This window comes from Panthera tigris, chromosome A2 (assembly GCF_018350195.1).
Source record: "Panthera tigris isolate Pti1 chromosome A2, P.tigris_Pti1_mat1.1, whole genome shotgun sequence".
NCBI lineage: Eukaryota > Metazoa > Chordata > Mammalia > Carnivora > Felidae > Panthera > Panthera tigris.
The window spans coordinates 117,012,204-117,156,382 of NC_056661.1; the positions used below are offsets into that span (position 1 = coordinate 117,012,204).

General features: G+C 43.2%; 1 protein-coding gene across 5 annotated transcripts; it reads left to right on the forward strand.

The window, feature by feature from the left end:
* The first annotated feature begins 4,430 nt into the window (after positions 1–4,430).
* Positions 4,431–77,852, forward strand: SNX10 (sorting nexin 10). Of its 5 annotated transcripts, XM_042968637.1 has the most exons (8): positions 4,431–4,560; positions 7,225–7,372; positions 47,098–47,144; positions 64,387–64,473; positions 68,089–68,189; positions 68,589–68,687; positions 76,040–76,252; positions 76,724–77,852. In XM_042968637.1, exons 3-8 carry the CDS (start codon positions 47,121–47,123, stop codon positions 76,803–76,805), a joined length of 606 nt encoding a protein of 201 aa, XP_042824571.1. In that variant the 5' UTR covers positions 4,431–4,560; positions 7,225–7,372; positions 47,098–47,120; the 3' UTR covers positions 76,806–77,852. The 5 variants fall into 5 exon arrangements, with proteins under 5 accessions (XP_042824571.1, XP_007077180.1, XP_042824552.1 ...); XM_007077118.3 differs by lacking the exon at positions 7,225–7,372; XM_042968618.1 differs by lacking the exons at positions 4,431–4,560; positions 7,225–7,372 and adding an exon at positions 31,858–33,060.
* The last annotated feature ends 66,327 nt before the right edge of the window (positions 77,853–144,179 follow it).

Sequence of the window (144,179 nt, forward strand, 5' to 3'; positions counted from 1 at the left end):
CTGGGACCTTGCAAGTGGCATCTGAAGTGTAGGCAGGCTTGTGGGCCTGAAGACTTAACCTGTGGGATCTGACACTAACTTCAGGTAGATAGCGTCAGAACTGAATCGAACTGTAGGACACCCATCTGGTGTCGCAGAATGGCTTGGGAACCACACACATCTTGTATCAGAAGTGCTGCGGATGTGGTAGTCATGGGAGAGTAAAGGAGAAACACAGGAGGGTTTTTTCTTATACGGTTATGTAAAGACATGTGCACACAGCCTGTCATCTGGTGATAATTCCCATTATATACATGTTAGCATCTACTCTAAATATTGGTCTTCTGCATTTTCTTTCCTTGTTTTCAAGTTTATTTATTTATTTTTTTAGTAATCTACACCCAGTGTGGGACTCAAACTCACAACCCAGAGATCAAAAGTCACATGCTCTTCTGACTGAACCAGACAGGCACCCCCCCTCCCCCGACTGGCATTTTCTATTTACAATAAAGCACGAGGATGTGTTATATATTCTTAATGCTTCATCTTTGAAATGAAAATTTCCATTATTCCTCTTTCAAACTTCTGAATGGTTTATATTGAAGAAAATCTTAAATTGTTTGCAAACTGTGACTATTTACAAACACCTCTCTAAGTAGATTAGGTTTTTTTTCCAATATTGAGCCATCAAATACAGAAATAAATTATATGTTGATGCTGATAGTAGATTCCAACTATCATTCACAAACCCCTGATTTCAAATGTTGGTGTTCAACAAAGTAGCTTCTAGTGGTCTGGGAGTTCTTTATAATATGCCAATGTTACAAAGTCAAATTCTTCAAATAAATGTATAGCAACGCAATAGTATCTATTGCTGTTTATAAAGGGGGTTCATTTTTAAGAAAGGGTCCCTTGCTAAACACAATTGAAAACCACTATCTTGGACCACCGTAAAGAGGATGCTGTAGGATTCTGAAAGAGTGGGGAGCTGGATAAGAGAATGGAAAGCAGAGAAGGTGAGTGACATCAAGATCTGACCACAGTGAAAAGCATGGAACTTGGATCTCTGTGGATCAGGGAAGGGAGCAGGTCAAAGCCAGTGCCAAAGTTGGTAGGATTGTGGCATTACCTGAGAGAAAGGTAGTCCAGGAAGATGAAGTGGTGGGTGAATGGATGAGAAGTCTAAATAAGCCCTTTTGTCTTACAAATAGGTAATCTGGCCCAAAAGTTTTCTTTAGTCAGTGTTTGGCAGGGATGCATAAGAGAGGTATTTTGAAAAAACAGGTTAGATTGATGGTCAGGAGTGGTTATTTTTTACTCATGTTAATTTGTCTTCATACTATTGAAAAAAGATTATGATTGTAAGGTCGGAAATCAAAATCCAAATTATTTGCAATTTGCTTAATTTTTTTTTGTTGATGGCCCTTATTGTTTGATGCATGACAAAAACCACCTTCTGTACATCATATCTACCATCACAGTCCTTCTCAAGAAGACAGGACAATTAATGTAAATTTAAAGGTAAAGAGTTTTTAATGTAATGTTCTGTATAGTAACAGCTAATTATAATTTCTGAACACTGAGTTCAGGCAATTTCCATTTGTACTGTCTGTGGGTTTTGCAATTTTCCCAGGGAATAGAGGAAGGACTCAGTGTCTTCTTAGTGACTTTTTTTGAGCTATAGGCAGTATATTGGAGGTGGCTTCCTTATGGGCAGCTTGGAGATGGAAGAGATTAGAGGATCAAATTATAGTAACAGTTATAATAAAGCTATAATAATGTTATAATAATAAATATAATTTCTTGAGCCCTTGCTGTGTATCCAGCACAGTTCCAAGAGATTTACCTGGATTAAATATTTCACTTTTTTTCTTAAAATAATCTCGACAACCAATGTGGGGGATTAAACCCATGACTCCGAGATCAAGAGTCATGTGGTCGACCAGACACCCATACCTGGGTTATTTCACTTAACCCCCACAACAACCATATGTGGCTGGTGCTAATCTTACCATCCTCCTTTTTCAAATGGGAAAATGAGGCCCAGAAAGTTTAAATTATTTTCCCAAGATCGCATAATGAGAGGTAATAAAGCTAGGGTTTAAACTCAGTTAACCGGGCCCTCGTAACTATTGAGGCCAGATTGGACGGTTAAAAGAATTTCTTCTTAACAGCAATTTTATGGGGGCACCTGGATGGTTCAGTTGGTTAAGCGTCAGAATCTTGACTTCAGCTCAGGTCATGACCTCACAGTCTGTGGGTTCGAGCCCCGTGTCACGCTCCCCGTTGACAACGCAGAGCCTGCTTGGGATTCTCTCTCTCTCCTTCTCTGTGTGTCACTCCCCCACTCACTCTCATTCTCTCTCTAAAGTATATTAAAAAAAATTTTTCAAAGCAATTTTATGGTGACTTTCTCAGCTGGCTAGGATTTTTTAAGCACCAGAAAGTCCTAGTTTTTTTTACCTGCCTATTGATGCTGTAACAAAAAGTCAGAACCTAAAAAGGTGGCAATCACCTAGCTTAGTCCCCTAGATTCAGGCTACACATTATAATTCTTAAGTTGGTAACACCACCCAGATGCTACATCCATGGAGTGCATTGAAATACCTCATTATTGCATCATTCTATTCTGAATTCTTTCCATAGTCTTCCTCTTTGTTAGGGCCATAATCCTAACAGATATTTAAATGACCTCCTGTAGACTCTCCAAAATTTTTTTTTTTTTTTTTTTTTTTTTTTTTTTTTTTGCTGCTCTGTCTACAGTTATAAGGTTGTGCTTTGACAATAATAAATTTAGAAAGATTTTAATTTTCCAGAATCTCTTGGGATCTTAGACATATGCAGCATTTTGTTTTCCATTCAATTCTTTCTTTGTGGAGCAAAGGAACAAGATTTGAAAAATAAACTTTAATTTGATTTTCCAAAGTGATCATGTTTACATCACTTGTGTATTATGACTTGGGTGCAGTTTTAAGAGATTAAATAGCAATATTAAAAACAAGACAACAGGCTGAAAATGGGCCCCACCTCACCAAACTAAGACTTCATTACAATTTCAGGATCTTCCAGAAATGGACTCTTAAACCAGTCAGTCAGGAATAACCTGGTCAGCACAGACTGGGTAATCTGCCTGATATACTCCTGCTAAACCCTCCAGGAAAATAACCTGGCCACAACCAACCTGCTTTTTCCTAGTATTACTTGTTCTGCTCCCTTCTGCCTATAAAATCTTTCACATTGTCCAGCTCCTCAGAGCTCCTTTCTGTCTGCTACATGGGATGCTGCCAGATTCATGAATAGTTGAATAAAGCCAATAAGATCTTTAAAATTTGATTCTGTTAAATTTTAACACCAGTAGCTTTAAGATTCAGAGCTTTAAGTTCAGGATCCAAGATGTTAAGACACTACCTTGTAGACTTGGAAGTTTTGTTATGCAAAGTTAGTTTAGGTGTGGAGGATAGACAGGCACAGTTTTTCCTTTTTTTTTTTTTTTTTAACGTTTATTTATTATTGAGAGACAGAGAGACACAGAGGGTGAGCAGGGGAGGGGCAGAGAGAGGGAGACACAGAATCCGAAGCAGGCTCCAGGCTCTGAGCTGTAGGCACAGAGCCCAACGCAGGGCTCAAACTCACAAACTGCTAGATCATGACCCCAGCCGAAGTGGGTCGCCTAGCCAACTGAGCCACCCAGACGCCCCAAAGACAGGCACATTTTCAGGTGGGCCTGGAAAGGCCCTGAATGATAATCTGCAGCTGGCTGCCTCTGACGGGAAATTTCGTGCTGGGAAAATGAAGTATAAGGCTACGTTTATTATTCTGGCCTGTAGTCATCTAGGAGGTGCTTCAGCGAACCCTGGGGTTTTCCGTGCAAACAGGTGGGTCAGGCGTAGCCCAAGGTGTCATTGGGAAAGGATTCAGGTCCCTTGGCAGAAAAATTTCAAACATACAGCAAAGTTGAAAGAATTTTACAGCAAACACTCCATGTGCCCACCGCCTAGGTTCTACCATGAACAGTTTACCTTTCTTGTCGGTCACGCTATATCTATCCCCTCTCTCCCCATTCATCAATCCTTCCATCACTAAGGGGGCAGGATTGGCAAACTCCAGGTGGCTTTCAGGTGGTGATTCCAAAGGATGCCGCTTGCACACCTTCAGCTTTAGAGCCCCGGCAAGCGCGGGTATTGCCTCCCCAGCCGGGTTTGGCGGACTCGGGAAAGAGAACGCGGGCTCCGGGGCGCGGCGGCGCACCCGGGCGGCGGCACCGTTCGCTGCAGCCCAGCGGGGCGAGGGTGCGTCTCATCTTCCGCGGGCGGGAGGGCGGGGCTCCCGGACGGCGCCGGGGTGCACCTGGGCTGGGCGGTGCGGTGGCGCCCCGGGGCGGCGGAAGCTGGAGGCCCGGCGGCCCCACGAGGTCTGCGGGAGCCGAGCGCGGGCGCGGGCCGCTACGTGCGCGGGGCGCGCGGGGCTGCGCTCGGGTGCGCTCCTGGGCGCTCGCCGCCGCCGCCGCTGTGCCTTTGAGTCAGCAAACTCCGTCGCCTGCCAGCCAGCCCGCCGGCTTGGCCCTGCCCGGAGGAACCATCCGTAAGTGACAGGAGCCCTGCGGGGGAGGCCTCCTCGCGCCGCCGGGGTGGGGATCGCGGCCGTGGGCGAGCCGGCCACCCTTTTCTTTTCCTGAGGGGCCCATGCGCCCAGGTGCCGTTCCCTGCGGGCCGGGAAGAGCTTGGGTCTCCCGGGATTGGAGCGGGGAGCTGCCACCTTTCCAGCCGGGATGTGCAGGGGAGGAAGAAATGGTCGGCTTCTTTGCCAGGGGAGGGCATGGAGCGTATTACGTATCGATACAGGGGTATATGGCTAAAGAGATACCCCGGCGAGAGGGTGGGGCGGAGATGGAATCCTGGATGCCCAAAAAAGTGCTGTAGCACCTTACTCCAGGCCGGGTTTGGGTGTTTTTGTTTTTTTTGTTTTTGTTTTTTTTTTAACCCATGAAACGGTAGTTTTGAGTTTAGAAATTGGGAAGGGTAGGCAGGGGTTTTCGTGGGATTGCGGGATTGAGGGAAGAGGCCTGAGAGAAAATCCACGTTGACTGGTGACCGGGTTTGGTACCACCGGAAAGCAACAGCCTGTTTTTCAGTTCTGATGCATCATACTTCTGTGAGATTATCGAGGGGAATGGTCACGGGGACGCAGGGCAACGTGCCCTGCTTGAAAGGAAAGGCGTCTATTTCTGCAGGAAACGTTTTCTTGTAAGAATGATGGAATTAGAAATTTAGAGCAGGAACGAGGCTTTCACGTGATCTCCTTCAAACCTTTCATTTTAAGGACGGGGAAACTAAGGCCCGGGGAGGGGAGTCCTTCAGCCGGATGGAAGCGGAAACAGGCCTAGATTCCAGTGGGCTTCTGACTCTGACCCTCGGGGGACGTGGAGGGGGGCAGGGGCGGGCTTGGAATGCAGAACTCCCTGTCCTTCCCCCCCACCCCCACCCTGGGTTGGGGGGGGGGCGGGTGAGCTGGGCCGCGATGTAAGGTGGACGGCGGGGAGAGAGCCAGTGAGAACCCACCGGCTCCTCCATCCGTGTCCGGGAGGTACCAGGCACGTGAGGTGAGCACTCCTGCCATTTCTGCCATCACTTCCAGGGATGGCTGTTCCTAAGGCCATTTTTATTCTAAGGAATGGTAGATTTCAGGTTGATTACTGGGGGTGTTTTGGATAAAGGTACAAAAATAAAATACATTTAGAAGTAAATAGGGGAAGATGTGAAAAACGTGATTACAAGCACTGGCTTGTATTTAACTCAGCGTCCTGTTTTCTTCTGCCGGAGTATTTCATTCTCAGTTCCCACCTTACCAGTTACCCGGTTCAGTGGTGAGCAAATTGGTGTTCAAAGAGTGGGGGCGTGCTCAGGTGACAGTGCTCCACACCAGGGGTCTCTTGACTGGCACTCCACTTCTCTCCCCACCACTCGGCTGTGGTGAGAACTTCCTCTTATTTTACTTTAGGGGAAGGCCTCCTGGAGCATGGTATCCAAAAAATAGATCTGAATTGTCATTCTTTTCTAAATAAAAATGTATTCATTAACGGCTGACGATTGTGTCCTAGACGCAGTTTTCCGTGGCTTTGGAGCACTCTTAAGTATCTTCTTTCAGCCTTAGGGTCTCTGCTTTCATTTTAAAGGGTTCACTTTGTTAGTTAAACTAGTTTGTGAAATGGCCTCTTTTTTTTTTTTTTTTCCTCTTTTGGTGTCACTGCTGTGGTTTAACAACCAAGTTTGCAAAAGGCTTAGAACTGGTTGAGATGAGAGTCCAGCGTCTGTAGTCTTTCATTTCTAAGAGTGGCAAAGAAGAGCTTTTTGCCAAGTCAGGGCTGACTTCCATGGAGAATATCCCAAATTTTAGACTGTTAGCACCTACCTCTTTCTTTCTCTTGGTTAACGCAGTAACTATGAATCAGCATTTATGCTCTCTTAGCCCTGTTCAAATAAAAGATAGTACGGGGTAGTGGTTACAGATTATGGTCTCAGGCTCACCCATGTTGAAGTCTTGGCACAGTCATTTGCTAGCTGAGGTACTGTCAGTGGGGGCACTTAACCTGTCTGACTTATCCTTTATTCAGAAATTAAAACAAAAAAAACAATGGTAATCCTTGCGTCCCAGAATTGTAAATAACAACAGCTGACATTTCTTGAGCACTTACTATGTGCTAGGCATTGTGAGAGAGTTTTTATGTGACAGTCTCCTTAATCCTCACAACAAATTTACGAATCTGATCCTATTTACCTCTGGGGAAACTGTGCTCGCTTCGGCAGCACATATACCTCTGGGGAAACTAAGGCATCAAGGTATTTAAGACTTCCCTAAACTTCACAGCTCGCAATTTTAACCACTCAGCAAATGTATCCCACCTTTCTATAATAGCTAATAATAATTTTGGGCTTCCTGTAGGCCAGGCCCTTTTTCAAATAGTCTATGTATATATTAATAGTCCTTTCTACCCCCTCACACTTTTTTTTTTTTTTTTTTAAGTTTTATTTAAGAGAGAGAGATAGAACACAAGCAGGGGAGGGGCAGAGAGAAGGAGAGACAGAATCCCAAGCAGGCTTCACACCATCAGGCCTATGTGGGGCCCAATGTGGGGCTCCAACTCCGAAACCACGAGATCATGGCCTGAGCTAAAACCAAGAGTCAGTCGGTCGCTTAACCAACTGCACCACCCAGGCGCCCCACATCCTTCTTTTTTTTTGGTTATAGATGGAGAAACTGTGGTTCAGAGCCCAGGGCAGACAACTAGTAAATGATGGAGACAACATTTGACCTGGGCAGCCTGGCTCTGGAATGGGTGCTCTCACCCAGTCCCCCGTGAATGTACGGAAAGGGCTGAGCCAGGCCTCAATCAAAGGCAAGTCTTATTGGCACTTTCATTTATTCTTCCCTAAGTAACTACTTCCTCCTCCCAGTTATCTGCAGAGGAGATGCTTTTAGTTCTGCAAAGATTCAACTTTGCGTAAGGTTTTGTGATTCTATGTACGTTTATGGTATTCTCTGGTATTTTTAACAGTGTGTGGTAGATCTCAGAGATCTTGATCCTAGGAATACAGAGATAGGCTTTTGGGGATCTGTGAACCCCCTGAAAATGTCTGATTTTATACTCATGTGCAAAAGTGCATTATTCTGGAGGAGAGAATCCACAGCTTACTTCCGATTCTTAAAGGGTCACCCATGGCGGAAAGAAAGGTGAGAAATGACTGTTCTATTCCCGACATCTCATTTTACAAATGGGGCAATGGAGACCCAGTGGAAAGGTAGAATAACTTAATCTGAACGACACAGCTAATTAGGTGTAGAAAGGGGACCAAAACTCGGGTTTCCTGGTCTCGTCTTCTTTCCATCGCACTCCCATGTTTCCCTTTGGAATAAGTGGTGCCAGGTGAATAAATTATGAGATGTCAAAAGACTCACTCCTCACCTGATAGGCTGCCACAGTGTGTGGGGCCCGCAAAGCTTCCTGGAAGTGCCTATCAAAATACAGCATCTTTTGGCATATCATGTTGTAAACTGAACCCCTTTACTGTGATTCAGGATGGGCATCAACAACTCTGAAAGGTACGAGCAGGAGTATAAAAATGGGGGAGAAGGTGAGGAAAGAGTCATAACATGCACCGATTGAGTCGCAAGGAGGCCATTGAGGCCTCTTGGTAGAATTGTAGTGTTAGAAAATGTTTTGCTGAGACGTGTGTAAATTCGATCTAAATTCCATGAAGTCTGAGAATTCTGTGTAGTGTGTGAGTCACTAGGAAGTCAGGCCACCTCCTGGCCAAAGGCTGATGCTCCAGTGACTAAGCAAGACTGAAAGGTCATGAGATCTTTATTAGTTTAGGCCAGTCCTTTAACTTTGCTTCATTTTTACAAATTGATAAAGTTTACCTGGAAGAATAGATTTGTCCTAATAGGTAATACATTTTGAAATGTACCGTCCAGCCAGATTTCAAAATATATCATGGACCAGGGATGGGGAGTCCAGAAATGGTTCCATTGTGAAGACAGGAACTGAAAGTAACATAAAATCAACTACAGTTAAGTTTGTTGAGATGGTTGCCTCATACCATTCATAAAAGCACATTCCATTTAGAGTAAAGATTATAAGTCAGAAACAAATTATAGATATTAAAATATACATACATGTGATGGTTTTCAAAAATAACTTTGGAATAGGAAAGACCTTGCCAACTTTAATACTCAGAAGGCATAAAGGAAAATACTGATTTAACTTTATGAAACATTATACTAATATAAGAAAAAAGATGTCGTAAACAAAGTTGAAAGGCAGATGACAGATTAGCAAAGCAAATAGTTGCAATATCTAAAAAGGCATGGAGTTTTCAAAGTCAATAGAGAAAAGAAAATAATCCAATAAAAATACAGGTAAAGGCTATTAACAGGTAATTCACACACACACACACACACACACACACACACACACACATAAATGTTTAACTTTGTTAATAATCAGATAAGTGATTTGTTGCCTTTCCTGTTCTTCCACTCTCCCACTGACCCCTCCATTTGGTGGCTCCTTGGCCTGTCCTGATCCTCTTTTATTTTTTATTTATTTATTTATTTTATAAATTTTTTTTAATGTTTTTATTTTTGAGACAGAGACAGAGCATGAGCAGGGGAGGACCAGAGAGAGGGACACACAGAATCAGAAGCAGGCTCCAGGCTCTGAGCTGGCAGCACAGAGCCTGACTCAGGGCTCGAACTCACGGACTGTGAGATCATGACCTGAGCCAAAGTCGGACGCCTAGCCGACTGAGCCACCCAGGTGCCCCCTGATCCTCTTTTATTTCTCCACACTCTCTCCGTATATCTGTGGTTTTCAAATGTTTTTGTGCATTAGAATTCTCTGGGAAATTTGTTAAAGCAGATTTCTGGGCCTTACTTTGAAATATTCTCATGCAGTAGGTCTGGGATGAGACCTGGGATTCTGTGTTTTGATTCCCACGTGATCCAGATGCAATGACAAACACTGGACAAGCTGGTTTAATTTGTTTCTGAGACTTTGAACCATTAATTCCTTGATGCAGATGGCTGGCTCTCTCCTGAGCCCCAGGATTATGTAGTTAACATCAAATCTGACTCCTTGGATGTGTCAGGGACATTTTAAGTGAACTTGCCCAACATTATTGTCCCTCCCCTCCCCAGTTTTGCGGGCCTGACACTCAAGCGGTGTGGGGTCCTCTTTAGGAAAAAGAACGCAGCATTGTGAATGCAAAATGCAGTGCAGGTCCGCAGAGGTGTCTGTGCAGATGCCGGCCCAGAAACTGGAGATTCTTTAACTTCTTGGTGATTCTTCCTCTGCTCCCCACTCTCACCCAACCCGTCCTCCTCCCTTGCCCATCTGAAGAAATCATTACTGCCGTCCATTCGTGTGTCCAGGCTAGCACCGGGAGCCATTTCTCCACCCTACCTCCCAGCCGGCTCAAGGTCTCAGTTCATTTTCCCATCTGTCTATGCTCCACCCCCTACCCCAGCTCCCCCCCCTTAGCTCAGGCTGCTGCCACACACATTCATATCAGGGCCTGATCACACCTCTCGTTCCCCTCGGCTCCCCTCGGATCCAGTTTCCTAAATCAGCCAGAGTAATCTTTTTAAGAACATACATTGAAACGTGTGGTCTCCTGGATCTGCCAGCCCCATGGTGTGGACTGGATTGTCCCTGCAGATGGCTGAGACTCATGGCAGGGCCATGAATGTGGGGTGGGTGGGGGAGGGTCGGGCTGGGGTCACACTATACGAGCTTGACCTTTTTGGGGACTGGTTTCAAAGAAGTGGGGTGCATCTGGGGAGGCACGCCTGCATTGTTCACTAAGGCTTGTTGCTTTCCCTCCCAGTTTACCGCCTTTTCCTGTTAGAACTTGGGGGCCATGTAAGACCTGTGGAGTGCGAGCAAAGTCGGGGTGGATGTCCATTCTTTGCCTTTTGGTGCATTCCTGTGGTGATTAGATGTTATGTAGTAAAATCAGACTGTTTAATTAGTGTGGGGAAGAAAGGCACATTCTCTTCTAACCCAGGTGGCACCTGGGGGCCTCCTGTTCCTTAGAGAACTAATAAACCTCGGGGAGAACCCACCAGCCATAGTCCAGGGAATTCCACAGTTTTCCCAGGTTTTCTGCTAATTCCCTGGGGTGCAAGTGGGAGAAAGGCTCACCTGCTCTCTCTGTTTTACCTTGGTGTCAGCCCTGACATGCTGATAGAGCAGTCTGCCACCATGTGCTTTGCTGGGTCAGTGGACTTAACTAGGTTAGTGGGAAGTCAGCTGGTGGGGCCCCTGACCTGCCATCTTGTGTGTCCTTCCCTCTGCCTCTTAGTCCTTCCCTCCCTCCCTCCTCATTTTCCTCTGAGCTCCAGTCTTTTCCCTCCATGACTCTGGATTCTTCCCAGTTCTTTCCTCAGACTTATAAACCCAAACAGTTCAAAGTGCAGAGCACAACAAGGGGCTTTGTATATTGGAGACCTGTGCTTCTTAGAAATTAGAAATATAAACACGTAAAGAAGAGAATTTTCTATTAGGTGATAATTTTCTTCCCCCCTTTTTTTTTAATTAAAAGTTTTTTTTTTTTTTTTTTTTTTTTTTTTTAATGTTTGAGAGACAGAGACAGAGCATGAGCTGGAGAGGGGCAGAGAGAGAGAGGGAGATACAGACTCTGAAGCAGGCTCCAGGCTCTGAACTGTCAGCACAGAGCCCTATTTGCGGCTTGAACCTATGAACCACAAGATCATAACCTGAGCCAAAGTCAGATGCTTAACCAACTGAGCCACCCAGGCACCCCTCTTCCCCTTTCTTATTGACATAGCAGCTCTCCTTATTGTGGAGTGGCATTTGGAAGAGCTGGGGCAAAGGGGCAAAAGGGGAGAAGGCAGTCGTCCTCACAGCATTCCGGGGTCACCAGCTGGGTTGGGAGATGGTGTTACCATAGCTCTGGGTTCTGGTATCTCAGCAGGAGACAGAGACTTTTTGTCAGCTATCTATGGATGATCAAACCCTGAGAATCTGGGCTCCCGCTCAAACACGCATGAAAGCTCCTATGCCAGGAAATCAATGCAGTGATTTACAAGGAGGTGCAGACTAGATGCTGGTTTTTTCCTAGTCAGCTCATTTCCCTGACAGCTGAGAAACCTTGAAAAACTGACCTCTGTTTTGAGAACTTTGCTAAACCGAGTCGGTAAACAAACACATGTCAAAATGCCCTTGGATTACAGTCAGTGCTTTGGCAAGTAATTTAAGGAATAATAACTTTGGTATTTTACCCACTTGAAAAGGACTTTCTATGTGGCTTATCTTCGCCTTCTTGGATCAAAGTTGGGCATTGGACATCCCCGGGTAAATGATTTACTGCAGGCAATGGCCCAGGTATGCATTTCACACACGTGGGCTGAGTTTCAGAGCCATATAAAGATCTAAGATTTTCTGCTTCTGTAAATATTACTGTTTCATCTGACAAAACAGATACTTGAAAAGAACATTTTTTTTAAAGAACATTTTTTAAAGGCACAGGTGCTCTGTGATATTGAGGGAGACTTCAGCATTTTTCCTCAGGGGTCTTGGAGAAGTCTAGGACCGTAATGAACAGGGACAGCGGCTGACACAGCAAATCCTTGGCATCTGCCTCCATGTTTGTTCCTTCAGTCTTTGCAGCAGATCCACGAAGTAGGCAGGTGTCCTGTTTTTACAGATGAGGAAACTGAGGCACAGAAAGGTTACTTTCTCCTGGCAAAGGGCAGAATGAGAATTCACAGTCAGGCTGCTTGGCATTGAACAGCTCCACTGTTTTCCCATTCACTGTGTCCTTCCTACTCCTCTTAGGGGAAGTCAGAAGTGAAATCTTGCTCAAACATGAAATCTCCCTTCTTGCTTGTCCCTCATTTTAACTTGCGAGTTCTTCCTATCTGGACAGATGTCACTTTGGACAGATTTGAACTTGACCAGTAGGTCACAGTTCCTTGTGTTGCTCTTCTCACAAGTAACTGAAATTGCCTCCCTAGTTGCAGTTCTTTGCAACAGAGGCTGCGAGCTGGCGGAAAGATTGTCATTTCCAGTGTGTTGTAATGCTTTTCCTTTTGAAAGAGAATTTATCACTGGTACTAAAGAGGAACATTTAGTGCTCACTTCTGTCTCTAATTTGCATCCCTGTACCCTTTTCTTATCTCACTGCCAACCTGTTCTCCAAAACAAGATTGTTTTGTGTGGATGTCCTACATCATCCCAGCTTATTCCCACCCGACCTCATCTTTCTCTCTTAGCTCTCAAAACAGCGCCCTCCGCCCACCCCCACACCTTTCCAACTTCTTCATTCTGCCAGTGACCACAGTCTTTTTTCCGGTCACCTGATTGGTGAGTCATCACTGACTCCCTTTTCTCCATCATGCTCTTGTCCAAGTTTTTTTCATGATATATATATTTTTTAAATAGATTTTGTGTGTTTTTTTAGAGCAGTTTTAGGTTCACAGCAGAATTCAGGGAAAGCACAGAGAGATTCTATATACTGTCTGCATCCCCTCCCCCATCATCACCCAGAGTCCACACTTGACATTAAGGTTCACTCACGGTGTTGTACACTCTATGGGTTTTGACACAAGTCAGACACGTGTCCACCATTAGAGAATCCTACAGAGTAGTTTCACTGCACCCAACACCCTCTGTGTTCTGCTTCTTGTTATTTTCTAGTGCTTTTCCATCCCCCCAGCCCACCTTGGGTCCGTGATGTTTTCTGCTGGCTGGAGCATCCAAGCAGCCCCCTGATGAAGCTCATGGCCTTTAATTTCTCTCCCGGTCAATCCATCCTCCACCCCATCCTTGCATGAGTTGTTGCTATCATATCATGGCAACTTACTCAGTCATCCCTGCCTTCCAGCAGGATCGAAGTTCAAATTCCTCCTCTTTTTTAAATATATAATCTAAAAAATTTTTTTAAATTTATTTTAGAGAGAGAGAGCAAGAGGCAGAGGGAGAGAGAGAGAGAATCCTAAACAGGCTGTACACTCAGCATAGAGCCCGACACAGGGCTTGATCTCATGACCTGAGGTGAAAGCAAAAGCTCAACCGACTTAGCCACCCCAGAGCCCCATCAAATCCTCCTCTTATCATGCAGGGACTTCCCCATCCTAGATGCCCTTTGGAGCCCTTCTAGACTTACCTCCTTGCAGTATTCTGCCAACACAGCTCTTCCACTCCTAGGGGGCCAGATTCCTGGCTCTCCGAACGTGGTACTGCTGCTTAATCACCTGGTCCCGTTTTCTGTGCTTGTCCTGATGCGAGCATCGAGGCCTCCTCACTCCCTGTCTTCTCCGTGAAGCCTCTGCCTCTCCATTCTTCCTGTGGCCTTGTTGTCAGTGTTATTTTGGGGGGGAGAGTGACACACAGTGAGTTCTGCATTACAAGCGGAGTGTCTCATATCTGTGCCTGGGCATCTTTAGGCCGTGGAAGTGAGAAAGTGTTACTTAACCATTTAAAAAAATACCCGTCACCAGGACCAGACCTGTAACAATCAGACAGCAGAGGCTCAGTGATTACATATTGAATTGACTTGTCCTTGTCCCCCGTAATGCTTAGAGGGTCCTTTATTGCCAGGGACACTAAAGAGGTCTGTCATGTGAATGCAGCACACCTCTCTCAGTATTCTTTCTTTCTGAGGAGAAAGTCACATCTAGATGTTTGGCTGCAGGCTTTCCCAGGTTCATATACAGACAGGACTGCCCCCAGCTCACCTCCTAAAGCATTTGAGACATTAATGAGCCAGTGTATCGGTTGCTGTCTTTTAAGCATTTATTTCTAAGGAGGTAGTGCAGGTGCCATGCTGGACATAGTGGGTCCTGTGTGGTGAGTAAGGAGGCGGCTGGTTACCTGGCTTTGGATCCTGGCTCCTTCACTTACTAGCTACACGACCTTGGGCGTGGTTTCCTTATTTGTAAAATGCGAGTAATGATACTTGGCCGTCTTGGGGATTAGATGAGATAATTCATCTTACAAGCTCTTCAGTGTCTGACACATGGTTAGCAGTCTGCTATTTTTTATTTTGATTACAGTTTCTGATTATCAGTGGCATAACTGTAACATTATTCCCCATTCTCCTCTTTTACAGTCCAGTGGAGTTAGGTCAGGAGGAAAGATAGAAAACGACAGAGGAAGACCTGGGTGGCTCGGATAGTCCCCTCTAGGCTGTTGCTGGCTGAAAGCTTTCTTTTCTTCCAAGGTGAATGATTAACGACCATGAGTGAGAAGGGAGAGGGCTGGGAGGAGAGGCAGGTGAAGTGTTTGTATGCCCCTCCTCTTAGCCCACGTGGTTAGGCCGCTTAGAAACTTGATGGTGGTGCAGACATGGAGAAAATTAGTTGGGAGTAATGCAGTCAAATTTAATTGACCCAATATTTATTGGGCACTTACTATATGCCAGGCACTCTGCTAAGTGCTGTTATAAAGCCTGAATGATTTGGACAAGGTCCCTGTCCTTGTGGGACCTTTGAGAGGACAGATAATAAACAACAAAATAGATTAATAGATAAAACAATACAGATTGTGATAAATTCTAAAGAGAAAATAAAAGGGTAGAACATTACTGGGGGGAGTTTGCTTTAGTGGGTGATCAGGGGAGGCTCCTCTGAGGAGGTAGCATTGAAACCAAGAGCTGCAGGATGGGAAGGAGCCTCCATGGTGGGTTAGGTGGGGAGGTCGGGGTGGGAGGGGCTTTAGAGGGAACAAGAGGCGCAAAGGGACTGAGGTGGGAGTTTCAGAATTGACCTGTAGGGCAACTAGGCACCATGAGTGTGCAAAGTTGAGCCAAGGGGTTGGTCAGAGAACCAGAGCGCTGTGCTTTACAGGGGTTGTGCAGATATAGACTTTGTCCTCTGAAACAGTGGTTTTCAAAAATTGTCACCAGTACGCTTGAGGGAGCAGGCAGTGACCTTCTGGGGTGGGCTGTCGAGGGGTTGGTGATGGGGAAGTCTCGGGTCTGTGCGATTTGAAAAGAGCCCTCTGTGATTGGGATGTACCTCCTTCTCCCCTTCCCCAAATGGAGAAGCACTGTTCTTCAGGATCCACTCAGAAGCCATGGGATCTGGGAACTTTTACGTCCCTTATTTTTCAATTAAATGTGTGAGGTTATATAGGCACACTATAGGACATGGAATTCTGTCAACTGGTGAGAACATTGGCTTGGGCATTTGAGGATGAGTCACTGTTTAATTGGATCGCTGTGTGACCCACTTCAATACCTAACTGTTTTTGAATAGAAAAGTTACTTTTCACTTTCTTTTGAAATTATTTAGAAATGACTTTGGAGAGGTCCTTTAAGATTCAATGCACGTGGATGTTGTCCTTGTGTTAGGAGAGGCGGTCGAAGGGAGAGGAGAGAAGAGCTTCTGGCATTTAGGAGCCTCAGTTTGAGTCTGCACCACAGAGTGTGGCTTTCAGTGGCCATTTGTCCTCTCTGGGTGTTGGTATCCTCTTGTGTAAAATGAGACACATAAGTTGCCTGCCTCACCAACTGTCATGGGACAGTGCTTTTATAAACGTCAGAACATCAGAAAATAAAAGTTAACTTTCAAAAGCTTAAATTCTGGGGGCACCTGGTGGCTCAGTTGGTTGAACATTTGACTTGATTTTGGCTCATCAGGTCACTATCCCAGGATCATGGGATCAAGCCTGCTTGATGCCTGCTTGGGATATTCTCTCTCTCTCTCTCTCTCTCTCTCTCTCTCTCTCTCTGTCTCTCTCAATCTCTCTCTCTCTCTCCCCCTCCCTCCCTCCTCCTCTCCCTCTCCCCCTCTCCCTTGCTCATGCTCTCTTGCTTTCTCTTTCTCTCTCTCTCTCTCTTAAAAAAAAACCAAACAAACAAAAAACCCAAATAACTTAAACTCTGTTTGTGTACATTATGGCCAATAGCACTTATGGCCCCGATACAATTTATGACATAGAAGGTAACTTTTCACTGCTTACAGATGATTGGTTTCTGGAATAATTTAAAGGAGAATATTTTTATAACTTTACACTTAGGAGTAGGCTTTGTAAATATGGGGCAAAACTTAAAAGCCATAAAGGAAATGACTGATAAAATTCATTACCTAAAAACAATTAGCATAGCAAAACCCCATAAGCAAAAAAAAAAAAAAAAAAAAAAGTTTACAAACCAGAAAAATATATTTGTATTTCATGTTATGTATTAAGGATTAATTTTCCTAATACATAGAGAACTCCTACAAATCAATAAGGAAAAGAACAAGAATACTATAGGAAAATGGTCAAAGGATATGAGCAAACAATTCATAGAAAATAACTTAGTGGCTCCTAATCACATAAAAATGCTGACCTCACAAATAATTTTTTAAATTCTAATTAAATTGCACTGAAATTTACAACATTTCACCTGTCTGGGATCCACAAAGAGAAAAACATTTTGAAAACCATCCATGTTAGGGAGGCTGTGGGAAAACAGAACTCACATACTCGCTTGAAGAATGTGTATTAGTTTCCTATAGAGGCTGTCTTGCTGGTATTTGTCAGAGTGGAAAATTCACATGGTCTTGCTTGACTCAGAAATTCCATGTGCAGAAATTTATCCTTCAGATAAATTCACGGGATTCACTGTTTCTAACAGCAAGAGTGCCTATCCGTGCAAGCTGGTGAACATGAATTAGGAGACATTTGCACAGTGGAGTAGTACACAGCCACAAAAAGAGAACAAGAATGGTCTATGAATATCTGTGGAGCAGTGTGTATTGTTAAGTACAGAGTGAAGTGTAGGAAGGACCATATGTGAGTCTACGATTTACAGAAAAGGAAGCGGGGGGGCGGGGATCATATGTGTATGTACTCGCATATGCATAAAATATCTCTGGAAGTTATATTAAAAATGATGAAGAGGTAGGGAAAAGAGGGAGAGTTTTTATTCTATACTCTTTCGTGTATTTTATATTTTGAAATAAGTTATGTTTTAAAAATTAATAAATATGAAACAAAAAATAGAACATAAAACTGTCGTTGAGGTAGGGATTGAACCTACGTATAGATTCAGCATTGTGTTTGATCCCTAGGTTATTAAACGTCTTTATGTGTTCACCACTATCAGAGTTTGGGGCTATGAAAAGGGAGGACACTCTTCAAAGAGCTGTTGGCCACTTTGGGGACACGAGAGTAATGTACACCACAGTCAGAGGCCAGTGGAAGGACCATCTGATCAAACATTCAGGGGCTGGTGCAGCTGATTTCTGATGGGGATTCGGTTCTCCACTAGTCAGGGGAACACTGTGTTCGAAGTGTATATACAAAGCTTGTGGTAGAATAATGGCCCCCCAAAAGGTCCATGTTCTCATCCCCACAAGCTGTGAATGTTTCCTTGTATTCAAGGGTGGATGTGATTAAATTAAGGCCCTGGAGATGAGATTATCCTGGGTTTTCTACGTAGGCCCAGTCGAATCACATGGATCCCTACAGGTAGAGAACTTTCTTGGCCATGGTCAGGGGGAGATGCGCCCCCAGAACAAGAGTCAGAGAGATGATATGTTGCTGGCTTTGAAGATGGAGAAGAGGGCCAGGAGCCCAGGAATCCTGGCGGCCTCTAGAAGCTGGAAAGGCAAGGGAGCAGTCTCTCCCTTAAAGCCTCCAGCCCTGTAGATGCCTTGATTTTAGCCGAGAGAGATCAGTGTTGGATTTCCGATCTATAGAGCTGTACAATAATAAGTTTGTGTTGTTTTAAGCCACGAAATTGATGGCAGTTTGTTATAGCAGCTATAGGAAATGCGTGCAAAGATGATGTAGAAATAGCCCCGAAGCTTTGCTCTCATGGGCTTTCGAGTTTAGGAGGAAAGAGAAGACAAGAATCTAGTCAATTACCATGCCAAGCAAACATGGAAAGTGGCATGAAGGTTTGCAAGGAGCTGTCCACGAAGGAGCCAGGGAAGGCTCGGGGAAGAGGTGCAGGTGAGTTGTGCCGTGAGAGGCAGTGTGGCTTGCTGATTGGGAGGAGGGACTCTGGTGCGGATTGTGGGTTTGAATATTGGCTCTGCCTCTTCTTATTTATGGGGCCTGGAGAAAGTCAATCTCTCTGTGCCTCAGTTTTCTCATCTGTAAAGTGGGGATACTTAATAACGCCTCTTCGAAAGGCTGTTGTGCAAAGTCAATAAGTTAACGTGTGTCGAGTGCTCGGAGTAGTTTCTGGCCATTCTAAGGGCTGTGGAGGTGTACGCTTTTGATATTTTGCCCTAACGGATGGGTAGGGCAGAGATAGGCAGAGAGACGTGATGGAGCATCTGGGGACACCGAGCCCACTGCTGGGGAGAGGAAGGCTCTCAGTTGAATGGTGGGATCGCCAGTGGGAAGAAGGAGCAGAAACCAAGACTGTTTCAGACCATGGAGCCAGATGATGGTGGCCTTGGAAGTTGGATGGAAGGACATCCACTTAGTGCCCTAGAGGTTTCAGCAGGTAGGATGACAATGAGTTCAGCGAGGGTGCTGATCAGGTTTCTCTAAGAGGGGAGGCAGGTGTGGTTTTTGAGCCCTGACTCCAGAGTCTTCTTCCCACTCACCTCTACTCCATCCCTTCACTCTGAGCAGCCTGACCTCTAACCAAGATGGTCACTCTTCATTCTCCTCTCTGCTACCAGGGCCACCCTGCAGGATTTGGATTCGGGGCCACCACCTGGTGTCTTGTCAGTACTGGATCACCAGGATTCCGTGTCTCTAGAGAACACTGTGGGATCTGTAGCTGGCTGTCATGTGTGTAGATGCTCAGAGTCACCTGCTTCTTCAAAGCCAGTTTTCAGCCTCTTCTGTGTCCCCACAGACAAAGGAGCAGAGACCTGAGCTGTGTGGCTTCAGCAAGTCCCCACAGGCTGATGGCTGGGCCCGGTGGTGACTGTGGGCCTATCCCTGTTGCCTTTGAGAAGCCAGCTCTCTTCTGGCCATTTGGGATCTGTGTCTTCTCAACATGTAGGGCTGGTTCTTGCACAGATGAGCCACCAGAACCTTCAGAGTTCTTGGAGAGAATGATCCTGAGGTGCAGCATTGTAAGCAGAAATGGGAATCTGGATTTTCCAGACCCGACTGCCTAGTCCTTGTGTCCTGTGTGTTCAACCTCTGCCTTTTGGAAATCCCTCTTTCCTCATAGCTGCTCAGATTCCTCTTGCTGACTCGGGGATGCCCAGGGCCTCTCAGGGAGCTGTCCCTGAAATACGGGATTCCCGCCTGGCCTTCCTCCCCATCCCCCCTCACCCCCCCAACTCTGTGCTCTTGGCTTATCTCATCCTTCTGCCCCTCCTCTCACTCCTGCTTTTGTCTCCTAAGAATTTACAAGCTGGAGTGTCAGTCTTCCAAGGCCTCTTCTCTACTACATTATCTGATAAGTGAGTGAACTTGTGCAAAGGGACAGGTAGGGGCTAATGAGTGGATTTATTATGATCATGTGAGGAAATGCCCAGGCCTGCCTGTCCTTGGATAAGTCATCACCTCCATTAGGTGTCTCTTCTTATCTGATAAACAGACCGTAATACTTGCCCCGCCTCAGAGGACTGTTGTGACTAGGATATCATTCATCCATTTGTTCATTCACTCATCCGTTCCATAGTCATCGAGTACCGACATTGTGGCTGATACTGTGCCAAGCAGCAGGTATACATTAGTGATAGAACAGATGCGATGCCTGCCCTACTCTTGTGGGGACAGATCACAAACAAGAGACAAAAGCATATGTATTCACAGCTTATGGGTACATGGTAATGTCCGTGACGGGGCCAAGCTGTGATTGGTTTTTTGTTTGTTTTTTTTTCATTTTTTATTTTTTTACATTTGTTTATTTTTGAGAGACGGAGTGAGACAGAGCACAAGCGGGGGAGGAGCAGAGAGAGAAGGAGGCACAGAATCTGAAGCAGGCTCCAGGCTCCAAGCAAGCATTCAGGACAGAGCCCGACATGGGGCTTGAACCTACGAACCATGAGATCATGACCTGAGCTGAAGTTAGTTACTCAACCGACTGAGCCCCCCAGGCACCCTGGCCAAGCTGTGATTGTAAATGGCAGCCTTTGGTTTACCAAGGTGGAGGCCTTCTAGTAACTCGGCAGTTTGGGCTCAAGGTCTCCTGGGTTTCTGGGTGATAGCATGATGGGTTGGGAAACGTCTGAGAGTGCTTTGCTCTTCCTTTCCCTTAATCATGCCGTGGAGGTTCTCTTTCCTCTGCCGGGGCTTTCAGCTGGCATTTGGGCGGTGTTTGTATGGGCGCCTGGCCTTTCCCTTCACCGCCTTCTCACTGCCTGGTAGGTGAGTGCACAGGTGTGCCCTCTGGACGCAGGGCTGCTTCCCAGTCCTGTGTGCAGGAAAGGAAAGAGGATCTTGGCTTCTGCAGCAAATGACAGAAGCTTTGGTCACTGTTGACTTCATGATAGTTGCCAGGAGGGGTCACTGGAGATTTAAGACTGTTGTGATAAAGAAGTTTGAGTTGCTTAAAATTAGATTCTGAGGAAGCTCCAGATGCCAATGGTCGTGCATGAGTCTGGCTGTGGGTTACTTCATCCAGAGCAGAGGCTACACATAGTTCTTAAAACTGTCATGTTAGGGCTTGTGCTGGGCCCTTGAGATCAGGATTGTAGTTTTTCATCCCTTCCTCTGCTGAGGAAACTGGCTTGGACTGAGTCTACTCCCAGGTAGTAGCACACTTGGGAACAGAACCTCTTTTTTTTTTTTTTTAATTTTTTTTAATGTTTATTTATTTTTGACAGAGTGAGCGAGTGCGCGCGCGCGCGCGCACACACACACACACACACACACACACACACACACGAGCGAGCAGGGGAGGGGCAGAGAGGGAGGGAGACACAGAATCCGAAGCAGGCTCCAGGCTCCGAGCTGTCAGCACAGAGCCCGACGCGGGGCTCGAACCCACGAACCGTGAGATCATGACCTGAGCGGAAGGCAGACACTTAACCGACTGAGCCACCCAGGCGCCCCTCTGTTTCTTCTTTTATACACCGTGCTGCATCTTGGGAAAGGGCCTAGTATTTATATTAAAAAGATACGTGAAGCACACATAGGAATCAAGATGTAGAAGTTAACTGGCAAAAGGAGGAAGAAGCTAGTTGTGTGTGTGTGTGTGTGTGTGTGTGTGTGTGTGTGTGCATGCGCACGTGCACAGAAGAGGCGCGAAGAACCTCCATGCATGGGGCATTTTGGGGACCCTGCAGTTTCTCTATCTCAGCCATGTGTGGCTAACTAGAAAACCACTTAGCAGATACCTGATCATTTTTTTTTATTGTAGTAAGAACACTTAATATGAGATCTACCCTCTTAACAGATTTTTAAGTATGCTACACAGTATTGTTTTTAAAAAAATTTTTTTTTAACATTTATTTATTTTTGAGAGATAGAGCACAAGCAGGGGAGGGGCAGAGAGAGAGGGAGACACAGAATCCAAAGCAGGCTCCAGGCTCTGAGCTGCCAGCACAGAGCCCGATGTGGGGCTTGAACTCACAGACTGCGAGATCATGACCCGAGCTAAAGTCGGCCACTCAACCAACTGAGCCACCCAGGTGCCACTGCCATGCAGTATTGTTAACGATAAGTACATATCACACAGCAGCTCTCTAGAATTGGTCCTTCTAGTAGATACTGGATGGTGTTAGAACTTGTACACTGGTGTTTTGTCTCCTCAGGGCTATTGTTTCCCTCACAGGCAGCACTTTCCTTGACTAAGACATTGCATAACTGGGCTCTTCACGGTTGGTTGTTCTGCCAGGCCCGGAGAACCTGCTGTACCTGTGACTCTCTGAAAAGAATATTCGGGGGAATTCTATACCTGTAAAGATTGCGTGTTTTTTTCTTTTAAATTTATTTACATTTTAGTCAGCATACAGTGCAATATTGGCTTCAGGAGTAGACTTCGGTGATTCATCCCTTACAAACAACACTCAGTGCTCATCCCAACAAGTGCCCTCCTTAATGCCCATCAGCCATCTAGCCCATCTCTCACCTCTCTCCCTCCATCAACCCTCAGTTTGTTCTCTATCATTAAGAATCTTTTGTGATTTGTTTCTCTCTCTCTTTTTTTTCCTGACCCACGTGTTCATCTGTTTTGTTTCTTAAATTCCACATATGAATGAAATCATATGACGTTTGTCTTTCTCTGATTGACTTATTTTGCTTAGCATAATACATTCTAGCTTCATCCATGTCATTGCTAATGGCAAGATTTCATTCCTTTTGATGGATGAGTAATATTCCGTAGTATGTATGTACCACATCTTCTCTATCCATTCATCAGTCAGTGGACATTTGAGCTCTCTCTGTAGTTTGGCTATTGTTGATAATGCTGCTATAAGCATCAGGGTGTATTTTTGTATCCTTTGGGAAAATACCTAGTAATGTAGTTGCTGGATCATAGGGTAAGATTGCATGTTAAAAAAGGGTTAGATCATGTAGACCTTTCATGAATTTGGGGCTCTGCTAAACCAGTGGGACTAAGTTAACCTTTTCCCCCTTTTTCCTGAGCATTTATGTAACAAAACCCCCTCTTCGGATTGTCTCCACCTCTTCCATACTCTTAAAGCTCAGCGTTCACCTGTGATATAAAACTAAAAAACATTACAAAGTTAGAACTATCATCAGACTGATAATCAGATCCTGAGCCCTTAAAAAACCTGATTTTTTGACAGGCAGCAAATGTAATTTTCTCTTTAAAAAAGTTACTCCTTTTTTATCTTATTGGACTAAAATAGCTTGCTCTGGATGTGTTTTTGAGTCTCGTGAAGGACTTAATGCTTCTACCATTTAACATTTTAATATTATGAATGGAGCATAATATGGGATGGTGCTATATGATTTGCTTAAAAGATTTTGCTCAAGGGTGCCTGGCTGGCTCAGTCGGTAAAGCACTCGACTCTTGATCTTGGGGTCGTGAGTTTGAGCCCCATGTTGGGCGTGGAGCCTACTTAAAAAAAGAGAAAAAAATTTTACTCTCAAACCATTGGGATTTTCCTTGTGACAGTGTCTTACAAAGAAATGCTGAGATTCAATAACTGCTTTTTGTTTTGTATATGGTTTCCTTTATTTCCAGTTGCTTTTGGTTTCGTAGCTGAGTGTTAAGAAACTAGCCTGTGAATGGGATGTGATTCTGCTTCAAGTATTTGAGAAAAAAGATATTCAAGGAAGGGAATAGAATGCAGATTAGAATGGGGGGGGCAAGAAAACAGAGGGGACGCCTGGCTGGAGCATGAGACTCTTGATCTCAAGGTTGTGAGTTTGAGCCCCACATTGAGTACAGAGATTACTTAAAAGCAAAATCTTTAAAAATTTAATTAAAGAAGTGTCAAAACAGAATTAAGCCATATGCAGTGGAAAGAGTTGACCACAATGAATCAGAAGCATGATTTATTATTATTATTATTTTAAATGTTTTTATTTATTTTTGAGAGAGAGAGAGAGCAAGCAGGGGTGGGACAGAGAGAGGGAGACACAGAAACCGAAGCAGGCTCCAGGCTCCGAGCTGTCAGCACAGAGCCCGACATGGGGTTTGAACCCGTGGACCGTGAGGTCACAACCTGAGCTGAAGTCGGACGCTTAACCGACTGAGCCACCCAGGTGCCCCTGATTTATTATTAATAATATCTTAATTGGGTTGATGAAGAGTCCATCTCTTGTACTGCCCTCTTTCAGATGGGAAGATAAAACCATGTCTCACCCCTGGGAGGTTTTGTGCTTGAGATCCTCCAGTTCTGCTTATTCCAGTTCTTCCAGTTATCTTGTCCCTCAGAATGGGCAGGTGGCATTGTGGTGCCCACACACGGACGAACACTGAACTGCCTGTGCTTGGTGCAGTGCCCAAGCGGCTGGCTGATTTCTAAATACTGTTTTTCCCCACTTTTTTGCACAATCAGTGCATGGTACTGGGGTAGGAGGTCAGGGACCCTAAGTCAACAAGCACAGCGAGGAGCTGTGCTATCCCTGAGCTTACAGTTTGGTGGGGAGACAGACATTAATTCAGTATTGACACAAATAAGGGTACAAATATCACTGTGATCAGAATTTCAGAGGAAGACAATGATGCAAGGGAAGTGGGGGATTTGACTTTGCTGGAGGGAGTTGGTGCAAGTGGAACCGAGATCTGGAAAGTGAGTAGTGATTAACTAGGCAGGTAGGTTTGGATTCCAGTGTTGCCCCTGGACAAGTTGGTGACCTTGAGCAAGCTGCTTCACCTCTCTAAGCCTTGACCTCTTCATCCATAAAATGGGTGATTTTAGGAATTAAACGGGGCAGTGCACATAATATACTCAGCACAATGCCAGCACTTGGTTGACATTCAGAAGTGGTAGCTATTTTTATTACTATCTGTGTTTTCTGCTCATTTGGAGACTCTGAAAAGGTACCTGTTTACATCTTTTTTTATCCTGGTTATCAAGAGCCACTGAATACCTGAGGATACTTAACTTGGAAAATGGAAGCCTAAAGGGAGATTTATTGCTGGTCTTCAACCAGGCCAACTGTCCTTGGCACCTAAGATGTGGGAAATTCGGCTCGTACAGAGCTGTTGGTGTGAAATCACATTCATAATGGGGCTGCCTTGGAAGCATTTGTAATAGACTAGGATTTTAAGACACAGTATTGTTAGATCACATCTCCATTTCTATTTCTCGTGACAGTCAATCACGAATAGCTAGGCTAATGCGTATTTTCTGTACCAGTACCATATTCTGTTTGGCCATTGATTTTTGCTGCAGTGTTTATAGTTTTACATGGATATTTTTTATAGCTAAAGATGCAGTGGGCTTGTGCATCCTTTGTGAATGGCAAGTTTTGCTTTTCTCTCTCTGCTCCGGGACATATACATGCATATGCAGCCATCCAATTGAAGTTTTTATTGAAAATATACAATTTTTTGCATCTTCCATGGTTCTTAGATTTTGAAGAAAAAGGTGCCAAGAATTCAGCCATTGGTCACACTTAACTTTTATTGCATACTTGGTAAGTGCAGTAAGTCATTATGTGATTTAATTCTCATCCTACGAAACCAGCACTATTAAGAATCCTTTCTTTGCCCCCTATAAGAAAATGGAGGACCAGAGAAGTTAAGTAACTCAGCCAAGGTCACACAGCCATGAGTGGAATGGTTGGGATTTGAATCCAGATGCGAATGGCTCTAAGTATGAGCACTAAACACTTCCATGCTGCCTTTTGAGCTGGTTATCGAGGATTGTTAAGCTGCTGTGTCAGCAAGCTAGGTATGTGCCAGAAGATCGATTAGACTTACATGAGAATTAAGACAAAGGCTTAGAAAAAGGCCAGTGTCCTCTGAAGAGCATGGGGAAGCTTGTTGAATTCAGATTTATTTACTGAGTCAGTAGAAGTGGAGAATGTAGTGCTCTCCTTCTGGATTATTTTCCTGATTGTTATATTCCTTGGTTTTACAGTACAGATCTTACGGAGCCCTAGTGTATATCAACCCAAAATTAAATATGCTTCAACCCAAAATTAAATAAGTATTAGGAGTTTATACTTAAAATGACCTTTTTACTTTTTCCTCATTCTTACCATATCTGTATCACAATTCCTATGTTAATAGCTTTACTGCCTTAACTATTTGGGAACTGCTTCCCATCCATTTGGAAGCAAGGGAAGGATGAATTAGAGATAAATGATATATTCAGAAATGGGTGTAGACCAGGTGGGTGGAGTTGGAAAGACATACCCCTGAGACTTTGGCCAGTTAAGCTGTTGGCTGTCAGTGCCTGATACTGGCCACAGACTTAGCTGGAGCCTGTTCGGGCTGGGCCGGGCTGGCTTTCAAACCATGTGGATTTGCTTTACAGTTCCTGTTTTGTGTTTCTGCTAATGAGAATCTTGCTTCAAAAATTAACTGTTGGGGCCCCTGGGTGGCTCAGTCAGTTGAGTTGTACGACTCTTGATTTTGGCTCAGGTCATGATCCCAGGGTCGTGGGATCGAATCCCATGTCGGGGCTCAGTCAGCATGGAGTCTGCTTAAGATTCTCTCTCTCCCTTTCTTTCTGCCCCTTTCCTGCTCACTCTCTTTCTCTCTCTTAATTAAAAAAATAATTATTATTTTTTGATGAAGTTTTCGGGTGATGGGGGGTTCGTGGGGTCTGAAGCCGACTGCCAAGAATTCTTCAAGAATTCTTGAAGATGTTGTTGGTGCAGAAAGGTGATTTTAGTAAAGCATGGGGACAGGACCCGTTGGCAGGAAGAGTTGCACTGGGGTTATGTGTGTGTGTGTGTGTGGGGGGGGTGTTGACTGTTTAATGGGGTTGGGGGAGATAAAGTCTGAGAGGGAGTTTCCCAAAGAGACTTCTACATGCAAAAGACTTACTGGAAGCCTAGTTATTTATTGTCAAGCTAAGGTTGTTTTTCCCTCCAGTAAAGCATGAACATTAAGACAGTAGGGAGTTCCTGGACTTTAGGCTATGATGGGATTGCCTTTTTCTGGCAAACTGGTGGAGACTCTTACCAGTTTAGCCATTTGTTTTGTTGTCCTTTTCGGGTTTGGGGTAGCCTGGAGTGTCCAAGAAATATCATACATGTCCCACCTGGGTGGGGGCGGGGTGGGGGTGGGGGTCCTAGCGTGTGCTTTGCCCCTCAGCCTGCCTCAGGCTCCCTCATCATTTCTGATGGATCGGAACTGAATACAAATCTGGCCTGATGTGTCAGCTAAAGGAGGGAGAAATATCTTACACACTTCTGAAGAAAGTGGTGTCTTCACTTCTCCAGGCCGTGTTTCCTTTCCTAGTAATTGGGATCTTCTGATTCAGCAAAAGAGGAATAGAGATGCCCAGGGGCTCCGGTTTATTTTATATATTTATATATATTTACATAAATACTTTCAAATCACAAAATCTCATTTTTAACAATGAGAGTTCTTAACAATCCAGGAGTGTATAAACTAAAAAAAAAAAAAAAAAAAAAGTGCTTCCCTCCCGCCCCCCCCCCCGCCATACACCTTCATTGCATTCACTTTGGCACATATCCTGTGGAATCTTTTTCAATGCATCACTGGGCATTTAAGTGTATACACATGTATGTTGTTAAAAAATTAAATTCAACGGGTCAGCATCTCATTTTTAGCAGGTAGAGAGATGCTCCAAGGAACTGTACAAAAAATGGAAGGTTTCTATAGGAAGGAGGGTAGGGCAGGGAAGTTGTTAGCAAAAGAAAAGAAAAAATTGCTTCAGGCAAAGCCATTGTCCCTTGGGAAGAGTGGGGGTATTACCTGCAGATTATTTTACCTTCTTTCTGTGGGGAGAGTGGAGGAGTAGGACCCAGAGGCCCTTGTAACAGATTATCTCATTAGTGCTGACCAGAAAATTCCTGACTGACTGGTTAAGACTACTTTCTGGGGGAGGTTTAAACTGCATTTAGGTTAGTCATTAAGTCCCCCCCCCCCCCCACCCCCGGCTGGTGGCGTGGCCTTGTGTAAGTGACTCCATTTTGGGCCTTGGTTTTCTTTTTGACAATGTACACGCTTGAACAATGGAAACACACTACATATCATTCTGCAGTTTGTTGTTCCCACTTTGTGCGTCGTGAATAATCCCCTATCTCAGCACTTACAGATCCCATCCCCTCTTTTGGAACAACTGCAAGGTATGCCATGAATGCGCCTTACTTTATTCAATCTGTCCTTTACTAACGGGCATTCACGCTGTCTCCGTTTCTCCAGTTAATAAACATGGCTACAGCCTCACAGATGGGACTTTGCACCTGGTGCCAGTTTTTCTCAGAAATCCCTTCCTAGAAGTAGGGATGCTGGGTTGGAGGGTGTGTGAGCTCTAGACTTTGAAGTCGGTAACCCTGTATTCTGGTCAGGGTCAAGGTGTAAATCCTGGCCTGAGTTGCATGGAGTCCTGTCTTATGTGCCCCTGAGGCATGCAGAGCAGTGCCCAGCCCAGAGCCACGTGACAGGGCTAGTTAATGGGCATGAGGACTCTCCCAGCTAGCTTACGCTTTTCAAATTTGTGAAGGTAACGATTTAACCAGTGTTAAATCTGGGCTTTTGCTTCAATCCAGATATATTCACAAAGAACCTGAATCTGTCAAGTCTGCTCCTAGAACAAAGCCAGTCTGAGTTTTCTTTCCCACTCCCCAACCACCGGCATTTGTTTGCCTTCTTAGTATTTTGTTAATCTTTGGACTTCACAAGACCACAAGATCAGTGTTGTTTGGAAAACACTCCCTTTGGCTTTGTTTGATTTGGTCAGTTTTGTGAAAATCAATAGTTCTGCTTTGGTCAGTTTTGTGAGCCCTTGCCTAGCCAGACTCCCTGGGCCAAGGCTCCTTTCCGGATGTACAACACACCCTCGAGGTCACGGATCCAGCATTGACAGCTTGCTGTCAAGGTTATGCTGGGGCAGGAAGTGAATCACGTAAAAGGAGTGAGCGAGGCCAGCTGATTGCTGGGCACCCTAGTGACTTCCTGGCCCTCTACTTCTCTATGTTCAGCAGCAACTTACGTTAAGGGGCTCAACAAGTGACTTTAATTTTATACCTGTAGTTCAAAATTTTTTTTAATGTTTATTTTTGAGAGAGACAGAGACAGAATGCGAGTGGGTTAGGGGCAGAGAAAGAGGGTGCACTTGTAGTTTATTTAGCAGGTTTTAACGTTGGGCTCTGATGGGCTTGGGGCAGGGGTTATTTCTGTCAGACGAATTGCTCATGTCACCCTGCCTCTGCTTTATCTCCCATTCCCTCCCTGCTTGGTATTCCCATGGGAGAGGGCACTGAGTGATCTGGTCCTGCCCCTTTCCCTTGGAGCCAGACGAGCCCTCCGGAATATTTACTTTCAGAGGTCAGAGAACGTTTCTTTGGGTTCTTTCACTTAGTATTTATGTCTCTCCCCTTGACCGTGAGGGATGACCATGTTGGTCTCCCACGAGTTGGGAGGCCTTGAAGCTGTGGTCATTGTTTGATCTCCTAGATCCCCATGAAGGAGGGAACCAGAGTAGCACTTACAGATTCCAGGGTGACCATTTCCAGTGACTGACGAGATTAGGAATCTGTAGGTCCATAGGGACCTAAGGGCTTGCTTAGATGGCTTGCAAGGCTGCTTCCCTTTTCTTTCCGAAGCAGTTTTAGGGTGAAAGGTTAGCTTTAAGGTCTGCCTTTTAATTTTTTTTCTACTAAAGTTTTCCTACTATAAATTTATATTTTATTTATTTTTATTTTAGAGAGTGTGTGCGTGCACACGTGAGCAGGAAGGAGGAGCAAAGAAAGAGGGAGAAAATCTTATATATTTCTTAATGTTTATTTATTTTTGAGAGAGAGAAAGCAAGCATGAGTGGGGGAAGGACACAGAGAGAGGGAGACCAGATCCAAAGTAGATTCTGTGCTGACAGCAGATGGCCTGATGTGGGGTTCAAACTCACCAACAGGGAGATCATGACCTGAGCCGAAGTCGGACCCTTAACCGACTGAGCTACCCAGTCGCCCCAAGAGAGAGAGACTCTTTTACTTTTAAGTTTTTTAAATGTTTTATTTTTTTTGAGAGAGAGACAGAGTACGAGCAGGGGAGGGGCAGAGAGAGAGGGAGACACAGAATCTGAAGCAGGCTCCAGGCTCCGAGCTGCCAGCGCAGAGCCCAATGTGAGGCTTGAACTTACAAACTTCGAGATCATGACCTGAGCCGAAGTCGGACACTTAACCAACTGAGCCACCCAGGCGCCCAGGAAAGAGAGAGTCTTTTTTTTTTTTTTTTTAGTTAAAAAAATTTTTTTTTTTTTTATTTTTGAGGGAGAGAGAGAGAGAGAGAGAGAGAGAGACAGAGTACGAACGAGGGAGGGGCAGAGAGGGAAACACAGAATCTGAGCCAAGCTCCAGGCTCTGAGCTGTCAGCACAGAGCCTGTTGCGGGGCTCGAACTCATGAACTGTGAGATCATGACCTGAGCCAAAGTTGGATGCTTAACTGACTGAGCTACCCAGGCACCCCTCTAATATAAATTTATATTTGACTGACTTGTATATAACTTCACAGTAGTGAGGTGTGAAGATGGCAATTTATTGGCTCACGTTTGAAGTACTATGAAACAAAATTAGAGATTTTTTTTTTAAATTTTTTTTTAACGTTTATTTATTTTTGAGACAGAGAGAGACACAGCATGAACGGGGGAGGGGCAGAGAGAGAGGGAGACACAGAATCGGAAGCAAGCTCCAGGCTCTGAGCCATCGGCCCAGAGCCCGACGCGGGGCTCGAACTCGCGGACCACGAGATCGTGACCTGAGCTGAAGTCGGACGCTTAACCGACTGAGCCACCCAGGCGCCCCCAAAATTAGAGATTTTTAAAAATATGTGTGATCTTTTCAAACTAATACTGTATCAAAAATAAATGCTTGCAGGTTAGGGTGCCGATGATTATTTCCATGGACCTTGGGGCCGGTTTTACCATCTAGTTAACCGTAGGACCTTGAACAACTTAGCTCTTCCTTTGCCTTTTAGCTCTTCCACCTTGATATTCAGGAGAACTAAATACCGTGGTTAAGAAAACAGAGTGAACACGTTCCTCTGACAGTTCACTACCTTGTGAAAGTATGGAGGCACTTTACGTATCAAACAAGACTGGCCATTGGCCCTGGACCAGGTAACAGGAAGCTTTGTGTCTGACACCGTCTTTTCTCTGGGGCCTTACTTTCTACTTCCCCTTGATCCCAGCCACAGCAACCCCCCCCTTCCTGTTGCCAGATTCGACTCCCACCTTCTTGCCTTGCTGCATGTAATCGTACGTTCCCTCCACCTGGAACCTCCCTCTGCCATCTTCCCTCCATCATGAAGGCAGTATGCCAAAAGGTTAAAGGGACGACCAACGCAGACATTGGAGCCAGACTGTCTGGGTTCAAATCCCAATTCTGTCACTCAGTAGCTTTATGACCTTTGACAAATTGTTAACTTCTTGGTGACTCTGTTTCCTTAACTGTTAATACGGGGATCACATCTGTACCTGCCTCATAGGATTTTTGTGAGGGTGTATGTGAAGTTCTTAGAATGGTGACTCTATCAGAAGCATTCTCTGTGTGTTGGCTATTACTATTATCTTTTGAGGTCCAGCCTGTCGTGTAAGCCTGTGACCATTAGCCATGATGGGATTTGGGGCCTGCAGACCTCAGTTTGAATCGAAACCCTGCTATGTATGAATCTAAACCCTGCCACCGTAGATCATTATTTAACTCCTTTGACTCCTTTGACATTATTTAACTCCTCCTTTAGACTTTATATTTCTTAGCTTTCTTTGTACACGGCATGCATTTATTCTTTTATTTATTCATTGATTTGATCACTCAATCATTTTGTTCACTCATGCATGCTCCCTCTCTTTTGTTTATTCAAAAATCATTTACTGAGCATCTGCTAAGGGTGTTGGGCCCTGGGAATCTCCAGTATTTCAGCTAGGGTTCAGTAGAGAAATGACAAGATCCTGAGCTAGTCCATTGACCCTGGAGGCCAGGAGAAGGGAATGGACGTAGGAGGTATTCAGAGAGAGAGGGCTTGCTTACCAGTTGGATTTGGAAAGTAAGGGAAAGGAAGGAATCAAGGACAGTTTCTGGGACTCCCATTTGAGTCACTGTGTGGATGTTGATGTGATTCATTATTAAAATGGGCAGCACAGGAGGTGGTAGAATAGGCTAGGCCCCAGAAGTGCAGGGAAAAGGTGACATGTGACAGCCAGCTTGGATTAGACACAGTAAGTTAGAGGTGCCTACAGATGTCTGGATGGAGATGTCCACTAGGAGGTGGCCAGGCTGTCCTCAAAGGCAGTTCTGATTCTGGACTCCTTTGCATGTGATAAGGGAGTGTTAGCCAAAACAGAATGAGTAGAGAGTGGAAGGAAAGAGGGCTGCCAGTGGCCCATTTGGGAACTGTCCTGATTAAAGTGGAGGGTGACAGTGAGTACGTGGCTTCTGCTGAGAAGCCGTGTGTGGTGCCTCACCAGGGAACCTTTTCATGTCCCCACCAGGAACATACTGTCCCTTGTGTACTTCAAGGCCAGCCCGGGAGGTATCAGTGCAGAACTGGGGAGAAGAAGGCCCATTCCCCCATGGGAGCCTCACCAGGGAGTGCTGTTTCCCAAGACCACCTTGTCACTGGCTCCCTCTTGGCCTTTCAGGTTTCAGTTCAGACGTCACTTCCTCAGAGAAGCCTTTCCGAATCACCCGAATGTGAAGTAGTCCCCACCAAGTACCCAGCGTCATGCTCGATTACATCATCCTGTTGTTTTCTTCATTAAGCTTGTTCATTACCTTGTCTGTTTGTTTACATGTCGTCTTTCCGTCCCTTCCCACTATGATGTAAGCGAAATGAGGGACCTGGTGTCTTGCTCGTTGTCCTATCTCTGACATCTGCAGCAGTGCCTGGTCCTTAATAGGTTGAATGAATTAGCCAGTGTTGCCCATCTACACTGGGATAAGAGGAGCTTGAGCTCGTTTGTTGGAGAAGGAAGCAGTTGGAGTTAGTAAGGCTGAGGGGTACTTGAACCGACGTCTTGGAGAAGGTAGGAGAAATAAGATCACGAAGACAGGGGGAAATGTGACCCTTTTTCTCTGAGACTGAGGGAAGTGGGTGAGTATGTGGGTAGATTTCAAGGGGGCAGAGAACCAGGATGAAGAATGTAAACCTGATGGTCTTACTGTTTTGATGAAATGGGAAATAAGAGTTATCAGATGATGGGGTGGGGTAGCAAACTGGGAGGAGGTAGGTGGCTGGAGGTGAGGGGTGAAGGTCTGAAGCTGCTGGCATGAGTGGAAGATTCCTGAACCCTGGAGGAGCCCACTGAAGTTGGAACTCATAACCTGGTGATGGAGGCAGTCATAGAAACGATGGCATTTTTCTTCAGCGGTAGGTGAAATGGAGGTGACAGAGGTTAAGTTGATCCGTGTTTGGAGGTTGACATATAGAGTGTGTCAGTGGAACAGGAAATGAGGGGTACTGGAGGGAGACTATATGAGGAAGTGAGGTCCAGAGGGAGAATAGGAAGGGTAGGATCAAAGTTCTTGTGGTTTTCATTCAAATGGAAGAGCAAATTTGATGAGAATGAGGAAGTGAGAAAAGAAGGGTAATCAGAGGAGACTTTTAGTTTTACATTTCAAAGAGAAGTTCCTGGTTAGGATGTGATATGGTCACATGGTAAACACATTGTTGGTAAGAGGTTAGGTCACAGGAATCAATAGGCTAAGGCAAGACCAAGAGGTTTTAGGTCATTACCGTGAATGAGGTCCTCCTTGGAGGGATCAGGAAAAAATGGGAAAGCACAGGGAAGGTTCCTAAAAATGTAGAAAGGAGAAGTAGGAAACTGGCGAGAAGGAAGTCATTCCAGGAAGTGAGGAGGAGGGAGTTGGCCACATTCCTAGGTTCTAGGCACTTGTTGGTAGGTTATTGTCTGGCGATTGTAGTGACCTGGGGAATTTGGTTTTCTCCTGGTCCTTAGAAATGGGAGTGCTGACTTGGGAGGGTCACAAGGGAAGGGAAGAGTGGCCAGGGCCCAGCCAGAATCGTGCCGCTGAGGTGGGTGTGAATGTGGGGCACTTGCTGGATCTAGGAATGAAGTTCCGAGGCATAGTGGGAGGAAGGGTTGGAAGACGGATGGCAGAGCAAGGATGGGGTCAGAGCCAAGTCGGGGTGAGAGAACCCTAGGGGTAGATGATGCCCACAGGGCTTTCAGTTTGGCACACATGGTGTTTTGTAGGATGAGGGACACCGGGGCTATGAATAAAATGGGTCAAACTCAGAGTTTCAGGTAACACTTAAAAAATAGCTTTCTTGAAATATCCACATACTATACAATTTACCCAGTTGAGTGTACTATTCACTGGTTTCAGTTTATTTACAGATACTTACAACTATTTTAGGATGTTTTTATCACCTCGTTTCATTGCTCTTTAGCTGTCACTTCCCTGAACCCCTACACTCCACCCTTTCACTCTCCACACCCTCCACCTGAGCCCTAAGCAACCAGTAATCTATTTTCTGTCCTTAGTTCCCTATTTGGCACTTTCATATGAATGAAATTCTATAACAGATGGACTCTTGTGGACCTTTTCTAACCTGATGTTTTCAAGCTTCATCCAAGTTGCAGGTGTATCAATACTTCATTCCTTTTTATTGTCAAATAACATTCCATTGGATGGATATACCACATTTTGTTTATCCATTTGTCCATTGCTGGATGTTTGGGTTATTTCCACCTTTTGGCTATTACGAATAATGCTGATATTTATATAGTAGTTTCTCTGTGGACATACATTTTCATTTCTTTTGGGTATCCACCTAGGAGACTTGCTGGGTCAAATGATGAGCCTGTGTTTGGTGGTTTGAAAAATTGCCAGATTGTTTTCTGAGGTGGCTGTACTACTTTACAAATCTACCAGCGGTGTATGAGGGTTCCAGTTTCTCTATATCCTTAGCCAAATTTGTTATTATCGGACTTTGTGATTCTAGCCAGCCTAGTGGAGTGCAGTGATATCTCATTGTGGTTTTGATGTGCTCTCCCCTGATGGCTAATGATATTGAGCATCTTTTCATATGCTTTTGGCCATTTCTCTGTTTTCCTTGGAGGAATGTCTGTTGAGGATCCTTTGCCTGGTTTTGAATTATCAGCTATCAGTTATCTCTATAAGTTGTCAGTGGTCTTTTTATTATTCTACTTATATGTGTAATGTAATACAACATATATATTTTATTTTTATTATTTTTCCAGCTTTACCAAAGCATAATTGACAAAATTGTAAGTTACTTAGAGTGTTCGATGTGATTTGATGGTATGTATACATTGTGAAAGGATTCCCCCATCAAGTTACTTAACACATCCATCACCCTACCTATTGATATCCCTCCCCTTTTTTGGTGAGAGTTCTACTCTTTTAGAAAATTTCAATTATACAATACAGTGTATTATAGTCACCAGGTTATATATTAGATTCTTAAGGTTTTTTTTTTTATTACTGAATTGTATGAACTCTATATATTCTAGGTCAAGTTTCTTATCAGATACATGATTTGTAAATACTTTCTCCCATTTCATTTATTGTCTTTTCACTTTCTTGATGGTGTCCTTTGAAGAATAAAAGTTTTGATTTTCATGAAGTCTAATTTATCTGGGTTTTGTTTTTTTTTGTTTTTTTTGATGTTGTTGTTACTCATGCTTTTGGTATATATCTAAGAATCCTTTGCTAAATCCCACGTCATGAAGATTTACCTCTGTATTTTCTTCTAAGAGTTTCATAATTTTTGCTCTTACATTTAGGTCTTTGATCCATTTCAAGGTAATTTCTCTAGCTGGTATGAAGTATGGGTCCAGCTTTATTTTGCTTGTGGATATCCACTTGTCCTGGCACCATTTGTTGAAAAGACTGGTTTTCTTCCCCCATTGAATTGTTTTGGCAGCCTTGTTGAAAATCAGGTAACCATAAAAGTATGGATTTATTTCTGGACTGTTAATTCTATTCTGTTTATCTGTTTATCTTTGTGCCACTCTCTTACATACTGTTGCTTTGTAGTAAGTTTTGAAATCAGGAAGTGAGAGTCTTGCTACTATGTTCTTCTTTTTCAGGGTTGTTTTGTCTATACTGGGTTCCTTGCAACTAGATAGGAGTTTTAGAATCAGCTTGTAATTTGCACAAAGTCAGCTGCGATTCCGATAAAGATTGCATTGAATCTACAGATCAGTTTGAGCAGAGTTGCTGTCCTAACAATAACAATGTTAAGTCTTCCTGTCCATAAACAGGTTTTTCCCCCACTTATTTAGATCTTTAATTTCTTTAAATGATATCTGGTAATTTTTAGAGTATATGCTTTGTACTTTTTTGTTAAATTTAATTCTAGATATTTTATTCTTTTGATGCCATTTTTAAGGTGTATTTTAATGGGAAGTTGTGGTTGTACTTCTGTAAAGTCCCCTGATCAGGGGATGGGGCTAGAATAAGTGACGTTGAAAAAAATGCCTTCTAATTGTTGGTAGGAAAGAAGAGCAGGGTGTTTTCTGCTGTTCCTCAGGGGGCTGTGGTCTCAGTCTTTCACGATTCTGTGGCAGGGCGCTGAGGGATGCATCAACCTCCAAAGAACTCCACACCCCCAAGTACCAATGGTTTCCCCTCTTTTCCCTCTTCGTCAAAACTCTGCATGGTGATGGGGGTGGGGGAGGGGAGTGAGTAGCTGTAGATAGCTTTTGGTTAATAGGAATGCTGTCTGATTGGACAAATTCACACTAATGTTTAGATTACTAATACCCCATCTCCCAACCCCAAGACTTACCTGCTCTTCCAGAAGAGGAAAAGGAGTAGCCCAGACACATCACTAGTTAAGAGAACCTTAACAGCATAAAAAAAGGAAGGAGACCATTTGGGAAATGTGAAAAACATTCTTGGGTTTGATCTGGGAGGGTAGGGTTGTTTTGGGGAGAGCGGATGTCACAAGTTAGGAAGTCTAGTGTTACCTGTCTGTCTGCTCTAGTGTCCCCGTCTGTCTCCTACATCTGTGTTTTATGGCTTCTTTCCTTCAATTCCGTTTCTTCTGGTCATGTGTTGCTATTCCCCAGTGTTGTCCTTAGTGTATAGATGAGGGGAGGTAGAGTTAGGCCCACAGTGTACATGGCTATGTGTCCAGGTAAGACCTTAAGTCTAAGGTAGCACATTTCCTAAATGCCACCAAAATAGTTGAGGTTAAAATTCGATATATTTTTTTTCTTCTTCCTGGATTTTAGACCCCATATTTGGCCACCATCATTTCATGACCATAAAAGGAACCCATATGTTGTGGAGATTACCAAATCAGTGGTTTCATTGTTTTTTTGTACCGTGCACCAGTATTTTTTTAGACTGCTAATACACCTTAAAAAGAAATGCCGTATTCTCTTTGATTTTTTCTTTTGTGATAAATGGTGGCAAACTTAAGCAGTAATTTTATCTGTGTTTCCAGCTTTCACTGAATTTCAGCTTTCTGCTTGTGTTTCCATTTTGGTTTGTGTTTTTAAGTTCTAAGGTCAGACTGAGGAAGAACTTGGGCTGGCTTTACAGGTGGTTCTGCACGCGCTGCTGGTCCTCCTCGAAAGGGCACAGCTGCCCCACATCGGTTCATTTTTCATGTTTTGGTGCCAGCTTGTTTGTCTTTTTCTTTTTGGATTGCCCAAGCTGGGCTCTCCCTCAGGCTACCTTGAGTAAAGGGGTGCATGGGTACCCAGGAGACGCGGGACCCTTAAGCTACTGGACACTCTGGATGCTGGCTCCAGGCAGCTGTGTGGATGTCAGCAGCTGAAGCCAGTGCCGTAATTCAGCTTTTCTGGTGACCAGTTTCTTTGATATCTCATGAGATCTTTTATCTTCAGCATGGCTTCTGTTTCAGTACAAGCTCTGGTCCCTCAGACCTCTGGCTGCGACGTTGTAATCCCTCCTGTTTCTCTTTCATCATTTCCCAGCTTCGGGTCCCAGAGTACTGCCAGTCCTGCGCCAAATATGGGCAGGAGCAGGTGCCCAGCCCTTGTTTGCTTGCCAGGCTGTGTCTTCGGCACCTGACTAACCTGTGGATTGGCTTCTCTGGAGTCTGATACTTAACCATTGATGCCATCACCTGTGTCTAGGAAGGGTCCCCTCAGGTGATACAAAATGGGGCTACCTGTAGAGCTGTCCCTTCAGCAGGACCTTGGCCCAGAGCTTCCCCCCTAGAAGAGGTTTGGGGGGGGGTATGGCCTCACCCCCAGACCTGCCCAATGCATCGCGAAGGACATAGGTGGTACTGAGAAATAGGTATGTGGAAAACTGGCACTAAGTTAAACTTTGAATTTAAAACAACCTCACTGATGGCATTATCTTTATGAGCTGAAAGTAAGAAGTCAGTAATTCTTGATTTATGTAGAAAAATTGCTGAACATCATAGGAGGAAGTAAAACACAAAGTGAAATTAACTTAGCTGTTTGTTTTCTTGCAAATGGTAACATAAAAGTAATTGAGCACATTAAGTTTTATTTAAAAAAAAAATTTCGCAGTGTTTTCAGACTTCAGAAGTAACAAATGCATTGTAAACTTCCTGAAAAATACAGAAAAGAACAGAGTAAAAAGCCATTAGAATCCCACCACTCAGAAATGACCACTGTTAACTCCTTGTATGTAGGCTCTGGTTCTTAAATATTATTATTTTTTTTTAAATTTAATTATTTTTTATTTAAAAATTTTTTTTTAACATTTATTTATTTTTGAGACAGAGAGACAGAGTATGTACAGGGGAGGGGCAGAGAGAGAGGGAGACACAGAATCTGAAACAGGCTCCAGGCTCTGAGCGGTCAGCACAGAGCCCGACGTGGGGCTCGAACTCACGGACCGTGAGATCATGACCTGAGCCAAAGTCGGACGCTTAACTGACCGAGCCACCCAGGCACCCCTAATTTAATTATTTTTAATTAATATTATTATTTTTTTAAATTTATTTTTGAGAGAGAGAGAGAGAGAGAGACAGAGCACGAGCGGAGGAGGGGCAGAGAGAGAGGGAGACGCAGAATCTGAAACAGCTCTAGGCTCTCAACTGTCAGCACAGAGCCCGTCGCAGGGCTCGAACTCACAAACTGTGAGATTGTGATCTGAGCTGACCTCAGCTGAAGTCGGATGCTCAACCGACTGAGCCACCCAGGCGCCCCTGGTTCTTAAATAAATATGTAAAGAAATAAAAACATACATAAAAAATTCACTTGGCGATCCTGTTACAGAAGGGTGGGAGAGACACTCGTCCTTGTCTCACGGAGTCGAAGAAGGAATCTTTGCGGACAACAGAGAGCGAGCAAAACCATAGAGTTTATTGAGGGGAAGTACAAAGCTCTCAAGAGTGAGAAGGGGTCCCAACTGGGTAGCCACCGAGGATTTTTGTCCCTGACTTTTTATTGGGACCCTATCAGAAAGTTTGTGAGACTTCATGCACGGCCCCTAGTGCGGGCAGGTCCAGAACACGTTTATCTCTTCCTCTTCTTCCCCAAACTCTGCCGCCCCTGCTGCCTCCTTAGCCTCCCGCTCTCTGATGCAGTCTGCCTCCGTGGAGGTCCCTTATCTTTCCCTGCCTGGTGTCAACCCGTTCCCTATTCAGAACTTCTTGAACAGTCCTTACGTTTAATATTCTTCTATAACATAATTTGTAGTGGCCCAAGCTGGTTGGTGTGTTATGAAGCGCTGCCATAATTCATTCTGTCTAATCTACCGATGGACATTTACGTTTCCATTTTATTTGATACACTTTTTAAAAACACTGCATTGTGAACGTTCTTTCATATAAAAATTTTTTTTTTTGCACATGTCTGATTGATTTTTTTAGGTTGAGTTCCCAGATGTGGAATGATTGAGTCAAAGAACACGAGCAATTTAAAAATTCTTTTGAAACATATGGCCCACTTGTCTTTCAGGAATGTTGAAACAGCTCACATTCCTGCCAGCAGCAATCAGTCCCATTTCTCATGATCTTTGCCAGTGTAGATATTATCATTAAAAAAAATTCTAATTTAATAGACACAAAGATGGTTCCTTATTTTTTATTTGCATTTCTGTTTATAGCAAGGTTAAACATTTTAAATAAATCATTGACCTTTTTCCTAAAACTTTTTTTTAACATTTATTTATTTTGTGAGAGAGAGAGAGAGAGAGAGAGAGAGAGAGAGAGAACACACACGAGTGAGGAAAGGGCAGACAGAGAGGGAGAGAGAATCCCAAGCAGCTTCTGCGCAGGGCTCCATCCCACGAAGCACGACATCATGACCCGAGCTGAGATCAAGAGTCAGACGCTTAAGCGACTGGGCCACACAGGCACCCCTAAAACTTTTTAATTGTGGTAAGAACATGTAAAATTGGCCATCTTGTCCAATTCAAGTGTCCAGTCCAGTAGTATTATGTATATTCCCATTGTTGTGTAACAACATCTCCGGGTCTGTTTCGTCTGGCCCAACTGAAACCCTGTACCCATTAAACAAGAACTCTCCATTTTCCCCTTCCTCAGCCCCCGGCAGCCACCATCCCACCTTCTGTTTCTGTGAATTTGGCTAGTTAAGAAACCTTACTTACCTCATGTAGGTAAGTGGAATCATAAAGTACCTGGTTCTGTGTATGTGACTGATCACTTCATTTAGAATAGTGTCCTCAGGGCTCATCCATGCGGTAGCATGTGTCACAATTTCCTTCCTTTTAAAAGGTGAATAATGTCCCCTTCTACATATATACCACATCTTGCTCATTCATTTGTTGATGGACATTTGGGTCGCTTCCCCTTCTTGGCTGTAGGAATCAAGCTTCTAAGAAGGTGGGTGTGCAATTTTTTGAGATACTACTTTCAGTTCTTTCGGATATGTACCCAGCAGTAGAATTGCTGGACTCTAGAGTAGTTCTATTTTTAATTTTTTGAGGAACCTCCATACTGGTTTCTACAGGAGCGCCGTTTTACATTCCCGCCAGCACCCAGGTTCCAATTCCTCCATAGCCTCACCAATACTTGTTTTCTGTTGTTTTTTTTTTTTTTTTTTTTTTTTTTGTTACTAGCCTTCCTAATGGACGCGGGGTGATAACTCACTGTGGTGTTGATTTCCATTTCCCTAATGACTAGTGATACTGACTGTCTTTTCATATGTTTTTTGGCCATTTGTATATCATCTTTGGAGAAATGTCTACTCAAGTCTTTTTTCCAGTTTTTAATCAGGGTGTTTGTTTTCTGTTGTTGAGTTTGACCTTTATTGTTTTCGTTTTATGAATTGATTATTGGTAACCTTTACCCCATGTTTCTACAGAAATGCTCTTTGGTATGGATTTACAAGAGCTTTTCATAAATTAAGAAATATTAATCCTTTGTTATGTATTACAAATATTAACATTTGTCTTCATATTCCTTTTGAAATGTACACTACAGCAGGTTTAAATTTTCATGTGGCCACGTCTGTCACTGTTTTCTAAAAATTTTTTCCTATTTTTATGTGTGTATGAGGGTGGAGGGGTGTTTACTGACAGTAATATTAGTACCAGTTCCTTTGGGTATCTTAGAGGACTCTATGGGGCCTTCAGCACCCCAGGGCATCTCACAGGGCAGCACAGTGGCCACAGCATAAATTCTCTGGCATGGTGAGCCTTTCCCCTGCTAGGTGCTGAGCTGCTGAGACACAGGTGTAGACAGAACACGTCTCCCTCCTCTGTGCACACTACAGAGGCCATAGGCACAGGACTGGGTGTAGGTGGGAGGAGGTTCTCTCGAAAGGTAAGGAAATAAGCTTTTTAGAACCCCGAATCAACACAGGTCCTGGGTGCCCCTGAAAGCAACCACCCCCCTCTTCCCACCTTTTTAGCTACTGCTGAGACTGACACAGGCTATTCAGCCAACTCCTCACATGGGCCCTCTCCTCCAGTGCTCACACCCCTTCAATACCAAGGCTTTTGTCTGACTTTCTTCTAAAAGCCCTCTCTGAAGGCAGAATCGTAACAGGAAAGGAACTGGGTGACTTACGCCTTTCGTTAAGCCCTCTTGTCCCGGAGTGGAGTCTCTTCAACATTAAAAAGTAATATGTTGGTGTGAAGGCTCTAAGACTTGGGTGAAAATGCATTGGAAGAAGCAGTGTCGGGGCACCTGGGAGGCTCAGTTGGTTGAGCGTCTGACTCTTGATTTCAGCTCAAGTCATGATCCCAGATCATGAGATCAAGCCCCACATTGTGTTCTGTGCTGAGTGTGGAACCTGCTTAAGATTCTCTCTGTCTCTCTGCCCCTGTCCCCCACTTGCTTTCTCTCTCTCTCACACACATTCTTTAAAAAAAAAAAAAAAGAAGCAGTTTCAAGGTGAAATGGTGAGACCTAACAGAAAGGTGAGGTGGTATCTTTGTTACTTGTTTGCTTCCTCCATGCACAGCTTGTGGGCCTGTCTTCCAGGCTCAAGCCCCAGCTCTTGGAACCTGAGCACACCTGCCGAAGGGAGAAGAGGTTAAGTGTATTTTGTTTGAGGGTTGACGACTCCTTCTAACATAACTAACTAACTAACTAACTAACTAAATAAATAAATAAATAGTAAGAAAGAAAGAAAATAAAAGAAAAAGAAAAGAAAGCTATAAAAGTTGTTTCCTAATAAAAAATATACCCTTGTCCCATTACTGTTAGAAGAGCCCTGCCCACCATGAGGTTAATTAAAAATCTACCTGTACTTTCTGCTAGGAGCACATGAGATTTCTCTTGGCTTCTGGGTGGGAAATATGGAAAAACATACCTATTTGGTTTACGAAATTGTATATTGTTACAGTGAGTCAATGACTCTGTGTAGATCTTCGATAAAACCAGTTTTGTTCTGTTTAGAATGTCCTTGTGCCTTTGATACAAATTCTGACCTAGTTCATGATTAACAAATTTGTTGGGTTAATCAGCCTTTGACAAGAGATGGTAAGAAAACCCAAAACTATGGTACTAAAAGCTCACTCCCCCCACCCCCATCTTCATTTTAGAGAATGACGTAAACCATACTTGTGTTGCTTATTTCACCATGGGGAAAAGTACGTAATCCCTTCTCTTTCCGGCCCCGTATATGGTCTACAGACTCTCGGTCAGTAGTTTGCTTGTCAGAGAAGAGACTGCCCATGGGTATACAGACCACGCTTAACATTGTGAATTTTTTTTCCTGTTTATCTAAGAGAGGGCTTCAGTAAGGTATAGAATTGAAAACACAATACTTAATTTCTCCATAGGTAGGGTCTGCAAACTACTGCTGCCTGTTTTTGTAGATAAAAGTTTTGTTGGAACATAGCCGTGTACGTTGGATTACTTAGCATCTGGGTGCTTTTTTCACTACAAATTTTAGACTTGAATAGTTATAACAGAGACTGTTTGACATGAAAAACCTCAAATATATACTATCTGGCCCTTTACAGAAAAGATTTGCCATCCCTGCTCTATAGAATTCTATCTTGGTTCCAGACATTTTGTATGTTATAGAAGAAATATTCCAAGGTGGAAAATGGGGGTGGTTTTCTCCTGAAGCTTCTGGTTTTGGCAAATCATACTCTCAAGGCAGTGATAGAGTTGTGAAGACACATTTTGAGTCTCTGAGATGAGTCTCCGTGGCCGCCATGTTTCCCAGTAGGGGGACAATCCATATCTCTGTCATCTCTGTGTACCTAATTCTAGCCTGAACAAGTTTGAGAAGTCATCCCTGTTGTTCAGAATAGTGGGGGCAGTTAATAATTCTCTCTAGGAAGGTAAGTAGGAAAGATCATGGATCTCAGTGGGTGATTATCCAGATGTGCAGTGGTTCCCCATCGGTGGTGGGGAGGTCCGGCGCTCCAAAGACAGTCTTGTTGATGGTCAGCTGGAGGCAGACTTCCACAGTTGTTGGAATGAAAATCTTCCAGTGAGGCAAGAATTCCCTATGTACAGTATTATGAAAGACACATGGGCTAGTCTGGAGAATTTAGAAATCTAAACAAACCTAATAATATTATAGCCCACCAGGCGGGTGTCGTGTTTTCAGAGGGCAGCTTCTCATTAGCGGCTTTGGTTTGCTAAATTATAGACAACTGGCCTTTTATCTCAAACCATACTATTGTGCTAGCAGTTAATTTCCTTCTCTTCATTAGTAAATGCCATGGCAAGGTCTAGTACCAGCTGATAGTTTCTGTTATAAAGGTACTGTCTCTTTGTAATTCCAATCTGCTATTTATTTCACATGAAAGAAAAATCTTCCATAATTTATGTTAGAGTCACTACTTCTGACAGAATTATGGTGTTTGTTTTAAACCATCATTATTTCAAAAAGTATAAAATGAATTTGTGTTAACTGGAAAAATTCAAACAATATGGAAGTATATAGAGTAAAAAATGAAAGTCCTACCCCCCCCCCCCCACCTCTCTCCATATTAAAGGTTGACTGTGTGGTTCTCTGTGAAGTTCTGGAACTGGTTTAAACATTCAGTTTCCTACTTCTGTGCTACTTGGTATGTAGCATCTCGGGGTGGCTGGCACCCTATTGGGGTTGCAGAGTCCTTCTGTCTGGGTGGGAAAAGCTCAAGCCCTTTAAGGAGAATTAAGACCCAAACTTTGACCCATTGGTTCATATGACACAGTCATGGGTGCAACCTTGGGCAATGGAAAGAACAGGGTCGGGAAGCAGACTGGCTTGAGTTGAAAGTAGACTGGAATTCTGTCACTGGCTGTGTGACCTTGGACAACTTGTTCCCTCTGACCTTCTGTTTTCTTACTTGCAAGGTGAGGATGCTCACATCTCCCTCACAGAAGATTACACATTTCCTTTGATTACACAGGAAAGCACAGATACTCTCTGTTGGAGAAATTGACTCAATTGGGGTCATATAGATAGCATATATAAATATTGTGATGCAGATGAGGGTCATGATGGCAGGGGATTGTGTAATGGCGCAGAGAGCTGGGACAAGAAGAGGGGAAGTGGTTTCTGAGCAGAATCCTGGAAAAGGACTGGAGCTTTGCAGGGGGGTCTGGAAGGGGTGAAGGCATGAGAGTAGAAGACCCACCTGGGCAGAGACTCAGCTGTGTGGTGCATTGCAGGGTGTGTAGGAAACGAGACCCGTCCTGAGATGGATGCAACTCTTGGTGTAAGTTTTATCCAGTGCAGGAACCCCTTCAATGACCCGGCCCTCTAGCTGCTCCTCCCAGCCTCCACCCCTTTGCACATGCCAGTCCCTCTGCTCAGAATGTTTCTCCTTTTGCATTCCACGCTAAACCACACCATCCTTTAGGTCTCAGCTCAAGTGCCATTTTCTCAGTAAAGCCTTCCCAGCTCCCCACTCCACCCCCTATTTTGTCCCTCCGTTCTTGAAACAGGTGTCCTTTCCTTTCCTCTCCCTTCCACATTATGGTTATAAAGTCATCTTCTGAGCTTCTGGTGTATGCTGTAGTCCCCTGTGTGCCCCACTCCTAGCCCAGCACATGGCACATAGTAGGAGTGCCATAAATATTTGCCGAGTAAATATGCCGAGTAAATTTGCCGAGTGAATAAATGAATTCCCACCCCTTCCACAGTTAGGACCCCAGCCTGTCTTTTCTATCTGATCCCCGCAGACCCTTTCTGTATCGGTTTCCCATGGCTGCCAAAAGGAGTTACCATAAACTTCGTGGCTTAAAACAAGAGAAATTTATTCTTTTGTAATTCTGGAGGCCAGATGTCTGAAATCAATGTGTTGGCAGGACCGTGCTCCCTCTGGAGTCTCTAGGGGGACATTTTTCCCCTGCCTCTGGTGACTCCGGGTGTCCTTGGCTTGTGTCTGCCCCTCTGCAATTTCTGCCTCCATCTTCGCATGGCTTCCCCTCTGTGTGCAGGTTTTCTCCTCTTCTGTCTCTCCTAAAACACTTGTCATCGTATTCGGAACCCACAATAATTCAGGATGATCACATCTGAGATTCTTCTTTATGTCTGCAAAGACCCTTTTTCTAGATAGGTCCTGGAGGTTAGGACCTGGGCGTATCTTTTTGGCAGCAACAGTGCAACCTGGCCCACTCCCGCCATTCCTTTCCCACAGTGGAACTGGCCTGCCCGCCTTCTCTTGACTGTCCATCATGCTTTTCTCCCTCCTTTGTGCATGCTGCTACCACCCCTGTTCCTTGGAGGTCCCTCTTCCTTCCATGAATGCTGACATTCCTGTGTTCTCCATGGGTCCTCCTGTGTTTCCCAGGTGACAGGAACTGCCTTCCCTTTGGAAACTCTCCGGCCACTCACGTGCAGTCCACTCTCCTCCTGCAGCAGGTCCTTTCCTCTGCCTGCTGTGCGGCATCTTATCAGCAACATCATGTGGGTCTGGAGGCTGAAGCTAGGGTTCTCGCTTCCTTATATTCCCTGCAGTCCCAAGGATGTTAGTAGAGGCTCAGGAGATTTTTGTGGATGGTAAAAAGTATCCGGAAAATGGACCCAGACACCTATGGTCAAAATAAAGACAGACAGTGATGACACAGTCATAGCCACCTTTCCGTCGTAAGAATACGTGTGCAGGGATACAGCTAGGGGATTTTAATTTTCTTTGACAGAGAGCAGGTGTCAGATTCAATGAGCTTATGTAATAAATGGGGTTTAAAATCCAGCAGACAATCCCAGGGACCTTCAGGGCCTGGAATGACCCATCAGGTTGGTTGTACTGACTGGAATCAAGGTGCTGACCTTTATCCCTCTTGGGGCCCACACCGTTTCTCATCTGAACACTGAAGTGGTTCAGATGTCACAGGAATGACCCGTTCCTTGAATGTCTGGTTGCTGGTAAAGCCATCAGAGCTGTTCTTAGCAGTGGCTCTCTCTGGGCATCTCCATTGTCTCCATTTCTCTGCCAGTGGGCATCCTCTGCCGGCCCCCCATGGCCACCCTGCTCCCCCACCTCCAGGCTCTGACTTACCAAGGCTTCACCTGTAGCTACACTCTGCCTGGCCTTCGGGTTTGAGCGCCTGTCAGCATCCAACTGCCTCAGACTTGCCATGTCCTAAACATCAGTCTGATGTTCACCTTGGTCTGGTCAGCAGTGGATAGGAGGGAGGAGGAGCAGAGGTTCATCTTTCAGGGACTGAGGAGGCAGAGACATTTTCCCTTGGAGGATTTTGGTGGGAGGCCATGAGAGACATTTCTGCTTCCAAATCACTGACTGTTGGTATCTTATTTTTCAGATTGATTGTATCCTGTGCTGAAGATGTTTCCAGAACAACAGAAAGAGGTATGTCATCACAAATCCAAAGATAAATAATCCATGCATTTTGACTCACTGCGGATTAGTTCTTCATTCAGTAACCATCAGTCTGTGGTGAAGAGTCACGATACTTCAGGGCATCCTAGAGGAGGGCTAACGACAGAACAAAACACCTGCCCTCCTGTCCTCACTGCCCCCGCTGCCCCCATTTCCCAACATCGATGCGTCCTCGGCCCTCATTCCTTGGTTCCAGTGACTGAGCTGGCTTCTTGCTCACTTCCACCCACTGCTTATAAAAATATCTTTTTCCATGACTCAGATTTCTCCCAGGCTCTGACTATCACCCTCTGCTTTGAACAGTCTCCCTCTTGCTTTCTTGGTTTTCTACTCTCTTGCCTCATGAGTGAATCCCCCCACCTCTGGTAATGACCCAGGGGAACTGTCCGCCATTAGTTTCACTTTCACTTGGCTTGTTACCTCTCAGATCTCTTGGCTTGTTTTCACACAGTTCAGAGAACGCTGTTCTTTCCTGAACCCAGTCTCACCTCCCAGGCCTCCAGTCCTGGCTTCTTGAGCTTTATCTGACTGGGCGGAGGGTAGGGTAACCACCACACCAACCCTTTGCTGAGTGGCCTCTCTTCGGAGTACCCATTTGTCCTACCCTGCCTACTCCTGTATCACACACTTTGTCACTGGGTGAGCCTAATGAGACTGAACAGTGGCAGAGGGACTTGTTAGGGAGTACGCAACACACACACACACACACACACACACACACACACACACACGGCCACATGGTCCTTAGTTTGCCTTGTCCAAGTTTAAAGCACTAAACAATCCAAGAAGTCCATTTCAGAGAATCCTTCCAGAGGCTTCTTTGCTAGATCTCACATCCTTACTTTCAGCCCTGTCTTTGGGTTCATATTCTAATTACTCCAGCTCACTTCTACCCTTTAATTCCAGGCTGGGCTCCTGCATTTTCTTTTTATTATTTTTTTTTACATTTTTTTTTGGCTCTCCTGTTTTCAAAGACAGTGTTTTTTAACTTTTGGGGTATAACATATAAACAGTAAAATGCATAAAATTCCTTAATCTTACGTGTACAACAGATTATCCCTTATGTGTACACCTGTGTAACCACACTCAGCTATAGGTGGTTCCAGCACCCCAGACAGTGCTGTGTGGCCCTTTCCATCAGTCCCCCCTATCTTCCCCACAGAGGTAACCTCACATAATACCAGGACTTCTCTCTTGTCTCTATATTAAACAACATTGGGAAATTTCAGGAAATACTTATTTGCTTATTTCAGGAAATACCTTCTCTGTGAAGTTGGCCAAACTACAAGTTCCCACATGACTTCTGTCACTTCTGACACCAGTTACAATTTCAGGGATTCCCAAAAGCATCCTCAGTTTTGATAGTTCGTAAGACTCACAGAATTCACTGAGAGAGCTATGATACTCACAGTTACGGCTTATTACAGGGAAAGGACACAAATTAGAACCAGCCAAAGGAAGGGATGCAGAGGACAGAGTTGGGGAGGCATCCAGATGTGGAGCTCCTGCTCGTCTTCTCTGTATGGAGTTGCTGGAGTTACGCTCCCACCATTGATGTGTGAGGATATGTGCAGGGGAGCTCAGCAGGGCATTTGGTGTCCAGTTTTTACTGCGGCTCGGTCACATACTCCCTGTGTGGCTTTTTTTTTTTTTTTTTTTTAATGTTTATTTTTGAGAGAGAGAACGAGAGAGATAGAGCGTGAGTGGGAGAGGGGAGGGGGAGAGAGAGAGAGATACAGAATCTTCATGAAGCAGGCTCCAGGCTCCGAGCTGTCAGCACAGAGCCCGATGTGGGGCTCGAACCCACGAACCGTGAGATCATGACCCGAACTAAAGTCGGACGCTTAACCGACTGAGCCACCCGGGCGTCCTCCTGTGTGGCTGCCTTTTAGTCTCTACTCCTCCTGGGGTCAGGCTAATATCTTTAGTCTCCAGTTCCTCCAGAGGTTGCATTTGGTACAACTGAACTCCCATCATATGCACATTGTTGGACTGTCTGGTGGCCAAAGCCCAGGCTGGCAAAGGTACTCCTGTCAGGCAGGATGTTCCAGGGGCCTAGAGATCACCTCCCAGTAGCTGAGGGCAGAGGCCAGACCTCTCTCTGGGTGAGGTGAACTCTTCACTACACCACCTGCATTGTCCTGACCACTGGGCAGGCAGTGCCGAGAGAGTGAGACTATGCGATTGATGGCACATTCCAAGGGCACATTTTAAACCTTGTTCTCTTAGGGGAGAAGGGTGCCTGGGTGGCTCAGCTGGTTAAGCTTTTTGCTCTTGGTGTTGGTTCAGATCATGATGTAATGGTTCGTGGGATTGAGCCCCAAGCCTCGTGTTGGGCTCTGCACGGACATCCTGGAGTCTTCGTGGGATTCTCTCTCCTCCCTGTCTCTCTGCCCCTCCTCCACTTGTGTGCACCTGTGCTCTCTCTCAAAAAAAAAAAAAAAAAGTTCTCGTAGGGGGGAAAACTGCCAATGAAAGCAACAAAGACTGTTTTTCCAATTAGAGGGTTTACTTAAAAATTTCTTAATTTAAAAAAAAAGTTTTTTTTAACGTTTATTTATTTTTGAGACAGAGAGAGACAGAGCATGAACGGGGGAGGGGCAGAGAGAGAGGGAGACACAGAATCCGAAGCAGGCTCCAGGCTCTGAACCATCAGCCCAGAGCCCGACGCGGAGCTCGAACTCACGGACTGCGAGATCATGACCTGAGTTGAAGTCGGACGTTTAACCGACTGAGCCACCCAGGCGCCCCAAAAATTTCTTAATTTTTAATTTTCTAAATTTTTTACTTGGTTTAAGCACTTGATTTTGATTACAAACGCATTTCAGTTAATAAAAACTACAACACGAAAAATAATTTAACCACCTACATAAAGAAAGTGTTTTATTGATCTTGCAAAAGTCCTTTATTATAAATAATTATATAATATTATAACATTGGGGTGCCTGGGTGGGTCAGTCGGTTAAACATCTGACTTTGTCTGTGCTCTTAGCACAGAACCTGCTTTGGATCCTCTGTCCCTCTCTCTTTCTGCCCCTACCCTGCTCATGCTCTCTCTATCTCAAAAATAAATAAACATAATAATAATATTATAACATTAAGGAATTTTAAAGTAATTTTTTAAAGTTTATTTTTTTTTGAGAGAGACGGAGACAGTGTGTGCGAATAAAGGAAGGGCAGAGAGAGAGGGGGAGAAAACTCCCAGCAGGCTCTGCCCTGTCAGCATGGAACCTGATGTGGGGCTCAAACTCATGAAACCATGAGATCATGACCTGAGCTGAAACCAACAGGAGGACGTTTAATCAACTGAGCCACCCAGGCGCCCCATAAAATTAAGGAATTTTAAACTAGAAAGTCCTTCAACTGAAAAGGAAAAAAGTATGATAAGAAGAGAGAGATTTAATGTTTGGAAATTTATGTTAGCCTTTGTCAGCAAGAACTGAGCATAGCCGGGCCAGGTTCTGGATGTATTGTAATGTAGTGTTGCTCAGACAGTCCACTGTTTCCCTGTGGCCAGAATGATCTCCTGGCTTCTAATGGCATTGCTCTTAAACAAAGTTAAAACTCCTAAATGTGTGACTAAGACCCTCTATAATTGGACCCTGCTTCTTTCTCTAGGCTCATCTTCTGTGCCTCCCTTTGCCCCGATGCACTTCTCACTTCTTATTTTGGAGCTTATTTTGCAGACTCGAATGCTCTGTGTCCTCTGGGCCCCTGGGCTTTCACAGATGTTTTCCCCACTGCTTGGATAATCTCTCCTCCCCCAGACTTCACTCCATGTTGAGTGGAGTGGCTAACTCCTCCTTGTCCTCAGGCCTCCGCTTAGAAGTCAAGAAGAGGCTTTCCTAAAGCCTCAATTATAAAAAGGTATTTTTACCTCACCACCTAACCTGTAGTCGGTGTGGTCAGAAGTGGAGAAGGTTTTGGCTGAGCTTTTCAATATCCTAGTGCCTGGTTGTTGTTCAGTGGAAATAATTCATTTCCCACCTGACTGCATATGTAAGGGCTGAATGTAGTGTCACTGATTGTTCTAGAATCTAGACCAAGGAATCAGTGTGTGTGTAAGCACTTTCCACTCAGTGCCCATAGCAGACATTCCTAATTAATCTTGACATTGGCACATGAAGTGAGACCTATTTACTACCTTTGTTTAAAATTCAGATGGCCTAAGAGGGACATGTTGGTTCTACCTAACTGATAGAGCCAGCCTAGAAGTTTGGTAAAAAAAAAAAAAATTTTTATAGATGTGGGGGGTGGGTAACCAAATCTAGTCTCTCTTGTTAAAATAGCTTTATTATTGTAATAAATCTAGAGAGAGGAGAACAGGGAGCGAGAGTTTCCCTTGTTAGTTAAACATATTCCATTTGCACATTGGTTTGGATTCCCAGGAGAACAGTATGCAAGCTGATGGATCTTCCCCATAAAAAGGCCCTGGCATTGGGCCATTGTAAAATTAAAATGAATTCAGATTCATTCATGCATGCAACTTTAATTTACAATTAAAATATTATGGTTACATATTTTAATAAGAATAATTAGGTGGACTCAACTGAATCAACTCTTCTGTTTAATGAGACAGAACCCAGTATCCTAATGAAAAGGCAGGTGGCTGTGTCAGGAAACGTGTTTCAGATTGTCTTTCGTGGAGTCAGGCATTTTTGTTCTTTTTCTATTCTAATGTCCAGAGTGAGCAGTTTGGCTTTTCTGCGTCACTAAAGGCCCTTGCTCTCTGCCACGTTGAGCTCCTCTTCTGTGATGTGTGAATAAACAGTTCCCTCCTGCCGGACAGTGTTTCATGACGTCCCACATTCTGGTCCCTCCAGGGCACTGGGTTTGTTCCTCTGCCCAGGGCTCACGTGGTGTAAATGGGACAGTCCAGCCTCTGTGATATGACTGGAAGGGTGGGCCGAAACCCCTTTTGTGGGTGTAGGTGTGGGGGATGGGATGTATATCTCCTCTGCTCTCCTGGATCATGATGACTGAATTCTACCTTGAGAAATGTATACCTTTAGGATGAGGGTTTTTCTCCAAAATGTACATACTTGATTCTGGGTAGAGCGGCAAATACCAGTATTGACACCTAGTGGCAATAAATCCTCAGCTCTGTGGCAGTGGATACCCTGAATGGAACGGATCCAAGTGGGCCCAGGAGAGTTCCAGGGACCATGAGGACCCTGCCGCCGAGGGAGGAGACAGGGCCCTACACGGAAAGATGCCAGGGATGTGCTGCTCTTTCGGATGTGTTGCCTCAAAACTTAACATTTACATGCTCAGGATATGCTTTTGCTGACTGATGGCAACCTCTTGGGCTCGCTCTAGGAAAGCATACTTTCCTTATTGGGAAACTGATTGGAAACTGACTGGGCTGGAACCAGCGAATGTCATTAAAGAATATCCCATAAGCAGGCCTTCCACCTGGGTCCTGTGATGCTGGGGACTTTGAAGGCAAGTGACGAGACAAGACAGAACGCTCTCCTACTCCGCCAAACAAATTTTTTTTTTCCTTCTTTGCCTGTGTGGTGTGATATAATAATAGGAAAAACTGGATGTGAGATAAGTGGGGATTTTTCTGTATATCCAAAACTGTGCTAAAATTAACACTTTTATTGTTTTTTAAAAATTTTATGTTTTTATTATTTATTTTTGAGAGAGAGAGAGACAGAGCATGAGTAGGGCAGGGGCAGAGAGAGAGGGAGACACAGTATCCGAAGCAGGCTCCAGGCTCTGAGCTGTCAGCACAGAGCCCGACGCGGGGCTCGAATGCACAGACCACGAGATCCCAACCTGATCTGAAGTCGGATGCTTAACCGACTGAGCCACCCAGGTGCCCCTAAAATTAACACTTTTGAAGCAAATTACATTGAATTATATATGCTCAACATATAAAGGTTTCTAAAAGATTGTGCAGTAAATAAAGCAGGATACAAAACAGTATTTATATTATCCCATTTGTGTTAAAATTAAATATATATACATACACATGCCAATTCTATATCTATATATAATATAAAAATTATAAAAGTCCTCACTAGGTAGACAAAAAGCAGGGCGTCCAGCATGTAGGGGACTTCATTTTCATGGTGTATTCATTTGTGTTTGAAATTTTATGTATCTCTCTTTAATTACATACATGTTTTATTTTTATAGGAATGAAAAAATCTTATTTTTTAAGGTAGATAAGTATTAGGCTATTATGTTAATGGTGTCAATAAATGTTGAATAAATGGTTAACATTTTAGTCTATTTCTGACTTGCTTTCACTTTCAGGTGCCACATTTGTTCCTTTTCATAAAGCAGTCATCTTAGGATGACCCCCCCCCTCCCTCTCCCTCCCTTCCTCTCTCCCTTCTTTCCTTTTACTTTCTCTGATTGTAACCTTTCATTGTGAAATTTTAAAATTTCAAAGCAGAGAGGTACACAAGGGTTCATTACGTTATTCTAGGGATTCAACAATTAGCACATTGTTCATTCATGACCAAGCTATCCCCCACCCATATTCATTTTTTCGTGGGACCAGGCAGTGAATTACTTTGAAACAAATTCTAGACGTTGTGTATTTTCATCTGTAAATATTTCAGTATACATTTCTAACAAATGACCCTTCTTAGGAACAAACCAGATTATTACACCTTAACTAATTAGCATTAATTCTTTCATACCATCAAATCTTCAGTCAGTGTTCAAGTTTTTTGGATTCTGTTGGGGGTAGGGGGAATGTATATATTTAGTTCTCATTATGATCCAAATAGGGACCACACACTGCATTTAGTTACTGTTTTGCTTACAGTCTGTTATTCTGCCTTTTTCCCCTTTTGTAATTAATTTGTTGAAGAAACTACATCTTTTTGTTCAGTAGATATTTTCACAAACTGGATTTTGCTGATTGTGTCCTGTGGTATAGTTTAATACAGGTTGGCAATTACTTCTTACTGCAAAAGATGAGTTTTTTCCCACTGCACTTTTCCTAATGTATTACGAGATACAAAAGGTAACTCTCCTTAATTTTGAACCCTACTTGTATAAAAAAGCTTGCAACATCACGAACTGTTATAAGTCATACAAAAGGCAAGTCTAAGTGAATCTTATCCATGGTTATTTCTCCTAAAGTAATAAAAGCTTTCTTAAAAATCATCATTCAAAACTGCCAGAGCATGGCATTTAAACACCCTCCAAGCTATAAAGTAGAAAGTAACATCCCTTGTAGTATTCCTTTAGGTGATTTGTCATAACTGTTATTAGGAAATAGGAAGCTCACTTGATGCATTCCTTCTGCCTTTCAAGCTTGTTATTTGTAAAGAATGTAGTGTGCAAAATGGGTTAAATATTAGTTTTGAGATTGTTATGTGAGAGTCCTGAACACAACACTGGTGAATAAGACATTGGTTAAATTCTACAAGTTAGAACAGTGCCTAGCACAGAGTCCATGTTCTTTAGTTGAATGAATGAATGAATGAATGAAAATATGAATGAATCCTTAGTTTAAACACATAAGCATGTAAAACATACTTTGGAATAGGAAAAAAAAAGTCCTGAGAAAGTGAACACATAATGAAACAAGTTTTCATTTTTGTGATAGAAAATTCTCATCAAGGCTATGAAAAATTACTCTTCATTAGCACTTAGAGGTTCTGATTTATTAGCTTTTGTCCCTACTTGTCTTTTTGTAATCTGAGTAAATATTCTTACAATTAGCACAAGGTTATGCTTCCTGTACTACAAAGCTAGGCTACAGTGAAAATTAAAAAAAAAACCCCACACCTATCAAAATGGCTAACATAAACTATAGGGATAACACCCCCAGAAACTGGTAGGTGCTGTGATGTCACATTATGGTGGTGATTTGCATTTCCTAGTGGCTAATGATGTTATACCACTTTTCATGTCCTTGTCTGCCATCTATATGTCCTTGACGAAAGGTCTCTGTGTGTGTTTTGCCTATTTTCTAATCGAACTCTTTATTTTTTTTAATGTTGAATTTTGTTTTTGTTTTTTTAAGTTTATTTATTTATTTTGAGAGAGACCGAGAGAGCTTGTGTGGGGAGGGACAGAGAGAGAGGAGAGGAAGAATCCCAAGCAGGCTCCTCGTGGTCAGTACAGAGCCTGATGTGGGGCTCAGACTCAGGAACCTGAGATCATGACCTGAGCTGAAATCAGGAGTCAGACGCTTAACCTGCTGAGCCACCCAGGTGCCACATAAATGTTGAGTTTTGAGAGTTCTTTATATGTTCTAGGTACAAGTCCTTTGAAGGATGTGTGATTTGCAAATATTTTCTTCTAGTCTGTCATCTGTCTTTTCAACTTCTTTTCAGGGTCTTTTGCAGAGAAAAGGTTTTTAGTTTTGGTGAGGTCCACTGTATAACCATTTCCTTATGTGTATTATCCTTTTTGGTATCGAGTCGATGAACTCTTCATCTACGCCTAGGACCCAAAGATTTTCTCATATTTTTTCCTAACTGTTTTATGGTTTTGTGTTTACATTTAAATATATGATCCGTTTGAATTAATTTTTGTGGAAGGTGCAAGGGTCAGGTCAAAGTTCATCTTGGGCCTGTCGATGTCTAATTGCTGCAGAGCCACTTGTTCAAAGGCTGTCTATACTTCACCGAATTGTTTTTTTATTTAAAAAATATTTTTTTTTTGTTTATTATTGAGAAACAGAGAGAGACAGAGCATGAGCAGGGGAGGGGCAGAGAGAAGGGGAGACACAGAATCTGAAGCAGGCTCCAGGCTCTGGGCTGTCAGCACAGAGCCTGATGCGGGGCTCAAATTCACAAACCGCGAGATCATGACCTGAGCCGAAGTCGGACGCTTAACTGACTGAGCCACCCAGGCGCCCCCTTCATTGAATTGTTTTTACACGTTTGTCAAAAGTTAGTTGGACATCCCTGTATAGGTCTATTTCGGGGTTTTCTGTTCTGTTCTGTCGATCTGTGTACCTCTCCCAATACTGTACTGTCTTGATTACTGCAGCAGGGGGATTCTTTTCACTCTTTTGTACTTTTTCAAAATTGTTTTGGCTATTCTAGGGTCTGTCCCTTTCCATGTAAATTTTAGAAGAATCTCATCTGTGTCTTCAGAAAATCTTACTGGGATTTATACAGGAATTGCATTAAACCCATAGATCAGTTTGGAGAGAACTGATCTCTTTACTGTGTTGAGTCTTTCAATACATGAACGCAGTACAGACATATACTTATGTAGACATATACAGAGAAATGTAGACTTCTTTGATTTCTTTCAACTGCATCTTGTAATTTTCAGCATACAGAATCTACATTCTTTGTTTTTGAGTCATCTCTGTAATCAGTTGTTTGATTAATTTTCTAACATTTCATGAGGACTATACTACGGTGCTTGGGGCTAGAAATATAAAAATGGAATAGAAAGCCTTTGAGAAGAGCATGTTGTTTGAACTGATATTGGCTAAGAGCAACAAAGATAATATTTTCCCTCCAAAATAATTACAGAGAAGATGGAAATCATCTGAGATTTATCATTGCCAAAAGTACCGCTAGATAGAATGTTTGAGAGTACAAGCTTTGAGTTTGAATATTGAAATGGCCAATAGCTCAGCCTGTTGGTTGTTTGGCTTTGGGCCAGTTGCTTAAATTAAGCTTTAGAAGCCTTACTTTCCTTATCTGTAAAATGGGACAGATAATTAATTGACCGCTTCCTTAGAATTGTTGTAAAGATTAAAGAAAAACATATGTAAAACGCTTGTCACAGTGCTCTATATAATACAGTTATTTTTATTGTTAATTTCATCTCCTATCAGGGCTAAGGAAGAGAAGACAAGGTAGACGAGTAAATAGACAAAGGTTGAACCTGGGGCAGTGGTGGTGGGGGACAGGATGCATTACAATCAAAGAGCGATTATTATAAGAGAACACAGGAATTAGATTTTCAAAGAGTCTAGCAGTCTCTCTTTCTTCAGAAGCCTTTTCCCACATGGAGAACAGTAGGGATCAGTTAGTTTAAATTTTTAATTCTACTCTGCCTGGCTTCTTCCTCCACACTAGATACAGTCATTAGGCCCAAGAAGTCATTAAAGTGTTTAATAAGGTTATTAAATTGACTGACTGCTGCTGCTGAAGCAATTTTCAGAGGAAATCCATATGATTGTAGGTGTGGAACTCGGAACTGTCCTCTGCGGCTGACAAGCTGTCAACATTCCTTTGAAGGATGGTGGGCAGCATCGTGAGGGATGCGTCTAATTAAGAGATTATAGGTGAACCTTGGCTTCCTGGGTGTGCTATTCATAGCTGGATGTACGGCGAAACTTCACTAATTCCTACTAATTGCGGGGTGGGGGAGGGGAGGCCCATCTGAATTATAGAATATTTTAAAATAAATGTACTTTTATTACTTTCAAGTACATATTTTAACTCCAACTAGGCAAACAAATTGTCGTCTGGCACGGGTCTTCGGGGACCCAAGTTATTGAAGCTATCAGGATGATTTTCAATTATTTCTATGTAAATAGGTGCTTCTAGAGTTCTTTAGGGTGCTCGAAAACAGTTTGTTCTCATAGATCTTAAACATTGCTCGCGTAGCCATATGCTGTTAATTGGCACACCCTTAGAGGAAGGGGTTTGGTAAATTAAGATAAACTTTAGACCAGCTGCTAAATAACTTCTCATTAATTCACGGAGTCCAAGAACCCAAGCGGATGAGGATATTATTCCAGTTCAGGTTGGATCTTGTTTTTTTCCCGAAGGCAGTTCATTCATTCCTGCAGGCATTCATTTATTCATTAGGTGATATTAATGGAATGCATTGGCTGTGCCAGGCACCCAGGTCGGCTGTGACGGCCTGGGCTACCCTGAAGGACCTCAGTGTCCGAGAGAGGGGACCTACAGGTATCACAGCACAGTAAGCTGTGGCAAGTAGGGACAGTGCCCAGGATGTGCCCGGAGGTGTTAGGGGCTCGGAAGAGGGTCAGATGAATCAGACTGGGTGAACTGCAGGATTTCCAGAGACTGAGTTGCATTTTGAAAGAAGAATTGGAGTTAGCAGACCATGAAGGCTAGAGGAAGATGATGATGAAGAAGAAAGCGGAAAGTAGGGTAGGGATCGCAGTCCAGGCAGAGGGAACAGTATGTTCAAAGGCATGGAGGGCTGAACTGGCATGTCATGTAGGCGACCTTTGTTTAGCCTTTGGCCATGAGTAGAGCGAAAATCATGTTGTGCTACCTAAGGAGTCTGAACTTGATCTTGAAAATTATGGCGCAGGTTTTGAAGGACTTTTAGCAGGAAAGTGACATCCCCAGATGTGTGCGTTGGGGCCATTCTTGTCTTAGTGTGGGGGATGACCTGGGTGCAGGCGAAGTCTGGCATAATTGCGTTTCGGGCGGGGTTGCTGGAGATGAGATGGGGGAGAAGGATGCGGTGTGTGGCAATGGTATAGACTCTGTGCTCGTGAGACTTCTAGGCAAGAGGCTGGAGATGTGGAGAGACGCCCAGGCTGGGCTGGGGATGGAATCATCAGCTCCTGCTGGGTGCTCGAAAGCATATGTTTGCATGAGATCATCCTGGAAGTGCATCTGGGTGTGAAAAACAGCAGCTGGGGGTGGCTCTCAGGGCCCTAGCGATGTTTAAGAGAGTGAGAAGGGAAGAGCTCACCATCCACAAAAGAATAGGGAAATTTAGCCCTCCTACCAAGTTAAAAATTTTCAAGATTGAAAAAATATTTGGAGTTTTAGCACCATAGTTGACTTTAAATGTGCATTTAAAATGCATTGCTGTTCTTGGGGGGGCCCGAGTGGCTCAGTAGGCTAAGTGTCTGATCCTTGATTTCCCCTTAAGTCATGATCTCATGGTTCATGGGTTCAAGCCCCATGTTGGGTTCCGCTCGGATTCCCTGTCTCCCTCTCTCTCTGCACCCCCCCATCCCGGTCAAAAATAAATAAACATTAAAAAAAATACATTGCTGCTCTTACAAGACTTTTTTTCCCCGAGCAAAGTTTTTGAATATGTATTCAACATGTCCTTCCCTATGTAAAGAGTAGACTTTAATAAGTAACAATAATAGCAGAGTCTGAGAATTCCAACCCATTGAGATGAAGAAAAGACTTTTTTACTGTAATTTTTCATTATGTTGTCCATCCCTTCTATAAATATTATGAGGCGCTTGCTCTGAGCAAGTACTGTGAAATCCTTAGGTCAGTCTGAGTTTTGCTGAAAAATTACAGTGTTAGCGTGTTTGCTGCTGGGTTCTTAAATTAATAATTTTTTGTACTTTAAGAAACACATACAATTGATTTAGCTTAATTTTTTATTTCCAGTGTCTGTGGGAAGGTCTCAATGCTTTGGGTTTATTTTAAGCATTTTCCTTTCTGTGTAATAATACTTTACCTTTATGTAGTACTTAATGAAAAACTTCCCAGGGTTTCCACTGGTGTTTTATAATTTGATACTTGTAACAAATAGCTGGGATATTGTTTGAACAGGCATTATTCCCATTTTCCAGATGTGGAAACAGAGGCTCAGTGAATAAGTTCATAATTTAGAATGCCGTGAACCAGAATTTATCCCTAGTCTTGTGACCATAAATTCAGTGCTCTTTCCATGAAACGGGACATGTTACTCAAAGCTTACATGTTAATGGTTGGGCTGTAGCAAGCAGATAGTGGGGGGAAATAAAAGCCCCCCTTTTTTTCCCCAGAACTATTTGTCATTGCTACCATCATCGATTAATAGAATGTTGAGTGGTCAGGGGCGTTGTGACACTGTAGTAACTGTGGGTTTTATAGTTTTAGTTTAGATTTTTTTTTTTTTAATCACAAGTTTGTACACATTGACAAATGGATTTCCTTTTCTTTTCATTTTTGTTTAGTCTGTGTAGAGACCCACTATTTCACTAACAGGTGCATATCTTCTGCTATTAATATAGAAGACTGAAGGGCATGTGGGTGGCTGAGTCAGCTAAGTGTCCGACTTCGGCTCAGGTCACAGTCTCACAGTTTGTGGGTACGAGCCCCACAGCAGGCTCTCTGCTGTCAGCGCAGAGCCTGCTTTGATCCTCTGTCCCCCCCCCCCCTCTCTCTGCCCCTCCCTAGCTAGCGTGCATAGCGCGCGCTCTCTCTCTCTCTTTCTCAAAAATAAACATTTGAAAAAAAAATACAGAACATTGAGCCGTTGGAAATATTTAATTCCCCTTTTGGTATATTCAGGAACTCCGGCCTCTCCAGTGGAAAAGTGGAGCTGCCAGCACCCTGTGAGGGCTCATGGCCCACATGTGACCTGATGACTGGGTGCCTTCTGGCTGTAGGGTGGTGGAGGGATGGAGTGGGGGCATGCACAATAACCTTGCCTGCTGTTATCAATGTCCTGCCTTGCTCAGTGTAGGCATAGTGGTGATCAAGGCCCACACTGCTTTTAGGGGTTTTCATTAAAACATGAAGACGTTTTAATTTTTTTTTTTTAATTTACATCCAAGTTAGTTAGTGTATAGTGCAACAATGATTTCAGGGGTAGATTCCTTAATGCCCCTTTCCCATTTAGCCCATCCCCCCCTCCCACAACCCCTCCAGTAAACCCTCTGTCTGTTCTCCATATTTAAGAGTCTCTTATGCTTTGTCCCCCTCCCTGTTTTTATATTATCTTTGCTTCCCTTCCCTTATGTTCTTCTGTTTGGTGTCTTAAAGTTCTCCTATGAGTGAGGTCGTATGATATTTGTCTTTCTCTGACTAATTTCGCTTAGCGTAATACCCTCCGGTTCCATCCACGTAGTTGCAAATGGCAAATTTCATTCTTTTTGATCGCTGAGTAATACCCCATTGTATGTAGATAGATAGATAGATAGATAGATAGATAGATACCACCTCTTCTTTATCCATTCATCCATCGATGGACATTTGGGCTCTTTCCATACTTTGGCTATTGTCGATGGTGCTGTTATAAACATTGGGGTGCATGTGCCCCTTTGAAACAGCACACCTGTATCCCTTGGATAAATACCTACTAGTGCAATTGCAGGGTCATAGGGTAGTTCTATTTTTAATTTATTGAGGAACCTCCATACTGTTTTCCAGAGTGGCTGCACCAGTTTGCATTCCCACCAGCAGTGCAAAAGAGATCCTTTCTCCGCATCCTCGCCAACATCTGTTGTTGCCTGAGTTGTTAATGTTAGCCATTCTGACAGCTGTGAGGGTGGTATCTCATTGTGGTTTGGACTTGTATTTCCCTGATGATGAGTGATGTGGAGCATTTTTTCATGTGTTGGTCGGCCACTGAAAATGTTTTAATTTCCTTTTAAACCAGAAAAATAAAATGAACTTTCAGATCAAACGAAAGGTTTTAATATATAATATTAATATATTCCTCTTTATGTCAGTGTGGTTATAAAGTATGATTTTTGATTTTTTTTTGTTGTTGTTGTTGTGTGTGTGGCAGAAAGGTCTCATGAAGGCAAAAGTCCCCAAGGCCCATGAAAGCCAGAATGCAGCTCTAAGTGTGTGTGTGGGGGAGGGGGGAGGTGCATGGTTTGGAAAGATAAATGTGGTCTGCTTTGGATTCTGGTCTTCTCTTCCTAACCTATTTTCCCTTCTGTTCATTGATTCATTGATGATTAGTTCATTAAGAACTCTGGGTGTGTGAAAAGTACTGCAGGGAAATGAGTTACACACACACACACTCACAGGAGACGGAAATGACAGTTAGACTAAGGGCAGGGTGCCTGGGTTTGTTTCAGTTTCCATCTCTGAACAGTTTCTCTTACAATTTAGAATGTACTTTTGAGAGGCGCCTGGGTGGCTCAGTTGGTTAAGTGTCTGACTCTTGATTTCAGTTTGGGTCATGAGCTCAGGGTTGGTGAGTTTGAAACTCACGTCAGGCTCTGTGCTGACAGCATGGAGCCTGCTTGGGATTGTCTCCCTCACTCTCTGCCTCTCCCCCACTTGCTCTCTCTCTTAAAATAAATAAAAATAAACTTTAAAAAAGGGGGTTTGAGAAATAATGGCCAAAAGAGCATCACTATGTTGTCTTATTTTTATTATCTGTCTTCTAAATGACTTAAAAAAAATACATAAGGAAAGCTTTTAAAGTAAGACTTTTGGGAAGATTAACTCATAATCCCTGTATCCTTCAGGCAGGCAGTAGGGCAGAAGTCTCAAATTCAAGAACAAAGTTTATGTTGCCTTAGAAGGTGAAATTTGAGGGGCACCTGGGTGGCTCAGTCGTTTGGGCATCCCACTTCGGCTCAGGTCATGATCTTGCGGTCTGGACCGTGGGTTCAAGCCCTGGGTTGGGCTCTGTGCTGATAGCTCAGAGCCTGGAGCTGCTTTGGATTCTGCATGTCCCTCTCTCTCTCCTCTTCCCCTGCTTGCACTCTCTCTCTCTCTCTGTGTCTCTCAAAAATGAATAAACATTAACAAAAAATTTTAAAAAAGGTGAAACTTCATAGGTGTCAAAAGGGAATGTGAGCTGTTTTTTTTCGCCTTTTTAAAAAATGCCCTGGGCTGAAAAATGATCATTTTATGGTCTGTGTAACAGAATAGAGGTACTCTGTCCAGAAAACACCATCATCTCTCTTCTGCTTCTGCTCTACAAACATTCAGAGCCTGCCTCTCAGATGTGCCAGCACAAAGCAGTAACAGAAGCCTAAGATTTCAGCTTTGATGTCCCCCCTTTTTAGATAAAAAGTTGAAATATTTAAAATAAAATTAAATTTGGGGCACCTGGGTGGCACAGTCAGTTAAGCATCCAGCTTCGGCTCAGGTTATGATCTCACAGTCCATGGGATGGAGCCCCACATTGGGCTCTGTGCTAACAGCATAGAGCTGCTTAGGATTCTCTCCCTTTCTCTCTGCCCCTCCCCAGCTCACTCGCGTTTTCTCTCTCAAAATAAATACATAAACTTAAGAAAATTAAAAAAATAAATTGAATTAGGGGTGCCTGGCTGGTTCAGTCGGTAGAGCATGCAACTCTTGATCTTGGGGTTGTGAGTTTGAGCTCTATGTTGGGTATAGAGATTATCTAAAAATAATATCTTTAGAAAGAATTTGGGGCACCTGGCTGGCTGAATTGGTGGAGCGTGCAACTCTTAATCTTCGGGTTGTGGGTTTGAGCCCCACATTCAGTGTAGAGCTTACTTAAAAATGAAATCTTTAAAAATAAGTAATAAGATTTAAAAATTCAGTTAGCAAATTTGTGATCACCAAGCGAATAAATTAATACTTTCAGATTTATCATGCCAAACATAATCGTTTGTTGTATATGATGTCATACTTTTATACTAAGAATATTTAGTAAAGAGCACTTTTTGGAAACCATTGTGTTTTAAATTTTACCCTGTATTTCCAATTTTTGTTATCTTTTGAAAGGAACAAGATTGTCTACCAGGTATTTTTTTTAACATCTCTTTTTACTTATAACATGAGGTTATTAAGAAGGTGAAATTATTTACTATAAGGGAAAGTGTATTTAAAAAAAGAGAAAAGTATGGGGTTAAAGGGTTTCATCTTTCTAAGTTATTGTTGCTTATTCTCATGAAGGTGGGGTGTGTAGAAAGTCATTTTCATCTTCCGTTGCTTGCTTATCCCATGTCCTTTGCCACTCTTCTATTTTCTTCTAGGAAGTGATTTATCAGGTAGGGCCTATAGTTTTTTTATTTCACTTATTTATTTTTATTTATATTTGGGGGGAGCGCAAGAGGGGGAGGGGCAGAGAGAGGGGTACAGAGGATCTGAAGCGGGCGCTATACTGACAGGCTGACAGCAGTGAGCCCGAATTTGAGGGCTCGAACTCACGAACTGCGAGATCATGATCTGAGCCGAAGTCAGACGCTCAACTGACTGAGTCACCCAGGTGCCCCAGGGCCTATGGTTTTAACGTAGGGAGATGAAAAAAGTAAGAAATGGCTGCTGTAAAGAAAGTGAAAAAAAGAAAGAAAAGTAAGATTTGAGAAAAATCTGAACGTATTTCACGATTCAAAATGACACATCAGTTACTTTATTACGGTCTTCATTAACCTGTAAGACTCCCTAGAAGGACCCCCAGGTTGGATTTACACCATTTTAAAAATTCCATTTGTGGCAGAAATGCTCTTGGACTTCCCATAGTGCCTGATTCATTAGCTTTACTTCTTGTTTTTAAAAGAATGAACAACCACAGCTCATTTCAGTTTTGTTCCAGTACTGTGTGCTTCTCTCCCTTCTTTCCAGCCCTGCTCGCGATTCTGAAACATATTCCTTTGTTTATGATGCCTTTACAGGAATTTGTAAGCGTCTGGGTTCGAGATCCTCGGATTCAGAAGGAGGACTTTTGGCATTCTTATATTGACTATGAGATATGTATTCATGTAAGTATTCAGTCAATAGTCTGCAGAAATCATGGCAGTTTTTAGGTATCATGCATTTGATGGGACACACTGTTATACTTCAAATTGATATTTGTAAAAATGTTCCTATCTCAAATAACTGACTTTGGATGATTATAACTAATGCCTGTGTCTCGAATGGAGTAGTAAGTTGGTTCCTAAAGTTGGAAAATTACTCATTAGAATTGCTTATTGTACCTTTGCTAATACTAATATTTTAAAGTTTATTGCCTTCATGTATGAATATGTGAATACATCTAAAATTCACAGTTAAAGTGTATTTATAGCTCATTAATGGTATTTCTTTATGATCTGTTATAGCATATTTCTGGGTAATAGATTGCCTGATAAATCTTAGGTTTTAAGAGGATATAGAGCTTTCTGGGAAACTGATGTGCAGTGGTTTTATATGTAGAATAAGAAAGTGGAAAATAAATACGTGCAATTATTTTGCCTTAGTCTAGATTCGTAATTAACATACGTAAATAACTAGAAATGATGTACTTTATTTGGAAGTAATACTTTATCATAATCTTGAGCATTTTTGTGTGGTGTATGGCCTTCTGTAATCATCTTGAACAAGGGTCAGCAAACTTTTTTTGTAAACACTGAGGTAGTAAATGTCTTCAGCTTTGGAGTATACATTCTGTCTCAAAACTACTCAATTCCACTATTGTAGGGCGAAAGCAGTCCTAAACAATACACAAATGAATAGATGTAACTGTATTCCAATAAAACTTTATTTGCAAAGCTAAGTGGCAGGCTGGATGTGGCCCACAGGCTATAGTTTATTGGACCTGATCGTGAAGATAGTTCCTTTTCCCATCTGATTTAGTCCAGACTTCTCTTGGGAGCATAGACTCAGATTTTATCTGTGACTGTATGCAATGTGAAGTAAAATCTAGCCACCTTTAATCTTCCCATTGTAAATAGTTAAATTGATAGATTAGACACCCAGGCATCAGCCATAAAACTTTTTTTTCTCTCCTTTCTTCCCTTTTTTTTCTTTCAAAGTTCTCCAACTTAGAAAATAAAAACTCAGAACTGCTTGCTTTTTTTTTTTTTTTTTTTTTTTTTTTTTTTTTTTTAGAACTGCTTTTCTGATGATTGTGTTGAAGACCACTGCCAGGGTATACCTTGTATTTTGATTTTGTTTTGGTTTTACTCATAAAATCCCACCAGATATGTGTTCTGTGTGGAAAATTATGAGTATGTAAGAGTAAGCATTTGGAAATGAAACGTAATTCTTTAGTTGCCTTTTTAACTTCTTCTGAAAAATTTGTGTGTCCTTATCACACTTCATGGGAGACATGAAATTTAATTATCCTCAGAGAGTTAATGAAAGCGTAGATTTTTTTTCTCTGCTACATAAGTTGCATTAGGTGAATTCAGAAATGTCTGTCTCAAGCCAGAAATGATAGATTCCACAAATATTATTTGGTGGTGTTCTGGCGTTTCTCTGAAATGCTAGTACATTGACAATGACTAAATCTTCTTGGCTTGGGAGATAACAGAATAAGCAAACAGATTTAGAGGAACTTAAAAATTAGTGATCTCAGCATAGTCTGGTCCTAACTATCCATACCTGTTTATGATTAGGAATGAGGTGGGGGCCTGGGTGGGGGGGACTAGAGAGCTCTAGTCAGCCTCATTTAGGTGCTGTACCCATAGGGCTTTGCAGTAGAGAAGCCGGTAGTTAACCCATTTAAATGAACCTCAAGAGAAATGACACCAGGTGACTGTGGAATCTCAGCATTTATTTAGAATTGTAAACTAGTGAACTGTATATGCTCTCCTAACCTTGTCCTGCAAATGAAGGACTTACGGATGGACCTTTGTCTGGCATAGGTGCCAGGTGGATCTCCAACTGACACCCACATTATTGACATCCACAGTAATCCAGAACAGAGAAATGAAAGGGAGTTGAAATCGGTTCAGTCCTACCTGAGGTGTCAGGAGTCCCTGCAGTGGCCTGGTCCTCTAGAGGACACCTGCCCAGGCCTTGTTAGGACACTCGTCCTGGTGTGAACGGTCTGCTGACTCAGTCCCCCAGGGGTCACTTTAGAGTGAGGCCGTAGTAAGCTTTGAAATCCACACACAGAATGTTACTGTGCCCCAGACTCCGTCTTGTGCGTTTTGCTGCCGTGTTGTCAAAGGTGACAGGCTTTAGACCAGTAGCTCCTTTGGGGGCAGATCTCTTCATCTGTCTGCATTCTGAGGTTTCCTGAACTTTATCAAGTTTAGGAGAACCAGGAGCTGTGCCGTACCTTTCATGGGGGTGGGGGTGGGGGTGGGGGTGGTTTAAGAACTCAGGCACATAGTCACTCACACTCGCCAAGGGAAACAACTGCTGCGTGCTTAGGTGCTAAGTGGTAGGATAATCATGATTTTTGAAAGAATAAAAATCTTGGGGACCCCAAACACTCTCATTTGGCAGGGTAAAGATCATGAAATAGAAGTTCGAAATAAACGTAGAGAACAGAAATCTTACGAAACCATTAGTCAGGTATCTGCCAGTCTCTCTTGTTTTACACAAAGGAGAAAGGAGAAACATGTATTTACTGGTCTTGGGTTTACCCCGAGGAGAAGCATTGCTGTTCTGCTTAGGATGGGGACTCTGTAGGTGGCTTTTCCAAGTCTGCCTTAGGGTAGCTGGAAGCAAACTGACATCTCCTATCTAATAACAGTATTAATAGATAACATTTGTCAGGTACTTACCATCAATCCTTATGACCACCCAGTAAAATATGTGTGTACTACTTCACCCCCATTTTACCACTCAGCAAACTAGAGTTTAAGTGACTTGCCATATGGCAGGGCCAGAACTGGCACGTGGGTTCCCCATGGGTATAATTGTCCCTGTGCACCACAAGCCTCTCTGTACCTTGGATCGCACTCCCTTGCACATCTAGTAGAGAAGGAGAATGCTCTTCTCTTGTTTAAAAGTGATACCAGGGGGTGCCTGGCTAGCTCAGTCAGTAGAGCGTGAGACTCTTGAGTTCAGGGTTGTGAGTTCAAGCCCCGCTCTGGGTGTGGAGCCTACTTGAAATAAACATTAAAAAAAAAAAAAGTGATTTCAGGATGCCTGAAAACCACCAAACCTGGTGGTTTGTGTGATCTGTACTGATGGCCGTATCAAGGATATGATGGCTTCTCGTGGTGTCGTGTCAAGGGCTATAAGAAGGTGTCTCTAATTCCCAAAGGCTTCTCCAGCCTCATGGGTGGACGGTAGTAAAATGGAAGGGATGACCCCGAGTTTTTATTGGTCATTTAGACTGCAGGATTTAATTTTTATGATTCATCTTTGAAAGCAGTACTAATAGGTGAGCAGGAGGCTACCTCAGGACTCAGGGGACGGCAGGGTCAGGCTTTGCCCCAGGACAACACTGCGCGTTGATGTCATCCCGGCTGTTTTTCAGGGATGTAATAGATAGTGGTGGGCTTTGTGCAAGATTGGAATCTGGCACAAGTGCAACTGTGCTTTTGGTTTTTTTAAATCCTATGCAAATGAACATGGGCACATTTGGTGAGTTCGAGATGGAGGAAAAAACATTTTTTCCTTAAATGGGGCTTGTATTTTTCTTTTTCTTCAAACAGACCAATAGCATGTGTTTTACAATGAAAACATCCTGTGTGCGAAGAAGATACAGAGAATTTGTGTGGCTGAGGCAGAGACTCCAAAGTAATGCGTTGCTGGTGTAAGTGATTTAAATAAGTGATATTGGGGAGGCTTTATTATTATATTCAATATTTTAAAATTCGTCATGCATTAAGATTCAGAAAACATGAAGGATTTGATAGGCTTCTTGATTGCCATCTATAGCTTTAGTTAGTTTTGTGGCTGCTACATCTGAATACAAAATTTATCACTTGCATTTCACTAACCTGTTGAGTATTGACCATGAAAGCCCTCAAAAATTTTTAAAAATGGGTTTTTCTTTAAGTTAATTAATTATCTTATACCCTTATTATATATACCCTATAATATATACAACTATATGATAATTATAACATAATTTGCTTTCGCTTGGAGAAATTTTGTCCCTAACCCACCTTGATTTGATTATTAAAAAAATTTTTTTTTCCTTTTTCCTAAGGCAACTGCCAGAACTTCCATCTAAAAACCTGTTTTTCAACATGAATAATCGCCAGCATGTAGATCAGCGTCGTCAGGGTTTGGAAGATTTCCTCAGAAAGTAAGTGTGCAGAAACTCTTGCGGCCATACAGGAGTTGTAAGCAAAGTGCTTTGCAAAAGTTGAGTGTCCTATAATTATGTGGGGGAGAAGAATATCAGTGTTCCAAATATTAATAATAATCTAGAGCCTAGCTCAGTAGTTCATTTCCTATATTAGAGCGCCATCTTGTGGCTGACATCTTATCGTGCGCATCTGGGACCACATCTTCTAGAAGGAAAACAATGAGCTAATTGAGTCTGGTAATGAATAAATCTGTGGTCCTTGAAGCTGTAAAGCAGAGCCAAATTACTACTCAGCTGACAAAAGTAAAATTTGCGAGGAAGCAAACATGCTTTATTAAAAAGGTGCTACTTAAAAACTATCTTTATTTACAACATTTCGGATCGACAGACCAAAATCCGTTCTCCAGTGCATTGGCTGCTAAGTGATACTGTTCTGGGCTCTTCTAAAGGAAGACTTTAACTCTCCTCTTTGGAGGGAATGTTTATAAGGGAGTATTTATTGGTGGTTGAATAGTCCCGGTGGGTTATTAACTCTGGATTGCTTGGTGATGGTAGGCAGTGCAGTTAAAACGACTTGAATTCTCACCGCTATAATTTCTTTCTGTCCCCACTCCAGAATGCTAGAATACCCATCCTGTGAGACAGCACATTGGTTTGCACACAGACGCTGAGGCCAGACTGTCTGGGTTCAAATCTTGGCTCTGCTACTTATGAGCTGAGGGGCTGGGAGCATTTTCTACCTCCTGTGTGCTTTTGTTTTTTTCCATCTATAAAATGGGGTTAAAAATAGTATGTACTTCATATAGTTGTTGAGAGGATGAGGTGAGTTAATGAATAGAAAGTACTCACAATAGTGTGACATGTCATGTGTGGTATTGGCTGTTATTGTTTTGATCCACTTAGACATGAAACAGCTTTGAGCTAATTTTTTAAACTTCCCATTTTATAGATAAGGAAATAGGCTGAGTCATAGGACTGCTGGTTAGTGGCAGGGCCCAGCTTCCTAAGCTCTCTTTCTTTTTCTCCTGACTTCAGGGTCTGCAGTAATCTCCTTTTGAGTTCATTCACTCCATGGGACCTTAGAGCCAGCCTGAAATAATATACTGCCTTCTCCCCATATGGCTCACTCATAAAGGGTTTGGATATTAAGTATGCACATGAATATTAATATTTATTTCCATTAAGTTGATATAGTGTCTTTCCTTGGAAGGGGTCATGGAGACATACAGAAATATCCGCGGTTATAAATTGAAGGAGGGCCAGAAAGGAAAAAGAACAGAGGAATAAAAATGACAAGAGACCATAAGAACCCATTAACCAAGCCGAGTCCTCAGAAAACATTACAGTGGTATTCTTTTGGGTATCACAGGCATGACGGAACAAAGGCCTGGTCAACTTTTTTCTGCCCGTTTCCTTTGGAGACCGCTCTGCTTTTAATTGTTGTCTGTATGAGACCCAGGTGGCTGATGGCGTCTCCCTTAAGATGTGGCCCCAGTTGTCCAAGTTGGCCGAACGGCCCGTCAGTGCAGATGCTGTTCAGGAAGCTGCAGACTGGCCATTGGCAGTGGGGCCTGGGTGGGGACAGCCAAATCCTGCAGTCCCTGTCAGCACTCGGGGGCCACTTGTCTTCCGTAGAGAAGTCTCCTTTTTGGAGGTCAAAGAACAGCATGTGTCTCTGTCTTTACATTGAGTTAAGCTCAGGGCATGTGTTTTTGACCAGGAATCACTTCGCTGCTTTGAATACGACCTTTTTTCCACAGTTGATCTGCCAAATTAATGACTGAATGAATGTCATTTGGCTGCAGTGCACTTAGGCTTGTGCTTGGTTATTTTTACATACTGTGTCATTTGGCTGTTTGCGGATTGAATTTGATGCAGACATCATAGCAGAAAGTATCCTGGATCAGGAGCTTGAAGAGCTGGGTTCCAGGTCTCCTATAAGTCGCAACTCCTAATTTTTTTCTGGCCATCCGACCTTGGAAGAGTCACTTAATTCTTGTGTGCCTTTGTTGTAAAGGGTATGATGATGTAGCACATTCACTGCTGCCCTAGTTGGTTGTGTCGTTAAGATGATGCATCGGTAAGGACTCTGGAAACCTATTTAGTAAGTGACTACTTCCGACTGCGCACAATGGACACCAATCCTTATCCACTTGAAGCTTCCATTCTAGTGGGAAAGTCCTATGTACTTACCAGGGGATGGCTAGGTTCATTAAAATTGGGTCTGGGTTACCATCCAGAAGTCAAATCAGAGAAGAGACAGCAAGTTCGCTTGTGGTGTCTGTTCCACTGTGGTGTGTGAACATTAGTCTCCAAGCTGGTGAGTTTCACATTAAAAGTGAAGCTGGTGCTTCTACGTGGTTTGAACCTGAAGGAAGCAACGAGTCTATAATACCACACGGCCGGATTCACCCCCGACCTAAATGGCCTAAATACCATGGCCCCTTCAGGTCCTCCTCACCCTCCTTCTGTGTCCCTCGGATTCGGATGCATAGCTTTGTCCATCCAGTCTGTGTAGAAGTAGCAACCTTCCAGCTCTTTTCCCCTGGGATCCCCTGAGCCCAAGTCCATTTTGGGAAGCGGGATGTGACTTGCAACTCGGCGGTCTCAGTGCCATCTCAGTGCCGTGTCCTGACCCCAGCTTGACATCCCCTGAGGCCCCATGAGGTACCTGCTAAGTAGTGGTTACTGTCAATGGCCTGTACCTTGTTTTTTGTGTAGTACTTCTAGGAACTTGAGAGGGAAGATACCACAGCATTCAAATGTGATATATACTTGTGCTGTAGATTTATCACATGTATTTCTTTTGATAATTTTATTTTTTTAAACTACATCCAAATTAGCATAAAGTGCAACAGTAATTTCAGGAGTAGATTCCTTAGTGCCCCTTACCCAATTAGCCCATCCCCCCCTTCCCACAACCCCTCCAGAAACCCTCTGTTTGTTCTCCATATTTAAGAGTCTCTTATGTTTTGTCCCCCTCCCTGTTTTGATCATCGCATGTATTTTTTAAATCTGGTTTTTATGTAAGTTTTGAAGTTATGAACCAAGAAGAGTATATATGTTCAAACCCCTTAAAACCAAATTGCTGCTGTCTCTGTACATATGTGTGTATACTATATATATATTCATCTTAAGGTGGAATAATACTTTTTTATTAAAAAATTTATGTTTATTTTTGAGAGAGAGCGAGGGAGAGAGGCAGACACAAAATCCAAAGCAGACTCCAGGCTCCGAGCTGTCAGCACAGAGCCCGACGCAGGGCTCAAACCCATGAACCATGAGATCATGACCTGAGCCGAAGTCAGTCGCTTAACCCACTGAGCCACCCAGGCACCTCAGTAATACATCTTTAATAACAAAGTACGCATCCAGGCCAGTCTTCATAAAGGAATTGGAAAGTTGTTCCTTTGACTAGGTGCCAAAGAATAATAATTTATACTGTTTATTGAACACTTGCTAGCTTTTGTGTCTAGCTTTTTGCATGTTTTAGCTCAGGTCCTACAATAATATTAGGAATTGGGTATCATCTCACTTTTATAAACAAGGAAGTTAGAGGAAAGGTGGAGGCATATTCATTCTAGGATCTGGCAGGTTTATAATTAGTAGAACTCTTACATGATAGTTAAATTTGGTCAGTATGAGTGTGAGATTTTTCAAATACATTCATTTTCCCTCAATCTTGGCTATACTCTCCCGTTTGGATTTTCCCTCCCTAGCTAATTATAAATTGTAAGTCACTTCTGCTAATAGTTATGGGAAAAGAAAGTTATGGACTAAAATGATAAACTGTGTTGGTAAGTCCCTAACTATAAACATGGCAGTCCTACTAATTTTTTGTTTGATTCATATCATGAATGGGAGCCAGCTTTCCTTTTTTGCTGAATTCATCCCATTACTATAACTACATGTGCCTTACAGTGTAGACTTTTTATTATAGCTTTATATTTCTTAAAAATTTAAGGAATATTAGTTTTTTGTGAAAGGATACCATGGAAACACACACACACACACACACACACACACACACACACACACACAATATAAGTCTTTGTGTTCAATAGAGGGCACCATAGCACAGATCATGAATGTCTTCGGAGAAGATTTGTAGGTTGTTTTTTTTTTTTTTCCCTCATGGTAAGAGGTAAACAGGCTGTCTTAAATTCTTTCTCCCCTACATCCAACTGCGAACCTTCCACACTGTACACATGTGTATATATCATTATATTGGGTTCAGTAGACAGGGCATCCTTAGTTAGGATTAAATGGTTTTGCATAGCTATATATTGTTCCCAACTGAACTGGTATATAATACACCTAATAAAACCAGGTTGAGGAAAACCAGATTTTCAACTGTGTCCAATTCAAGGGAAAAACAAGATTTGCTTTGTTTAGTTTAAATTTGTTATGGGGAAAGGAATAACGTTTGACTCATGTTGTAAATATCTTTTCAGAAATACCTCTAAAATTCTAGAGGCTATTTGTTGCTCCTTTTGTAAAGGCTTGAAAATTGTATACATTTGTTTTTATGGAGGCTTATAAAGATGACATTTTATTGACCATTTTACAAAGTACTCTTTATATTAAGTTTGAAGTTAATTTCTGCTGTTAGATTTGTTTGTGGAAAGTGTGGCACAAATATGACTAAGGTAAAAATAGGATTTAATACTATGATGATGGCAGTCACAACGTTCTCTGAAATATAGTAAACCAGGTGTTACTTAAAATGAACTGGTTACGCTCACTGAACCAGATGGGAAAATGCTTTCAAAATTTTGTATTTTTAATTGTGAAATGAATTATCTGAGTAAAAAAAAAAAATCATAAGTACATTAAAAAATTATTTTGCTTCTTTAAAGGCCATACCCATGGAGTATGGTAGCATAAATTTAGCCAGCCAGCGGGCATTCAGATGTACTGTCTTTGAACTCCAGGCCTGTGTGGTGTTCAGATCTTGCCTCCCCAGCCACATTCTCCCACTTCAGAATTGTGAGCTGGGTGTGTGCGGGCTCCCTCTCGCTTTTCACGGGCATGTCCTCCAGATGGCAGTAGCGAGCAGAAGAGAAAACACTGGGAAATAATGAGTCTAATGTACAGTAAAATTGGAAATTGAATTATAGCTCAAGAAAAAGGACAGTAGCCTTGAGGTCCCGATCAACCTGGACTCTGATCACTTTTGTTTGCTGTACCCGTGTGTTAGGTTACCAGCAAGTTAATAACAGCGCGTGAGCAGTTCAAGGCTCAGTAGAATTGCTTTAGACGTGAAATAAAGCTAAAATGAATTTGTGTCCAATATCATTGGCATTAGTGCTCATTACTTTTGTGGTGTAATGCCTCGAACCATCTAAAATCAATTTTAAGGATTACCCATTATTTTATAAAGAAAATAAAACACATTTCCAACAGAAATAAAGCAGTAAGTATAATCCTGTGAGCAGTTACTTGTACCCTGGCTGGCAGGAAAACCACTGACAGACAGAAGGGCGCAGGAAACACTCCGTGCAAACTTCACAGTGGATGCAAGTTCATATTAATGGGCTGTTGCCACATAAATCTTCTCTTGATTTCAAGTATTTAAAACAAGAGTGGTAAACATTTGTAAATGTAGAAAATAAATCTCAAAGAGTAGTAAAAGGGATTTACTACTTTACTACTTGTACTTGGTAAATTAATCTTTACCATGTGACACGCTCATCTTCTGGGAGAAGCCAGGGCAGAAGACACGGAGGGAAGGGAAGTATTTAGCTGCTTTGCTTGAGAGTTTTGCCCTTTCAAAACGCACAAAGCTTTTCATTTTCCTTTTCGTGGGGCCAGTAAAGAATATTTTCCCAGGCTACATTTGGTAAGCCTGTCGAAGCTACATTTTGGTTGTGATACTGTACGTGTTTAGACTTTTGCCTCTGTTTTATTTTGAAGAAAAGGAAATCTTGTAATGACCTTGGATTTTAAGTAAATTAATATGAATGGCCAGAAAAGATTCACTTTTCCTAATTATTTGTGTAAAAATGCAGACTATAAGGCAAGGTTCATTTGGCCTGACATACATAATCTGTTTTTCTTAGAGCTCTCTATGAAAAATCCCATGTTGGGCAAAATTATGCTCAGGTTTTAGTATTTTAGTTTTGTCCCTTCCATCTGGTCTGAGTGCCTTGTATTATATCTTTATTGGACTATTTGTAGAGACTAAATTATCATACATCAAGATCTTTCCTGAAAATATGAAACGGGTTTTCATTTAAAAATAAGGGTGGGGCGCCTGGGTGGCTCAGTCGGTTGGGTGTCCGACTTCAGCTCAGGTCATGATCTCACAGTCCATGAGTTCGAGCCCTGCATCGGGCTCTGTGCTGACAGCTCAGAGCCTGGAGCCTGCTTCAGATTCTGTGTCTCCCTCTCTCTCTGCCCCTCCCCTGCTCATACTCTGTCTCTCTCTGTCTCAAAAATAAATAAAAACATTTAAAAAAATAAAAATAAGGGTGTACTCTGACTTCATTTCCCCTCCCAAGACATGCATTTCAGAAAGAAAACCCACATTCAGTAATAATATGAATTTGAGCATGTATGGATTTGTTAGAGTCGTTTTTAATTTTCTGTGTAGTTCTGATGCACTGGTTGAAATCTGTACTCGTTGTAAACTTTGACTTTGAATATGGGAAGGCTAGTATGTACTTACCACAGAATCATCATGGTTTAAGTATAGATATGGTAAAATTAGCTGGGAGCAATTTTATTTGATGGCTTATTTTAATAACATAGATACACAGTGCTACTGCAGAGTATGGAGAAATTTCTCGCCGATTTTAGGTTTTCAAAAAAAGCCACCTCTCAACTTAGCTGTTGTAAACATGTACATAAGTATACTTGTAAAGTTTTAAAATGTAAAACATGCTGAGAAACGTATTGACTTTTTAATATAATTTTTAATGGCAGTGGAAAGTTTTGATGTTTGATGACAGCCTAGCCAATAAAGATCACAGAACAGACATGCTGGTTGGCAGTAAAAAAATTTTTTTAAGTAGAATAAATTTCTAGGACTATCAGCAGAATCTTTCCATAATTAATCCACACGGTCATAACAGATGGTTAAACTGAAGAAACGTCCTTGAAGTTATTCTTTTAACAGATGTTGTTAACTATTAGCTTCGTGTTTTTACTCACCTAAATTTCCAAATAATTGAATAAAAGTTAACATATGCTTTCATCCTTTTAATAGGCAGAGTCTGTAATTGATGCAAAGTTTGCCATAGTAGAGAAATTATAGCGATGGCACATTTCTAACGTTTCTCCTCTCTCCTACCCTCGAATTGTCCACCCCTGTTCACCGAGGATGTCTCCTTGTTTCTTTTGCCCAGGGTCTTACAGAACGCGCTTCTGCTCTCGGACAGCTGCCTTCACCTCTTCCTGCAGAGCCATTTGAATTCGGAAGACATTGAGGCCTGCGTCTCCGGGCAGACGAAGTACTCGGTAGAAGACGCAATTCACAAGTTTGCCTCGATGAACAGACGTTTCCCTGAAGAAGATGAAGAAGGAAAAAAAGAAAATGATATAGATTATGACTCAGAAAGGTATCGCCTTGCATTTCGAGTTAACGTGTATGCGTCTGTATGATACAGAGCGCGCGTGTGCGTGCGCATATACACGTACATGTGTGTATATGCATACGCACCTCACTGTTTTGTTGATGTAATACTAAGATAATGAAAAAATTAATTGACTGAGATTTTATTGAGCTGTGACAGCTCATCATAGTAGTCTTCACACACACCTCCACACTGAATTAATGAACGCAGTAGAAATTCAATTATCTGCATTCTGATTATGTGACTTTCATTTAGTCAGACTTGAATTATTCGCGTTTAAATTATCTAGCTAAAAAAATATCCAACTGCACTCCAAATGGCTAATTAAAAGTCCAAATTTCCTGTCTCTCTTTGTGACTGGAGATAATTAAAGTTCTCCTCTGTTACTCAGGCTTTGAGTGTGTTGTGAAAACCAATTTCCTCTTTTTATTATTTTCCCCCTCTCTTCTTTTCCAGTTCATCCTCTGGGCTCGGACACAGTAGTGATGACAGCAGTTCACACGGATGTAAAATGAGCACAGCCCCGCAGGAATCCTGAAAAAGAATTCTGATGTTACCATCTTCGGAATAGTGAATTAAGTCCAGTCGTGGAGAAGCAAGCTCACTAATAATAGCTTCTTACCTAACGCTCCCTGTCATGATAGTAGGTATTTAATTAAAGACGTTGGGTTGTTTATTAGTGGTATTTTTATGTTGTCTTATTTTGGATAAGCTCCTGTAAAAAGCTAAAGGCCCGCGAATGCAACTCTCCTTTGTAGGCAAACATTATCGGTAAAACTAGATCCTGTCCTGAACTGAAATGCCACATACATTTAGAAGCACCGAGTTGGTTTTGCTGAATTTGAAAAGATAGGTAAATAGGCAGCATTGAAAATCCAGAAAGCGCCTTCCTTCTCGTGTCAGTGGGACAGCGTCAGCATAAACCCAGCTCGTGTGATCTTAGCCAGTATGAAGACTGACGGCATCGACCGGACGGCCTCTTTCAGACATGTGGCTGATGTTTTCTGGGCACCTCCCCTGCACTGGCAAAACACTTCGCTTTGGGTGTTTGAAATATTTTAAGAAGCTTCGCCTTTCCAGTATTTTATTTCACACGTAGATGGAAAATGTACCTTATGACTAGAGACATGGTAAAATAATGTTTACGTCTTACATGAAAACAGAAATCGTGCTCGTAATTTTGCTCATACTTGCAATATATAGATTCAGAAATACATTTGCATTGTTCACATTAAGCTTTAACACCTGGTTTCTGGAAACAGGTACTGTGGTTTCATTACCGGCGTGTAATTAGAATTCCAGGTTGACTGTTTTCTGACTAAATGTGCAATTTCTTATCACTAGATAACTTTCAGTGTCAGTGGTGGTTACTTGTTACTTATTTTTAAGTTACAAGTGGGATCTTATAAAAAGTAATACATTTAATGTTTTCAATAAACATTCCCATCATTTAGAAAAGAGTATCAACTTGCTAATTTAAGAATTACTCATTTTTCAAGAGCCTTTCTTTTAAGGCATCTGCCTGAGGACTGGCGCAGTTTAATAAAATGTCTTCTTTGTTAGTGGCCCAAAGATAAAATGTCTTAGATAAACTACATTGAACTTCAAATTTCAGATGAGGCAGCGTTTCCTTGAGATAATTATCCAAGTTTCTTCTCTGTTGAATGGTGTGAAGCGTCTCTCAAACTACCGGGAAGACACTTCCACGTAACTGCGATGACTTGTTGCTTTAATTAAATGTTACCTCACCTCATTTTAACTGGGAGTTTAAAAGTGACTGTATTATTAAAAAGCCTTTGAAGTGCTCGTAACTAAGAACAGAAAATAAATTAAATTTAGAACAAGAATGATTTCCTTAAGTTTTCCTTTTTTGTTTTTGTTTGGTCTAAAACATTATTGAACTTTTGTAAATATTTTTATTTAATGTATCTTGGATCTTGTTATTTTATCATCTAAGACTCATTTTAACACGGGGGCGGAAAAGATGGAGCAATTTCTTTTTATCTTGCTAACCTGTGAAGTTTGCCATCTAGCCACGTAAGAGCGATCCCCAGCTTGTTTGGCAATATGTGTCTGAATTCACATTATTTCTGTTTTGCAGCAGTTTTCAACAGCATGTAATGTGCCACCAATTGTCATATTTTTAGATGATGTAACATAGCCATTAAAGTTGATATTAAGTAATGCCTAATACTGTGGTATGTAACCTTCACATGATCATCGTTTTCACATTAAACGTGAAAAAATCAAGTTCAGTTTGTTGGATCACTTATTTTATAGAAGAGAATACATTTTTTTTTTGACTTCCACCTAATTTAAGGGTGTTTTTGAGCAAGCAGTAAATTTTAATGAGAAACGTGGGTAAGATTTGGTTTACTGCTCAGTATAGTTGTACACATTTGAGGTTTTTAGCCTTGGGTTTGGTTGTTTTGTAAGCACTGGCTTCTCATTTTCTGCAGCTGAGATATTTAGGTAAACTTCAGCCCCCAGTGGCCTTCTTGCTATGTTCAAGTCTCTTATTTTTCTCTGGCGTAATTTTATAAAGCTTTCTTTGGGAAAAAAAAGTAGTTACTAAGTAACTAAATTAAGTCGATGTTTATTTAAAACTTTTTTTAATGTAATCTTGGATGCTTTATGATTTACATACAGCAGAACTGTATTTCCCTGGCTAGTTCTTAAAGGGTAAATGATTCACCTATAAAGCCAGTTTGTGTGTTTTGTTTGAGAACTGGTTTTATATATAACCCGGAGGTGTCGACAAGGAAAGTCAACAACCTGTTACTTAGGGCTTCTTTAAAGTCTCACTTGGAAGAAAGTGACTTAGATTCTAGTTAAAATTACAAGTTTTAAAAATTGCCAAGGAAAAGCAGAAATGTTTATCTTTAAATAGTTATGTCCCTTAAGATATTAAATATCTTGCAGGAGCTTTTCAAGCCTAATGCACATTTTATTGAATAATTAAATACAAACAAGTGATATGCAATAACCTTACTGTAGTAAGGTAAAAGAATAAAATTTCTTTTATGGCTATTGAGAACATAAACAAATTCATTTAGCCTCGCCACAATTACAGTTATATCCAACAGTAAATTGAATGTTGTTTTGAACTCCGTTTTTTTGGTGCCTTAAGGATTCATCATTATGGAGCTACTGTGGTACAAATAAGGTTTTTAGTATTTCAGCTATAAATGGAAGACAGTTTTTTTCACAAAAGGCCTCTACAGTTTTAAGACAAATATAACACAACAAAAGCTTATTCTCTTTCTAAATAGTTGCCCTCTTAATACTTAAATTGCTTAGTTGGTGTCCTGTAAATCCCATGTAGCATCTTTTCAGTGGAGGAAAACCATTAATTTCAACACAATTTTCTGTTTTTGTTTGGAATATAGACCTTCTCTTCCTTTATTATATAGACACATTTCCAAGTACAAAACGCCGTCTGAAATTAATTACTGCAATTTGACATTCAAAGCATAGATACAATTTTCTTTGCAAATAAAGGTCATAAGAAATACATTTTAATAGAGGGAATTCAAAAATTTTAGAAGGATGTAGGTAAGCAACATTTTAAAATTTGAAATATTTACTAAGGATTTTGACTCTGTTCTTTGCCGTATGCATCTCACAAACGAGTCACCATTGTCCCTTTAAGTCAGACACAATTGCTGTTCACTCTTGTTGGAAACTTTTCTGGATCATTGTTATGAACACTGCCTTGGACAGTCATTTATTTCAGCTGCGCCAACTCTGGTAATGATCATTTTCTCTTTCTCCAAAATTCCAAGGACTTCTTTTCAAACGATACAGAAGAAAAGAGGGGAAAAAATTCAGCCACGGTTTTCTGCTGAAAGTAAACTCTGGTCTAAAGACGCTATGCAAATGGCTTATGCCAAAGAGGCACACACCCTTTCTCTCCCCCACGAGAAGTGTAGACTCATCCCCAAACCCCACACCGCTTGTCTTTGCTGCTGCAGAGGCACAGCACGGGCATAACTTGTGGTTGTGTTTTTGTTAGTTTCTTACCTCTGGGTCTTCTTTATAGCTTTGCCCCCACCCCACTGGCGGTGGCGCTCCCGCCGCTGCACCCTCGGCCGCCCGTTGGCTGCGGCGCCTCGGCGGCCCGCGCACACTCCCCCGCGCCGCGTCCCGTACACGCGCGCTCCCGCCTCCTCCCGCCCGGGCGCTCCGCCGGCGGCGGCTGCGGCGGCGACTGGGTGGCAGGTAGCGAGCCAGCCGGCCTCGGTCCGGTAACCCATGGCAACCGCCCTGGTAACCCATAGCAACTGCGCTGCGGAAAGAAAGAGAGAGAGAGAGAGAGAGAGAGAGAGAAAAAAAGAAAACCCGGGTGGAGGGGGGCGGTGGGTGGCGAGTGGGAACAACGGCCGCAAAAAGACAGCGATTTACAGCACAAACCTGCAGCGCCCTCTCCCCTGCCCCACCTGCTGCCAACGTGGGCACCACGAGGCCCCCTTCCCAATGTGAAAATGACGACTCTGGCTGCTTGAAAAACAATAATAAAACATAAAAATGCAGAGGGGCCTCGGAGGGTGGGTTTGGTGTCGGAGGGGCGGGGGGAGCTTTGAATAGCGACGTCCCCACCGCGGGCCTCCGGGCTCGGTGGTCTCCTGGGGCCCCGCTGGGTTTGGGAGCGCGCGTGGAGCCGCAACTCCGCCGTTCTGGTGGGTTTGGGGATGGTTGGGTCGGGGTCGGCCGCGCCGGAGCCGCAGCCGGGGGAGGAGGCGGCGGCGGCGGCGGCGGCGGCGGCGCTGCCCCGTCTAGACCTGAGTCTTTGTTCTGCAAGATGCTCGCGGCGCTGCGGCCCCCGGCCCCGCCGGCCGGCCGGAGAGAGGGCGACGACGTGCCGCCCGGCCTGGAGGCGACGAGGCCTGGGGGGTACGGGGGGGCGGCGAACGCCCCGGGGTCGCGGCGAGGCTTGGGCGAAGCCGGTGCGCTCCGAATGTCTGCGCACGCACCGCACCCGTTAGTTAACCCCTTTCCTCTCCAGTCTCCCCAGGACCTTAAAACCTGCCGAGCGGACGCGCCGTCGCCTTAAACTAGCCTCCTCCCGTTTGGAGAGGGAGGGGACGGTCGCGCCTGGTGGCGGGACTGGGCCTCGGGATAGAAGCGCGTGCCTCCGGGTCCAGAAACGGCCCTGGGTCAGAGTTTAATGTCTCTGTGTGCGGGGGTGGGGGTAGCGGGGTAGTTTAGGAACACGGATCCTCCACCGCTTTAGGCTGGGGGCCCAGAAGCGGGGCGGGGGGGGGGGGCTGTTCTTCTCCTGGAAAAAAGAGGCGCGCGCAGATGGCATAGCCGGTGCAAGGCCGTCGGAGGACAGAGGGGGGCGCTGCGGGGCCAGGGCGGCGGAGAGAACACGCAGCCTCGGGTCTGGCTAGTTGTCCGCGTGGTGGAGTGGCGTTGGGGGTTCCAGGTCGGAGGAACCTGCGCCCCATGTAGATTTCACTTTGTGCTTAGTGGCATCGTCTGCTCGCTAGCGTATTCGCAGAACCCCCAGCCCTCAATGAGATGATGCAGGAAATAATACCAGAGACTGGGTCCTTCAGTACAGAACACCTAGGCACATAAAAGGCCATTCCACAAGGACATGTACCGGAGTGAAGACCGGCTGCCCTAGGAAGCTGGAAGTCCACAGTCTACGTCTAGTTCAAACGAGTTGTGATTCCAAGCTCATTTTGATGCTTTAGAAAGGAAAACGTTTGACCTGGACGATTTTTTAACTCCTTTGAGATCTTAATCCTCAGTTATTTTCCCTCTGTAGATGTGTCCCAGTTACAAACCCAAATAGCAAAGCCATCAGCAACATCTTTTTTTATGGCAAAGATCTACACACGTATGACACGCATTCGTTTGTACCATGTATGTTCCTGAAGAAGTGATTAGATCAACCGTGTTTTATATATCTAACTTTTGCTGGTAGACAAAAGGGAATCTGGCTATGTAAAGAGTGCTATTTTAATCCTTTCATCAAGAAAAGACTCTCCCAAGTATATATTTTTGCTGCCACGGATCCTCGGGAAACTTGGTTCATTTTCACAAATGTGCGGGTTCTGGGTTCCACTGCCTACTGGGCACCTGCTACAGAGAGACCCTGCGAACCTTTAGAGGTGAAAGGTAGCTCCTTGCACGCCTGGGGATCCATTCAGTACCACCCCAGCCCTCTGCATAGTGGTGTACTGGGAGCCCTGTGCTTTAATTTAATTTTTTTTTTTTTTTTAACAAAAGCAATTACAGAAAAGTGCAAATTTAACGTGTGACATTTAACATTTTGCCGTGGCAGGCAGCCTCCTCTTAAATGGGGCCTTTCTGCAGAACAACAGGAGCCAAAAGGCCTTGTGTCATGGAGTAATGTAAGACACAATCTGGGCTGCAAACGCACAATGAATCGGGAAGGATTTATGTAATTAATTGACCAGTCTTAACCTGTTATCGTGATGTAAGGAATTTGGAACTCATTAATTTGGGCTCTGACAGATTTCATATTAGAGCTGGCAAATATGGATTGAACCTCTTATTCTTGTAGCAGCTGGAATTTCCATGACAGTGAGGATTAGTGAGGAAGACCTATTGCTGGAGTCAAACTGCCTCTTTGTAATCAGTAGCCCTGCTCTGCATTAAAGGGATAATGGAAAAAAAAAAAAAAAAAAAAAAAAAAGGAAGAAGCGTATTACCTGGCTGAAGAAGCCGAAGGGGCTTCACTCTGCTGGTCTGTGTGTTAAGCTCAAGCATTTGCAGTGGAACGAAAACATTAATTGCAGTCATAAAGTTAGGTGGTTCCCTAAGCACCTTGAGAGAATGAGAAGGTAAGGGGTCTTAGGGTCGGGTTTGGTATTGTTGTCCAAGTTAAACGGAGTTAAAAGACGGAGCCTTTGAATTTCCTCTATGTGAGCACAGGGACTGTATGAAGAAGAATCTAGAAGTCTTCTGAGGGGCAAATTGTATTTCTTGTAATGTCATATCCACAAATGAGTAATTCAGAGCCTTGAAGGAGAGGCTGGCTTTCTCAGGAGTCACTCACTGTCTCCCGGTCAGAGCTCTTTCCCGGACCTCACGAAACCCAGAACTCACGTAATGAGCCTTTCATTGATAATCTAATCTCTGTCCTCTTCACAGCATATGATGTTTAATGAATCACCCATTTGGAAATGTCTGAAATGTCTGATTTCTTTTTTGAGATTTTAAGAAAACCCAGTAAAAACCTTACTTTCATTACCCCCTGCCCTTGACAATCAGAAAATTGCTAGGTTGAAAAAAGGGTCTCAAGATTAAACTAAATGCCTTTTCTTTTCCTTCCTTTCACAATAGTTTTCCCCTATTGCTGTTCTATGTGATAAGGTTAATATAACAACTGCCGTAAGGATCATTAATACAGGAAGATAAGCAAAGTTGCACGTTTAAAACATTTTCAGGGTATCATTTGCCTCCTTCTGCTGATAAAGAAGCCTTTGGTAACAAATGCAGAATGCAGGCACTGAACATTTAACTGTTTAGACAGACAGCCCAATTGGCCTTTCCTAATCCATTATTATTCATAAATACTCTTCAAATTTGCACCCTGACTGCTCTTGAAATGTGTTCGTTAATTTGTATATTACCTGGAAAATGTTTTCATTCAAACATAACTTAAATTTTAATATAATAGATACTGTTATAATAGAAATCTCCACACAAAAAAAACCCCAAAAAACAAAACAAAAAAAAACCCTTCCCTTCCTTTTTTGTGCTGTCTGGATTCCAACTGAATTCCAAAGTAAGTAAGAATTTTCCTTTTAGGTGGTGATGATGGGATTTGATCTCGCAACGAAGTACTTGGTGCAAAGATTTGTTCTGTGATTATCTTGTTAACAAGTGATTTCTTCAGCTTTGGTTCCGTTTAAATGAATGCATAAAGATAAACACTAGAAATTGCCATCGAAATATTAATGTTATCTTTCACACTGAGAGCAACGAGAGAGCTAGTAGTTGTTATTAGTATTATTATTTCAGTGGGAACCCTGTGAAGATAAACAGTTGATATCAGCAAGAGTTGGATAACTAATATAAACCATGACAAGGGCGATTAATAGTGTATATAAACACACTTCAGATTTGTATACATGATCTCAGCTCTCACCTACGGATTTCTTTGTGGTTTTTTTTAGAGGGGTAATTTGTTAAGTTGGCAATTACAAGGTTATCAACTCATGTGCTGTGTGTACTGTTTACATATTGGAAGTATGGAACGGACATATTGAAGCATGATTTGTCTGAGAGAATGTTGACTGGAAGGAAGTCTGATGAATTGAGTTCTGACTCTGCCATTAGCACATACCCAAAGGTAGCTCCCAACCCCTCTCCACTGCAGTTTCCTCATCACTGCAGTAAGAAAATTGGATACAGAATGTCTTTAAAGGTGTTAATAAGTGTTACTAAAAAAAGAAGGAAGGAAGGAAGGAAGGAAGGAAGGAAGGAAGGAAGGAAGGAAGGGGGTTGGGAAGGAAGGAAAGAAGGAAAGAAAAAGAAAAAGAAAGAAAGAAAGAAAGAAAGAAAGAAAGAAAGAAAGAAAAGAAGGAAGGAAAGGGGTTAAGTTGGAGGTTTCCATGGTCAGTTACATTTCAGACACATTGAGTCAAACAAAATTTAACATTAATTTTTCTGCAGGACTTGTCAGTGCCTTTCATATGTTAATATGCACTGTGAATCTCTTAAGTGTACGTGTGTGGGAGGGCGTGGGGGGGGGTGGCTTCTCTATGCAGTTTCCTTAACCTGATTTGAAGAAGAAAATCTAAAATTCCATGATATTTGATTCTGTAATACTTTGGATCTCTTCCCAGAATGAATGCACTTGCATTCACCCCAGGTGTCCCTGAGGTGTGGTGTGTGAGGGAAGTGTGAATATCACTAAGTTAAAAGGATTCTCCTTCAGAGAGCAAGTTCTATAAAGAGGCAGGGAAAATGGTAACAAGTTTAAATCTTGGTTTCACTGCTTACAAGATAAGTGGGAATAGGTCGCTCAACCTTACGGAATTCGTTCCTTCATTTATAGCGTGAGGATAATAATACAACGAGAGGCTGGATGTGAATTGCTGATGAAGTCACTGCGGGTTCCCTTGGTTCAGAAGGGTCTTTTCTTTTCCCCTCCCAATGCCTCATAGCTTGGCTAATTCCTACTAGTTATTCAGGACTCATGATATGTCTCCTATGCGCTGATGGCTGAGGTCTACTCTGAGGGCATCCACTACAAGTCAGGTGCCCTTTCGTGGTGTTTCTGTAGCAAGACCCACGTATCCCCGCGTGACTTTCTGGTAGCACTTCTCCCTCTGCTCTTCATGATTGGTCACCCGCCTGTCTGTTCCTCTGTTCAGGCAGAAGCTCCTGGACGGTGAGGAACGCATTTCATTTCTGCCTCCCACCCCCCTGCCACCCAGCACCAACCTACAGTTTAATACAGAGCACGTTCTGGAGTCAATGATGCCATGTGGTGGGCAAAAGGCCTGTGGACCCTCTTAAGGCTCCATTTCCTGTGGCAGAACCAGCAAAAATAGAAGAGCTTAGAGAATGCAGCAGGTAATTCAGAGACATTTACCTCCTTGAACTTGGAGACTTTGGTCATCCTGACGGTGCATGAGAACCCTCATGCACAGTGCCTTGTTTCCCAGTTCTCTTTTGCAATAGGCCTTGCGATGGTAATATAATTGTCCACTCGTGAGGTCTGCCTGGCGGGTCAATAAATGCCTTGCTCGACATTACTTTTTTCGTTGATCAAAGAGACCATTCAATGAAACATTTTGATGAAATATTTCTTCTGGCCAACTCGGTTCTGACAAGACACTGTGCCTAGTGCAGTGTGTCAACAGTAGAGTGACATCCAAAACAGAGTTGATGATCGAGTTGAAATATTTGACCCTATGGGGCGCCTGGGTGGCTCAGTCGGTTAAGCAGCCGACTTCGGCTCAGGTCATGATCTCACGGTCCGTGAGTTCGAGCCCCGCGTCGGGCTCTGTGCTGATAGCTTGGAGCCTGGAGCCTGTTTCGGATTCTGTGTCTCCCTCTCTCTCTGACCCTCCCCCGTTCATGCTCTGTCTCTCCCTATCTCAAAAATAAATAAACGCTAAAAAAAATAAATTAATTAAAAAAAGAAATATTTGACTCTGTGGACAGGTGAGGCTTTTCTCCAAATGTCTGTGGTTCTTGTCATATAACCCTACATAAAGCTGAAGCTCAGACAGAGTTTTAAAGTTTTACTAAAGTCTCCTAAAACAAACACCAAAGGAATCTCATTTTAGCCCCCTACACTTTCTCTGTCTCTCTCTGTCTCTCCACACACACACATACACACACACATACACACACACACACGCACCCCTCACATTCCTAGTCAGTTTCTTTCAAACTTCTGGCAACTTGGGCGTCTGTCGAGACTTCCAAATCCCAGCCTACACTGGCTCTCGTCTTTCTCCCCTTCTTTTCGAACCTGCCCTATCCATTCCTTGCTCTTGTGTAAATTGGTGAAGACAATCTCCGATCCTCCCGGTTCCTATCCACACTACCACTGACTCCAGCCTGCGCAGCCAGCCCTGGGGGGAGGGGGGCTGGGGTGTGTGTGTGTGGATGTGGGTGTGCCGGTGGGGGGGGGGCAGAGGGCGGGAGCAGGCTGGCTATACTCGCCAGGTAATTCCCCCTCCCCCCCCTTCCCCCATCGCAGAAGTGAGCAGAGGAAACCCACAGTCTCACACTGCCAGGACAGCTTTCCTGAGACTCCCAATTTTTTTAGGTTCAATAACAACAAAGGGTAGTTCGCACCCCATTTCTATGTTCCTCTCTGTAGGTCTATCAACCAGTTTCATCCTCTGACCTTCAGGGGAATTCACCTAAAGCCACAAGTGTGAAAATCAACCTTATTTCTAAGGACCATTGGGGAAAGAGCCTGTGTCCTTTGGTAAGGGGTAACAACTCCTTTTAGAAAATTAATTTTAGGGGCACTTGAGTGGCTCAGTCAAATTTAGCATCCCACTCTTGGTTTCCGCCCCGGTCATGATCTCACGGTTCATAAGTTCAAGCCCCGCGTCGGGCTTTGCGCTGACAGTGTGAAGCCTGCTTGGGATTCTCTCTCTCTCACCCTCTCTGCCTCTCCCCTGCTCATTCTCTCTCTCTCAAAATAAATAAAAAACATTAAAATTTATTTTAAAAGAAAATTATTTTCAATCCGTGTGCCTCATGCTACACGTGAAGCCCAGTCTATGGCCAAATCCCTCGGGCTCCAGGGAAATGTGTAAGAAGCCTGGCGGGAGTTGGGGGGGGTGGGTGCGGCACTGGAGCGTGTATGTCCTTGAAGTACAGAAATTCAGAAATCCTGCAAGTGGTGTTGGACTGTGCCAGATCTGGGGAGGGGAAGGCCAAACAGTTCCACGGGTTGGATGCAACCTACGGGATGGTTTCGAATACAACCATATTTTATGCAAAAAAAAAAAAAAATTAAACTTTTTCTTCACTTTTCATTCTCTCGTTGAAATGTTCTCAACATCACTCTTTCATCCTAAGTTTTGCTGTAAGAATCTATGGTTCTTTTCTGAATCAAATTTGCCCATAACTGTGGTAAACTGTAGACCGGCAAACTCAAACATGACATTCTTGTAAGGGTTTTGACAGTGAGCTGTGTCGTGGGCGAATTAAGGTCGTCTCAGTGCAATCTAGGTATCTGGGGGGCTTGTGGAGCCTGACCTGCAGAGGAGCAGAAAATGTACCTGTAGTAAACATGTATTGAGCTGTAGCACCCTCCTGACCGCGAAGAGAACCAGAAAGCAGTAAGGGGATGGTGAAGGCAGGCGAATTATCCTGTCTGTTAGAGGAAAGCAGGCTGCTTCGAAATAGAACGTAAGTAAATAAGGAGCTGGAGTTGGGTAGAGAACACTAATTATAAGAAAGAGAGCCCAAAGTGCAATGGCTCCAATGAGTCAGAAATCAATTTCTCTTCCAGCCACTGTCCAACACAGACCAGCAAGCCCGGCTCCAGGAAATCATTCAGGGACCCAGGCTGGTGGAGTAGCTCTGTCACCCTCCACACTTGCTTTCCAAGGTTGCCCCTTTCCTTCCTGTTTCTAGCCAGTCCGATGGAAAGGCTAGAACAACTGGGGCGAGTGCATGCTAATTAATTATTTATGTTTTATTTTAATTTATTTGGATTCATCTGCCAATAGGAATTTTCAAACACACCCACAGGTAAGGATAATGTAGTATAATACCCCCCCCCCCCCACCCCGTACCGCGGCCGTGCCCGTCACTCTGTGATTAAGAAGCTATCTGAAAGTGGCAGCTGTCACCACACCCGTCGCTTGGCAAGAACTCAGTGACCCGGCCACATCTAGCTGTAAGCAAAGCCGGGGCAGTCTCCAGTAGGCGGCTGTGTGCCCAGGAAAGTGGAGGAAAGTGCCCCACTTGAGGCCACAGGATTTGAGGGGCGTCCTTGAGAAAGGCCACAGAGATCGAAGTTAAGTTACTCAAGGAAAGACTAAGGACATTTCTGCACTGCGGTGAAATCCAAATGATGACAACCGTGTACTGCTGATACCTTGCGAAAGGCCGAGTGTGAGTCTTACGCCCTTGAGTTTTTAGCAAGTGCAACATTTGCTGAACGAAAACAGAACGGCAAAACGAAGCGGCTTAGAGAGGCACCACCGAATCTTGCTTTTTTCTCACCTGCGTAAAATTAGCTGAGATAATGATTTTAGAGGAGAGTCAATATATATGTAAATTATGAAGGTGGTTTATTTGCTTCTGCTGTTGGAGTCTTGCCTCTTCGGCGTTAAAAGGTGTGTGTGTGTTTGAGACTTTACGTACCCTCGTGTAATAAAAAGAGAACAAGACAGCACAGAATTTCAAAGGAGCACAAGAAGAACTAGTTGAAACTAGCGTCATGAATCAATTCGTGTCAAGAAACATTTACTGAACTTGTACTATATTCAAGGATTGTCCTGGGTCTTGGGGATACCATGGTAACAAACAAATAGCCCTTGTTCTCAGGGGCTCTCAATCGGAGGGCAGATACACATGGAAGCATCTGACCGTAATACGGGATAGAATGAACTAGGTGCCACAGTCGAGGGTAGCAGGCAAACATTGCGTTACGTGCCTACTGCGCATTGTCTTCCTGCAAGCATCTTGATTTTCCTCGGGGGGCATCTCTTTGCTCTCAGTTCACAGAGGAGCTGATTCAACCTCCCTACCTAGAGGGGGCGGCCACCAGCCTGGCCAATCAGAGCAACGGTATTTCCCTGGCCCAAGTGATTGGCTCAGGGGTGGGCACATGACTCTACCAGGACCAGTGACTTTCGTGCAATTATGGAGGAAAGAAACTCTCTTTCGCCTTCTGGAGTGGCTGGGTGAGGGTGTAAGCCCGGAACTCTGGGATGCCGTCTTGCCACCGTAAGGGGAGCCTGCCTGAGAATGAGGAGAGTGATGCCACGCGAAACAGAACAGAGCTGGGAGACAAGAGAGTGGGCCCTGATGACGTCATGTAAATATCTTAAGTACTTCCCAGCTCACGCACGGCAGGAAGCACACCATTCGCTGATTTATTCATTCATTAACGCACTTGCTCACTTTCCTGATATTGTTGCATTTAATCCCTGTAGCATTAATATGAGTAGGTACCATTATCCCCATTGAATAGATGAACCTGCTGCTCATTGATGGAGGAGATGGAATTGAACACAGGTCTGTTTATAAACCCTTAATCATTTCCCTCTGTGATTTCCCCAGACACAGCTCTTAAGAAGAAAATAGGTCTTATTGACCAATGAATTCCCTTAACACCCAGAATAGTGCATTTGCTTCAGAGGTCCTCCTGATATATTTATTGACTCAGGAGGTGCAGGAGGAAGAGGAGGAGAGGGTGAATGACTTCGGGGTGTGGGTACAGGAAGAGATGGTGTGTTTAAGAGTGCCAGCGTGGGGTTGGAATCAGGAGAGAGGTCAGATGTGGAAATTCAGAAATCGTCTGAGAGGAGAATCGCAGAGGTCACCTCTGCACAGATGTCTGGCCAGTGAGGCCTGCCTTGACCCCCCAAGTTGCAATCTCGTCTCAACTCCCTGACCCGGCCGCTCCCCTATCCTTCTCTGCTTTCTATTCTCCACGGCGTTCGCCACCTGTATCTCTTTTCCTTATCTATTTGTTTTTATCCGTTTTCTCTGCACCCACCCAACAGTATAAACTTTATTTGTGCAGGGAGATCGCTGGTGTGCGCTGTGCTATCCCATGGGACTAGACTAGGGTGTGGTACATTGGAGATGCATAAGAAATACTTGTTGAATGAATAAACGAAAGATCAGAAGTGGATGAGATTGCTCACTGCTGGCGGAAATTGAGAGGAGGGGACAGAAGTCCAAGGAAGAGGAAATCTTGGAAGAGACCGAGAAAGTCTGTGAGGCAGAAGGCCAATCAATGAGCGATTCCCGAGCATAATGAAAGCAGAGGGTTTCAAGAAGGCAGGACTGAGCAGCAGGGCCAAATGTTGCTGGGAGGTGAAAAAGGGCCACTTCCATTACAGTTGGAGTGAATTCTCTTTGTAATGTTGCTCAGCAGCTACCTGTGGTAGCACCCGGGGCTCAGTTGATCGTGAGAAGAGGAGTTCCAGTCCCGTCATTTATTAATGATGTGAACCTCTGAACATCAGAGCCTTGCTTTCTTTACCTGTAAAGTGAGTACAATACCGATCCTATCTCCAAGCATGATTGTGAAGGTGAGCGGAATTACTCCATGTGAAATGCATATATATGGGTGAATTATTGATATTATTACTGATTTGCAGTGAGTAGACTAAATATATAAAAAGAAAGTCATGAGAATTTCTATAACCATTATTATTTTTTTAAATTTATTTTTGAGAGAGAGAGAGAGAGAGAGCGAGCGAGCAGGGGAGGGGCAGAGAGGGAGACACAGAATCCAAAGCAGGCTCCACAGAGCTGCCAGCACAGAGCCTGACGCAGGGCTAGAACTCCTGACTGAACTGTGAGATCATGACCTGAGACGAAGTCAGACACTTACCCGACTGAGCCATCCGGGTACCCCATTTCTATAACCATCATTATTTGGGACTAATCGGTTTCAAGACAAAGCAAAATGCATGGTGAGTCCCGCTGTCATTTTTCAACCATCATGCATATTCATTTGAAAGGTAGTACATTGCATTTATGAATTTGAATTTGGGGCATTTTCTTCGTCATGACTGTTTCCGGTTTTCCATGCCCCTTCTTGCTCAGGCTGCTTATGCAAATACACAACCCCAAGCCAAGAGGCAACATTTCAGTTCTCTGTCAATTGGGCTGGAGAGCTGCACGCTACCATTCTCTTCCCCTGCCCCCTCCCAGGGCGTATTGTTTCCCACCCTCTGTGGCCGGGAGGTTGAATATCTCATGTCTTTCCAGAAAATCACTGATTATATTTATGCATTAGCTTTTGACATGGTAGGCTTTGAGTTAGATTTAGTCCCGGTGGCTGAAGGTTCAACGTTTTCTCAATATTTTCCTCCAAAACCACAACCATAGTTGGCAGCAAAGAAGATGAGGGATGAATAGGCTTCCATGTTGCTTGGTTATAGATAGGGAGATGCTGGCCGAAATTTGCAAGCATTTGCATATATACAATTGTCTGTCTGATGTTTGCTTCCATGCTTGCTCTCCTCCTCTGCCCCCTGTTCTCTTTGTGCAGTGAATTACTAATACAAATACAGATAGTGCAATTTCTGATCCCAGCCTGCACAGCAGACGCACATTTTGGAAGGTATCTGGGGAAAATGGATAGGCTCTCCTGATCTTGTTGCTTTATCCAGACAAGGAAACGAAGAGGAGAAAGTAATTACAGGGACTTGTCTTTGAAGGCAGAGTGAGTGGCGCTGACAGGGTTTCTTTTCAGAGCATCTTGTAGAGATGCTATTTTCTTGTTAATACCAGTAGGTATTTCCCTGGAAATAGAGTTTACTTATTAAAATGTGTGTTCCGCAGATGGGACGCTGTCCACAGGAAGCTGAACAAGTTCTGTCCTAGGGGCTTCAGAACAGAGTGGGTCTGGGGGCAGGTGAAATTTGTCCCCAGGACAGCACAAATCCCGGGGAAGGAAGAAAGTAGATTCAGCCCTGAAACCATCTTTTGGTAAATCACTGCTCCTGCTCTCGCACACTCGGGAGCTACCAGTTTCTTAATGCAGCCGCGTGACTTTGTCGGGTAACTGGAGGTGGTGTGGCTCAGGATCCCAGAGCAGGTGGCAGTGATATCGGGAATGCTCAGCTTGCCTGACCTCAGAATACGTGCCCGTTAGCTATTAGAAAAATCCCCTGAAAGAAAGAGCTGAAAGGCAGCTTTCATTGGAAATATTTTAGGGTAACAACATTTTCGTATACTTATCCCCGCAAGTGAACCCAAAGTTAATACTCTGGTAAGTGAGCAACTAAAATGAGGCCCATGTTTTCTTAAATAAACAACCAAATGAATCAACAACGAAGTTCTAGTCGTCAGTGTGCTATATAATGTATGGCATAACACGGCCACCTCCTGTTCCAAAAATGTGTTATCAACTCCATACTTCTTTTTAAATAATCTTTGATTTTACCTATCGTTGACCTTTTCTCATATGTCATGTATTAAACACAAATTCTGTTTGTGTGAACAGGTTTCTAAACAACCCAAGTTTGTGCTGACAGCTGTATGAAAAGAGCAAATATTTGCTTTTTATTTCGTGTAAATATGTGCATGCTGTAAACCAGACGGGGTTAAAGACACTAAGATTTTGTCTTTCACTGCTCAGGAAGGGACAGCTAATCTATATCAGAAATAACTTTAGATGTAGAACTGTGAAAAATATAGACCCCCTCCCCCCACTGGTTGAAATGACATTAGTAGAAAAAAAATTAGCTGAAAAGGGTTATGAAATGTTTATTTTGTCATGTAACTTGAAATATGTTGGGAACAGAATTTTTAAAAGAGAGAAATGGTCTCGAAAACTGTTCTAACAGCTATTACTCTCCTGGAAATTAGTTCAGTGGTATTACAACATTTTAAGTAGACATATATGAAATGATCGAACTTTACAGTAGACCGGGGTTAAGTAAAACACATTGATAGTATTATTTTAGATCGAGTAGGTTCATTCCTTGAAATTGCTGGTGTTAAGGAACTCATTGGGCACTTGCTGGGTGTTTGCTTTTTTTCTGTTCTTTGATGGCACAGCCTTTATAGCTCATGATGAGGTAGGTCGAGGTACACTCTTCCCACAGCAGTTTTGTGGTGGAGAGTAAATGAAAGAAAATTTCTCTTAAAAATGAAAACAGTGTTTATCCTCACGGTGCTGTTGGACTATACACTGTGGAGATTTAAGCGAGTGTGTGGAATTCATCTGGAGATATAATGGATACCAATCTGGGTATGAAATATTAATCATGTACCATATTGCTTCTGTTTGGATTCGTGCTGTCTGCCATTTTAGATGGGGTTGTGGACGGATTTCACCCCTGACTCATTTCCTGTTTCCCGACGCCTACGGTGCAGTATTGCTGGGATATGTCAGCCGAGGAGCTACCTCTTACGGGAATGACTTATCCCCACATTCCTTTACACAATGAAGAATTAACTGTTCAGGTACAGCCATCTGCCTTATACAACATATTTTATAACACAGAAGGAGAATTTTAATAAGACCTCCAACGGGTCTGCTGCCATTTTCAGAGGGAAAGTCTCCTACAAAGGAAGTGCATGGAAACTCTCAAGAGAAAGCCGTTGAAAACACCCCCAGTGAGAGGAACGGGTGTCATCCCATTTTATTGTCTACCTGTCACCACAGCCCTTGCATGATTCTGACAGGCTGCTCTTTTCTCTTGTAGCCGGTGTTGCTTAATGTCATTTTCTTGGTTGAACATCTTTATTTCTGACTTGTTACAAACCATTAACTAGTTTCCAGGTTTCAGTGTCCTGGATACTTTTGACTAGTAAGTCATTTGGCATAACAAGGTTTCCCTTTATCTTCTTGCTAAAGAAAATCTCTACATGAAATGATCAATGTTCCAATTTTTATGAAACCTAGCAGATAGGAAGTGCCTGTCATCGGATGCAAGGCGTCTTTTCTGAAAGCATATTCTACTTCACGTAATGGAACTTGACAGACACACTAGGTAACCGCTACTCTGTTTGTAGAAAGCTTCAAGCCGTTTAGGTGAACAGCAGAGAATTTTACAAATACACTTCTCTCGTGATGATTTCACATAAACATAACAATACTGGTTTTAATTAGATTTCGTGGATGTGATGTCTTTCAACGTAAAATTCTTTGAATATATTTTTGTAAAACATTCGATAGTTTAACAGTTGTCAATCTCTATAAACACACTTTAAGAGGGTTTGTTACATGTAGCGTTGCTAAAATGAAGACTGCCTGCTTTGAGTGTTGGTATTAAAAATAATACATACAGGGGCGCCTGGGTGGCTCCGTCAGTTGAGCATCGGACTTCAGCTCAGCTCATGGTCTCATGGGTTTGTGAGTTCGAGCCCCGCGTCAGGCTTGCTGCTGTCAGCGTGGAGCCTGCTTCAGATCTGCTGTCCCCCTCTCTCTCTGCCCCTTCCTTACTCACGCTCTCTCTCTCCCTCTCAAAAATGAATAAACATTTTTATTTTTTATTTTATTTTATTTTTAACATCTCTTTTCGAGAGACAGAGAGAGACAGAGTATGAGAGGGGGAGGGGCAGAGAGAGAGGGAGACACAGAATCCGAAGCAGGCTCCAGGCTCCAAGCTGTCAGCCCAGAGCCCGACGTGGGGCTCAACCCCACGAACCGTGAGATCATGACCTGAGCCGAAGTCTGACGCTTAACTGACTGAGCCACCCAGGTGTCCCATGAATAAACATTTTTTAAAAATACATACAGGGGCACCTGGGTGGCTTGGTCGGTTAAGCGTCCGACTTCAGCTCAGGTCATGATCTCACAGTCTGTGAGTTCGAGCCCCGCGTCGGGCTCTGTGTTGACAGCTCAGAGCCTGGAGCCTGTTTCGGATTCTGTGTCTCCCTCTCTCTCTGCTCCTCCCCTGTTCATGCTCTGTCTCTCTCTGTCTCAAAAATAAATGTTAAAAAAAAAAAAATTAAAAAAAAAATACATACAGATGTGTGGCCTGGTGGCATATTGTTAGGCATTAGGAACAACTTAGACTTTAGTTTGCTTTTGCATAAAGCTACTCAGGAATTAAAACTTTAGATGAACTTTTCCTAAATTACTTCATATTATTAACGTTTTAAAACTATACTTTTAAGAAAATGTACTTAAATATTATGTACAAATCTATTAATGCAATGTTGTAGTCAGATCCTAAATAGGGACACTCATTTATTCCAGCCTTATGCACTTAATGGATTAAGATTTTATTTTATTTTTGTAAGTAAGCTCTACACCCAATGTAGGCCTTGAACTCATGACCCTGAGATCAAGAGTCACATGTTCTACTGAAAAATCAGTCACTGACCTAGCAATTCCACTTCTAGGTCTCCATCTGAGTGAAATAGTTGAGCAAGTGCATAAGCATATATGTTCAGTGTATGTGGCACTATTTTTTCATTGTGAAAAACTGGAGACAGCGTAACAATCTTTAATGAGGGAATGGATAGATGGACCATGGCACCTCTATAAAATGGAGCCCTATACTGTTGTTTAAAATACGAGCTACAAATGTACGTGGTGATACGGGGTACGTCTTTGATATATTGTTGAGTGAAAAAAGCAAATCACAGCACAGTGATGTAGAGTGTGATGCCATTTTTGAGGGCAGGGGGAACTCTTCCTCCCCATCTCCTCTATCTTTATCTATTTATTTATTTAATTTATTTTTTAATGTTTATTTTTGTGAGAGAGAGACAGACAGAGCGTGAGCCGGGGAGGAGCAGAGAGAGAGAGAGAGAGAGAGAGAGAGAAAGAGAGAGACAGAATCCGAAGCAGGCTCCAGGCTCTGAGCTGTTAGCACAGAGCCCAACGTGGGGCTTGAAATCGTGAATCTCAAGATCATGACCTGAGCCGAAGTGGGCTGCTTAATTGACTGAGCCACCCAGGCGCCCATCTTCTCTGTCTTTAAATGAGCACAGAACAGTCTGGGAGGTTACTCATCAGACAACCTCTATGTGTAAAAGCATGGGGAAATAAGAAGAAAGCCCTGATCTTTTGCTTTATATGCTTTCATATTCCTTGAATTTAGATTACCTGATGTTTTAAGATGCTATGAGTTCCCTTGGCAATCTAATTGAATAATTGACAAAGGAAATCTGATGTCATAGAAAGGATAGGACGGAAAGAGGTAAATGTAGCTACTTGGACTTTCTAACAAAGAAGCATGGCTTCCTTTTATCCAGTTAGCTCTGGCACTTAGAGCGTTTGTGTCTCTCCATGTATTGTAACGGAACCTCAAAATCTGGGTGCACATGCTGTCAGCCCTGGGTGTACGTCTTCCCAGGCAGTGGCACTGGTCCTCAGTCGGTTTCTTCGTGCTGTATTTCAAATCGGCTCATAAATTATTAATAGTACATGTGTAGGTCAGAGACACACTAACCCTGACAATCATCCCATAATATTCTCTCTTTAGCATCAGAAGAGAAGAGAAGGGAGAAATCAATATGCAACATCAGAGGTACATTTCACATAGATATGGTATATGCACTTAGAAAAAAAGAGTCAGATCTTTACAAAAACCTGTCAGCCTGGCATTAATCTTGTGTTATGAATAATGTGGCTATCTATGAATCTTTAATATTTTTTCAATGATGAAATTGTATGGTATGCTCTACCAAAGCAAATTTGATAAAATGTGAGAATGGTTTGATCAATGAAGATGTTGCTATACACGAATAAAAAAAATTGAAACCCAGCTCATCAAAGCAGAAAAAGCTATACTTTGACCTCAGAGTGAATTTTCAGCCCCAGTAAATTTAGTTCCACCATTATCCGTAATGCCCAGATATTATTCTTTAAACAACTTATAAAATAATTGTTTGGTTAAAACCACCAGCTCACTGGAAACTAAGCTCTGGTAATATACTACCAGCTACTAATATGGGGCTGTCTCCTGGCTTACAATAAAATCCATATTTGAAAACTCCTAACAAACACACAGATTAATGTTTCATATATAAGAGAGAGCAGTGCTTGAGAAGGATTGTGAATCCAACGGCTTGTTAGAAATACTGTTACATTCCATTTTTTTGCCCATGAAGTAATCCTGGAATAATTTGCTCCAGGTTTAATTTTCAATGAAAGTAAGAAAAGTAGATCAAGAACTTTGCTTATGAAATTTGCCTAACGAAGAAATTTTCATCAGTGCTTGTTGAACTGAAGATAAAAATATAGTTTGTTTCTACAGATTCGAAGGGAATTAACATGTATCTGATTGTTAATATTTGATTCTTGTTTAATTATTTATGATATCAAGGAATGAATCTGTCAAGTAAATAATGAAATGCGTACATGCAGCATATGTAATTAGGTTAGGTGCATAAATCCAAAGTGTTCACTTTATAGTTGTCAGTGTAAAATTTATTAATAATGAGAACTGTTAAGTGAAGAAAATTCTTAACACAGTCTACCTCATTAGTGTGGATTATGGCAATTGTTGGTCAAAGGAGAGGAGGCAAGGGATAGAGAGGAGAAATATGGCCTCATTTTCTTAGTTGTGCCTCAATTGTTGAAAATATTAGTGAATTGGAGCTCCTTTTCCTTTCTGCTGTTTAGAAATGTACAATATGGGGGCGCCTGGGTGGCTCCGTCGGTTAAGTGTCCCACTTCGGCTCAGCTCATGGTCTCAAGGCTTGTGAGTTTGAGCCGCGTGTCAGGTTCCGTGCTGACAGCTCAGAGCCCGGAGCCTGCTTAGGATTCTGTGTCTCCTTCGCTCTCTGCCCTCACCAAGCCCCCGCAAACATAAATAAACATAAAAAAAAAGAAATGTACGATATGAACAAATGAGTTGTAGGTTTGAGTGAATGCCGCCCATGGAATAAATCTATTATTCCATTCTGGAATAATTCCAAACAATTATTGAAGGGGGAAAATTCAGCTGACCTTGAGAAGTAAAAACCTACTTTCATGATTGAACTGAAAGACTCTATTCTTAAAATTTGGCTTCAAATTCACCGTGAGGGTGACATGATGGCCAGCGATGCCTTGTAGCTGTGCTCTTCTGTTTGTCCCTTCTTGTGCTGAATGGGAGTGTGGGGCAGAAGCACCTTGTCAGGGATGCTCCTCACACCCTGGGTTGGCCTGGACTGCTGGGACGTGTCATGAAAACAGGGATCTGAGGAGACCCGAGGTACCTGTGGGTCAGGATGTAGGTAGTGTTGGGCTGGTGGGGAGGACACCCAGAGGATAGAACCTACACCCTGCCCTCTCGGGGACCTGGCTGAGCGGGTGCCACCTATAAAGACTTTGACCTGATGACCTGGTTAGAGTGAGTTCTGTCCTTAACGTCAATCATTAATGGCATTGTGTGGTGTAAAGGACAGGTAACCAGAAAACAAGATGATGGGACCCTACTCTGCCACCGACTAGCCCGGCAACTTCCAAAAAGTTCTCCAAATGCAAGGGCCCTCCTGTTCTTCACTTACCACATTAGAGGGCTGTCGTTCTGGATTGCGTGGTCTATGACTCACAGAGATGAGGTCGAAATACATCTGTTTTTGTGCAAGCAGTTCCACGAGCTTCTTGAAAAAAAAAATGGGGGAGAGAGGTAGTATTATTATACGGACATTCATCATCTGACTGGGTATTGTTAGAGAGGCGGTTATACATTTATTAGAAGATGGAAGATATCATCACAAAAGGAAGCCCATGTATTATTTTAGTAAATGATATGAATCTCACCGTAGCCGCCACTAAAGCATTTCTTGCCTCACACATATGGAAGTTAGGATTGGAAGGCCTATTTAGGGTAAGGCGGTGGCATTACAAAACAAAGAATATTAGGTTGCCATTTGCTACCTGCCCTGATTAAAACGAGAGGAATGGTTATTTAATAATTGTATCCTCAAAAGCTTCTGTGGTTTACAGGTTTTCAAAAGGGTAATACTCTGGTGGCAAATAGTCCAGTTACCAAATTATTTGCAAAACCAAAGGAATTATTTGTTATCCTCCTGACCTCAATTCTCAGATCTCGACAACCTAAAGGATTTAGGGCAGAAATGGCTTAATTCAGCCAAGCGTTAATGTTACTGAAGGAAAACCCCTATGTGGAGTACATAGCATGGCTACTTATTTAGGAGAAAACAATGCAAAAGAGCAAACATGATTCTACCACCCACGAAGAAAATTATCGGTTGAATTTAGCCAATCGGCTATTGATCCAATTAAAATATACCATTTAAAAATATTATTTAAAAGTTTATTTATTCATGTTGAGAGAGAGAGAGAGAGAGAGAGAGAGAGAGCGCGAGCAGGGGCAGGACACAGAGAGGGAGAGAGCGAGAATCCCAAGCGTGGAGCCCGACTCGGGGCTTGAACTCACAAACCGTGAGATCACGACCTGAGCCAAAATCAAGAGTCAGAGGCTTAACTGACTGAGCCACTCAGGAGCCCCTAATATGTACCATTTTTAACATATTTTGTAGAAAGGACAGCTACAAGAATAATCTAAGTGTGACTGTTTCTAACTTTCAAATAAACCATCATAATTTGCATGAAAGAGATGTTGTCACTTGCCCACCCAACCAAACCTCCCTTCTTGCTTGGGGTTCACCCCTTTCCTCACCCAGTCTAGAATATTGAGAAAAACAAATTATTTTTTAAGCCGGTAAATTTGGTATGGTCTGCATGCAGATGAGATGACTGGCTAAAATCTGCCGTTTGTTCTGATGTTACCTGTCCTATCCCTTGCCTGCTCTCCCAATATAACCCAGGGATAAATCCCAGTTAGTCACCGGTGATGATAATCTCCTCTCCCTTGCCAGTAAAAGTTTGGAGATGTGATCCAATTCCGGCTAGTGACATATGAGAAAAGATCTTCTGAGATGCGTCTGGTGTAATTTTCCTAACTCTTCAGAGGAAATGAAAGGTTAGAACAGTCCCACTTTTTTGGCTGGTCTTTAGCATGTCTTGAGGTGATGCCTGGAACTTTGGTAGCCATTTTGAGACCCTGAGGAGAACCAGCTAAGGACAATGTCAACAAGCTGAGGTTGGCGTGGGTCCTTGACAACACTAAACATTATGGAGACACTGAATTAATCGGCCTCAGCACCTGCCACTTTGAGACTTCCTATGTGAGATGCTACATTTTCCTTGTTAATTGAACTAGCAGGGACAGCTTTTCTATTACTTACATTAAAGTTGTCCTAGTAAAGGGGCGCCTGGGTGGCTCAGTCGGTTGAGCGTCCAACTCCGGCTCAGGTCATGATCTCACGGTCCGTGAGTTCCAGCCCCACGTCGGGCTCTGTGCTGACAGCTCAGAGCCTGGAGCCTGTTTCAGATTCTGTGTCTCCCTCTCTCTCTCTCTCTGACCCTCCCCCGTTCATGCTCTGTCTCTCTCTGTCTCAAAAATAAATAAATGTTAAAAAAAGAATTAAAAAAAAAAGTTGTCCTAGTAAAAACAAGAAGTGCAAGAAACTTTATCATATCTAAGAGAACATCCTTAAGTTGGGAGTGAGGTTTGTACATTCTGCTGATAATATATATAACCTATTTGATTTGTTTGCTTGAGGATATTTAAGGCCTATGCTATTTGGGCATGTACATTACTTTTAGAATACTGGGTGTCAATAAACTCAAAACATAGGCTGAATATTACTGAGAACAAATACTAGGTAACAAAATTTTCTGTCATTAAATGTGAGGAAGGGGAAAGGATTTGGGGAGGAGGTCGTATTTAATCTGTACCTGAAAAGGGCAGTGGTATTTGAATAGTTGGAGATGGGGTTCGAGGGCTTTCTAGATAGCATGGGCCATGAACATACTAAAGTGTCTGTCATAGGAGAGAAAATGCAAGAGTACGATTTAGGGGTATATGATGTAGACAGATAAGGCGAGAGCTGCTTAGGTACAGATTATGGCATGTCTTGAATGCCTTGCTAATGCATGAGGGCTTCTTTTCCTCAGTGGTGGGAAATATTAGAGATACTTGAGCTGTTCACCATACTTGATTCTGGATGGATTGTTAAAGCACATGGTATGTATTTTATGTAGTGTTTTTTTTTTGCATATTTTAATGAAAAGTGTGGATTTTGTTGTTATTTATTTTGAGAGAGAGAGAGAGTGAGCATGTAAGTGGGGGAGGGGCAGAGAGGAAGAGGGAGACAGAATCCCAAGCAGGCTCCACGCTGCCAGCACAGAGCCCAATGCGGGGCTTGATCCCATGAACCGTGAGATCATGAGCTGAACCGACATCAAGAGTCAGACAATTAACTGAGCCACCCAGGCACCCCCAAAAGTGTGCGTGGTTTTAATGAAACAATAAAAATCAATTTTCCATCCTAATGTGGATTCTATATTTTAAAGCATCTGCCAAAGGAAACTACTAAGTGCCTGGTTACATAGCCATCGTTTTTGAAAATGTCCCAAACCAGATACACATTCTCTAAAGACACTACTTGAAGGCTAGTAAGCAACATTTCACAGGGGGTCAAGCTCAAACACCTGCGTGTGTGTGTGTGTGTGCGTGTGTGTGCGGGACAGTTAGATGGAGGGTCTGATGCTGAGAGGGAAGAGACGCCTTGCCTGTGTAGACAGAGGAATGTCTTGAAGAAAAAAAGGGGGCTGGGGAAAAGCTGCCTAGTGCCTTGACACTGAGTGAGGTTGGAGGTGACTGTCCGGGAAGAGAATCTGCAAAGGCGAGGTCTCATTTTAAGCGTCTGTGCAGACACTTCAGTCATTTTACTTCATTTTACCGATGAAGACAGGGAAAGAGACCAGGGAAGAGACCTGACCAAATTTCTGGGGGGGGGGGTTTCCCTTCTTTACTTCTTTATATTTTCTCTCGTTCCCAAACAGGCTTCACTTAAATATACCCCTGAACGAACATGAGGCAGCGTGATTTCACTGCTGGTAGACATGGGAATAGAATGAGACTTGCCTACACTTCAGCTCTCTCATTGTGTACTGATGAAGGGACTCCATTTTAGAAAGGCTCCATCTCTGCTGTTTTTCTGCTAGAAACGATTTACTCATGTTCCACATTTTGCTTCTGAGTAAGCCCAAAAAGCTACGTTCCCAATTCAAGGGGGGAAGCAAGACAGTTAATCCTTCTCCGAGTTTTGTCATAGGCTTCACAACATGTAAGAAGAGAGAGCCAGATCCCTGACATGTTCCAGGACATTAGCTTCAAACAAACCTCGACCTCAATACCCCTACCTTCGATCGTTTACAGAATAGCACCTACTGTTCACCTGACACTAGCCTTTGATTGGCCGCTACCCTGGATTCCTGAAGGAACACATACCCCAGACCCCTTTCCAGTATAAACTGGAAAAAGTGACTAGGAGATTCACCCTCCTTCCCTTCCAGAGTTTCCCAGACACTCTGCTGTGCTCTGTCACTCACGCTGTTCAATAAACTCTGCTTTCACTTTCTTTGGCTTGCATTGGAATTCTAGCCTGCGCCAAGCCAAGGACCCTTTTGGCTGGTCCTGTGGGACCCCCCTCCCCCCCTCCCCCCCTCCCCCCTCCCTCCCTGGGGGCTTGGACTCCCTCTTCCCGCATTACTGAATCCTGCAGATCTGTCTCCACAAAAAGTAGTTTCGCTGGCTGGCACCCCCATGGTTACCAGGTGGTAGACACTATCAAACTACACACAGCACCAAGATATCATCCAACAGAAGAAACGGGAATCCCTTCTGCGTGTCCCTGTTTTAAGCACTTCCCAGAGCCCCCTAGCAGATGTCCCCTCCCATGACATTGGCCGGGACTGGTCACGTGTTCCTTTCTGAACCAAGCCCGGGACAAAGGAAGGGGTTGACTGGAACAGATTTAGGACTTACTCCTGGGCCACAAGGGAGAGGACCCTGTGGGAGGGGGTTGGGGAGTCGAGAGGAGGGCGCCCAGCACAGCAGTGCCAGCGGCCCCGTAAAATGAATATTGCCGAGTGGTTGAGAGCAGACTTGCTGGCAGACAGGCCTGCTTCCCAACCCCTGCTCCATCCCTTCCTGCTGGGTTACTCTGGGCCACTGGTAAGGCTTCCATAAGCCTGGGTTTCTAGGAGAGCGGTAGCGTTGTTGTGGCAAAAATAAAGTCATCTAGATAAAGGAGTGGGTATATATTTTGCGCATAAAAAGCTATCAGCAGATGTTAACTATTGCTGTTGATGTGATTAATAAAAATGACCTAACTCCTGCCCTAGAGGAGCTCCCAAGGAGTCCTCATGGAATAAGTGGAATTGTCACAAGGTGAGAGGTGACTTCTTGCCAGGGAGAGAGCCCTCCTCTCGTTCTACGTGCCAAAGGAAGGAGGGAGGCTCTGTAAGGGCTGTTTTTCCTTCCGCCCTAGACTTGCCTCTGTTGCCATCTGGACTGGGAGAGGGGCTCTGCAGGGTGACGCGGCATCGTCCTGGGGGGCAGGTGCAACCTAAGGCCTGGGGAGCAGGGAGCAGCACGCTCGCTTCCCTGCTTGCTCAGTAGGCGCAAATGGGCGGTAGGGATGCTTTCGTTCAAATTAATCACCAGGCAGGGCGGCCGGGGACCAGTGGGGTCCAACCTCTTCCTTCAGGGTTCAAGGTTGCGAATCCCACGCACCGAGTACTCTGTTTTCCCGGCATTTCCATACATTAATTAGATGACAGTTAAGAGGCAGGGCATTTGCTTCACACTCACGAGCACATCTCAGTCGATCAGCAGTTCTCAGCCGCCCCCACCCCCATGTGTCTCCCGAAACCGGCCTCCCCCGCGGCCCTCAAAGCCCGCGCCGGGCGGGGGGTCCGGGGTCCCGGCGGCGCGCGGGGGCGCGGGAGGAGGCGCCGGCCCTGCCGCGGGCGGTTCGTCAGGTCGGGCGGCGGCGGCTCCCGGGGCCTCCGCCCGCAGCCGGCGGCAGAGCGGAGGCAGGCGGCTGAGACGGGCGAGCCATTTGCATTCGCCGGCAGTCATTTTTATACGCGGAGGTAATGAAGTTGTCAGCGGCGCCCGGAGTGTGCCAGAGCCTGATATTCAAATAGACCTGCCCGACTCGCCCAGCCTCCCGCCCCCGCCCCCCGCCGGCCTGCGAGGCCCCGGATGAGCGCGCGCCGCCCGCCCCCTCCCCGACGGCCGCGGGCGCTTTGTTTGCAGGGGCGCAGGTTCCCCGCGCCCGGCGTCCGCTCCGGCCGGCGCCCCGCCCTCGCCCTCTTCCCTTTCTCTCCCCGCGCCTTTGTCTCCGCCTCCCTCCCGCTTTGTGTCTCTGCAAGGCTCAGCCTCAGATACCAGCGACCCCACCCGGCTGGCCGCCGGTGGCCCCGCAAACCCCGAGACGCCCGTCCCCGCTGCCCTGCGGACAGCACCCAGGGGGACGAAATTCGTGGCAGTGAGGCCACCATCCTCACACTTGGCACCCTTCCCTTCCCCCGGCAGCTCCCCCTGTTCTCCTTATCTCCATCTCCGAGAAGGAGGACCTAAATGCTGTCATTATCACTTTGGCCTGCAGTGGTTTTCTCCCCTTGCTGAATGCATGTTTGTGGTCATTTTTCTGATTACAAAACCAAAACATAGCCACCCACTCAGACTGCTAAGAAAAGGCTGTAGGTGCGGCAGCACTGGTAAGGAAATGACGTGGAAAGACAGACACATACCTGCTTTGACATAGGTAGTTGCTGGTGAACCTTGAAGCTCGTGAGACTCATTTTCCTGGGCTTCTGGAGCTGTGCTGTCCACTGGAGCAGCCACTGGCCACATGTGGCTAGTGAGCACTTGAAATGTGGCTAGTCTAAATAGAGATGTGCTGTAAGTGCAAAATACAGGCTCCATGAAAAAGGAATGCAAACTCCCCATCATTTACAAATATTGATTGGTTATTGACATGCCGTTTTGGTATTTTGTGTGAAATAAAATATTAAAATCTGTTAAGTCTGTTCCTTTTTGCCTTAAAAAAAAAACAACGAGACTGCAAAGAACACTTAAAATGACATACAAGGCTTGCACTGTATTTCTGTTGGGCAGTGCTGGTCTAGAGACTTAAGACCCAAGCAGCCTGCCTCTAGCCGTGACCTCTTACCTGACTGCAGGTGCTTTGGAGCAGGGCAGGGAGAGAGGGAAGGTTCTGGGATGTCAAGTGTCAAATGCCCAGGAAAATAATTAGAAAATAGTTGGGGTTACACTGAGTAGAGGCAGAGGCTTAGACTGCATGGACCAACAACTATCCCTTTCCCTTTGTTCACTGTAAAGAGAGACCCCTGTTCCCGCTACAGCCACGCCACAATTCCATGGGCCAACTGTCTGTGTGTGAAGTTGGGCCTCTAGGAGCGTTTTGTGCCTTTTAGGAGTTATTTGTCGCACACTAAACTTGCTGACATGCCGTTTAGAAGAGTGAATACTGTGTATGCACTGTAACGACTATTTCATAAGTATTTCTGGTGTACATTGTTCCTCAGCATGCACAGGCTGTGGAGTAAGGGCTCCCCGAGTATGCATTGACACGATGCGCTGCAAATGATCCAGGCATGAGGGCGTCCCTGAGTGTGCATTGACTCCACGCATGGCCATGGCTCCTACAGGGCTTTTATGGTGCAACTTGCCAATGATCCGTGCATTAAAGACTCCCCAAATACACATTGACACGACAGACTGGAGTTGTTTGGGTCTACCATGGCAATGATCCGGGGATAATGGCGGTGTCTTACGCACTTTCCTTGAGATGAGAGTGCCCCTGGTCCTAGCGGCAGAACCAGAACTGCCCCAGTTAAGTCCCCCTGTGACTCCTGGTGCAGAGTGCATGGGTCTTTGACCTCCTGCCACTGTGGCATTACTAACATTTGTTGATGTTTTCACTACTGCAGCTGAGTTAGCTTCCCACCGCCTCCCCCAAATGTACTTTTGTAAGTCAATACCTGGATTGGGGGGCCACATACTGATGATTTCACCTGGTTGATGATAAACTGAAGACGTGGGAAAGGCCGTGTTTAAAGTGCAAAAGTGGTTTAGAGAGAATAAGTTTGAGAGATGCATATGAGTTTCAGAGTTAACATGGAATAAATAACTTCAGTCCTGAGAAAAATCTAGTTGCGAAACCGAAATAGATAAAATAAGAAGGTGGTAAGGAGATGGAAGACACTTTTAGAAAATCACAAAAGTGATATATTTTATAGTAAAATAATTCAAACACTGCCAAAGACTATGAACTAAAAAAATGAAATTCTCCTGTTTCCTTCTGGCGTCTGTACCATCCGTTGTTATAATCTCTGTTAATATTTTTTTTATATTCTTTTAGTAATTTTTATACATATGCAAATATAGGCATCTGTTGTTTTTAATAACATAGTGAACGTCTCCCCCCCCCCCCCCAGCATATTTAATCTATTGCATCCTTTGTGGTGATTGCATGAAATTCCAGGGTATGGATGTAACAAATTTTAAATTTATGTTATTCCAACCATTGCTGCAATGAATATACTTACACACTTGCAGATTTGTGCAAACATGTTCATGGAGTAAATTTTTAGCAGTGAGATGCTGGGACAAAGAGATGTACATTTAAAATGTTGAGACATATTGCCAAGTTGGTCACTAGAATGATTATGCTGTCTTATACTCCAACTAACATACGTGTGCCTACTTTCCCACGCCAGGCCAATACGATGGTTTATCATGGGGGACACTTTTGATGTGTGTGAGTGAATTTTCCCACCATATTTTCTGCACAGCTTTATGGTGAGAGCCCAGCCCTGGGGGGGGGAGGGGGGGCGCTGTGATAAATGCGGTGAAGTGCGGAAGTCAGCTTACAAAGTAGGAAGTCCTGTTAGTAGAGATAAAAAGCGATTGCTCTACAAAACACACTGAGATCGGTTGAATTTCATAATAGCCTATCAATTTGGGACAATTGGAATTAAGTCATGTTAATTCATCATTCATCAAATATTTGCTAAGAAGTTATAAGCGACTTCTCCACTGGATGGTAAGCCCCTTGAGAGCAAAAGCTTTGTCTTTTTACCTTTGTGGCTTCTACAGATTTATGGAGTTGGGTCTGGCCTAAGGTTGTTTTTATTGTTATTATTGTTTATTGGCTTGTTTTAATTTGGCCATTTATTGTCCACTACATACCTGGGTATACTTGGCTCTCCCTGAGGCTGGGCATTCAAGATGGCTGACATTTAATTCCTCTTCCAGCAGCTCAGAGTAGGAGAGACAGGGGAATGGAAACCAGTCTGAAAATTCACATAATACGGGCAAAGTGAACAATGAGCAACTAACTCTGACGGAGTAAATAGTTTCCTCAAAGTTTATTTGACCTGGGTCTTGGAAGATGATTAGGGAACCGTTTCCATGGCAACAGGGAGGGACCTCTAGACAGAAGAAACCACAATAGGAGGGTGAAGCTTTGTGGGAATGCTGGTGTGAATGGCTCACAGAGAGGAAAGGGAGCGGAAAGGGAAGCACAGCCTACTTAGGAGGAGGCACTGAGTCAGGCATTCGGGAGCATAAAGAGAATGAGGTATAAGGAGGGAGTGGGATTTTCACTTAGACTCTAAATCTGAATTGCACTGGGGCATTCAAAAGCCATGGAAATCCTGTACCTTTAAAGTGCCTCAGTCTTAAGATGGAACATATGAGCTATGTACTTTCTAATATTTTATCATTTCTAAAATTCTATGGTCTTTGAGCTACAGGACTTGAACTTGCCTGCAAGGACTTTGTCTGTTGTTCTGTGTGCCAAGGAGCACTGTGTGATATCTCAGGGTGTTCCTTTAAGATGATAGGAAGTGTCTCGTTATAATTTGCTGCAACTGACTACCAACGCCACTTGCTGTGATCTCAAAGCTACATACACTTTTTAGTCACCTCCCCACCCCCAAAAAAGTTACTAATGAGAATGAAGAAGAAAACAAAACAACAGCAGGCAGTATACATCTTTTGATAATTACTCTGCACATGCAGCTAAATCCTATCTTTACCGGAGTTTGAAAAGACACTGCTTACATCGTTTCCCTGAAGTATATTGCAGAGTTGGATGTCAAGTGTCCTGTTTCTTGGATTCACACGCTGAATAAATTTCATAGGATTTGATAAGCATGCCATCCATGTCCTCGTCGCTGGCGGGGGAAAACATTTGGACTGAGGGAATGTCTAAAGACAGAGAGAACCCTGTGGCCTATTGATTAGAGACCTCCCTCCAGGCTGACACCAGTCCTCTTTGAGAATTTTGAGCCAGCTCATTTTGCTTAAAAGAACGAGAGGCTTGGTTTGAGTCTGTGCTGACTTCCAGATGAACTTTACGTAATTCCCCCAATTTTTAGGCTCAGGGATTTCCGTGTTGTATTTGAGGCTATCTAGAAGCAAACAAAACAAGCACAAGCAGACCTCCCATAGGACCAAACATGTGGCACAATAACGTCTCTTGTGACCAGTGACTAGCCTCAGATTAGGGAGTTTGATGACATGATTGAATTACTGAAGAAGGATGTCCTGTCAGACCTACCAGTCCCTGTTCAGAGTCTTGAATTTTACAAATGAAAGCGAGAGGTCTGAGAGGCTCTGCTGAAACCTCACCGAGTCAAGCCACCTGCCCCCACACGTTGATATTGGGGATTTCCAACATAGTTTCCCATGAGATCACCTCCTATGTGAAATTCTTGGCAATGACCTCCAAGAGGGACTCCTGACAAAACCAAATTTGATATTTTCATTGGCATGGAACAAAGCCTGGGCCATGAGAATAAATTTCTAATTTTCTCAGATATCGAACAGAAGCGCAAGGTTGTTGAGAGAATTCTTACTACGTAGGTGAAGAAGATGATCTGGCAATCCCAGACATCATTAGGACTCTGGGGACATGCAATCCTTGTTCAGACAGCAGTCTTTCCTCAGTGATTTTCTCCTAGATTCAAGGAGGAAAGTCAAAATTGTTCTGAAAGGATAAACATTGTGAAAGGATATGCCCCTTAACAGGTATGAGGTATCGCAACTAGCAGAGCATGACATCTAATCAATCATTGGGTGTCTGGAAGCTTACGTATTTTTACACCAGCGGAGACAAGAAGGTCCAAAAGTACCTGTCCGGGGGCCATGAGCAACACATGAAGGTAATGCTAGTTGTTAGGGCCTGACTGGTAAGACATCACCCTAGAATTTTTTCATGGCCATTTGCCAAGATTATTAATACTAACTTCACAGTAGTTATATAGTTGATATTTCTGGAGCTCTGTTGTGATTGTGAAGTTCAACTCCTTCTTGAGAAAGCTTGGGAAAGAACAAAAGGATATCATCTAGAATTGATGTCCCCAAATTTTTATGTGTTTATGATCTAGCAAAGTAACTAGACCCTATCTAGGTGGTCAATACAAACTAATCAAATGATGAGTGAAGAAAGAATAACTCAATGTCAGATAAAATATAAAAAGATAACTGATTGTTTTTATCTAGTCTGATAATACCTATGTATGAAGAGAGAAATGACTGCAAGCCTAAATATGTAGGTGGTAGGATCTAACTACTTGTCACTAAAAGTTGAAAGAAAAGAGAAAACAATTAGAAAAAAACGGTCAGTTTCTAAGGCCATCACATCTTTTGAAAAACCCAATTATAGGAAGATCTCTCAAAGTAGACCGCATTTATATCTAGACATGTCATCAATTGACTCGAAGTCTTGAGTTTCTATTCCAACAAAGTAGATTTGAAAACACCACACATAGCTAGTGGACTGTACTAGTGTCTCAACACTTAAAGCCTGTGAAGATCCTAACACTGAAGTTAAAACTGAGGAGGGGGGGGGGGCGCCTGGGTGGCTCAGTCGGTTAAGCTTCCGACTTCAGCTCAGGTCACGATCTCGCGGTCCGTGAGTTCGAGCCCCGCGTCGGGCTCTGGGCTAATGGCTCAGAGCCTGGAGCCTGCTTCCGATTCTGTGTCTCCCCCTCTCTCTCTGCCCCTCCCCCGTTCATGCTCTGTCTCTCTCTGTCTCAAAAATAAATAAACGTTAAAACTGAGGAGGGAAAAAGAGCCAACAGAAACTTGCAAAGTCATTCCAAATATATGAAAAAAACAGAGTGTCATGATGGAGCAGGAAAGTTCCAATAAAGAATCCAAATTTTTTATTTCAACTTAGGAGACATATATGGCATCTTCAGTAAATGAAATTCGGACTATATGCAGAAGATTGAATTCCTGTAATGGTCATTTAACTGCAGAGGACAGAGCTCATACTTCACATCATAGAAATGTGGAGAATACAGTGTCATACCCAGAATTGGTTTCCTGGTATAAAATGTAAGACATCTTGAGGATAAAACTTAGATAATAAGTTTTATTTAGCGCCAGCATTTTAACATCAGATATTAAGAGGCCACCAAAGCTAGGAGACAGAGAAAGCAATTCTTCAATGGCCAGGGAGCTGCTTTAGGAAGCACTGGACCTTTCTTCATCTCTTCCTAAATTCAAGATAGTCTCTCAGTGTACTTTTTCCACAGGTTAAAATGTACTGTGATTGGAGATGCTTTCAAAGTGAGATTAACAGGCAAGACACGAGACGCTTGTTAAAAATTAAAGGCAAATTCCTTTACCCCTGAAATAAAACCTTCCTGGGTGATTCTTAAGCACATCCAACTTTGAGACCTCCTATGGTTAAGGTTGCAAGGGTGTGATCTAAAGTTATTGCCCGGTTCCTTCAATATTGGAAGTTATGTGGTGGAGGAAATCGGTATGGTTAAACAAATATTTCATTTAAAAAATAAAAACAGCCTTATTATTTTTCTTGGTGGAAAAATGGTATATGTTCATTGTAAAAAATCAAACAACGTTGGAAAATATAAAGAAGAAAGTATTTAAACACTCTCTTTAGATTAGTGATGTTAACTCTTTGAAAATTATGCTCGCTGCAAATGTTTTTCTGTTTGTCATTTGCCTTCTTTTTTAATTACAAGGGTTTTACATTTTTTATGAAATAAAATTTATCATGTTTTCCTCTTTTCATTTCTGGCCTTTGACTCATGTTAAGAAAGACTGCCATTTTTCCTGGATAATAAAAATCTTTGTTCTTTTTTTCCCTTATTACTTTTACAGTTCCAATTTTTACATTTGTTGTAATTTTGTTGATCCCTCTGGAATTTAACTCAGTATAAAGAACGAGGCTGGGATCCAACTCTATTTATTTTTTTCCAAATGGCTAGCTAGTTTTTTCAAGATCATTTCTTGAATAATTTATCTTATTCCCACTGATATAAAATGCTACTTTTATTATGTACTAAATGTCCATATATACTTTCTAGGCTCTACCACGGTCATTTGATTGCTCTGTGCATTTCTGTGCCAGGACCACACGTTTTAACATCTCATTACTATTCATCTTTAGAGTTTTCCTGGCTATTTTCGAATGTTTAGTCTTCCAGAGAGATTTTGGAATCATTTTTCAAAGGTTCAGAGAGGATCCTTTTGGGATTTTCATTAGAATTGTATTTTATGTATAGATTAATTTGGGGTTGGGGGGGAGAGCTGGTTACTTCACAATTCTGAGTCTCAAGTGACAATGTCCCTGTGTGTGAGTGGGTATCACAGATTTTGCCTGTTTCTCTCAGTGTTTGTTTCTGGGTATTTTTGTGGGTTTTGTTGGTTTCGCGATTAATCATATGGTTCTCAGGTATATGCTTAGACAGGCTACCCTCTGACATAGATTGTAAACTCAGAGCTGCAGTGAGGTGTTTTAGGGGAGTTGGTATGTAATAGAAACCTACCAAGTGGATCTTTGATATAACTTCCAGGTTGCCAAGAGGCTTAGGTAGATTCTCCTGTCTAAGCTTCTTTTCCCCATCTATAAAATAGAAAACCTGGCAGGAATTTGTAAGCATCGATAATGATAAATGAATCACTTAATACAGGTCTTAGCACTTAGTGAGTCCTCAGATAATGGGAGCTATTTGAGGGCCGGGTTAAGGAGTTCATTTCAAAATTCTTTACAAGACTGAGATTCCTTGAAGCTTTCAGAAACATATCCATATCCAGCAGATTTTTAACAAATGTTCTTAATAAAATCATTGTTCTAACACTCTGCCCTCCCAACACCCTCCTTCCCATGATAGCATATTTGATGTGAATAAGAGATATCATCCAATGACTGACTGGTTCTGAGCAAGATCATTGCTGAACGGATTGGTCCCAGTCACATGGCAATGGGAGGCCTGGTTTTTTCTTCTTACACTGTTAATTAATGATCGCTTGGGGAATTGGGGGAGGGGCCTCAATGTGTTAATGGCTTAGAAAAATACATCTGAGGTACACAGACCATTTGCAGTACCCAGTTAAGAATGATTTGCCACATGTAGGAGAGCTTAAAGAAGGTTTTCACAAGCATGGGCATTCAGCTAAACCAATAGTTAGCCCCACGTTCTTAATGGCATAATCACCAACATAGCCAATTCAGCATAATGGCCTGTTAATACTGAAACAATTACTTTGGATAATAAAATAACACTTTTAATTTGCCTGACACCAAATTCGACCTATGTGGATCATCTGATGGTGAGGTGAGGGGAAAGGGAGTCTGTTGGGTTCTAAATACATTATAAAGCGATAACACTTAATGTACATAATGTAGTTCAGGACTGAGATGCTTTAAATGGCCTAGTGGAAAAATAAAACAATTACCAGAATATACTATTGCTTTGGAATTTACCCAATACTTCATAATTTACACACTGACTTCCACAAGTTTCTTTAGGAAGAGATGGTTAAAACTTGAAGTTGTTGTACTTTGATTAAATCTGTTCTTTTTTTTTTTTTTTTAACGTTTATTTATTTTTGAGGCAGAGAGAGACAGAGCATGAATGGGAGAGGGTCAGAGAGAGGGAGACACAGAATCCGAAACAGGCTCCGGGCTCCGAGCTGTCAGCACAGGGGCCCGATGCGGGGCTCGAACTCATGGACCGCGAGATGGTGACCTGAGCCGAAGTCCGCGCTCAACCGACTGAGCCACCCAGGCGCCCCAAATCTGTTCATTTTAAACACCTCCTGTGGGAAGTCTACACGAGATACAATCAGCATATTTTTGTTGAGTCAAAAATAATACTGTGTTCTAGAAGGAAAATGTCAGCTAAATTCATTGCTTCACTTTTTTTAATATCTATTTTCCAGCCATTACGAATTGTTTTATTCTGTGTTTTTTTTAACTGAAGTCTGTATTTTTAAGTTTTATTTATTTAAATAATCTCTACACCCAGTGTGGGGCTCGAACTCACAATCTCGAGATGGAGCATTGCCCACTCTTCTGACTGAGCCAGCCAGGTGCCCCTAATTGAATTGTTTAAGTGTCATCAGTGTTTTCAAATTCTTTTGGGAAGTAGGTGAGCCTTAAATCCTAAAAAATGGAAAAACCTCTCTCTATATACCTCCTAAGTGGGTGACGAAGGCAGCATCTCTGTTTTGGTGTCATGGCTCATTGTTGTGGGCAAGGACTCTTGGAAAGTGAAGAGCTGGGACCAAGCTTATGAGGCATATGCCATATATATCAGGGATCCAGCCTCTTTCAGTTGCCTGATTTCAAAGTAATATTCCTAATGCATAGCTAATTGAAACTGGACAACTAATTCTTTTTGCTATGTCTCCTATTAAAAGGTAAATGCTCCCCGGAAAGCATTACTAGTTATTAGTCATTTACACCTTAGTGAGAATGAATTTGTAACATTTTCTTAAAATAAGTTAAGGAGATATTAATTAGTATGTTAAGAAAAACATTGATGCTAGCTAAAATCGTCTACCAAATTATAATTAGAAACAAGATAGTTTATAGAGTCCTTTCTTGATAGCAGATTTTGGTGTGTTAGAGATGGGGATTATACTGTTATATGTTACTCTTGTGTTCTATTTAGCATTATATCTATTTTTCCAATGACTGTATACTATTCCAGTGAATAACTTCACCAGAATTATCGTTCCTTTCTTCTACTGTTAGACAATTGCACCTATCCTATTGGTTTATAATATGAAAGATGCCTTTAGGTCTGGGAACTACCTTTTTATAAACGTCTTTGCTTCCTCATTTTCCTTTGGATTTTTTAATGTTGGGCTTTCCTTCTCTGAGATGTACCTGTACATACAAACACTAATCCTTGTCAACTGGCCCCCTTGCCTTTGCAAGATTAGCGGGCTGCAGGTTCAATGTCCTACATCACTGCTGTTCAACGTGTGGTCTGTGGACCAGTGCATGTCTGTGAACTGTTTGCTGCTGGTCTGCAACGAGACAAATACATCAACTGAGAGGAAGTGTCTAGATCTCAAAATGACATAGTGGTTTGACATTGCTACACCATCCAAGAAATGGTCAGAAGATTATCTTATAGGATATTGTGCAGGCTGGGTTCTGACTCTTATGTGGTGGGAATCTCTAAGCGTATGAGAACTCTGCATCGGTCCATGGCAAACTGGACAAAACAAATAAGCAAACAAACCAGTTCTTCACTTTGGACAGGCTGAGAATCAGAGTGGAGAATGCCAGCACACAGGATCTTGAAAGCTGCATAAACCCTCACAGAGCGGAGGACAACAGTCGGAAGACAGACTTGGTTCAAATCCCAGTTCTGCCTCCTGTTTAGCAGTTACTAAAATTACTAAAATTCTCTGTGCCTTGGTTTTCCCCATCTGTAAAAATAAGAATAAGGGTAGAATTAACTTCGTAATACGATCCCACAGACAAAGGACTTTGCACATTGCCTGGCATGCATTAAGTGCTTAATAAATGGAAGCCACCATCATTATGTCACTAAACAGCACACCAAGCAGAAGTCTGGGAAGGATTCCTTTATGCATTATTATTGCAAAACATACAGCTCTCGAGTGAACTCCCCCTTCCCGTACGCCTAACGGTGATCCAGCAGCTCTTGCGTTTATCCTCTACAGAGGGTGGGGTCACATCCCTTACAGGACAGCCTGGCTCAGAGCTGACAGACCAGGAAATCAGAGACCCTTCAGAACACTCACCTCTGCTCCTTCCCGCGCTGTCACTGACTCATCAAAAGCTCTGAGTGCTTATCTCACGACTGCCAGATGTCCCTCTGTTTGGGATTGTCCTGAATTTTACTGCCTTGTCCTGTTTGCAATCCCCACAGGGCACACAATGGCCCCGTGTTGGTCTGAGACCAGGTAGCAGCCATGTATCTGTGCCAGCACACCCGGATCCTGTGGGTCTCTAGTCCTGCTCCTACTGTTGACCCACTCACTACTTTGCAGGCTTAATGTAGCACTAGCACCAAAAGAGTGTCAGAGTTGAGGTTGAAGATCTGGATTTTTATCCTGACTCTGCCACTTATGATCTCTGAGCGCCAGCGTCCTCACCTGCAAAATGGGGCCGTAACACTAATCCTGCCATGCCGCTGTGGTGACTGAATGAGATAGCCCTTGAAACGTGTCCTGATGGATAATAAATGCAACTTTCCTCCCCTCCTTCCAAGGTTAGGTGACTTCTCTTTCCCCACTTTGTGCTGTGCTAAGTGTATAAGGCATCACACGAAGTGAATTTCCCACCAGAACATATGTTTATAAAGGCAAGGATTTGTCTGTTTTATTTATTGGTCTGCCCCCAAGTTTTAGAACAATGCCTGGGGCTAGTGGATGTTCAATTAGCACATGCTGAACAAATTAATTAAAGTGAATTATATAGTCATGCTTTTCTGCCGTCTCCTTTAGGATACTTTCAGCCCTGAGCAGCAGAAAACCCTGACTCAACTTGCTAAACCAGTAAGGACATCTATTATTTCATACAACCAGAAGTTTGAAAGGTTGGCGTGTTTGATGGCTGGCTAACATCATGCCTGGCCCAACTCCTTCTCATCTTTCTGTTCTGTCATTTTCAGGTTAGCTGATGTCACAGTCGTGAACGGCTGCTGTGGTTCCAGGCACCATATCTGGACACAGGGACATCCAACAGAAACGGAGGGAGCCTCTCTCTTCCTTGCATATCCTTTCACACAGAAGCCCAGAATCCCTGCAGTTGACATTTGCTCACCTGCACACCTAAATCAATCACTGGCTTGGATCAGGTTAGGATTAATCCTGAGCTTCGTGTGGGAGGGGTAGATACCCGAACAGATTCTGGCCATGCCACAAAAGAAGACCAGAGGGCAGCCAACTGTGTGGGATACACCTAGTCTTTGGAGGCTTAGGGAAATAAAAGGAATTATTGAGCAAAAATTAATTAAACAAGTGCCCAAACAAGTAAGTGTTTATGTTATATGCAAATTAAGGGCTGGGATAATAAGTGAAGAGAGAACTGCGTTCTGAGAGTTGGAGGAATGTGCTCTACCCAGCTTCTTGATTCAAGTACAAATACGTTTGTATTTGGTTGCCAACTGGCTATGTCAAAGAGGGTGCTTAAATGCAAGATGAAGTAGAAAAAGATATATTTTCCAGTGTTGCAATATCTCATGGATTAGGTTAGAGACTGGGAACCACTGTCCTTGCTGCAGTATAATCTCACTAATGCATCCTCAATTTTTTTTAAAAAATTTTTTTAACGTTTATTTATTTTTGAGACAGAGACAGAGCATGAACGGGGGAGGGTCAGAGAGACAGGGAGACACAGAATCTGAAACAGGCTCCAGGCTCTGAGCGGTCAGCACAGAGCCCGACGCGGGGCTCGAACTCATGGACCGCGAGATCATGACCTGAGCTGAAGTCGGACGCTTAGCCGACTGAACCACCCAGGCGCCCCTAATGCATCCTCAATTAATTCAAAACATGAACTAGTTCCCTTGGCCAGGCTAGTATTTACTCTGGCATTTTCAAGGGAGCAATGGTTTGCAATAGTCCAAGTAGAAGTATAGGGGATGTGTTAAATTATTTTTAATATTCTGGCATATGAAACCCCGTATGCAAATAATAATTATTTGTTTGTTTAAGCAGGTCCTTGGAGCCTTGGAACTCCAAGTCCTTGGAGTACTTGACACACTTAATGGCTTGTGGTTGAAGGCACAATAGGCGTTTGGAATGAACCAAACCAGTACTTTCTAAAACACTTTGTAATGCAAATTCTCTTAATTTGGCCACTGCCTTCCCTGCAGGTAGGTTGGATTTGGGAGGTTTTCTTGTGTCTTCAAAGTACCTCGGGCACTTAGGGGTAATCAGACTACCGGAAGTCGATTCTTATTTCTGCGGCTGCTACTGTGAACGTTGCTTTGAATCAGCTGTAGGTCCACACTTAGTGGAAGCTGTTTAGGGCACAGCAGCCAAGTGTAAAACACGGGTCAGCCAGACCACCCGTGTACAAGTGCCAGTTTGACAGCTTGTTGTCTGTGTGACGGCAGGTGAGTTCTATTATCTCTCCGTGTCTCGGTTTCCCCCCTTTTAAAATGGGAATAATAGTAGTACCTACCTAACAGTCTTGTGATGAATACACGAGTCAGTATATATAAAGTTCTTATAACAATGCTTGGTTTACAGAAAGTATTATAAATATGTTTGCTACTTATTGTCATATATTGACTATGTGAATGAATTCAGGACGACTACATCAAATCGTATCTATTGTGATTTAAAGGACATTTGACCAATTATAAGTCACTTTCTTTCTGGGTCCCTTAAAATGCAACATTTTCCTCCGTGCATGGGCAAATTTTGTCCAATGTGTCTCTCATAGGGCAGTCATATTATGGCTGGGTGATATTGGTTGCAACTGATTTTTCATAAAATTAACCACTCAAGTGCCTCTCAAGCAGTTTGCAATGATTTTATTCCCATGTATAGAGACGGGAATTCTCACTTTGGCCTCCCACTGAGCTGGACATAGTCAACATTGAATACACGCTTCCAGAATTGCGCTAAGATAAAAATTACTGTTTAGGTTCGAACCCAGTTGGCTTACTTTCATCATCTGCTTAGAGATTATCCTTACTTTGCCAGAGAGCCAGAAAAATAATTCATTGAATAGCAACCTGGTTTAAAGTAAAATTCTTCTGCATGAATTATCCTGATAGGGGTTAGAATGTGTATGAATTTGTCGATGAATTGAGTCATCCTGTTTGTCTTCATGGATCTGGGACTTTAATGTCCCGCTAAGGCTGTTGATCTAATAGGGGCATGTAAGTCACATGTTATTATTCATATAGTTCTGAGTGACCTGAAGCTTACGGGTATTGGAGAGATGCTTTGTATCCTGTATTCAAGCTGGGAATAAATGGAAAACAATTGACTTCTTGTCATTTCTGGAATTCTTTCTACCCGTCTACACAGCAAAGCATTGTCTCATCTTAGGTTCTAACTCAGTCTGCAAGAGGAAATCAGTCACACACACCACACCATTTATGTCTTCCCACACGGAACTTTCTGAGAAAAGCCAGGAGCTCCGGGTCTTAGGAAGATACTGAGATAGAGGTTCAGCCCACCTGGCTCTCTGGCTGTCTATGAACCAATCCTTTCATTGACCCTTTCCAGGGTGAATCTGAAAGCAGAATCTCCTCAAAGTTCTGCTCCTAAGTAATAGGGGCCCCAAAGTCTGATTCAATATTCTTATCTGTCGTAGACCTTTCATGCTTTCTTACGGTACTTATCACAAAATTAGTTGTCCCTGTGTTTATTCTCCTGAATATTTGCAGGGATGAATCAGAACTTTTTTATAATACATGACCAGCCCAGGGGAAAACGCAATTATTTTAAGAGCTAGCCAGGAATTCCTTTCAGGGAGGAGGCTGTCTACCACCTTAATGGGAGCTTTTGGCTAAGAAGATGAGGCCTCTGGAGATAGCCTGAACAGCCTGGAGCTAGACTAGGAGAGAGAAAATTGCTCTGTGGAAGAAGTTTACAGGAATTTGTGAATGGTGGAGAGCAGAGGAGAAAGAAGAGGGGAGAGAGACTAAGTAAGGGAGAAAGCAAGATGGCGGCATACGATGGACCTGATGAAAGACTTTTAAGGACATAGAAAGTCTGTTGCGCACAAATACTATTCCGCATGAATACTGTTTTTCTGTGGTGTTTTGACGGAAATCAAATGAAAGGGGTTACCTTCAGAATCTAAATTGGCATGAGGCAGCCATAAGATGTGAGAGATAGCGAGGTCAAGAATCCAGCCCAGAGAAGTCACTGGAGCTCTAGAGAAGTGAGTATAAAAATATAGGTTCTCCGGGATTCTCAGAAATCTAGGGGAGAGCATCAGACTTCCCACAGGATGTGGGGTGAACACTTGAGCCAGTTTTTAATTTAAATCTCAAAGGACAGAGCGACCTCGGCTGAACGCCTTGTTACATCTCTACCAGGGACAAAAGTGGTTTTCAGTTAAAGCATTTTTGCAATACTGCTATAGAGATGAATGAAACCTTAAAGTAAATTGTATGACTTATGTGTCTCATAAAAAGAAAAGCATATCAGTGGCATTTTAAAAAGTTATTTCAAAGGATTTCCTTATTCTAATGGATAGAGATTGTCTTTGGATAATATAAATATTCCAAGTGTTTAATGAAGTTATCTGAGACCATGTAGACCATTAATTAGAGTTCCGTAATTAGAATTATAGTTATAGAAGCTTCCTACCGCAAAATAGAGGGCAATATTTCAATATTTCAGGTTTACTGTGCTGTTAGAACACAGTACCTGATGCATTTTCATATACCATGGCTTTAATAATTCTTTCTAAATAACCATTTTGATAGATATTTAATAGTATTTTAATTAATGTCGGAGGAAAACGCATTTGTATTTGTGCTCGTTCCAGTCCTTCTTCTCTCCAAGGGAACAGTCTGTCTGCTTCCTGAGCACAGAGACACCCAAACCATTGATGACACAGAATCCAATCAGAAAAGCAGCATAAAGATGAAAGGTCTTACCAATGAGAAGTGAACTTGCTAAAGTACACCTTTCAATGAATTTGGACAAAACTGAAAAATGTTGTTGATATCAGATCCTTAGGCTGATTACTGAAGTGTTCGATTTTTCAGTATGTCAATTCATCACTGTCTCCCCGGTTATATTTAACACTTTCTCCTGTTTCCAGCGTGTCTGCTGAGACAGGCAATTGCTGTCACATGGTATCTGCCTCTCAGGAAGGTCAGTAGACTCTTTGGGGGGCCGCGGTTTCTGTCCCCCTGCCGCCTCGATTCTTTCTCAGGTAGCGCTAACAGCAGGTGGAGCCTCAATGTCTTGCAGGATCTAAAATATTAATAAGATCAGGGCTTTTATCCTTCAAACAGGTTAGCCTTTCCTTTTAGAGCCTCTGCAAAAATGTCTGATCTGTTAATTTATAACACTGGCTCTCCAGGAAGACCTGCCACCACTTAGAGATACCGAAACACCACTTTGTACCAGGGGCCTTCCTTTTCGTTTTGTGCAAGTGCTCGTTCACCTTTTAAATCACTCATTTTTCAGAGACACTTGAATGAGTCTAATTCCATTTTGAGATGAGAGGTCTTGGGGTGCGTTTTAATAAATAGTTGATGGGAATGCTGGCCCTGGGGGTCATTCTTATTTGCAAAATTAGGGATGGCGTCTCTGAGGCAGGCTTGACTTTCTGGAAGAAGCAGTGTTTATAAATGCACGCAGTACTCAGGTGCAGGGTTTGCTCTCCTTTCCAGAACATGGTGGTGATCCACGGTTTTATTTTTAGAAGCACTGATTAAATTGCAGAGCACTGCTGTGTGGTACCAATTAACCATTGTGTATTCAATGGTGGGGTTTTTTTTTTTTTTTTTTATTTGTGGAAAGCAAAATTCTCTTTTTGCATATATGCTGCAGAAAATATATATATGGTGTGCAATTCAGGTCTTTTTAAGAGACACTGATGGCATTAGTTTAGCTATCCCACTCTAGTCGGGCAATGAGCATCAATTTTGTTAATTAAGAATTTTAGGCTCTGTAAATTCATAGTACAATTACAATTTACCTCGTTTGGAAGAGGGTCTTTACCCCATGTCACCATTAGCAGAATGTCCACTTTTATCATCTGCTGACCATTTCAAAGGCAGAGGAATTTTAGAGGAAGAGTCACCGTTTCTTCTTCCGCATTGAAATTTCTCATTAAATGTCAATTGTTGGTCAGCAGAATGGAACCATGAAGACTTTTGACTTAAATCAATCTCCCTCTGTCTGTCTGTCTCTCTCTCTCTCTCTTTCTTTCTTTCCCTCCCTTTTTCTTCCTCCCTCCATCTCTCTCTCCCTTTCTTTCCTCCTTCCTTCCTCCCTCTCCTTTTCCCTCTCTTTCTCTCTCTCTCCCTCCCTCCCTCTCTTCTTTCCTTCCTTCCTTCCTTCCTTCCTTCCTTCCTTCCTTCCTTCTTTTCTCTCTCTCTTTCTCTCCTGAAAAAGCCAATTCATCAGGTAGGAAAGGACTGCCTTTTGCAGTCTCAGGTCCTGCCAGAGACAAATGACTGTAAAAATTTAAAATCAATCATTAACAGATTAGCTGTTGGTCCAAAGTAAATAGCAATCAGCTTATTAGGCATCAGGCAGAGTGAGATAAAGGGGAAGAAGTATTGAAAATGAGGATGTTGTCTGGGGCTCTGCTCGCGGGCCGCACACAAGGAAGCTGCTTCTTTGTGACTCTAATTACAAATGGAAAACAAGGTAGTTGGCTGAATAAGTTGAGTCCCTGGTTGTGTTAAACAGAGTCCCGTGGTTTTCTGTTCTGTGTCATGGCTTTATTCACCTTGATTAGCATGGAAGTTGGCTGTGCTCCTGGTTGTTTTCCTTTTTTGTCTTCTAAGCAAGATCTGTCAACTGCTGTGCAGTTGACTCTGCAAAACAGCCCAGAAATTGTGGCTGAGACTCTTTAGTTTCAGGAACCGGACCTTTCTCACCCCTTTGCACATTTAGTTCAAATCTCATTATTGGTTGGGTTGAACTTGGGAAGCAAAGGGATGGTTCATGTTCACGAGCTGCTTCCCTTCCAGCTTCAGGTGGATGAGCCACCATTCGGCGAATGCCACGGTAATAATGTTGCAAGCAAGATCCACCAATGGACTCTAAGATCAGCAGGTGAAGGTTTGAGAAGAAAGGATATTTGTATAATCGCAAAGTGTCTTTCTCAAGATTTTATTAATTATATAGGAAAAACAGTAACTCGACAGTGGTAAAATCCAGCAGATACTCCCTTCCACCGAGTGATTAAGTAATAAGTGATCGCTAGTAATAAGACAGTTCCCCCCACCCCCCTATTCCCATGATGCACTGAGAAGGAGCCAACATTGTTTTTGTGGTATTCTTACTAAAAATGCATAACCTCATTCCAAATATTTATAAACATCAGGCAAATCCATTCTTTAAAAATTTTTTTAGTGTTTATTTTTGAGAGAGAGAGAGAGAGAGAGAGTGAGCGAGCCAGGGAGGGGCAGAGAGGGAGGGAGATACAGAATCCAAAGCAGGCTCCAGGCTCTGAGCTATTAGCACAGAGCCCAGCACAGGGCTCGAACTCACCAACCATGACATCATGACCTGAGCTGAAGTTGGACGCTCAACTGATTGAGCTACCCAGGTGTCCCATGTTCTGAAAAATAACTGACCAGCAATCTTTAAAGTGTCAAGGACATGAATGTCAAGGAAGACTAAGGAATTGTCATGGATTTGAAGACACTAAGGAGACAAAACATTGTGGGTGGGATTCTGGACTGGGTCCCAGAACAGAAAAAGGACATTAGTAGAAAAACTGATGAAATCCAAAGAAATGTTAGTACTGGGTGAAGGGAATATGGGAACTGTCTGTACTAGTTTTGCAAATTTTCTGTAGGTCTAAAGTTATTTCAAAATAAAAAACTGAAAAAAGAAAAAAGAAAGATAAAGAAAAACAAGACACGATGCTCTGAGTGAAAAAATAAATAAATAAAAGGTGTGAGATCCAAAAGCTGCCACTGTAAAACCCAGCTGGTAGCCCGTGCAGGTTTTAGGTTTTGTTCACACCTTGTGCTTTATTTTAGCCAAAGCTGGAGTAGACCGTTGCTTTCAATGGGAAAAAATAAAACAAAACTCTTTGTGTGGGGCCCTTCCTCACAGTCTCTTGTGAATAGCACAATAAGATTATCGTTTGTTGATGAGTGCGTTCGCTAAAGGTCGGCAAGGACCATCCCAGCTCGTGGAGTGTTGCATTCTGAAATTTGTGTGACTTGAATTTCCAGTTTGTGTGGATTGTATTATGTCGTCCGTTCTCAAGGGTCTGCAGGCTGGCTGGGGCTGGCTCTGCTTCAGTGTGTGGGTCCGGGTCGGCTCTGACTTGGGCCAAGGGACTAATTGGGACGTAATCTTCTCAGAGTGGTGGTAGAAGGGTAAGAAGGCAAGTCCCACCACGCAAGCACATTTCAAACCTCAGCCTGTGGCCCATCTAACACTTCGCGGTCAAAGCCATTCACGTGGTCATGCCCAAAGTCAGAGTGGGGAGCTACACTCCTCGCATGGAGGTTACAGGGATAAAATACATGTATTTTTTAAGTTTATTTATTTATTTTGAGAGAGAGAGAGAGAGAGAGAGAGAGAGAGAGAGAGAGAGAGGCAGAGAGAGAGAGAGAGGGAGAGCAAAAGAATCCCAAGCAGGCTCAGCCCTGCCAGTGCAGAGCCTGATGCCGATGCTCAGACTCGCAAACCATGACCTGAGGCGAAATCAAGAGTCAGATACTTAATTGCCCCCAAGTACCTATTTTTGATACTATATCTAATCAATTTCTGGCCTTTGCCGCTTCCACCACGTGGCTACTTCTGGCCTGCTCCACAGAGCCTTCCTCCTTTGCTTCAGTGTGGCTCCTGAAAGATGGACCTGCTCCCACTGATGGGATCAGTTTTCATGGGTACTGTGACTGCTCGGGGGTTTCTCGGAAGTGAGTTCCAGAACATTGTTGCTTGAGCGCTTTGGTGTTAAAGGTATGCATGGAGGTCCTCTTCTCGGTTCCTACCCAGGTATGTAGATACCATCAGGTCAGCTGGGGCAGGTGGGTCTAGGAACCTGGCCCCATCCGTTACCCAGGATCACCACTCCTACGTGGCTCCCTTGCCCCCTTCACAGACTGGCTTGCCCTGCCAGACCCCAGCCCACACGGTAAGGAAGTTCTTTCCCGCCATCTCTCCACCCTCCCCCTCAACCTGGCTTCTCTCATGCCCTCCCTTCTCAAGACAGGCACAAAACTGACCAACAGTTCACGTTTGTTGACTCGTTGGTTTAGGTTTCTCCAGGAGGTTCCTTGCTTCACCCAGATCAGTGGGTGCAGTTAGTGACTTGTCAGGAGACCTAGTCCTCTGTCCCAGAATTCTAGTGTCTTGAACCACAGAGACCATCTTATTTATCTTCCACCCGCTGCGGTGAGTTACGTGTGACCCCATATAACTTCAGTTATCAAAAGGCATTTGTTCAAAGGAGCTAAACTTCTGAGTCTTTCATGTTCTGACCCAACCTTATTTCCTCTGATTCTCCAGTGTTTTCTGTTCACTGGATCTGGCCACTTTTCTCATTGGTCCAAGGTCACAGTGTTAACTGGTAACCATGGTCTAGACTTCTCACTTCCTGAGGAGCCCTTCCTCTCCTGTCCTCCAAGCAAATCCTGCCTGCCCCTCAGGGCTCAGATGGAATTCACCTACTGTGTGAAACTTTGCCTGCTGTTCCTGTCTTAGGGGGGTTCTCCATTGTTCTAGGCTCTGAAGCACACACAGTTTCAACTACAACTTGACCTTTAGTAGTTCTTTTGTTTTCGTAACTGCATACATAATGTAACAACATAAATTATCTTAACTAACTAGTTAGATTATAACCTTATTGTGGTCAGAGGCCCCCAACACTTGTTCTGTATCCTCCCTGGCCAGGAAGAGGATTTTAAGCACAAAGTAGGAATTCAAGACATTCACAACCAGCTGCAAAATGTAAATCACAAAATAAATCCTTTGCTTTCTCCTAAAATAACAGACAAAAGCTAACAAGGAAAGTGAATCAAGAAAGATCAGGCAAAATAACTTCAGTGTGGATATACAATATTTTAAAAGAAATAGTAATTGAATTAGGAAGAAAATGGGTACTTTGAAGAGGAAAAGGACATTCTTCACAAAGAAAAACTTATTGTGGATTTATTTTTCTCAGATGATGAATCAATACTAACTATTCCAAACTCTTATCTAAATGTAATAATAGGTTCTGTTTCCCCAGTATTTTGTAGCTGAGGGAGGGCAGACATCATTTATCTCTCTCCATGTTATAGGAAGATAAGAAACCGAGGGTCACAGCATGTATATGCTTTGCTCAGCATCTCAGCTGCTAAATGACAAAACCGGGTCTAAGTTGTCTTCTGGCTCTAGGACCAGGGTTCTTCCCCCCCACCCACCTCTGCCACAAATCCCTGCTCCTTGAGGATGAGTCCCTTCTTTCTTTCACTCTCCCAGGATAATTGTATAGCTCTGGTAAAAGATCTATCACGATGAAGATGAATTGAGCTATCTGGTAAACATTTTAGGGAAAGAGAGGAGCTATGTTGGAATGTGAGTGGATTGTAGTGTTGGTGACCACCTGGCATTTTAACTGATGACATAATTACTTCTCATAACACAGAGCACCAATCATGGGGTGATGGTAATGGACAGAGGCTCTTAAGTAGTTACAGGTATGGATAAAAGCGACCACCCTTCATTAATAAAGGCGGGTGCTGGAATCTGCATGTCACTGGTAGCTGGGATGATATTAGGGTGGTAAGTTTTTGGCCCAGTCTGACATTCAGGTCCTCTATCACATCTGTGATCTGCCTTTCTGGCCCTTTCTTCCCCTACTTCCCTTTACTTAGCTTACCACCCAGCTCACCTGAGATATCCAGGACTCTCCAAACACAGTCCCTCCTTTATTCCTGTCTCCCTGAGTTTACACACCTCCTGTCACTTTCTGCCCTATGATCCAGCTCAAAGGCTACTTTTTCCAGAAAGCCGCCCTGCTTCCCTGGCAGGAAGTGGGTTCCCCTGCTTCTAAACCCCCGAGTGCTTTCTTTCCCTGCACTTCTCTGATGGCCATTGCCATGTACTATCTTTGTTACGGTGTCGGTTTCTTTCTCCTTTGTGAGTGCAAAATCTTAAAAGAAGGTTTATCAGAGCTTAGCAAAGTGCTGGGCACTTGGCAACCCTCGGTGTAAACACTGCTTAGGAAAGTGACAGAATGAGCAAATGAATGGATGTCTTATGTAGCCTGCCAAATTTTTTAATGCAAAATTTTCATATTATCAGTAGAATCACTATTCTCTTTTTAGGATATGAAAAAAATATCATTTCACCCAAGATATGTGCTTTATCCGTCTCTCCAAAAACTGTCCTACGTTAGCAGTTAAGAACAGCTTATGGGGGGCGTCTGGGTGGCTCAGTTACTTAAGCTTCCGACTCTTGATCTCAGCTCAGGTCTTGATCTCAGGGTCGTGAGTTCAAGCCCCACATTGGGCTCCACGTTGGGTGTGAAGTCTACTTACAAGAAAGAAAAGAACAAGAAGAACATCAGAAAGAAGGGGGAAATTAACCAAACTGAGGGATACATTTACTAAGCACTGCCATTAAATAAAATGCCCTGCCATTATATCTGAAAGCTCATTAGCATAGAAATGGGATTTTTAAAACACTGGGTTTTGTACTTGTTTCTCATGGATATTTACATTTACTTATTTAAACAGTTGCACCAAATATAGACGTGACTTAGGGTTGAAGATCCTGTTCCCTCCCTTTCGAAAGACTTCCTCCTACATAGGGAGTGTATCTATCTATGTTCTACAGTGTGCTGACATTAGAACAGCCTTGTCCAATAGAACTTTCTAAGATGATGGAGACGTTCTATGTCTGCGTGTCCAGGGCGTGTCCAGGATGGCACCACTAGCCACGTGTGGCCACTAAGCCCTTGAAATGTGCCAGAGTGGCTCAGGAACTGAATCCCAAATTTTATTTAAATTACTTTAAATTAATTAGTGTAAGTGTAAATAGCCACACGTGGCTAGTGGCTACTATATTGGACAAGTCAGATTTAGGGCCTCCAACATGTAGCTGGAACCCATGAACCGCGAGTTCATGACCTGAGCTGAAGTCAGATGCTTAACAGACTGAACCACCCAGGCGCCCCGCCCCCCCACATGTTTCTGAGTTCAGTTTTCCTTTGTCCAGCTTTTTATTTAAAGACCACATGCCTTTAAATAAAGGGGTCCTGCCAGTCCTGTCTATGCTGTTGTCAAAATTATCGTTGACAGCTTCTTTACTTCTCCACGAAGATGAGGAGTCGGCTGGGGATAACTATTACTAAGTAGAGATTTCCCTGTAAATTACTGATATCCGAATGGGATACCTTCCACCACAGTGATCTTGTTCACAAGCACAGCTTTGTTGGGAGAGACTTTTGTTTTGGTGATGAGTTGCTACCATTTTGTTCTATGGGGTCGAGAGCGTCTATTTTCATTTTGGAACTGGTGCCATCCCTGCCTGAACTTGTTGGATGTTCTGAAGCAAAAGAACTACTTGCTTGCTCCTCTCCGAAAAATTCTTGTTAATGAGGCCCACGCAGGTGAGCAAGGCGTTCAAGTGAAGAAAAAAAAAATCCACAAAACAAAAATAAATCCACTCTATGAGGAAGTGAGGCTGGGAAACAAGGCATACTTGTTTTGGGCGGGGGACTTGGGGGGAGCCTTGGAGCATCTCATAGAAGCTTTATTCTCATGCATAAAGATGGAGATTAGAATGAAAAAAATAAGAATTTGGTTTAGAGCGGCAAGTTTATATCTGTGCTGTTTCCTGACCCTTTAGCAGAAAGCCGGCCATTTCCCTGGAAGCGCGGTGGCGTCATTTCAGGGCCCTTCGGTGCAGGAGTAACATCCAGCAGCCCTCCTGCCCTCACCTTCAGAGGCCACCCCACCCGCACCCCAGCCTCAACTTGCCACAAGCAGGGGCACCATTAATGGCCCTGCAACATCCAGGGGGACCGCATTGTAGCAGTCGTTCATTTTTTTTGGGGGGGGGGGGAGGGGTGGTAATTACCAGCACATGATTATTTTATTTTGTCTGAATTATTTACAATGGGAGGAAGCAGTTTGGAGGGGAGGGGATGTGAAAGAGCGCGTTCAACTCCGCTCGCTCGCATTGATTCTACCCAGAGCGAGAAGAGCAAACCTATTAAGAAGAAAAATCACTTCCTTTTCTTCTTCTCTTTCCTCTCCTACCCCCCCCCCCCCCCCCCCAGGTCTTAGAAATAAATAAATAATGCAGAGTGAAGTCCTGGTGGCTGCAGGGAGGGGACGGCCACTGGGGACTGGTTCCCATGACCGCAGGTGAGCTCTCGGCCTCTTCCGTTCCCTCCCCCCGCGCCGCATCTTGCGTGTTGGTGGATAATGAGCATCGCGTATGGATTTAAATCCCATTGAGAGGATGTTCTGTTATGGAACCTGTAATCAGGCCAGTTGGGCTTTAACCCTATAGATGCCATTCCCTTGTTTTTACACTTAAGAGTTACGGTCTGGGACTTCCAAAAGAACTCGCAGATGGTGAATACAGGCAAACACAGGGCACGAGGGCCCCTTTGGGGGTAAAACAGAATGGAAGCCGCCAGAAGGAAGCAGGGTGACTAGAACCGTTGGCCAGTGGGATCCGTGGTGGTTTCGTGCTTCCACTGCTAGGTAGAGTCATGTCTGTGAGAAGAGGTGCTATATCTTTGGGGCAGGATACTGCATTCTTATATGAAGAAAACAGACAGATATGTAAATAGAGGAGACTGCCCCTCAGACCTGACTCTACTGCATATCTTTAAACAGAAATATCTGCAAAGCAGTGCCCTGGCATAACTGAAGAGAAGGAACCAGCACCTTCTAAATTCCTGCTGCCACCAATGTGTGTGGGTGAGCCACCTGAGGGAAAAGGGATGGGGCCCTAAGCAAAGTAGTGGCTTTGTTCAGATTTTCTTCATTGAAGAACTTTTTCTTTCTTTCTTTCTTTTTAAATACATTTTTTTAATGCTTATTTATTTTTGAGAGAGAGAGACACACACACACAGAGGATGAGCAGGGGAGGGGCAGAGAGAGTGGGAGACATAGAATCCGAAGCAGGGTCCAGGCTCTGAGCTGTCAGCACAGAGCCTAATGTGGGGCTGGAACCCTTGAACCATGACATCATGACTTGAGCTGAGGTCGGATGCTTAACCGACTGAGCCACCCTGGAGCCCTGAACTTTTTTTTTTTAAGTTTATTTATTTTGACACAGAGAGAGAGAGAGAGAGAGAGAGAGAGAGAGAGAGAAAAGAGTGCATCGTCAGCATGGGCCTGACGTGGGGCTTGAACCTACGAACTGTGAGATCATGACTTGAGCTGAAACCAGGAGTCAGACCCTTAAGCAACTGAGCGCCCCTTCTTTTAAGAACTTTTGAATAAAATGTTAAATTACCTTCAAATTCGTAATACATATGCATTAGAAGATTTTGAGATAGAACGAATGTCTATGCATCCACCCCCTCCAAATTAAGAAATAGAGTACATTATATTTCTTCCACTGAGGCTCCAAAACACCCTTTTTACTCCCAGAGGTAACCACTATCATAATTTTATGCATATAATGCTCCCAATATGCATATAACTATTTGTATGTTGATGATGTGATTTTTTTTCTATTATGGCTTTGTTTTCAAGTTCTGCTTATTTAAACTTCTCTCATGCTTCTGCTTTTTGGAAACAAATTTTCTGGGTTGGAACTATATGTAAATGGAACTGGACTGTTATATACTTCTATGAATTGTTTTTTCACCCAGTATTATATTTGTGAGATTTGTCTAAGTTGATACCTATAACATGCTTTCTTCATACTCTATTATTATTCTGTTATTCTGTTGTGTGAATACTCTAAGACTTATTTTATCCATCCTTTTTTAAATGTTTGTTTGTTTATTTATGTTTATTTATTTTTGAGAGAGAGAGAGAGACAGAGTGAGAGCCACGGAGGGACAGAGAGAGGAAGACACAGAATCCAAAGAAAGCTCCAGGCTCTGGGCTGTCAGCACAGAGCCTGATGTGGGGCTTGAACTTACACATCATGAGATCATGACCTGAGCCAAATTGGATGCTTAACTGACTGAGCCACCCAGATGCCCCTAAATGTTTATTTATTTTGAGAGAGAGAGAGAGAGCACATGTGCATGCACATGTCTAAGCATCGTACTCTTGATTTCAGCTCAGTTCATGATCTCATGATTCATGGGATCCAGCCCCACGGTGGGATCTGTGCTGACGTGAGCCACCCGGGCGCCCCTATCCATCTTTTTCTTGATGACCATCTAGATGTTTCCACTTTTTGTTATTACAAGCCATTTTTCCATGAATACTCTAATCCAATCTAGTCTCTTGGTCTAAACATTTCTCTGTTGTATATGCCCAAGAGTAGTGTCGCTAGCTCATAGGGAAGGAGCATCTTCAGGCCAAGATCTGAGTGGTTGTCCAAGCTGCACTCTCAATAGCACTGTTTAATAAGGACTCAAAAATGTGAATCAACCAGAGGCTAATTCAGCAGTTCTCAAATAATCTGAGTTAAGAGGAAAGAGAGACAGCCTGGTTAAGAAGAATCCCCAGATAATGATGGTAGGGACATGATGTTGGCCAGGCACTATTCTCAACACTTCAAACATGTGGACTCGTTTCACTTTTATAATTACTCTAAGAGGTATGTACTATTATCCTTACCTGCAGGTAAAAACAAAACAAAACAAAACAAAACAAAACAAAACAAAACAAAACAAAACAAAACACCGAGCACCGAAAAGTTAAGTAGCTTGGCTGGTAAATGTAGGATCTGGAATTTGAACCGTTGTTCTGAACCCTATGCCTCATTTTAGCCATTAACCTATGAGTTCACTCTAAATGAGCCAGTAATAAAGACAGCTTCATGACTGGTGACTGATTGGTTATTCTGCCATTCAAGGGTAGAGCTTACCTTTCTAATCATACCTTATTACACCCCGCCTTTCCCAGTTTTCACTGAGAGTTTTGCCTGTATTTAGACGGCATCAGAATTTGATTGTTAGGAAGCAAAGACAAGCATTCTTTCTTGGGTAGAGGGAATTTGGATGACCTCTTGGCCAATGTAAGAAAAAGTGTGAGAAGGAACTCTTAAACCCAACACCTCAAATCCTAACCTAGCATAGCCTACCTGAAGTTGATGGTGTGGTTATCGACACTTGGCCAGACAAGAGGAGAAATAATTGTTGCTACTGGCCCATCCTCACATAGTTTGATGCTAAGTACTATAGTTTGCATGGCAAAGTCATGGGGGAGGATATTGACTGTTTCAAAGGCTGCTCAAAGTGGCTAAAATATGGCCTAATAATGCTGTCACCAGGCATATGGACCTTGCTATTTTTTGTCATGAAACATCAGCAGAAATGAAGAACCATACATAAATTCATACCTTAAGATCAATAAAGCTGTATTTTTTGGCCCAAATTATTCATATTAGTCTTTTACATGGTGTCTTCAGTCCTTAACTTTCCACTTTCCACTTCCCTTTGTCTGTACACTGACATTTGAACAGGATACAAAAGTGGTATTACTAAAATTTAATACCTAGAATCCTTCTTTATGATCTGCCTTTAAATGCAAACATTATTTCAAATGTGATTAACAACAGTGTTCTCAAGACAGTAATTTCTATTTTTGTTTGTTCATTTCAAATAGGGATGTTCATATGAAAACCCAGTACAAAGGCCAAACTGTTAAGCTCTTCTTAAGTCAAAGTAGGCATATTTCATGTTGAAATATGTCATTTTAATGTTGAAAGATAAAAAAGAAAGTCTTTGAAGATTTGGCCTATGGAGTAAATTTCAAAATGGGAAACAACACCAGTCTTGTAATGAGATGTAAATCATAACACTGACATTTATCTTCTCCTGGTAAGTTCAATTCCCTGTAGCAGCATAGAAAGGAAACGAAAATATTGGAACTGAGAGTAATAAAGTGAATAGGGCAGGCTCTGCACATATAAATGACACGTTCCTTCACAAAATGAGAGTGACTGGAAGACCTAAGACATAGTCCCTTTTTCTGAAAATATCCCAGACCTTTGGCTTTTACCAATGTATTTACTGTCTTGCATGTCACCAGTGGGAGAATCACTGGGCTATGGGACAGGCCCCTTTGAAAAGTCAAAAGTCTTGGGAAGTGTGAAGAAACAAGGGGCCATTCATATGTGGGTATGAATTGGATCAATAAGATGGTTTTCCTTAGGGCATCCAGTTGGGAGGGTCTACTGTCAGGGGTTCAGAGTTCAGGGGGCTGAAATAATTGGGAGGAGGTAGGCAGGGGATGAATGTGGCACAGAGGTGAAGGGTTTAGGGCGGCCCTGAGGATGCAGGGCACTTGGGGAGAAGGGGGAACACTGTTAAGGAAATAAAGAAAGTGACCTGGGAAGACAAATTTAGCTTACTTAAAAAATGTGACTGCATCATAGAACTACCCGATTCTAGGCCACTGATGTCATTCCTTTTAGCATTAAGTCCGTTTTGGTGAGCTAATATGATAAGCCACAATTTACAATTTTGTTTTTAAGGAAAAATGCTAATAGATTGCAATGATTGGCTCCAATTCTTCACCCCCTTGTTTTAGGCTCATGTAAGAGGAGTCTACAGTGTATCTTACTATCTCTTGACTCTGGGGTCATTCATAAAACTTGGTGTTGGCCAACCCCATGTGGGCAAAAGTATGCCAGTTATCTCTCTAGGTATTTAGAGGCTTTGTCTTTTTCTGTTTGCCCTCTTGTACTTTTTGCACTTCTCGTCTGTCGATGATGAACTTTCTGTGGATAGCTACTACTCATTTAGCAGAGTTGCAGCTTGAAGCAAAGTCATGGAACTGAGCAGCAGCTTAAATGAGCTCATCTCCAGCTGGCCTGCAGATACATGAGAATAAGTGATAGTTGTTTTTTTTTTTTCAACGTTTTTTTTTTTTTTTTTTTATTTATTTTTGGGACAGAGAGAGACAGAGCATGAACGGGGGAGGGTCAGAGAGAGAGGGAGACACAGAATCGGAAACAGGCTCCAGGCTCCGAGCCATCAGCCCAGAGCCTGACGCGGGGCTCGAACTCACGGACCGCGAGATCGTGACCTGGCTGAAGTCGGACGCTTAACCGACTGCGCCACCCAGGCGCCCCAAGTGATAGTTGTTTTAAGCTTAAGTTGTTTAAGTGAGTTTGGGGATGCTTTGTTACACAGCATCTTTGTGGCAATAGCTAACTGATACACAGAGCTCTGAAGAACCTTCTTATAAGTGATCCCTTAGAATATAACCCATTATTAAATTGGAATTTTCCTGTGCTGTAACAAGATCATTATTCTCTTTTTAATGAGAAATTTTAAAATTTAGTTACAGGCAGTGATAGGACAAGTGCACAATTTGTTACCTGATGAGACAAAGTTGAACAGAGAGTATGTCTTGCACCTATAGATAAACACTACTATCTGTTGCCTATAGGAGTGGTTTTCAGACAACTCTACGAAGTTCTTGGGCCTCCAGGGAGTTCTAATAAGGTCTGCCTTGGAATGGGAGTTTCTTCTCCCCCTTCTTCACCTAGCTTCAACCATATCAGAGCCAGTTTTATTTGTTTTGCATACTATGCATTTTTGTAAGATCTTATCTAATTAAGGTGCTGAGATAAGTTCGAACACCTCCAGTGAACTCCTTGCTTTTCTTGAAACTCATGTTCTCCCACACCTGTACATCTCTTCCCTCTGCCCAAATTGTTCTCTCTTTCAGCTTTGCTGTAGAAAGCTCCTATTCATTCTTCAATACTCATGATTTCAAAATAAATCTTTGACACAAAGATGGGGCTTAATTGCTTCAAAAGATGGGGCTTAATTGCTATGCCCGTAAGTATGGGCTGTACTGAGTAACTTTTAAACAAGTAGATTATGCAGGGAGTGATGGTGTGTGATGTCTAAGATTAGGACCTCTCTCTTTCTGTCTTTCTCTATCTCTGTCTCTGTCTCAGTTCACTCATTCTTGGGAAACCCAGCTGCCATTTTATGAGAACATTCAAGAAGCCCCACAGAGAGGCCCACAAGAGGAACTGAGGCCTCTGGCCAACAGCCATGTGAGTGGTCTTGATTGCAACCTAATGAGAAACCTTGAGCTAGCTCTCGAATTCTTGACTCACAGAAATTGTGAGGAAAAGAAAAAAGTTGGCTTTAAGCTGCTGTGTTTTGGGGTAATTGTTATGCAGCCATGTAGGTATCTCTTGCTTTCCAAAAGTTTATGTCACCTCACTTCTATGAAAAACTATTAGTACACTGACAGCTTTCTTCATACAAGCGAAAATCCTGGGGCCCCTGGGGTGGTTCAGTCGGTTAAATGTCACGCTCATGATTTCCGCTCAGGTCATGATCTCATGGTTTGTGAGTTGGAGCCCTGCGTGGGGCCCCGTGCTGACAGTGCAGAGCCTGCTTGAGATTCCCTCTCCTTTTCCCTCTCTCTCTGCCCCTTCTCTGCTCATGCTGTCTCTCACTCTCTCGAAATAAACAAATACACTTGAAAAAAATCTTAAGGAAAAAGTGAAAACCCTCTTCAGATTTCTTTTGGTTAGTGAGAAGAGGTACTAAATCTGATTAGTAAAAACAGGTACTACTCTTCTAAAATTCCTGAGTAAGTGTTAATGTTTCTCTTCTTTCTCATAGCCTTTAATATATACCTCATTTGCAAAGTTTATTCCATTGCATTATCTATTTACATATCTGTCTTCCCCATGAAGCTATGAGATACTTGTATTCTCAGATGCTGGCACAGTCCTTGGCATCTTCTATATTAGATACAAAAAAAAAAAAAAAAAGCTCCAGCCCAAAACTGAAAGAAAAAAAAAAATCACCCAGAGATGAGACAAAGGATAGGAAAGAGTTATCTCTGTCTCCACCACAGTAATTCTCAGTTTGGACCAGCGATGATAAAAAAGCAGAAAGCCCTCAAATGAAGTCCATACTGTATGTGTGTATGTGTGTGTGTGTGTGTGTGCGTGCACACACACACACACACACATATATTTTTTAAATAACTTGTGAGCATATAAAGCAGTTCTCTTGTTTTGGCAAATGATGGGCATTCCTGCTCAGATGGTGTGTCGAAAATCATGGAGTCTTTAAAAGACCAGGATTGGTATTTTGGGTTTACAAGTGAACAAGCTGGAAATCTATCACCATCCAAAACAAGCTCTGGATTTATGCCTTTGATCAAGTGTAAATAGAAGGTATATAGTTTACTAAGCTATAGAGGATGTTTGATGTTCTTTAGAAGCCAGAGCTACAAAGTCAAATCGGGACGAGAGAGCTGGTATCTGGTTAATTCCATGTGGACCCAGTGACTTGGAATGAGAGTTTTCTGGGTATGCCGGACTACACAGGCCTAAATTTTAGATTTAAATTTACCTAAAGATTTAAATTTATTTAAAATTGAGATTTTTTAAAAGTTAAAAAAAAAGTTTATTTTTGAGAGAGAGAGAGACAGAGCGCAAGGGGAGGAGGGACAGAGAGAGAGGGAGACACAGAATCTGAAGTAGGCCCCAGGCTCCAAGCCATCCGCAAAGCCTGATGTGGGGCTCAAACCCACAAACTGGGAGATCATGACCTGAGCTGACTAAGCCACCCAGGTGCCCCTAAAATTGAGATTTGATGATGACGATTTGTGTTCTTATTTCAATGATCATCTGGATATTAGTAGAAAAATCTTCGGGATCATCTGGAGGTCAGCCTCATGAGTTAGAACTGCCATGTAATTTCAGGTTCCAAGTTTATGACTCAACATGGCTCAAATGGCCCCTCAGGTGACAGGGTTTAACTTCTAATGCAATGCTCCTCAGGCTGAGGTCTGTGGGCTTGTAATTTTCAGGATCCACAAGTGCTTACATTTGGAAAACTGTGATAGAGACAAGAAATGCTTCCTTGGAGGAGGGATTATTGATTTTTCATCTGGGTAGTCAAGGGAAGGTTTTATGAGGGAGCTGCCAGCTTAGCTGGCCCTCAAGGATGGGCCCTGTATGCTTTCTCTCAACCAGTGACATCAAGTGTCCATTTAAACTACCTGCTTGAGAAAATACCCCACTTCTAGCAGCCATTCGTTACTTCCTGGTTATTCTTTGAGAGCTTCTGTGTGTTAGCTATATTTAATTATAGTGTGGCCCAGAGAGAAGATGGGATGGAAACTGTGTGAAGAGGGCCGTGGAGGAAAGGAGAGGGCGGGGCTGGAACAGGGAACAGAAAACAGCGCAGGGCAAATGCGGGCTACAGTGGACATAGGGTGCGATGTTGGCAAAGTCTGGTCTGAAGGCCAAGGCTCAAATTTTTTTGTCCGTCATGAGGCGAGGAAGGAGGAGGGGTGCGTGTGCGTGTGTGTTCCATGGTTAGTCATTTTACACTGACAGGAAGGACTCTGACAATATTACAACTAATGCAAATTCATGGTCCTATGGTTGAATAACTATCTCGGCATCATTTTGTTTTAGAACTCTTGCTCACCATTAAGATGATGAGCCGTTGGGCATGTGGGGAATTTTCAATTTATATGTCACCTCTGATCCTTGAAGAAGACCTAGAAAACATGTTTTGAGTATGCGCCTTGCCCTTGCTGACGGGGTGGTCCCGGGCAGGTCAGGTCTAATGCCCACTCTTACGCCCGACAGCAGGTTAAATCCACCTCAGCCCCGACTGTGGGGGGACCAGACTGTTGTCTGGGCTGAGCTCAACAGACTCTGTCTTACGGGTATTTGAAGTCTGGACATTGAGAACCTCAGTCAGTAAAGGTGAAGATGATGTTGGGACTGAAAGCTTGCTCCAGGTCAATCCATGTTGAAAGCAGAGGAAGCTTGTGGCAAGAGAAAGAGAGAGGTGAAGAAAGAAGAAAAGTGAGACAGAGGTGAAGTCCATGTCGAGAGCAGAACTCTGATTTCAGGCTTTCCAGTTTCAGTTCTTTCTAGTTCCCACTTGGCCTGTATCTCATTCGTTTCCTGTCTGTTTCCCATTCTTTTCAAGATTGCCTGTTGTGTCTTTACAAGAAAATTCTCTACGCCTAAGCTAATTTGACTGGGTTACTCTTTCTTGCATCCACACATAACCTTTCTAAAATAATGCTGAACTTTCCAATGAAGCCATTGGTTCTCAAGTGACCATCAGGCTGAAGGGCGTGTCGTCAGCTGACCAGAGCAGGTGCTAAGTCAGCTTTGACCATGAAGACACGGATGGCTTCAGTTTAGTAGCGAGGATTCTGGGAAGCAAGTTAGCAAGTGCAGCTTGACCACTGCTGGATGAGATTCCACCGCTTGCTGTGGCCAAGGATTGACCGAAGACCTCAGCGGTCACAAAGGTCTACACCAACCATAGCCAAGAATCTTTTGACAAAAATCTGAGACAAGTAGCCACAGTGACAATATGTATATTATTTTTACCCTTAATTTTCCATTCTTCTTTGCTAGCAAAAAAATCTCATGGCGGAAGAAAAGTCATTGCCATTCTTTCAGACGTCCGATGAAATCTGAAGATCTCTTTATACTAACTGCAGGATTTAATCAGGAGTGGGTAACGTGAATGTATGTACTATAATGAATTTCAAGTATTGCAACCTGCAGAGGTTGTCAGTAACTGAATTCCTGGGGTATGCAACTTGTAATTGAAAATCTTTACATTTTAGTTCCACCTGTCATTTTTCTAATTCTATTCGGAGAATGTCTATTATAATAATGCTTTTTCTCTGTCCATCAAAAGTTATGCTTTAGTAGAAATGCAGATCATTAGAAATTTTTAATTCCAACATGTTGGTAATTTGGAAAACTTGATATGTTTGAGGGTCGTTGAGACTGTAGAAAAGACTTTCACTTTGATAAAGAATAAATTGGGTAACTCTGGGGTAGCAAGGAGAAATATGATTTCAACGACAACTTCCTTTAAAGGGCTGGGAATCTTCCTTAGGCGTACATGCAGCTGGAAATACCAGAGGACAAAACCAACAGGGGATGGGCACCCAGGGGATCCTCTTTGTACTTTTTCCTGGAAGAAGGTATTGCCTCTCCTTGGCTACTAGTCATCTGTCCGTTTGTGGGGAATCCTGTTCCTCGAATACAGAGGCTAATGGCAGCATAACGAAGTTTTGCTTATCCTCGCTCTCGCCACATTTCTCCGAGCATGGAAATTTTACAAGGAACAACCAAACTGCACCACCAAATGATATTGATATTATGGGATTGCATCAATAGCATTGGCTGTTTCATTTCCATTCACTTATCAGATATATTTACTTCTCAGATATTTCCTTAACCGGAATTGACTGTACTATAATTGCCTATTTCTTTGGTCCATTGGCTGTTAACCTTGAAGTGACTGGGGTAGAGCTGGCGAGGCCTTCCCTGTCAGGCCTGACCTCTCACTATGCTGGAGAGAGCGCTGCCATGACAACGGCGACAGATGTCAGCTAAGCAATGTGCACCCTAGAAAGACTCCTGTATTGAGAAAATCGATCTTGTAATGGTGCCACGGAGCACATTCGCTGAACTGCCAAGTGTTCTAGGCTTAATCATTTATTTCATCTAGCAGAGAGAAGAAAACATAAAAGAAATGAAATGAATTTGACCTCTGTCTTCTGAGTGACTTTAGTGCTACACTGAATTCTAGCAAGTGCCTCTTATGAATTTTAAAAAATTACATTAGGAATAACATTTTGAAGTGAAATGACTCTTGTAATGCCAACCCTCCAGAAACATGTTATTTCAAATGTCAGATACATAATAGTCATTTGCTATTTTCTGTGTATGTCCAGGGGTTAGCTCCGTCCTGGGTATGTTTCAGGCAAATTATTATAAAGGAACCAGGAATGAAGCAGACCAGAGCTGGCTGCCTTGGCTTTCTCTCTTTTTCTCTCTTTTTCTTAGCATAAGGTGACTTCCTTTGTGCTGGTGATCACAGGGCTTAGCGAGTAGCATAAACAGCGTTTCGTATTGACAGCTCCGGGCTGCCCTCCATTTTACAGTCTTCCAATAGCGTGCTCATGTCTCTGTCTCCAGAGTGGAGTTTGTCTCCGTGACAGTTAATCCTGGGACAGCTTTCCATCGCCTTGATAGGCTTGTCATTCAAGCCTTGACACCTCTCATTCATTTGAGTCTGGCCTGCTGGATATGCAAATGATCGGAGGGCTGGAAACCATAATCCGTCAGCCGTGATGGCCAGTATGTCAATGTCACTATTTTTGGAAAGACCATTCTGTTAGGAGTCGGGGAGCGGTGGGAGACCAAGCCAGGGGACACGGAATGCACTTGTGACCTTTCTTTAGCCCAGGTTAGAGCTAGCTTTCTTAAAAAGCAAACCCTCAAACCAAGACCAACCCCCAAAGCTTAAAGATTGTAGACAAATCTCTCTGATAACCTTGCCCATATAAATAAATATCATTGAGAGTGATTATAGTGAAAAGGATCTCTTAAGATTTGCAATGCGATATGTCTGTCTCTTGTGCTGTGGGATATTTTATTGCATTTTTGCCCTCAAGTGGAGCTGACGGGAGCCAAGCTTGTAATTTAAATCAATAAGAACCCTTTACCATGGCCATAAAATACTTGGCTAAACCTTTGAAGTGGCCACAGTTGAATGCACAGTGAACACAGTATAAATGTTCCTTAAGATGTATTGTATGAGACCACTACTAAAACAGCATTCAAAGGAACCGGCCTTAAGCATCTTTTGTGACTGATGGGAGAGGGTCCCGCCTGCTTTTGATCATTTACATGCACCGTTCGCCTTGCCACTCCAAGTGGCTCCAAACAAGCCCTCTTAATTGGCACATCACCTCAGCCACAGCCTTCTGCTTTCTCTTCAGACCTTTTCACTGTCCCTTTGGCGGGGTTTCCGGGATCCGGGTCCCCTTCTGAACCAATAATCCACATCTGATATGCTGTTGTGTTGATTGCCCCCCCGTTCATTTGCACCGTAGCTGGGAAAACAGAACAAAGGCCGGCCGGCGTTCATCCCCAGCACGGGAGCGGGGAGCGCAACCCTGGTGGTTCAACAATGCTGGCAGGGCAGCGTTCTCTGCAGGAAATGGCAGGAGCTTACCTGTTAGTTTCTTGGGCAGTGTTTGGAGCGGGGTTCTTCAGCAAACTGTCAGAAGAAACGGCGTTTGGCTCTACTCGGTTCCCCTCCCTGCTCCACCCCTGCTCTTGCCTCTCCCTGTCTCTGCTCTTTCTTGCTGCCTTTGCCTCTCGTTTGCGTGGATGGCTGGGTGGGTGGATGGATGGATGGATGCCTCCTCACTCTTGTCCTCTGTGTCTGTCTTCGTTTGTCCCTCACTCTTTGTCTCTCTGTCTCTCTCAGATTCTGAAATCCTCTCTGATTCTGTAATAACACTCAGCAGTCATCATCTGAGTCCGGAATTTGGTCAGGATACCTTTGGGTCACACTTCATTTCCTGGTCGGTAGTGTTGCAGTTACTATGCCAGAGGCACAGCCTCACACCTGGGGTGACAGTCGCTTCCTTCCAGAATCATCGACCGGCCACCTTTCTTGGCCACTGCCTCCCAGGAAGCACTTATTCTTGGTGAAAAGCCAAAGACGGGGACCAGAGTCACAGCCGCTTTGCTCGTTAGCTGATAAAACACACCCTTGCCCACAATTCCCCGAGTTCCAGATGGGACCTTCGTGCAATCCCAGTGGTTAAGGAGATGGATACACACTCCACGGGGCCTTTCTTCTTCTGGTAGGCACTTTTGGAAGGGCCCATCTGGGTCCAGATGTGGCTCCTGTCATGGGTCACATGTCATGGATGTTTGCTGCATGTGGTCTGGCCACACATTTTGCTGTATGGCCTCTGCAAACCCAACATGATTAGGTGGCTCACGATACTTCAGTTGTTTACCAAATTTCTTTTGCTCTTATGTGACAGCAGACGAGGCAGGGCCTTGGAAATATTTACGAAGTTGGTATGTATAAACGTCATTTATAAATGTATGCAGAGGTACACTATCATGGCTGAAATCAGATTTTATTTATTTATTTATTTTTTAAATGTTTATTTAATTTTGAGAGAGAGAGAGAGAGAGAACACGTGCATGAGCAGGAGTGGGGGAGGGGCAGAGAGAGAGGGAGACACAGAATCTGAAGCAGGCTCCGGGCTCTGAGCTGTCAGTGCAGAGCCTGATGCGGGGCTTGAACCCATGAACTGCGAGATCATGACCTGAGCTGAAGTCAGCCGCTTAACCAACTGAACCACCCAGGTGCCCCTGAAATCAGATTTTAAAGACATACCAATGAGATTCAGTGTTTGGGACTTGTTTGGGTCCCGATTTGAACAAACTAACTGTGAAAAGATTTTTTGTTGAGACAACTGGGGACATTTGACTATGGACTGGTTATTGGATCATTTAAAAATCACTACAGGGAGAGGGGCGCCTGGGTGGCTCGGTCGGTTAAGCGTCCGACTTCAGCTCAGGTCATGATCTCACAGACCGTGAGTTCGAGCCCCGCGTCAGGCTCTGGGCTGATGGCTCAGAGCCTGGAGCCTGCTTCCGATTCTGTGTCTCCCTCTCTGTCTGCCCCTCCCCCGTTCATGCTCTGTCTCTCTCTGTCTCAAAAATAAACGTAAAAAAAAAAAAAATTTAAAAATCACTACAGGGAGAGAAACATACAGAGTAGATGAAACTGCACTGTAAAGGATAATTATTCCAATCAGGTGGTGAGTGGAAGAAGGGTTCATTGCACGATCCTATTTTTCTGTATGTTTTAAAATACCCTGTACTACAAAATTAGAAGAAGTTAACAAGCCACTTCTGGACTGCGTGGTCACCGCATTTGTACCTCCTGTTCAATGGAATTTTATCTCTCAGGTCTTTAACTGTTTTCCAGTCAGCCTTTTACTTCACGTAAATCATGTCATGGGGCTGTTTGAATGATCTCTCTCTCTCTTTGCCAGCTTCGTGGCCTGAGCTTTCACATTTGACATGGGAATGTTTGCCCGCCTCTTCTCCCAATTTAGACTGCAAGCAGCTTGAAAGCAGGCCTGTTTCTTACCTTTCAAGGTTTCTTAAGCCTCGAACCTTGCAGTGTAAGGCCCAGAACAGACTGGACTGTGTTGTGGTAACATATAAACCTCTAAATCTAAGTGACTGCAATAAAAGTCCATTTCTTGTTGATGCAAAATCAGCAAGTTTTTCATCCTGCAGCTATGCTTTCAGGAGCAGGTGTCCTTCCATGAGACTCCAGCAGGGCTTGAGAGACAGAGAAGGAGGAAGCTGGCTGGCTTTGCACTGCCTCCTCCTAGGAAGGACTCACAGAATTTTCCCCACAGTCCATAGGCTGGAACTAGTCACATGGCCCCAAAACAGCAAGGGAGTCTAGGATATGGAAGGGAGCATGTAGATATTTGGCGAGCATGAATCACCTCTGTCACACACTGCTTCTCACCCCTTTATGCATATTGCCTCCTGAATTTCTACAACAGAGAATGTCCAGGGAAGGATGCCTTGTATGATTTGTACAGAATAAGAAAATGACAACCGGCTTACTATTGCCTTGCCTTGCCTTGACTTGCCTTCCCTTCCCTTCCCTTCCCTTCCCTTCCCTTCCCTTCCCTTCCCTTCCCTTCTCTTCCCCTTCCCTTCCTTCTTTCCTTCCTTCCTCCCTCCCTTTCTTTCTTTCTTTCTTTCTTTCTTTCTTTCTTCTTTCACTTTCTTTCTCCCTTTTTTTTCTTTCTCTCTTTTTTCCCATGCACTGGATTCTTTTCTACGCAGCTGGAGCCCTCTCTCTGGTTAATAATGGCAAGACCCCATTGGGCTGACCGGCCATTGTTCAAGTACTTTGGCTGTGTGGCTATGATGGTTGGAATTGGAGGCACAGGGAATCATCTCCTGTGTCTAAAGATAAAATAACTCTACCCTGTCTAGGGACCAGCTCTGGCTGCATAAGCTGAGGATGCTCAAAGAATGGAGTGGGACACTGATTGGGGTCTACACAGTTACCATGGTAATAACCAAAAAATAACAACCGTATATTGGGCCACTGCAATTATACATTATACATTAGAGTGAGAAGTTTTATCTAAGGAACATACACCACTGACTAAACAGAGAAAATGTAGACTCTTTAAAAACAATTTTTAAAAATGTTTACTTATTTTTGGGAGAGAGATATAGAGAGAGATAGGGAAGGGGGGAAGGGGCAGAGAGAGAGGGAGACAGAATCTGAAGCAGGCTCCAGGCTCTGAGCTGTCAGCACAGAGTCTGATGCAGGGCTTGAACTCAGGAACCGTGAGATCGTGACCTGAGCCGAAATCAGACGCTTAACTGACTAAGTCACCTAGGTGCCCCTAGACTCTTTTTTTTTTTTTTTAAGTTTTATTTTGAGAGAGACAGAAAGAGTGCAAGCAGGGTAAGGGCCGAGAGATGGGGAGAATTTCAAGCAGGCTCTGCTCTGACAGCAGGGCTTGAACTCTTGAAACAGTGAGATCGTGACCTGAATTGAAACCAAGAGTTGGGCGCTCAACCGACTGAACCACCCAGGTGCCCCAGAAAATGTAGACTCTTAAGCCAGGTACACATTGCTCTGTGTGTGCCATACTATTGCCTTCATTCAAATTTAGTGAGTGACAGGTGCCTATAGATATTTACTTATGGGTAAATGGTCTATACGAATAGTTGTTACATACCTCCCTACCTGCCCTGTTCTGCCTCCCTTCAACCCCTTCTTCCATGACTTTTTGTTCCAGGCTTACCACGGTGAAAATGGTAAAAAAAAACAAAACAAAAAAACTTTTCTCATCCAAGGGTCAGAAGGTGCCAATTAAAATTGATACGAATGAGAAAAAGCAATCTCCAATCACCATGCCAGCCATTGTTTGGGATGTAAATTTCATTCACTTATTTTTTTTTCCCAGTAGGTACATACTGAACACGTGTAAGCCCTG

Excerpts from the sequence above, each read along its gene's own strand:
- SNX10 (XM_042968602.1), top strand. The coding sequence starts at position 64,273 with ATGAACAACCACAGCTCATTTCAGTTTTGTTCCAGTACTGTGTGCTTC. Across the intron at positions 64,474-68,088 it reads ACTATGAGATATGTATTCAT|ACCAATAGCATGTGTTTTAC; the intron begins GTAAGTATTCAG and ends TTCTTCAAACAG. Across the intron at positions 68,688-76,039 it reads TTGGAAGATTTCCTCAGAAA|GGTCTTACAGAACGCGCTTC; the intron begins GTAAGTGTGCAG and ends TCTTTTGCCCAG.